The sequence below is a fragment of the Copadichromis virginalis genome, linkage group LG4, assembly GCF_057382275.1.
Source record: "Copadichromis virginalis isolate Kocher_CV1m ecotype Utaka linkage group LG4, C_Virginalis_male_GT1.1, whole genome shotgun sequence".
NCBI classification, from domain to species: Eukaryota; Metazoa; Chordata; class Actinopteri; order Cichliformes; family Cichlidae; genus Copadichromis; species Copadichromis virginalis.
Window position 1 is genome coordinate 398116 of NC_140621.1, and position 144179 is coordinate 542294.

The window sequence follows — 144179 nt, forward strand, 5'->3', positions numbered from 1 at the left end:
ATGGGGATGCTGGAGGAGTGGAACGTCAGGAAGGGGAGCCTCTCCCTATGGTTTCCTGAGGCGACAATAGTAACGGGAGCAGTGCGGTGAGTGATGTGAGAGAAAACTTGGTCATCCAGCGCTTTAACTGGGAGGCTAGACTCCAACTCGAACAGGGGAATATTCAGCTGCTTGGCTAATTTCATATCAATGAGGCTCTGCTCAGCGCCTGAATCGATTAACGCCCGGGACGTGTGGGTCGCAGAACCGAGCAAGAGCGTAACCGGCAACAAAAAACGGGGCTTAGAATCACTATAGGTACCGCCCACCCGTATCCCCGGACCTACCGGCGGGCGTCCCCTTTTCCCTTCTCTGGACAGGTGGAAATGAAATGCTCCGCGGAACCAGAATAAAAACACGAGCGAGCGCGACGACGCCTCTCCCTCTCTTGCGGAGACAACCGGGATCGCCCGAGCTGCATGGGTTCGAGTTCCGGGTCAGTCCTCTCCCCAGCGACTGGGGCCGACGGCAGAACTAGAAGCGGTGACGGGGGAATGTAAACCGGTGACGCACGCCGCACTGGCCGACAGGTACTGGAGTTCCTCTCCCGCTCTCGCTCCCGCAGTCTGTTGTCGAGGCGAAGCGTGAGCGTGGCTAACTCCTCGAAGGTAACCGGTTCGTCTCGGGACGCTAGCTGGTCCTTCATGTCCTCGTTTAGCAACTGCGAGTAGACTCCCTGAAGGGCCTTATCGGGCCAGCCGACTGCCGCTGCGGCGGTGCGGAAGTTGATCAAGTAATCCGCGATGCTACGGCGGCCCTGACGGAGATTTAACAGCCGGCGAACCGCACTGCCCACCGAGATGGGGTGGGCAAAAGTCCTTTTGAACTCGCCGAGAAAAGCATCATAGCTACAGGACGGCAACGGGTGTACGCTCAGGTATGCCTCGGCCCAATTCAGGGCTCGGTCGCGCAGTTTCCCTATTATATAGGAAACTTGAACTGTGTCTGAAATGAAAGAGCGGGGCGAACGCCCGAACGCCAGCTCGCACTGTAAGAGAAAACCGCTACAGGCCCCCGGGTCACCCGCATACGGCTCCGGCTCCGGGGAAGCCGCGTCGCGAAACAGGTGACCCCGCTGGGGCTCGGGATCCGCCACGGGCTGTGGTAAAGGCGCCGTCGGGGCGGGCTGAGCTGAGCTACCGGCGGCGGGTTCTAACTCCGCTGAGGGTTGAAGGGACTGAATGTCAGATTGCATCTTAGCCTGCTCGTCTGTGAGCGTGTGTACTTGGGCTAGTAGGTACAGCGTCTGTTCGTGACTACCGATGATAGCCCCCTGCTTACTTATCGCTACACGGGCTGGGTCTGCTGTGTCCATAAAACTGGCCTGAGTATACTGTCACGGCCCAGCGGCACGAGGGAACAGAGATGGACACAGGTGCAGAAACCAACCCGGAAGCGAGACGATAAGGGAACAAAGGATTTATTTCCGCCCACAGGCAAACACAAGCAAAAAAACAAAACGACGCCACCGCACTAGTGGCGCGTAGGATAATCTAAGATAACGGAGGGTGACCTAGACACCTCTAGGAGACGGCTGAACAGCAGAGGCAGCGGGGAGGTGGAAACAGGACTAGGTAGGGGCCGGGGCACTGGCATAAGAGGAGATCACGGTCAGTGGGATCCAGCAGACAATCAACGATCCTCCACAGTTGAATTGAGTTGCCTTACTTGGTTTCAGGTGGAGGGGACAGGTGGGGCGGAAGGCCCGGAAGCGGTCGAGACGTGGGGAGGCAGGCAAGTGAGTGGTGGGCCGGCAGGCCACGTCGTATCAGCAGCAAGCGGCCCAGGTCCAGGAAGGCGGGAGTGAGGGAGACAAGACCTCCACTCCAGGTGCTACCTCTGAGGACAAGAAGAACAAGTAAGTCATCACACGGATTCTGGACAGAGTTATGATGCTCCACTTGACTAACATGGGGATAGCAGATACTCAGGCGATGAATGGTTGAGAGCGCAGGTCTGATATACTGCCGGAATAATTGCTCACAGGTGGTCAGCCAGGGAGGAGCAACCGAACTCCGCCTAAAGGAGGAGGAGCCGCTGTTGGAGACCTGCAGGGAACCCACCCAGACCATGACAGTTTTTTGTTTTTGGTCGGTTTTGGTTTTCCTGTGTTGGGCTGTCTGGGGCCAGCCCTTGACTGGGGGGGGGGGGGGGGGGGGGGGGGTACTGTCATGATCCTGGGTCCTTTTGACCCAGCGTTTTGTGTTTTCTGTTCTTCCTCTGTTTAGTGTTTACTCTGTTCTGCCCGTGTGTTCCTGTATCTAGTCCGCGTTTCTTAGTTTGTGTCCTTTCATGCGTAGTTCCTGTTTTATTGTGAAGGTCTGCGTCTTATGTGAGTGTTTTCAGTTTGCCTCCCTAGTCTCGTCACGTTAATCACTCCCAGCCGTGTTCCCCACGGCTGTAATCTCCCTGTGTTCTCTGAGTGTATTTAAGTTGTGTCTTCTGTCATAGTAGTTGCTGGTTCGTCTGTGTTGTTTCCCCTCGGTCTCCCTGCATCTCTCCATGTGTATTTCCCCGGACCTCCCTGCATCTTCGTTTCTGGTTTGTTTTGTTAGTTTTACCCAGTTTAGGTTCCAGTTTCATGTTCCCAGTGCCTTTGTTGTTTGTTTTTCCCTTCGTTAATAAATACTCACCTGCACCAGAACTGCCGCGTCCTGGTCCTAAATATTCCACACGGCTTGCCCCGGCAAACCGTGACAGGCTGGACTTCCAAGGCTTTGATTATGTCACCCTTCACTTTAGTGACAAGGTGAGGTATCAGCTTCTCTGTCAAGGTGGTCCTAGACACAGGAGTGTATTTGCTATCCAAGACATTCAGGAAGTGTCTAAAATGTGGATTCTCAACGATAGACAGGGGGAGAGAGCATCCAACTATAAGGTCCTGGAGGATGGACTGGGTGATGGCCTGTTGCCTGGGTGAATTTGGGGAAAATAAGTGGATGCTTGGAGCAAACAATGATAATTGAGGCTGTGTAGGATTGACCGCTATCACTGATGTTGCAGATCCTGCTTTGTACTCCAAGTACCTACAAAACAGGGAAATAGGAACCTGTAAAACATCTGTTTCTATTCAACCACAAAAACTACTGTATCTTACAAGCACAGTAATTTTAAACCTATCAATGAGGGCTGTTAGCCGAGCAGTGTTATAGGGACACTCTTGAAACGCCTGTCTTACGCCTGTCTTACTCTTGAAACGCTTACTTACGAGTCAGCAACCACATAAATATGCCCATTAAAGTCGACAACAAACCACACCATACCAGCCCTTAAAGTGCTCACTGAAATGGTTTCGATATATTTCTGCTCAATGAATTCACCAAAATACCTAAAGTTAGTGAAAACTGTTTAAGTAGCTGATAGCCTCTGCTAGCGCTAGCTACCTGTACATAGCATGTAACGTAACGTTAGTTACAATCTTCACAAGTTAAGTCTGCAGGGACGGTTGCTAAAAAACTGTCCCTACATAATTTATAACGCTTGAAGAACACATTATAAATAACAATATTACATAAACATGACCTGGTCATGTGAGGTTGGAAAGGTAGTTAGAAGAGTTTGAAGATGGCTAGATGGCTGCTGGCTAGCTTACCTTTGAGGGTGTTTGCGCTCCAGGTGCCTGGTGAAGGTTGAGGTAGTCCCGGCTGTCTCGGTCAAGGGGACTTTGCAAAACCTGCACTTTGCCGAATGCTTCTTTTTTGCATTTACCGAAAACTCTTTGTGTTCTATGAACGCAAACTTTATGACAGACGAAGTCGCTGACATTTCTGTAACTTACTGACCGGGCATACTGCTCAATCTAATGGGTTGCATTTAGTTGTGTTTGAAGGGCGCGGAAGGCGAAATAATAAAATACCACAATGTGGAGGGATTTGAGCGTGGCTGAGCCACTGTGTGTCGCTGTGTGAGAGCTGAGCAGCGAAAGGAAATTAAGTGACTCAATGGGAGTCGACTATTCTGATTCACTACAAAGCGCTCTCTAAGCACGGCTCTTAGAGTGTAGAATAATAAAGGGGATGTTTTTCTTTTCTTGATTCATTATTTTAATATGACATTATTAGTTTATTAGAATCATATAATCAGCTTTGCATTAAACATTTATTGAAGTTTTTGACCTTACGTTACCCTTTGGATTACAGTGATTGTTATAACGTTAGATTAATCTTTTGCTTACAGGTACCAGAATAAAGTGATTTTTCATTGCAGGTGTAACCATGATCATCTCACACACATTGCAATTTGTTGCTCATTATAGAGTTGTGTTCAAAGCCGATAAAGGGTTAAGAGCTACAGTCAGCGTTATGTCTGAACTGATCTATGGCGGGGAAAGGTTTTGAGCATGGAAGGCCGCACACGCTTACATAACACTGATATGAGGTTATTTTTTGTGATCTTGTGTTCAGTTATATATTTCTTGTTTTGGTTTAAGTAGAGGTAGTTCACCTAAACAATAATCATTTAAGCAGTAGTCATTTAAACAATATTCATTTAATATTACACATTTGTGCCAGAGCAGCATATTGTGATCATTTTAATCAAACTGGAAATCCTTGTAGCTGCAATGTTGTGTCTCAGCGGGGTGGGAGGCTGTGCCTGGCCTCGGGAAGGAGACAATGTTATTTTTCTGTGTTAAACAAAATTGTCAACATTGATTGTATTCCACCTGTCATTACGCATGAAGGGGCGTTCTAATACCCTGATTTCATAAAACTATTGAGATGTGTTTTTTGAGGTGAGATCTGATGCTGTCTGCATACAGTGTCCATCTCCCACGCGTGTGATCATTAAAATCATTGTTTGACTGAACCCGACCGGACCAGTGTTGTTCTTTTGGTTTTTCATCTTGTCTCCATCCCCAATATTTTGAACTCGTAACAAGAGCTAAAGCTTTAGCGCATGATACATTATCGAACGTTACGTTGTGTGTCATGGATACTGTTGACTCCAAATCTCCCGACCACTATGTTGATCTGAGACAGCAAGACCGAGACAGCGAGACCAAGACAAGACCGAGACCAAAGTCCATCGAGACCAAGACAAGACCAAGACAAAAGTACGTCGAGACCAAGACAAGACCAAGACAAAAGTCCGTTGAGACTAAGACGAGACCAAGACCACGTAAAAGTGGTCTCGAGACCAAGACCGGTCTCGAGACATCCAACTCTAGTCCCAAGAGGGAGAAAGTACAAGGTCAGGGAGAACCAGATAAGGAAACAGATAGGGAACAGTGACAGGCAAAACAAACTGTTAACTTGCTTGAGAGAGTTGATCACCAAAAAGTGATAGACAGATTTGCGAACCTCAAGGTGAGGCGACGTAGGTTAAAATAAAATAAAAAATCTGCAGAGCCATAGTAGTATCTGCAGTAAAGATTTTTTCATACATTGTACCATAGGCAAAGTTGCCTCCAGTTTTTATAATTTTTCTCTCAATATTTTGTACATTTGTACATTTCAAGGACTCTGTTTTTGGAGTGTATTTTTATGTATCTGTATTGTATTATACATACATATTAAAAGTGAATCTCTGTCCAAAAAATGCACTCAGTTTACTTTTTACTCACTATGAGCATCATTCATTATTCTCCTGCAGTAATTAAGGTTAGGATATTTTTTTTATTCCAATCCATTCTTCTTTTGCAGCATTTAAATAACCTTTATTTGATTTGATGGTTTTGTTACAGACTGTTACAGTGTTTTTCTTTTCTTTCACAAATGTGGGATTAAATTGTGTTAAAATGTACAAAACAGTGATGTCATGTTTTGTGACGAGGACCCAGGCACAGAGAGACTTGATGATTTTAAGAATCTTATGATTTAATAAAGAAATTTGCAGACCTGCACAGAGATGCTAAAATTATGATGACTGATAATGGAGACGAGGACAACAGACGACGAGGACAGGGAGGAACAGGTTTAAATGCACCAAGGAGACAGTCAGAGGGAACTCGGGACAACTGGAGACATTTAAGGATGCAGGGACTGACAGAGACGGGGAAGAAGTCTCATCGTGACGAGTAAAGTTGATCTTGCCTGGCTGAGCAGCTCTCTGGGTGCTCAGCACCTCAAACCTCTGATTAGGGATGGGTACCGGTATCCGGTGCCATGATGGCACCGGTTCTGACATAAACGGTAGTAACCAGACCGAAAAGCAGCGCACATTTCGGTGCTTTATTTCGGTGCTTTTTTTTCCTGAGATGTGATACACTTTGAATTCTAGCCAATCATTTTACGTTTCTGAGGATAGTAGGCGGGTCCAGGTACGTACGTTCTTTTAGAGCAGAGCTACAGATTAAAAATGTCCAAGGCGAAGCGGTCAAAAGTCTGGCTGTACTTCACAGCAAAATATGCAGCAGCCTGCAACAAGTGCTTTAAGGTGATACTGTGCAAAGGAGGTAACACCTCAAATCCGATGAAACACCTGGCGACGCATAGCGCTTTTTTTTAAAAGCCGAAAAATGCGCCGTATTTGATAGCTTGCTGCGAGACCTCACACCGAGCACATCTACTGCGGGTGTGGTGCCTGTTATCGGACCCGGAGTTAGCAACATCCCCCAAAAACCTGAAGAGGAGAGTCCTGGTCCCTAGCCCTGCCAGTGTAGCAGAAAGGATGACGGATGATGATGGCAGCAGCAGCCGTTCTTCTCTGCGTGAGTAGCTTAATGTTGTTCGTGTATAATTTACGTTGAGTAGGCTAACCACGTTATTACATTAATGCATGTAAGGTGAACTAGCAAACACCTTCGTAGTTACATGCGGCTGTCTTCTTGTTTGATGGCAGATACTCCCGTCACCCTGGCCAAAAAGGCTAAAATGACCAAAGAAAAAGTGGAAAACAGCTAAACATGAGAGGTTCTTGGACAGAGTTTGTGTTTTTTCCATTGTTTAAGCACTGCTTCCAGCCAAGAGTGATACCATATATGCCCTATAGCTGCAGAAAAGGCTAACATTGTTATCTTTTTACAAAGAAAAACAGCTGAACATGAGAGGTTTTTGGACCAATTTTGTGTTCTCCATTCTTTAAGCACCGGTTTGAGCACCGTTTAAGCACCGGCACCGTCTCAAAAGTACCGGTTTGGCACCGGTATCGGATAAAACCTAAACGATACCCATCCCTACCTCTGATCCTTGAATCTCCCCTGGAACTTGATGTAAAAACAAGAAGCTGTATTTGCTTTGGAGTACAAAAAGTTGCTCCTTTTAATGAAATGCTAAGAAAAACATTAGAAATATGCTGTCTTTGAATTATCTTTAAGCTACGACTGAATTCTTCTGAAGACAAGTTAGACACAACATATAAAAGCCCTTAAACAGGAAAACTGCTAGAAGACAAATTACTTCATTCATGCAATCTAACATTCGATCATTTGGTAGTTAGTGCTGACCTATATGTGTAACCTTCCCGTCCATGTGTATGCTTCATTTTGTTTCCACTGGATTCCTGAACTTATTCCTCGGTGATGACATGAATTGAAACGGTGACGTCTGCAGTAAAGTGTGAGTCCAATTAAAGCTTAATAAATAATTTGGTCACATAGACACGCTTGCTCTGTCTCTGACACACTCACTGTAACAGGGCAGCCCTTAGCAGCTGGAAACACAGTGAGACAGACCAAGGCAAGTGTAGTGGAACAAAGTATTTATTTGCTATATGGCTCTCCTTAAAACAATTAACTTGTCGAGCTTCTTCACAGCACAAAAAATCCCCTAATGACAACTGGCAGCCTTAAATATGTTCAGCTGTCACAGACTTAACCATTATTCCACTCTCAGGTAAATTCTTAAATCCCAACCTTCCACCACAGTATACAATATATCAATAAGAATAAATAAATACATAAATACATCTTCACATTTACATATTAATAAATATTTCACACTTTAATGTTACACAAAACCCAATATTATAAAAACCCAGAAACCCAAGCACAAAAAGATTCACCACACTCTCTTTACCCATGGTCTCTCCTGGAACCTTTAAATGGTGTCTGGACCCCCGGGGAAACATTTGCCCAAACACCTTGAAGAGGACACAGGCAAGAAAGGTGAGTAATCATTAACTTACAAACACTTATTTGCACCACTTTTATCCCTAGATTTCACACACACATTTGCATTAGTTTTCCTTATTGGTAAACCTTAATCACAATCACCATTCTTCTCTCCTGACAGACAACCACCACATTCCTTGATGAGGAGCAGCTGTGCAGGATCTGAAACAAGGCCACCAACTGATTTTAAAATTCCCAATAAATAGTCAATAAATATTTAAACTTCTTGTGTGCAAATCCATGCTTAAAGTGCAATGCTCATAAAGTGCTTGATAAGGTGCTTTTAATAAAGTGAAAGGTGTGCTCTAAAGTGCTATACAGACAATACAATATAAATAAATGCAGTAAGGGAGTCCTCTTCCTTACACTCACACAAAAACACTTATAGCTACTGTGCCAGCTCTTCTACTGATTAAAGAGTCGCATTGCCTTTTAGATTTTTGTTTCTTTTTTGTTTTGTATATATCCCTTAGGTTGCTTCAGCAGTTGGTTCTAATAATTTAAAGCCAGCTTGTTATTATTGTGCCTTTGTTTAAAGAGAGGGAGCGACACACTGAGAGCAGGGGCCCGTTCTTCGTACCTCGCTAAGTAGGTTAGCCGGATTAGATTGTTGACGATTTCGCGTGATCCTGGATCAGTCGGTTCCCCGAAGCTCATCCGGGACTTGCTGTCATAGCAACAGAGCCGTAAGCGTAAACCTGCTCGGGAGCAGGTTTACTTTATGTAAACAGGATTAGATCGCGGCCACGCAGGTATGTCCGCTTCATTTATACGAAAGCAACAGCGATATTTTTCCACTGTTTCACCATAAATAAATATTATCAATGTAACTAAAGATAATGCAGCACTTGATCCTTTTATTGATGTCACACAGATACATACAGGTCATTTCCTAAAAAAGGGAAATGTACTATTAACATTCTACTACATGTATGTGATTATTACAGATGTAATTCATATTTCAGAGTAGTAATTGTAAATTACTTCGTGTAATCAAGATGAGAGACCACGGCTATAAAAGCGAAGGTGGATTTGGGAAGCCTGTCGCAGCCATGTCCTGTCCGTATACGCGACCAACCCATTGCGGAAGGTGCAAGATTGATAAGGAGAGTCCTCAGAATTCAGCGTATATTGCGGGACAGACAGGATCCTTTAGCTCAGCGCGACAGTGTGCTCATAGAGAGATATCGATATTCCCGTGAGGGTATTATTTACTTAACCAACTTGTTGACGAGGGGGTGCAGGACCACCACCTGTCTTTTTTTCCTCTGCCCTTTTCTTGGTTGCTGTTATGAACAAACTAACAGAGTATTACAGGCCAGTATTACCTTGCCAAGAGACGCAAAGCAATCTAAGAGATAAATATTACCATTCTGTAGAATATTCTTATATTTCACTTTTACTTGTTCCCATGTTCTAGTGGGTCCTGTTGTGGCTCTAATGTGAAAGGGGATATAATATAACATATTATAATATAATATAATGCCATATGATATTGGACAATATAGTGTCATATGATAGATCTACCCTACCGCCTACTGGTGTTGGCCAGAGGGGCCGATGGCGCGATATGGCAGCCTGGCTACAACCGTAGCTGCCTCCACCAGTGTGTGAATGTGGGAGTGAATGAATAGTGGTATCGTAAAGCGCTTTGGGTGCCTTGGAAAGTGCTATATAAACCCAATCCATTATCATTATTATTATTATTAAATTACCTACGAGTTTGATTTGTCAGCAACTTTCTGCCAGCCCTCTCTCCTTGCTTTTGCAGCCTTTGCAGTGTTCTCTTGCGTTTTAATTAAACTCTGAAACTCCTGAAATCCCTCACTCATGAGTTCTTGCTCTGCTGCCGGAAAATACCGAGCACGCCCCTTGGACATTTTCGCCGACCAATCAGCGGGTTGCCGATCAATGTTTCTACTATCGATGCGTAGCCCCTTTTACGACACCCAGTGATGTCACATTCCTGCGTCCAGCTGTAGTAATCGTCAACAACAGGTGTGTTCGGGGAACCGGATTAGCGAGCTCACGGTTAGCGCGATGATTTGATCTTGGATGTGTCATTTGATCTTGGATGTAGTAAGCGACGTACGAAGAACGGGCCCCAGGTCTGCAGTAGGGTTGCCAACTCCCTGAAAAATAAATAAGGGACACCTCGTGGCCAGGGCCGGGCGACCCAGTTGTCTTCACCCTTCCCAGTGTGGTGAATTTTCTAGCTCTTTTTTTGTGTGTGAAATTATTTTTTTAACCATTTGACTTGAAGTTGATTTAAGTAGATGCATATTCTTTGTGATATGAACACATGTGAAACAAATGATCATTTAGCCATTTATTTTTAGCTCAAAATGACAACATTAACACAGTAAAACAGGTCTCTTTCTTAAACAGAAGCCTGTCATGCTTAACTTTTGAGAATATAAGTAAATCTTTCTTTAAAAGAACTCTGTCCTGCTTAACTTAAAATAATAGAAAACAATAGAAAGAAGAATATTCTTGTAACAGTGCACATTTAGTGCATTTAGTACAATTGGCTTCAGTTGAGGTATTATTTCAGCTTTTCTAATGCTAATCAGCTGCTCCTGTTTGTAAACCCGCTTGTTCCCATGATTACGCATCATAACTCATCATCATTATTAGTGTGAATGCTTGAAAAGCATTCACAGTATTGTTCTTCAAATCTTTATTAGTGTGAATGCTTGAAAAGCATTCACAGTATTGTTCTTCAAATCTTTATTATTATATATTCCGTACGTTTTTTGGCATCTAACTCCTTCAAAACCGTTCAACTTAGAAAAACCATTCAAACACCGTTAGATTCCTCTTCTTTTGGACATGACTGCTTCTACTTTTCTCATTTTTAACATTTATATTTTTAATTTTATTCTACTTTATTCAACAAAAATTTCCCATGTATTTCAATGGGGAGACCCTTCAAATTCTCATTCAACTTACTCATTTTTAAACTCTTACTACTTCCACATACATTGACATAGAGCCACCATTCAAACTTTAAAACGAAGACAAGACATTCAACTATTCAACTTGTATTTATCTTTTCAATATCTATTATACTTTTTCTTCAGTTCCAGTTTAAGTTTCATGATGTTTTTTCACCCGTTTCAAAATTTATAATGGGTGTGTATGGGACGGAATGTTGGGGCTAGAGTGAGACAGCTCAACTGCTAGAGTGAGAGGAGCAAAAAAATTAATCTTAAAATCTTTTTTAAAACTGCTGCTGTGTCCGCAGCGTTTGCTCTACAGGTATGATTTTACCCTCAAAACGTAGCCATCGCTGTCCTCTTTCATCCAATGTGTTTACTATTGTACTAGGTGTTATGGTTCTTTCATAAATGTCACCAATGCACAGCCTCCTCCCTCCAACTCTTCCATAGACTCTAATGTTAAAATGGCTCAGAAGGTTCGTTTGACAAACAGAAGAGCATGGTGTCTTTCCACTGTCACCACGTCCATATAATAAACTCCACAGACATGAAAACTGAGAATTTGGTAGACTAGACATTGCTGCCGCTCACAGTGAAAGAATTTTGTCAATACGACTTTTACTTTTCATTTGGGAACGATTTGTTTCGGCCTGACTTTTCTGTTCATTTTAAGCAGCAAAAGTGAGGTGCATGTCTGTGTCCGTGTGTATGGAGCCATTGGGTGCGGTCACTATAGCAACCAGGCTCACACCTGCCTGCTTAACGAGCTCTCTCTGCCACTCTGCCAAAATTCATCTTAAACACTTCTCTTTCAACTGCTGCTGTGTCCACAGTGTTACAGCCATCATTTTACCATCAAAACGTCGCCATCGTTGTTCTTTTTCCAACATCTTGTCTTTCAAAGCTCAGAGATGTAAACTTTTTAAACTGTGTGGGTCCAAGTGGAGGGATCACATTTTAGTCATTCAGTGATTCAAAGAATATGAACTTTTAATATTCTTTCAGATGTTTTCTGACTCTAAATGTTCTTTTCTCATTTCTTAGGTTTTTCTAATTTACAATTAAAACATTTTCAGCTTTTTTCCAACTTCTTCTTCTGTGTAACCTTCAGCTTTTAGCAGTTCAGCACTTTTGTTTTCAGGTTAAATTCGGGTTGTTTTTTTTATCTCATTCAAGATTTTTAACTTAAATTCAGTAATTAATTCATTTCAGTGCATACATTCAGATTCAAGCATTCACACTGCAGTTTCTTCAGAAAATGCACTTTCTAGTTCATCTATGTATTACTTTTATGTATTAGTCATCAATTTGTTGTAATCATCTATCCTTGCAGTTGTTTATTACACAAAATAAATTATATTATCACACTTCTGGCCACATAGCGCTGATATTCACTGCACATGCCCATATTAACGTTTTCCAGCCAGGTGTTTTCCTTTTCCCATTCTTCCCTTTCTCTGAGGGGAACAAACATTGCTGCTCTAATGCTGGGCTTACACTGTGCAGTTTTAGGCCCATTTTGAGCCGATTTTTGAGTGATCGGACCGATTTTGGCCTGCATCGTGCGTCGTGTAGTATACGTGGGGTAACGAGAAGTGATTAACACCTCACGACCAGCTCCCGATCATCAATCGCTCGTGAGGGTGTCACCACAGGCGCTCACACTGCTCGCGCGCAAACACGTAAACGTCGGTGAAAAAGACGGAGCAGCACGGCTGTGCAGCGTGTGATCTGGACACAAGCGATGGAGGCACAACTTGTAGAACTTTGGAAAGCTCATCCGAGCCTTTTCGATGTGGCATCACAAAATTATCACGACCACAACAACCGTGAAAATAGTTGGATTTACACTGCTGCTCAATCACAGCTGCCTGATCATGTTTTTCATTAGCAATTTAGCAAAGTTGATGGTGGTGGTGTGTCTGTGTGAGTGAAAGACAGAGAGAGCGAGCGACAGATTTTCTGTTATAACCTTCATGTTATGGAGGCACAGTGTGAGCACTCAGGTCTCATCAGAGCATCGGGCGGTATAGTGTGAGACCTGCATCGTGACCTACGAACTTCTAACCCCTGCGAGTCAATCGTGCAGTTTGAGCAGGAGCTGAATAACGTGACTGAAAAAATCGCACAGTGTTTGCCCAGCTTTAGGTGTACTGTCGTCCGAGACTTGCACCGCAGTGTCGGCGTTTGTTTCCCTGTTGGCCATGCTTCTTGTTGTGGTCATCTGTTGTCTTCCGGTATTTTCTCCGCAAGCGACCTTTCCTCGACCAATGAGATGAGCGGTAATCTGAATTGTCATACTCGAATTGTCATAAGTGTGCTGTCAGCTCATTGGTCACAAAGCAGGAGAGGGGCTGGGAATTATGTTTTCAAACAAAGCGTTAATTCCATTAACATTTATAGACTACTTTTGATTCTCACTGTATTACGGGACAAAGTGCGTCCCTTATTAGCTCAATACGGGACGTGTGCTTTTGTTTCGAAATACGGGACGATTCCGTATTTTAAGGGACGGTTGGCAACCCTAGTCTGCAGAGATCTGAGCAAGAACAAACGCCAACGACTGAGTGACAGGGACTCTGTGTGTGTGTGTGTGTGAATCATAGCAAACACTGAAAGGCATTTCTTGGACGCAGTAATGAGTTTTGTTTGCTCAAAATAATTTCCCCCTCAAAATGCAACATTTGTTCTTGCAACAATTATTTTACACGCACAAACAGAAACGACAGTATAGAAACAGCAGATGGCGCTGCAGGCGCGGGGGAGGGTTTCCATCCGGGTCAACTGTCGTGGCCGTTTAGCACAGCGTCGCTGCTGGTGAGTTAACGTCACCCCTCCCCATTTTTAAAAAAATAAATAAAGTAAATGTATTTTAGATGTGCCGTGTCCAGACAGCAGGGATCCAGTTCTCGGGTTGAGCTCGCCTCTCAACAGCTGCTGTACGTGACGTCCTAATGTTATGCCCGTTTGTAGTCATCGGCAGGCCTCTTCATCACGTTTCTTTACGTGATCTCCATCTTTCCCAGTGTGACCGTGGGCAGCGTGGCCTGGTCCCCTCCACCTCAGCAGTCATGTGCCGCTGCTGGATGACGTATAAGCGTTAATGCTGTCAATGCAAAGCATTAAGTTTGAACCTCAGTCTCTCTGGTTCTGTTCACTCTGTGAGAAAGCTGCCTGTCAGTAGTGTCCACCCTCGGCTGCCGTGAGCATGCCAGCTACATTTGATTAGGTTTGAACGGCTGCTGTGGGGCTCGGCTCAGTGTTGCCAACTCCTCCGTAAGGAAAATCGCTATTGGCTGTCCAAAAAGTCGCTACTAGTCGCTAAATGACGTCATCACCTAATTTGTATAATTGGTCATGCTAATGTATTTGTAACCTACGCTGTTGGAGAGAGAAATAACATCGTGGAAGAGACAAAGTGAGTAAAAAACGTCCTAAATGCAGTTAGAATTTATTTAGAACTACAAATTAAATTTCTTTTAGCAATTATTGTTTTTTAATGCCACAATTCCAACCCTGATCCTCTATCCGGGTTTGGACCGGCAAAAGTGACATCATTTGCAGTTCGGACTCACAGATGTGAACATCTCCTGCAGCGGGGGGAGGACTATCCTCCGCCCGTGAGCGCTTTAGCACGGGTGAGGTGCCCACGGCAGCACCCGCTGCTTGTTGAGAGTAAGAGCAACACGCCCTTTCACATCAAAAAGTCGTCATAAATAAGTCTCCAAGAACAACAGAAAAAGTCGCCAGATTTGTCGCTAGTCGCTTTTTGGAAAAAAAAGTCGCTAAGTTGGCAACACTGGCTCGGCTCAGTTTCCCAGCCCGAGTTAACCAGAGCCTGTTAACCCTGCTTTGTCTCTAAACTCGCGCTTCTTTCAGGTGAGCAGGTGACTGATCTTCAGTTCCAGCATTAGATTTGATCATCCATGCAGGAAATCAGTTTCCATCATGAGACTGTGCTGTCAGATGTTCACATGCTCCGTCCCGGTGGACGCCACCTTATGACACACCTCAACAACGTTGGTCAACCTGGTGTGTATAATGATGTCACTGTCACAGCGTCATAATACTGAAGCTGTAGGTTGTTGTGACTAAGAATACGTTTCCTGTTAAACTTTGTTTTTGTTCTCCCAGAAGTTTCAGCTCATTCTGATTTTTTATAATTAGTGAAAAACAATCACAAAAAGAAAACATGACAACTATTATGAAAGTGTTTGGAGTGATTTTAGTCAAACTGCCAGTCCTCAGTGGCAGTTCACTGTTCATTGTGCTTTATTTTTGCTGCTGTGTACAGAATCCGTTGTCCACAACGTGACAATGACCAAATCAGTGTTTTTAATATGATTATAGTATGTACATGTTTTAAATGACAAAAAGGTAAAGCATTACTCACTTGTTTGTGACATTTTTTACTTGGTAATTGATCGAAGCTGCTAAGATGAAGACCTGAGCGAAATAAAATGTCAAAATTGTCATTTGAAAATTCAAATTCAAAACATGTCAAAATGCAAATCATCTGATTGTTAAACTTGTACTGAATATGTGTTTTTTCAGTATGTATACTTGTGTACTTTTCAGTCTTCATGTCTAGGTTCGTGATCCTGGCAGAAAGATGTGACGAGCCAGGGAGTGACTTAAAACATGAAAGTGAAACCAGCCAAACAGTCAAACAAGCCACTGAAGAACCTGATGGAGAGGACAGAAAAGTAGAGTCGCTCTTGGATTTCGATGGAGATCTTGACATAATACATCGGTATGCAAAAACATTTTCTCAGTCAACTATTAAAAGCTGCTGGTTTGCTTGGGAAGGGTGTCATACAGGTTAAGACCATCCATATACTATTTCAACCTCTTCAGATCGTTTGTTTTATTAATGTGTTCATTATCATTGTGTAGAGTGCAGAAAATGTTACAAACCTAGTAGAGCAACTTCATCTTTACCTTAGAAATCGGTGTGCAGCGACAGATTCATAAGTTGTGTGGAAGAACACAAAACATTAAATTAATTAAATAAACATTAAATAATCAAACATTAAACTCAAACTCCGACCCATCTGCATATTACTGCTCAACTTGCTGCGTGGACTCGGTGGGCATTGTCACTGTGGGCCCTGAATTCACTTTGTTGGGTTATGTGGAATGGGGGTGACTGCTGAGCCGGTTGTTTGCTGGCTTTCTCCTTCCAGGGATAGTCTTCTACCTCCTGACCCTCCCTATCCCCACTGTCTCATACAACACATCACTCAACATGTAAAGTGTGAGTGAGGGGGGGTCGTGGGTTGCGTAGGTTGTAGCGTGTAGGGCCATTCACGTGGCTGTGCTGGCTGCACTGCGCACTAACCCGCCCCTCCTTTTTAATTGCTCCGTAGTCATTACAGTTCAGCACACAGACTGAACGAGTCACCTGGATAAGTGAGGAAACTTTTCTCCCACTGAAAACTTTGTCTGTCTTTTGTTTTAATCCATTCATCATCATCATCAAACCAGAATGTCTGTATTACATAACAAAGGGAGAGTATATGGTCTGCAGTTCCAACTGAAATGCACAGAATGAGCTGTGTTTTTCTTTTTTGCTTCAGAAGGGCTGTCCTGGTTGACACGCCTCTGCAATGTTGCGTGGAGATCAGGGGCAGTACCTGTGGACTGGCAGACCGGGGTGGTGGTCCCCATCTTTAAGAAGGGGGACCGGAGGGTGTGTTCCAACTACAGGGGGATCACACTCCTCAGCCTCCCTGGGAAAGTCTATGCCAGGGTGCTGGAAAGGAGAGTTCGTCCGCTAGTCGAACCTCGGATACAGGAGGAACAATGCGGTTTTCGCGGAACACTGGACCAGCTCTTTATCCTCTCCAGGATACTTGAGGGTGCATGGGAGTTTGCCCAACCAGTCTACATGTGTTTTGTGGACTTGGAGAAGGCATTCGACCGTGTCCCTCGGGGTGTCCTGTGGGAGGTGTTGCGGCAGTATGGGGTGTCTGGCCCATTGCTACGGGCCATTCGATCCCTATACAACCGTTGCAAGAGCTTGGTTCGCATTGCCGGCAATAAGTCGGACTCGTTCCCGGTGGGTGATGGGCTCCACCAGGGCTGCCCTTTGTCTCCGGTTCTGTTCATAATTTTTATGGACAGGATTTCTAGGCGCAGCCAAGTGGCGGAGGGCTTTCGCTTTGGTGGCCTCAGAATCTCATCTCTGATTTTTGCAGATGATGTGGTTCTGTTGGCTTCATCGGGTGAGGGCCTCCAGCTCGCACTGGAACGGTTCGCAGCCGAGTGTGAAGCAGCGGGAATGAGGATCAGCACCTCCAAATCTGAGGCCATGGTTCTCAGCCGGAAAAGGGTGGAGTGCCCACTCCGGGTCGGGGATGAGTTCCTGCCCCAAGTGGAGGAGTTCAAGTATCTCGGGGTCTTGTTCGCGAGTGATGGGAGAAGGGAGCCGGAGATCGACAGACGGATTGGGGCTGCAGCTGCAGTAATGCAGACGCTGCACCGGTCCGTCGTGGTGAAGAGGGAGCTGAGTGTAAAAGCGAAGCTCTCAATTTACCGGTCGATCTACGTCCCTACCCTCACCTATGGCCACGAGCTGTGGGTAGTGACCGAAAGAACGAGATCGCGGATACAAGCGGCAGAAATGAGCTTCCTCCGAAGGGTGGCTGGCCTCTCCCTTAGAGATAGGGTGAGAAGTTCGGCCATCCGGGAGGGGCTCAGAGTAGAGCCGCTACTGCTCCACATCGAAAGGAGCCAGCTGAGGTGGTTCGGGCATCTGACAAGGATGCCCCCTGGGCGCCTCCTGGGTGAGGTGTTCCAGGCATGTCCCACCGGGAGGAGGCCCCGGGGCAGACCCAGGACACGCTGGAGAGATTATATCTCTCGGCTGGCCTGGGAACGCCTTGGTGTTCCCCCGGATAAGCTGGAGGAGGTGGCTGGGGAGAGGGAGGTCTGGGCCTCTTTGCTTAGGCTGCTGCCCCCGCGACCCGGCCCCGGATAAAGCGGATGAAGATGGATGGATGGATGGCTTCAGAAGGACATTTTAGATATATTGTTCAAACCGTGTCAGCTCAATTTTTATAAATTTGGTGTAAGATGATATTCCTGTTTTGCCTTTCAGGAAATAGTTTGTTGGTGAAACAGTTTCTTTAAAAAAAATTATTCTTAGATTTCTTGACATCCTTTGGATTGACACTGTAGGCCTAGATGTTGATTTGCTGTTATATTTTTGTTAGAAATGCAAATTATTTGTGTAGTGCGTCAGTGAAATATGATTTTGAAGGATTAAAAGTGTGTTTAGGAGAGTTGTTCATAATCTAATAATCACTAGCAACTATTAAAGCAGACCATATATTCTCTCAAACCACACTTTGCAGAACAAGGACCGACTCTTGAACATGATGTCCTTATTATTCCAGTTTATCTTCTGTGTGATGACAACTTGGAACACACAGTGGATTCCATCATACCAGTGTTTGTTTGTGGAAGTCTGCTGTGTTTGGTAGAACTTGGTGTTTTTAATAAAGACATTTCTGGGATCTCATTTCCCCCCCCAGTCTATCAAAGTAGTAGGCTTTGTTAAGAAAGAAGGGTCCAATCACACCATGCACTTCTAATGGTGTAGATTTTTACATACAACACACAAAAGTACACCCTGAGAGGTGTAGTGAATCCAGGTGTTTCAGTTGCTTCCATGGTGACAGGTGTATTAAATCAAGCACCGGGGCACGCAGACTGCTTCTACAAACATTCGTGAAAGAATAGATCACTCACAGGAGCTCAGTGAATTCTAGTGTGCTACCATAATAGGACGCTACCTGTGCAACAAGTCCAGTCAGGAAATTTCCTTGCTACTAAATGTTCTACAGTTAGCTGTTAGTGGTATTACAACAAATTCTTCATAAATGTTGGCCCTGAACTAGCAGCGGACATCCCGTGTCATAAAAATGAAAATATCAGTAATATAAAATCAAATCCCTTTTCACTGTTCCTCTCAGCTACAAATGAGCAAGAAGTAATAAATATCACATTAAAATGTAAAAGTAAGTCTTCAATGGATTATCATGACATAAATATGTCTGTAGTTAAACAGGTTATTCTGAATATTGTTAGTCCCTTAACATATATCTGTAATTTATCATTTCAGTCCGGTTGTTTTCCAAAAAAAATGAAAATTGCAAAAGTAATACCACTATATAAAAGTAATGACAAACACAGTTTTACCAATTATAGGCCTATTTCTCTACTGCCTCAATTCTCAAAAATTCTAGAAAAACTTTTTAATTCAAGATTAGAAAAATTCCTTGAAAAACATCAAATAATTAATGTTGGTCAGTATGGTTTCAGAACGCAAAGAACCACTTCAATGGCGATAATTGAGGCAGTAGAAGAAATTACTGATACACTGGATAAAAATAAATATGCAGTTGGTATTTTTGTTGACCTCAAAAAGGCCTTCGACACAATCAATCACTCAATTTTACTGGATAAATTGGAAAGATATGGTATTCGAGGGAAAGCTGGTAACTGGTTAAAAAGTTACCTAACGGGTCGGGTACAATATGTTAGCATAGGGCATTACCACTCAGAGAAACTTGGTATTACATGTGGTGTTCCCCAAGGGTCAGTGTTGGGACCAAAACTTTTCAATGTATACATAAATGATATTTTTGATGTTTCTCAAGTACTTAAACTCATACTGTTCGCAGATGACACCAACATATTTTTCAGTAGCGATGATTATACTGATCTTGTAATGACTGTAAACAGGGAGCTAAAATTAATAAAAAAATGGATGGACATAAATAAATTATCATTAAATATAAATAAAACTAAAGCAATGTTTTTTGGTAATTTAAAATATAATATAGAATTACCAATTATCATTGAAGGTGTACCAATTGATAATGTGAGTGAAAACAAATTTTTGGGAGTCGTAATTGATAACAAAATTTCATGGAAACCCCACGTCAGACACATAAAAACCAAAATTTCTAGAAGCCTCGCAGTTTTGAACAAAGTGAAACAATTCCTTGATAAAGATGCACTTCGTACTCTGTACTGTACCCTGGTTCTTCCATATCTTACATATTGTGTGGAAGTGTGGGGAAACACATATAAAAATACAACTAATCCATTAGTCACAGTACAGAAACGAGCACTGCGTATTATTCACAAGGCTGGTTATCTAGATCATACTCACAAATTCTTTCTTCAGGCAAAGTTACTTAAATTCCAGGATCTGGTTAATTACAATACATCCATAATTTTGTATAAAGCTTTTACTAAACTTTTACCGGCAAATTTACAAACTAGATTTGAAATTCGAGAAAAGGTTTATAATGTGAGAGGCTTTGGAGAATTCAAATTACCCAGAACTCGAACAACCCGTAAAGGTTTTTGTGTGTCTGTATGTGGTGTGAAAATCTGGAACAGTCTGAGTTTACAATTGAAACAATGCAAAAATATTCATAGATTTAAATTTCTCTCCAAACAGTTGGTCTGGTCACAGTATACTCAATGATGCTTTTAGTGTGCTCTGTAATGTCTGTTCTCTTACCATTGCTGGTATGGATTCCAAAAAAAAAAAAAAAAAGTGTGCGTATGTATGTACATATATGTACATGTGTGTGTAGATATATATGTATGTATATGTATGTGTGTTTGTTACTTGTAGTTATTACTGCCTGTTACCTGTGGTAATGCAATTTATAATTCATATATTCTGTATTCAGTTATGAAGGCTCTAATTGTTGGTTGCGAGCTGCCGCTTAGATGCTTGTATGTGCCCGGGGCTGTTGATGGGTCTGTATGCAATGATGGGCGTAGCTGCGGGAAGTTTATTGTTTTTTTTGTTGATGAGTGAGTATAGGGGTGGGATTTAATAAGTTTTCTTCGTCCCACTCCTTTTTCAGGCAATTTTTGTTTTTTGTTTTGTGCATTTTATGTCCAATATAGGTATTTGTTGTGCCTGAAAATGAACAAATAAATGAAATGAATAAATGAAATGAAAGTGGAAGCGATCCGAAACAACTGCATCTCAACCACGAAGTGGTAGGCTTCGTAATCAGAGAGCAGGGCAGTGGGTGCTTGGCCATATTTTGCTCTTGGTTTGCCAACTTGCCAGAATTTACCGCTTCAGACATCCAAACTTCATGTGGCGTTTAGATTAGCTCGAGAAAAATGTGTGGAGTGGGTTTCCATGGCTGAGCAGCTGCATCTAAGCATTACATCATAAAGTCCATAAAGATATGGATGAGTGAGTTTGGTGTGGAAGAGCTTGACTGGTCTGCACTGACCTGACCTGAACCTGATACAACACCTTTGGGATGAATTAGAGTGGAGACTGTGAGGCTGGCCTGCTTACCCAACATCAGTGCTTTGTAAGGAAGCTTACCAGAATAAAACCTTACCAGAGGAGTCGAGGCTGTTAAAGCTGCAAAGGTTGGTTTGACAAAATATTAAACCCTGTGGATTAAGGATGGGATTGGGTTGTTTGTGAAGGATCAGTGACACAGAATGTGGCAGCCACAAGGTTAAGTCTGGATGGCCTACAAGCACATGTTAAGTGAGAATTTTTTCCCAGCTGCTGCTACTGTTTGCAGGAAGGCCTGTTGGCTCCTGTTGGCCCTTTTTGTCCACTGTTGTCTGTCATGTTCAGTCGGTTCCCTCCCACGTGTCACCGCTGACACTGGAGCCTCTCCCAGCATACTTGGGTATCTACTGGCAGCAATATGACGTCAAACGCAAAACATTTCTTTGTCACTTTGGAATGAATCGGATCGCTGCAATGGTTTTCAGAGTGAAGGACTTACATCTGATGCGATCTTGGAAAAACAAAGCAAACCAAAACTAAATTGCAGGATCCACTTTATCCTGAAAAATAAAAAAAATGTTGCTTTCTGGTGAAACTTGTGCCAATATGGTGTGGGGGCCACTTGGGAATTTCAGGTGGCATGCGTAGCTGCATTCACTGCTTCTTGCTTTAAAGGCTTACTGATGCTCACATGGTCTGAAATCAGACGTAGGAGTCACCTCGACCTTTCATTTCCCCCACATCAGATTTACTGGCTGCCCACAATTACTCCAGGATATCCCAGTTCTGGAGAGTCTGGTGTCAACTGGCAGTAATATTTTCTGTCAGACGGGTCCTAAACACCTCATTGCAATGTTTTACCCCTGGAATGTCAGTTTCTTCCCAGTGTCTGTATCGTTGCACTAATTTTAGCCATGGCCCCGATTGCTTTGTTCAGTTTTGGAAAGAGAAACATGTATTCTATGAAAACAGTTTTGTCCAGTCAGAATTAGGATGGATGGAAACTTGAGGCGACTGTTGTTGTGATTTGGTGCTATATAAACACAATGAGTTGAGTAGAATTACCCTGGCTGCACAGTTTCCTGCATCTCTGTACCATTTTTATCAAACCCCACTCATCAGCTCCCTCGGACCCTTGTGCTGTAAGATGTAGTGAGTTTGTTTCTATGTGATCAGATGTGTCTGTGTGTCGCTGTGCAAGCTTCACCAGTTCATCACAAACAGGAAACTCAGCAGTCTGTTGGAATCTCCACTCACACGCATACAGCACCGGATCATCTGCAACATTTCGTTCACTCGTGTTAAATCAAGCAATCTCTCCCTGACATGATGGCAGTCAACTAGGTTACATGTCTAATCTTAACCCAACAAGCTGAAAGGACAGATGACAACAGAATGTTTCAAAGATCCATATAAAAGATTTCATGTAGTATTGTTCAATCATTAGAAAGCAGCTTACAATTTTATTACCCACTAAGTGTATTGACGGTAGCACCAGAGGCTACTAAATAGTCAACCTATTGTCCTGCAACCTGGAGAGTTACCTCTCTGTCAGCAGTTGCTGAACTCAGCATTTAAGCTTTTCATTTTTAACAGTGATGAGAGACATGGCCATGTTCATGACCATAAGCTAGTCTTCACTGCATGTGTGTGTGTCTGTTAGTAGGCAGGTTAGTGCATTTTGTGTGTGTGTGTGTGTGTGTGTGTGTGTGTGTGTGTGTGTGTGTGTGTCATCATCTTCTTTTTGTTGCTATGCCGAGGACCATTCTCTCTCTCAGCCTCCAAGTCAGTTGGCCTCAGTCTCCTGCTTTTCAGGACAGTCCTGAGCCTTCATTGGTCCTCCAGGTTCTCTTCTGCTGCTGTCGCCACTCCCACATCCTGCATTGCTTCATGGTTGTGACATGTACATTGTCAGTTTTTCTTCAGCTTTCTCTTCCACAACCATTTTAACTCCACGTGTTGCACATCTCAAACTCAATCTTTTAAAGTCCATTCACACACAGTGATTTTGAAGCCTCTGATTTAGAGGACAGCTCTCTATCCATAGTAGAGTTTGTATATGCTGCTGCTCCTTTAAGGTCGAGGGCAATGCCGCTATCTGGCCACCTGCTGTTGACTCTTGATGTCAATGAAGTTGCTCTGGAAGTGTATTGTGCCGGCTGGGGGAGTGGTTGTTGCTGAAGCTTGTTTTCCTGGGTCATCTGGCATCGAAACCAAACCGACTGTCTGAGAAACATTGAAGGAAGGTTAAAACCTTTTCAATATCAAAGGTTGTGTGAGTACAGTCTTGTCTATGGGAGTGAAATGTGGTTGGGAGTGAGATTCCCACCATCATGTAGGCACCAGCTTGATAACAAAGCATGTTGTACCCTTGAGCAAAGCTTGCAGTCAGTTGTTTTCTCGTCTTCATACACTCTGTGTTTGTAGAAGAAAGTTACAAATACATATCAACACTACACAGGTTAGATGAGGTGAGAGACAAACACCACACATTAGAGCTGGGCGATAGAACGATAACGATATGTATCGCGATATAACTTTTACTCGATAGAGAAATTAAGCTATCGCGATAAACTTCGCCGCTCTTGTCCTCTTAAAAAAAAAAAAAAAAAAAAAAAAGGTCAGCCAATCCAAACTAAGTAGCGCAGAGCCGAACCAATCACAGCCGCAGCGTCACGTCACGTGACTTGTTACGTACAGCACAAGTGCCAAGCCGCACGTGTGTTTGTTTGGGAAGCAGCCAGCGGGTAATGGAGGAAATGAGTGTGCCGACTAGAAAAATCAACCGAGCGTGACCGAAGAGAAAACAGATGATGGTTCCAATGCCGGAGAGATTGTCGAACGGAAGAGCCATAGAAGCTCCGTAGTGTGAAGGTATTTCGGCTATTTCAAGTCTGACAAAAAACAGAGTAGCGTGCACTGTAAATTGTGCCGAAAGCAAGTCTGGAAATACAATAAACTGGTGCATGCGTCACACTGCGCGCCACGTTATTGTTTCGGTGAAATGAATTTCTACAATACTGTTAATTCTACTCTCTGCAGTGTTTAAATGCTTACATATACACACAGTTACTGTCCCTCCACACATACGACTCTGTTCTGCTTCTATGCCCCAGCTTTGTTTACTTTTTCCCACCGAGGCTTCTAGACTTCTGATTGGCCAACATTTCTGCACGGTTAGGAATCTAGCGCCACCTGCTGCTTTGGCATGTTCATAGCAGCGTTTTCCTTCATTTCTGCCTTTATGTGTGGACGGGATTATTTTTTAAAACGAAAACGGAAAATCTCCGTTTTCAAAAATACCCGTGTACGTGTGGACGTAGCCTCAGTCTCTGACTGGAAGCGCTAATTCGTCATTCGGCTTTTGTCAGACTAAAGTAACTGTTAAAACTGTTTGAAAAGCTCAGCTATACAACAAGGAGAGATTGAGAATTTCCTTTTAGTTCTCAGTTTATTTGATATTGACAAAAGTTAGTCAGTTTTGTCTGTTCTTCTGTAAAACAAACTAAGATTTATTTTTAGAATTAATATTTTGTTTCTAAGTGGAATTGACAATTTAGTCTGTTTCGTTTGTTCTATTTTGAAACTTAAACGCTTTAGCGGCTGCCTTTTGTGTAGTTTGCAATATTTGCCTTTATTTATCTGAAAAAGTCTCATGTTCCTTAAGTACATCTACCCTGTTGAACTTATTATGGGAAATAAATATTTAAATAAAAACAAGCTGCTGATTATTTCACATTTTACTTGTGAGCAACGGCACATTTAAATCTTACAAATATAGTTATTTGGCTTATATCGTGATAGATATCGTTATCGCCTGAAATGAAAAAAACATATCGTGATATGAAAAAATCTCATATCGCCCAGCTCTACCACACATCTTCAGCTCTGTCTTGTGTCAGTGATGTGTCGTCATCTGGTTTGTTGTAGTCAGTAGACTTACATTAGTTTATGTCAGCTCACTAGTAGAACCAATAACTCGGGAGCCTAAGGACACTCAAACTAATAATAAGTTTAATGAGTTTTATGTTAAGAAATCAAGGATATACTGTCTACTTTCACTGTTTGTGTCTTTAGCGGTCATTGGCTCAGTGTTGTTTGGCTAGCTGCACTGAAACTGGAAAATCCAGCTGTTACCTGCAATGTTTGGATCAGTGAGGCGTCGCCTTTCTCACCCGACGGCACGGACACGGTCGGGGCTGAAAGCCGACAGCTCGCTGATTCTGATGTGTCGGCGGGTCGAGCTTTGTGTTCACGCCCTTTTTGCGCTGATTCTAAAGCTGCAGGTTTGATCTCTCGCTCTCGCTCTCTCGCTCTCTGTCTCTCGCTCTCTCGCTCTCTGTCTCTCGCTCTCTCGCTCTCGCTCTCTCTCTCTCGCTCTCTCTCTCTCTCTCGCTCTCGCTCTCTCTCTCTCGCTCTCTCTCGCTCTCTCTCGCTCGCTCTCTCTCGCTCTCTCTCGCTCTCTCTCTCTCTCTTTCTCTCTCTCTCTCTCGCTCTCGCTCTCTCTCGCGCTCTCTCTCTCGCGCTCTCGCTCTCTTTCTCTCTCGCTCTCTCGCTCTCTCTCTCTCTCTCTCTCGCTCTCTCGCTCTCTCTCTCTCTCTCTCTCTCGCTCTACTTCAACAACAGTTTCCTGTCTCTCCCCGGCTGCTGAACAAATTTAAACTTTTTAAAATGATTCAAAATGCAAAACGCTGTGTCTCTAATAAAACCTCTGTAACTTCAGAGGTGATGTTCATATGTTGATTAATGGTTTTCTTTCGTTTTTGATGTACTGCAGAATATTTTTATAAAATCCAGGCCAGGAAAACCACCTACATGTTTTTCTGTGTTTTATCTTCAGCTGCTTTGACACAAAGGCCTCTGCTGTGATGCTCACACCTGTGATAAAGTCTTGCGAGTGTCAGCTTCCTTTTTATTGATACAAAAATATGTAAATGTACTGATCTGAATTATAATATTTCTGACTGTGTGAGGCAAAATTTCCCAGATTCAAATCGAATTGAATCGAATCGATTCTAGAAATCAGTGACGATACCCAGCCCTAGTTACTGGTTCTGTTCTGTGAGCTAACTTAAACTAATTTATGCCAGTTTTTGAGAGCAGAGCTCCATGGTGTAAAGTAGCCTTCATACATGTAATGTTTCTTTTCCACTTTAAGATGATTTAAGAATAAAGGGCTTTGTTTAAAAAAGAAGAGTATTCCTTCAGTAATTATTCAAATTCCAAAAATAGCAGACCTACACTAAGACAAAAGAAATGTGCAGCTGTTCACATATCTGTAAGTAAAATGCTGTAACTTTTCTGGAGAATTAGCAACATAAAAATGAAAAATGCAGCTTAGTTATTGTTTTTTTCTGTTGATGAATGTGATATTTTGTTATTTCTCAGACCTCGGCCAAACCTTACAGAGGGCAGCAGTCGGGACTGGACTCGCCCAGTAGTTCTCAAACAGTCTAATGATGCAATGGAACAAGAAGAAGAGGGTCACTGGTTAAAAGATGTCATAAGGATTGGTAAGAATCTTGATTTTATATTGTTTCTTTTAAAAAAAAAACCTCATAAATATTATTATTGTTATCATGAGTGCAGATAGTAGAAAAATTGTCTTTGTATGGTAATAGAATTTGTAATTTAAAGAAAAGAGCTGTCCACAAAAGAGGAGCATGACATGTACCCAAAGCTGCAAAATGGAAGTCAAGGGACAGTATTCAACCAGCAAATACTGCAAACAGAGAAAAAGTCTAAAGCTAGTTTAACAAAACTGCTCTGGTGCGTCACAGTGGGCTCGTCACAGCAACACAGGCAGAGTAGATGATAAATGCTCTGGGACTTCAGGCCTGCCTGGTGGAATACAGTCTGGCAGTGCAGCTGAAGGGAAGCCTGGCAGAGCAGGTGTAAAGGTGACTTCAGGTGTGACTGGCCAGACAGGATCAGAGAGGTGCAGCCTGCTGGAGGCAGTGAGCAGCTACACTGCTACATGCACAGAGGATGCCACTGTGAGACCATCACTGCATGTGTCGACGAGAAACCCTGGATTACCAGTGAGGTGCGCTCACTGCTGACAGCCCGAGATGCAGCTTTAAGTGCAGGGGATGAGACTGCGAAACGCACCTTTGCAGAGAGAGTCCAGGGACACCTCTGTGAGACAGGAAACATCAGCATAGTGCTGTGAGCAAAGAAACCAGTTGTATCCTGATACCATCCCGTCGCATTGACAACAATGCTGATAAAGTGTTTTGAATGGCTCGTGGTCACCTGTCTATGCATGTGCAAGAACGTGTGTGTGTGTGCATGCGTGCGTGCGTGCGTGCGTGTGTGTGTGATGGGGTGTGTTTGTGTGACCTCCTGCTCACCAAAAGGATCATAAAAGCAGGAAGCTTACCACGCAACAAACAGATCTTTCAGATAGCATGTATCTACAATAAAACCAGTGTCTGGAGAGGTGGTCAGAGACAAAGGAATGTCTTTGATCCTACAGTTTGAAACAATGTAGAGATGGTAAGCATAAAAACATTTAACAATTCGCTTTAACATACCTCCTTTTTTTATTTTATTCTTTTGTAATTTTATTTAAACTGCACTTAATTTTGTTGTACTTGTTACAAAGAAAATAAAGATATTCTGATTACTTTAAAGTTTTTACTTACTGATCATTCGCACACATTTATTTACTTATTTAACTGTAAACTTTAGGTGAGGATTTAATAGTGATACGTCTGGGATGGATGAGTGTAGGGAGGGTTTGCATATTGTCTGTGTGTGTGTTATCATATTTGTTGCGCCTGGAGAAACGTCTCTTCATTTTGCTTGCACTACAATTGTATGCACAACAAATTGACAAAAAAGCTCGATTTGATCTCTAAGGGAGAGCCCAGCTCTCACTTCACCACAACAATTCAGTACAGGATCCGCATCACTGCGGACACCACCCAAATTCATCTGCCAGCAATGTTCCCTCTAATGTTTCATGTGTATGAGCGAACACACAAACTCCCTGAGCGATCCCACTGTGAGCGACAGCAGACGTGTGCACTGTGATCACGCCAGCATCGAATCCATCCAAGTTACATGTTTATTAAAATAATCAAATTACAGCATTTACATTTATGTTGGACTACTTTTAATTAACTGCTTTATCCCACTTACAATGAAAATTTAAATAAATCTTGTTGATGACCTGTAGCATGTTAACACTATTGGAAGTAAAAATAACTTGAACTCCAATTTTGAAAACACGACTTTCTGTTTTTTTGCTCTGACTGTATTATGAGTCTGTAACTCTGTCTGCAAAATACAGTAAATAATGACCAATGTTGGGCAGTTAATGATATAGTTACTTCTTCAAAAAAGTTACTGAGTTATGCAAACAGAGTTTTTTGCAGCTGTTTACCTAAAAATGCAGCCAAGGCGTTTTTAAACAAACATTTCAAACTATTTACAGAACAATCAGCTGTTCTGCATCAAATCTGATGCCACACAAATTATTTGTGCCGCTCCAAAAAATAATTTGTGTCCACTATGAGATGAAGGAGAACAACAGCCTGATACCTGCAGGCCTGACAGCAGCAGATGTATCACTGCTGCAACACCTGTAACACTCAGCAGGCGCCTCATTGTTCTGACACACAACAAAACTATTGACTACACTACACACTAACTACACACTAACTACACACTAACTACACACTAACTACACAAGATTTGTGCTAAACGTCTCAAATCTCTCACATCTCAGGCTTTCGAGCGTTTTCCTTATAAAACGCCGTTTTTACCGTTTCTTCCCGCAGTAAATATAAACAACGACAGTATTCAGGAAGAAAAACAAACATTGCAGATATTTTTATCATAACTCTGGTTTTACGTGGCCGATCAACACAATTTAAAAACTGGTATAAAGTCCACACTTTTTCCGTCAGTTGTTCCGTCTGTCCTGCTCACATCTCCGATGGTTGTACACGTTGTCATTAACGTGGCTTCACTCCACATCAGCCGCTTTGCTAAAACACCGGTGTCGGCACATAAGGACGCTGTCATAGCCGGTCAACCACGTTGATCAGCTGCGTATATACGAATGTGAATCGCATCATTGGCTGGACTGTGGGATAAGGTGGCCTCGTTCTGATCCCATACGGGAGCAGCCAGTCACTGACTAACACTGCAAAACAGGATTGTTAAAGTATTCATTTTAATTTCAATTCAGGTAGATTTTTTTTTGTGCGCAACGCAGATTTTCTGTGCGCAGAGACGTGCCAGCAGTGCACACGTGCGCAGCCTAGAGGGAACAGCCAGTCTCCAGTTAATTAAAAGTCGTCTAACATAAATGTAAATGCTGCAATTTGATTATTTTAATAAACCGTAACTTGGATGGATTGGATGGTGGCGTGACCACAGTGCACACGTCTGCTGTCGCTCACAGTGGTCCAAGGGACGCTCAGGGAGTTTGTGTGTTCGCTCAGACACATGAAACATTAGAGGGAACATTGCCCCTGAGATATTTGTACTCCACTTGGGCAGTAACTTGTTCCTCACCCAGAGTGAGCACTCACCCTGTTACAGCTGAGAAACTATGGACTTGGAGGTACTAATTCCCATTCCTGCTGCCTCACACTCAGCCGGGCACTTCTCCAGTGCAGGGAGGAGGTCACCACCTGATGAAGCTAACGCAACCATATCATCTGCAAAAAAATGAAAGGGAAAAAACCAAAATGAAATCCTGAGTGGAGACCCTTCACCACTCGGCTACACCCAGATATTCTATCCATAAAAACTATGAACAGAACTGGTGACAAAGGGCAGGCTTGGAGGAGCCCAACACGTACCAGTAATGAGTTTGACTTACTGCTGGGGACACAAACCAAGTCTCGCTACAGTTGTGTAGGGACTAATGGCCTGTGTGTGGCCAGATACCCCATATACTGAAGCAACCCCCACAGTATACCCCAAGTCCACAAAACACATGTAGACTGGTTGGACAAACTCCCTCGCACCCTTCAATACCCTGGGAAGGATAAAGAGCTGGTCCAGAGTTCCAAGACCAGGACAAAAACCACGTTGTTCCTCCTGAATCTGAGATTCAGCTTTGAGCTCTCCTCTCCAAACTGAGAAGTTTGATCCCTCTTTAGATAGAGCACACCCTCCGGTCCCCCCTGCACCACCCCAGACCTCCTCGCGACGTTGCACAGACATGTCAGCCAGGGCAGCCCTACAACCTCCAGAGGCTTCAGGAACTCAGGGCGAATCTCATCCACCGCACAGGCCCTGCTACTATACAGTTGTTTAACCACATCAGTGACTTTAAGTTGTCCCTCTTCCCCAGACTCCACTTCCCTTTTTTGATTACCCACCAAACTCCTTCCACTCCCGGGTTTTGTTTCCTCTGGACTCCCACAGGCTAAAATTTGATCATCTTCCTCCTTCTTTTAATCACATTTTATACTTGATTTTATTCTTTAAAGGTAAACTACTTTTATTTCCAGTTTGGCATCAAACTTGTTCAATACTCATTGTACAAACTGGATAATGGAACAGGCTCATGCTCTGGGCCCCTCACGTGTAATGCACATCTTCATGTAAATGACAGTAAAATGTTTTCGCCTGGTTTAGACAGCATCAGCTGTTAGAGAGCAAACTCACACCTGTCAGCACACATTTGAATTCATTTGAGTAGGACAGTGAAAATCAGAAATACCATTAAAAGACATGTTTGTAACTCTAGAACTTCAGCAAATTGCAAATGAATTATACTTCATACACAGACCAGCACCTGCACATGTTTTCTTTAATTTAAGACTAAATTAATGAAAAACAATAAAAATGAATAGTCTGACATCCTAGGTGATAAATAGACTGGACAGGTCCTTATGTAGGACTTTCTACTCTGTTCAAACGCTTTCTACTACAAGCCTCCTTAAACTCATATTCACTGTTTGTTTTTCTGCTCCATCTCCTGAGCCCATGCTGTTCACTCATTGACAGAGCTGTTTATTAAAACAGCTGCTGGATACAAACACACAAACTTTATCAGTCAGTTGACAAAGGAAGATGACAGTAGTATCATAACAGGGTCATGTCCACAGACCTGGAGACACGAGGAGAGTTTTTGGATGTGTTTAATAAATGTGTCCAATCTATTCACAGAGCACACGATGGCCACACCCATGGAGGATGTTGGCAAACAGGTGAGTTTATTCTACCCGGCCTGGGTTTGAGTCTGACCCGCAGCCCTGTGCTGCATGTCTCCCCCTCTCTCTGTTTCCTGTCAGTCTCCACTGCATCTATCTGATAAAGCCAGAAAATAAATTGGATTAGACGGACTTTTTGAAAATTGTCTACATCCACTAGTATTTATCTTATATTAATGGAAGTGTACCATGAAATTCTTTGCATAATCAGTTGGAGTCAAATACAGCATCAGCTCATGTCTTCTTTGCTCACGTCAGGTGTGGCGTGGGGCATTATTCATGGTGGACTTCATCCTCTCAAACCCAGTCATGTTCAGAGGAGCTACAGTCCTAGAACTAGGAGCAGGGACAGGCTTAACCAGCATCATCACAGCAACCATAGCTAAAACAGTCTACTGCACAGGTACGATACCTTGAAGCACGTACTCTTCTGTTGTTAAACTTAAACACTGCAAACAACATTTACAAACTACCAGCAACATATATCGGATGCTGAGTGCTCGCACTGTGGGCTTTGTTTTGTTATCCAGTGAAAGGAAAATAAAGATTGCAAACAAGGAGATGGGGGTTAGTGAAAACCACTGTTAGCTGCTGTGGGCAGTGCAAACTTACCTAACAGTTCGTTCTTATTTCACACTCTGTCCAGGACTTAGATCGAATAACAAATATTTGACTGTTTGTTTAGGGCTTTTTTTTTTTTCATTTTTGTTTTACAGATGTGGGAGAAGACCTTCTACAGATGTGTAAAAGAAATGTAGCGTTAAATAAACACATGCTGAAGTCTGCAGGTGAGAAAGCTGTCAAATCAGCTACTCATGGGTTCCCTCGGTGTACAGACCACACACACTGCTGGAGACCATGCAGCCAGTTTGGGCTCAGTATCTGTCCCAAGGACACTTTGCTGTAGCTCCTGAGCCACAGCCATGCCTTTTGGCTTTGGAATATATTTACGTAGCTTAAAAAATAAATAAATATATATATATATATATATATATATATATATATATATATATATATATATGTATATATATGTATATATATGTGTGCGCGCGCGTGTGTGTGCGCGTGCGTGTGTGTGTGTGTGTGCGTGTGTGTGTGTATATATAGTTATTAAAATTTCCATCCTTTCACTCTCTAAATCACATGACAAACTGCAAAGATTCATCAAACTTAATGCAATCTTGTCTCTCCGTCAGATCACGAGGTGAAAGTAAGGCAGTTGGACTGGCTTCAGGATGACCTGTGCACAGGTAACACAGATATGTCATTTTATAAACCAACACGCTGTGCAAAGATAGGTGTGGACACATTTGGACAATAACAGCACTTCAGAAAATGTTGCTTGGATACGCAGAGATGGATTGAGGAAAAACGGTGATTGTCTTTAGGGCTGTCTCCTCCCTTTATTCCATCCTCTAAAGCAGAGTTTCAGGAGACACATTTATATTCAACGTTTTGTCACTGTTATTAAGACCTGCATCTGACCAACCAATGCCTGTGCAAGCTTACCTCAGGGCCACATCTCAGAGGTCAGAAACCTTTGCTACCTTTACTGTGAAACTTCTTTCTAAGAATGTTCTTTATTCTTTATTACAAGTTTACTGTGACTGTAAGATTAGATAATGAAAAAAGACCAATCACAGTTATGTTTTATGCTTTTTGAGTCCTACTTGCATTATACAAAAAAGTAGCAAGCATTAAATTAGTATAGAATGAATGTTATTGTCAGAGTAAAAGTATTTATCTGAAGGTCTCTTTGAGTAAAGAAGGGAAATATCTCGGGTGTTGGAGGACTGGCTGTCTGTGTTTCCTTACACCAGAGGAAGCAGAGAGTCTGTGGCTTGACTCTGTGTTTGTAATGACAGTCACTGGGTCTGCTTGTGTTGCCTTGGGCTGCAACATGCCCAGCTTATACTCAAAGCCACCAGCTTCTAGGATTTTGGCAGATTGCGGTGAGTTGTGGAAGCCGGATCACATGCTGGCACCAGCTGGAACAGGCTGTAGCAGCTCCACTGCCCCAAGCAGGCGATAAAGGAAAAGAGCAGCTGTGGCTTCACTGTGGTCAGGCTGCTGTGGATCTTCATGATCAAAGTGACATTCATGCACTTGGAGCAGACCAGATGGAAAGAGAACATCCTCGCACTGTGCAGAGAGAAGTTGTGTGAAATCAACCTGTTGGTGGTAGATACCACCATCACTGGGGGTGAAGCCACTGACTAGGTTAAACGGCTGTACAGTGGCAGGGCCCCGGGGACATACTGCCCCAAGTGCAGGAGTTCAAGTATCTCAGAGGTCTTTTTCACAAGTGAGGGGAGCAAGAGAATAACGAAGGAACTGAGGTGGCGTCTGCAGTGATGCGATGCTGTACTGATCTGCTGTGGCACAGACAGAGCTGAGCATAAAAGCGAAGCTGTCAGTTTATCAGTCAGTCTACATTTCTACCCTCACCTATGATCACAGATACAAGCGTCGGAAATGAGTTTCCTTCAAAGAGTGGCTGAGCTCTCCCTCAGAGATGGGATGAGGAGCTTGATTCTTTAAGAGGAACTCTGATTAGAGCCTCTGCTCGTCCACGTTGAAAGGAGCCGGTTGAGGTGGTTTGGGCATCTGACTAGGATGCCTCCTTGGTGAGGTAATCTTGGCGTGTCCTACTGGGAAGAGGCCCGGGACTCAGGAGTCTGGACTCGCTGGAGAGATTCATCTCGTGGCTGGCTGGGAAAAATCTTGATTCCCACCTCAATGAGCTGGAGGTGGTGGGTGGAGTGAGGGAACACTGGGCTTCTCTGCGCAGAATGCGGCCTGCTTGACCGCAAAATGGCTGGATGGATGTAACAGACTTTAGTCTCCAGTTTGGATGTATGAGTTGATTGGTTAACCACCAATACACCGAACTAGAAACCAGTACGATAACTACTTTCCTTTGTCTGATCTTTGCAGATGCTGCTGTGGAGTTTAGTTGGACAAAGGAGGAGGTAGCAGATCTGAATAACACTAGCATCATAATTGCTGCTGATGGTAAGTCTTAAGGATGACATCTCTAAAAGATCAGAGCTCTTTTTCACCATGTATGCTCTACTCTGAAAGAGTTACTGAAAAAGGTGGGAAGGTTCTAGACAAGACACTGTGGGCAAACCTTTAAAATTATGTGCCTCACAGCGAGGTTTAAGCACCAGTTCGTTGTCAGAAACGCTACCATGCAAAGCCCAGAGTAGCACACAGTGTGAACTACTGAGATGCTGTATGTGGCAAAGGAGGCTCCAGACTGCTGAGCAACTGAAGCAACTCGTGAAGCGATTTGTAAAAAGCAGTTATTTACTGAGACAGTTTTGAGTTCAGACTTTAGAGTCATTTATGGAACCGTCAAATGCAGAAGCTCAGCAATAATTAGATTTCTTAATGTGTCACCAGTTTGTTATGATGATGATCTGACGGATGGCCTATTCCGAACACTGCACCGACTCTGCAGCAACTTTCCACACACCTGCACTGTCTTCATCTCCATTGAGAAAAGGTATGGTGAAAACATATATAGTATACCTGAGCATATTTGGCCTTATACACAGTGGAATGATCATGTTTCTTAAGCTGATAAAAATAGTGGGTCAGCCAACTCACACGAGAATGAGAAAATGTACAGGATTAATATTTCTCCCAGAGGTTCTGCAAGCAAACAAACTTTAAACTTGACTCAGCATGAAACATACAGAGCATTAACTTCCACCCAACTACGACGATAAATTCAATTGATTTTCATTTATGTGGTGCTAGTTCACCACCGTAGTCACCTCAAGGTGTTTTATATTGTTAAGTCAAGACTCTGTAATAGAAATCGCACAACAGGTTGGGTGTGAGGGTAAAGAAAAGCAGAACAACTGAGACAAAACACAAACAATGTGAGAAGATACACGGTAATGATATGCAGTAGTGGGAAGTGAAAGGAGGAAAAAAAGCTTTTTGTGCATTATGGGAAACCCCGAGGAGCGAACCGTCACTAAAGGAGGGTTCAGGGTCACCTGATCCAGCCCTGACTAACCTCCTAAGACCCGAACTCTTCCTCTTTGCTATTTGGGCTGATTGGGACCTGATGAATGTAAAAACAAAGAATTACCAGATTTTTTTTTTTTTACCTGATTTTTGTTTCTGAGAAAAATTAGATCCACATATGAGGACGTTTGTTTTAAATTTTGATAGATCAGTGGCAGCATAATGTCCTCGTAAGTGGAACTCAGGCCCTTGTAGAGCAAAATTTTGTATTTTGGTCTAAATAACCCAAAATGTGATGTCCACATATGTGGACGCAGGTCCTAGGAGGTTAAAAGTAGAGATAGTGTCTGTCTCCTGAATCCAAGCTGGAAGCTGGTTCCACAGAAGAGGGGCCTGAAAACTGAAACTTTATGAGAGGCTAAGAAAGTGTAACAACCACAGTAAAGCTGCATCAACACATGAAGCAGTTCTCAGCGTCAATGACATTGAGGCAACTTTGAGGTAAGAAATTGAAACAGCATCAGTAAGCGTGCTCGATGCTGCTGGTTGAGCAAGGACAGAGTAGAAAATACATTATTGGATCACCTCGTTCACCGGAGCCTGGGACGTGTCTCAGCTCTAAACCGATGCCCGAGGAGCTCGACTGCTGTGTAAGGCTGCACTCTGACCGCCGTGTTGGCAAAACAAAGGTTTTAAAACTCTGCTTAAATGTTCAAATAATCTCACTACCTCTACCAAAAATGTTCTGTAATTAACTTGACAACTTATTTAGCCGCTTCATATCACATGATAGGACTCCACCTTTGGCTAGTACACTTGCATTACAAGAGAGGGAGGCCACAAGTTCTCAGCCTCAAAGGGTACTGTGTGGATCTGTCCGTGATCTACAATTATAGCTGTAGTGTTCAGATGTTAAGAAGAAGAAATATACAAGGAATAATTTTCTTAGAATTTAAAACTGTCTGCAATACTGAACTGTTTATACCAGGCAAAAATGTCGAGAAGTTAAGCTATGGGAAAACTGTGGGCTTTCAGGAAATCTAACTCTACTTGTAAGTGATTCAGAGAACGCTTGGGAGAAAGTGCTGCTGTCAGATGAGACCAAAGTCGAGTTTGGCAACAGCCTGACCTGCTGTGTTAGAGGAAGAGAAATGCTGAGCCAGAAAACACCATCCCTTCAGTCCAGCACGGAGGTGGAGACATTATGCTTTGAAGCTGGTTATCTGCTTGGTCAGGGGTGGGCAACTCCAGGCCTCGAGGGCCGGTGTCCCTGCAGGTTTTAGATGTGTCCTTGAACCAACACAGCTGATTTAAATGGCTAAATTAGCTCCTCAACATGTCCTGAAGTTCTCCAGAGGCCTGGTAATGAACTAATCATATGATTCAGGTGTGTTGACCCAAGGTGAGATCTAAAACCTGCAGGACACCGGCCCTCACAGCCTGGAATTGCCCACCCCTGTGCTAGGTACATTATTTCAGGACAAATTTTCTGCAAAAACACAATGTTTAGTCTGTATAGATGTTACATGACAAGTCTGGATCTGGAAAAGTTGGGATTTTTTAATTCAATTCAATTCAATTTTATTTATATATATATATGTTTTGTGTCGCTGGTTTTTGCCACACGCTCAGTGTGTAATGGCTTTAAGGGTTAGCCTAACCCTAAGCTCTACGTTCCAAGGTCCTTTTTACTGCAAGCCTCATTCCTCCATTCACACGAGTGCTTTTTTCTGTACCTAAGCTAGCCTTCACAATCTCACACTATCTTGAATGTTGGCAAGGATGCTTTGACACCCAGGTTGGAGGAGCAAGGCCTCAAACCACCAGAGTTTTTCATTAGTACATATGATCCACTCTGTCTCCTGAGCCATAGCCGCCCCTACTTCTACTTTTTAAGTGACTATGTTTCTATCTTCAAGGATGAACTTCACCTTGCAGCACATGGATGTTTCCTGTGAAGCCTATGATCATTTCATCCACTGTATGAACCAACTTCAGGACCTGGAGAACGGACGATGTAGTTTCAGAGTCGATCAGCTCCCTTCTAACTTTGATCAGTTTATTTTATATGAACGTGTAGAACAACTGGTGAGTAAAACATTAGCCAACATAATTTGACCATAACTACAGTTTTATACACTAGACTGCCAGAAGTATTACCCATCCAAGTCATTGAATCCAGGTGTTCCAATCACTTCCATGGCCACAGGTGTCCTAGACATGCAGACTGCTTCTACAAGCATTTATGAAAGAATAGATCACTCTCAGGAGCTCGGTGAACTCCAGTGTGGTAGGATGTGCAACAAGTCCAGTCAAGAAATTTCCGCACTAGCAACTATTAATCAGTCAACTGTCAATGGTGGCATGTTCTCTGAAAGGGCAAATCATGCTTCTCCCTCTGGCAATCCGATGGATGAGTCTAGGTTTGATGGTTTCCAGGACAAGACGTTTGGTGAAGGGGGATTTATGGTGTGGGGTTGTTTTTCAGGAGTTAAATGAACTCGTTTTGGACAATTTAATTCTCCCAGCTTTGTGGGAATAGTTTGGGGATGGCCCTTCCTGTTTGAACATGACTGCACATGAGTGGATAGAGCAAGATCCATAAAGACATTAATGAGTGAGTTTGGTGTGGAAGAACTGACCTCAATCCAATAGATCACCTTTGGGGTGAATTAGAGCGAAGACTGCAAGCCAGGCCTCCTCAACCAAATTCAGTGTCTGACCTCAGAAATGTGGTTCTGGAAGGATTTAAACTAATTAGGAACTCAAGTTCATATGTGTGTGAATTCAGAGAAGCAAATACTTTTGGCAGTATAGTCTATATTAGCTATTTTTTAACCTTATGACACTGTTTGCAGTAACTTACTGTAAATGCATTTAAATGCACGTCAGAGTTGCTTTTGTTATTGTAGTACAAAGTGCTACTCCAGTGTTAATCTTTTGGAGACACTGTTGCGAGTGTCATATTGATTGATTGATACCACTGTTTGCAGTATGATATGCTAACATGCCGCTTACAGCAAGACAGTGTTTGTATTTAAACTGCTTGATAAAAGACAATTTTCCTCTTATGTTCGATTTATGGTACCAAAAGTATTTTTCATCATTTGGAATTCTCAAAAAGCAATTTTTTAACCATTTAAAAATAAATATACAATAACTTTTTTTTTTTGAAAATATAACATGCAAACAGTGAAAAGGTTTCATTTTTATCCAATACGGTTAAGTGGGTTTGTGATAAAGGATGACTTTCATCAAGTGGAATAAGTTGTTTATTTGTATGTTATATATATTTTTGCAGGAGCTGTGGAAGGTGACTGCGACTCCTCTTCCTTTTATGCCAGCCAGATCTGATCCGGAAGCATTTTAATGTTGATCTTGTACCAGCACCAAACCAAAGTGAAGAGAAACTTTCACCCAAAATTTGACCTAAAATATGTTTCAAGTTTACAGTTGATGTTTTAATTACATATATTTATAAAAAAAATATATGTATAAAATTAAATGTAGTAATCAAGATAAATATTGAAAATTAAAAAAAAACAAAACAATAAAAGTAAAAAATATTATTTTGTTTAAATTTTGCATTCCCTTGTGCAACTTTTTATCCTTTTCATCCTCATGTCAGTGGTTGTCAGTGTCTGGTTGGAGGAGCTTGGGAAGTGGAAGGAAGTGCTAACTGAGAAGTGGTGGGTCAGTTTTAGAGCCGATTAGATAGTCTTTGACCAAGAGACCAAACAGCAACGCTCAGTCATAGATCTTTAAAAGTCACCTTGAAAATGCTGCTTTTGGTCTCTGGTTAGGGTTAGCTTATGGATATTGTATATGGGGTTTTTTTGTGTTGATTAGCAAAAGCTGGCAATCTTTTCTAGTAGGATTCATAAGTTTACGGATGCAACAGGCACAGATAAGTGCTATTTAGTCCAAGGTGAAACACTAGAATTTCGCTCACGAAAACTGAAGCACAAATGTCTTAAATGAGTCGTAACACTCTGCACGCATTGGTGTCTGTTTGAGAATGCCTTTAAAAATTCTCTAAGAAGCACCATCAGCACAAACATAGTGGAGTTGTTGACATTGTGAGTTCTGGTAGACAGCAGTCTGCTACAGCGATGGTGGCATACCTATCAGTCAAACCAGCAAACTGTAATACTTATTTGTGAATGACTTCAGAGTATGAAAGGGAAATTATCTACAAGTTATTGTTGCACCAGACTGTAAACATACTTTCTAATTCTGTAAATATGGAAATTCAAATATGGGAATTTATAACTATGAATTATAATCGTTTTTTGTCAGTTTATTGGAGGTTTTTGTCTAACCTGCAGCTGTTTTTGTGAAATGTTTTGAAGCAGTTAATTGAAGCATACCAATTTTGTTTTAACTTACTTCTGTTGAGATACATTATATATACATTATACATTATATTATACTATATATAGTATAATATACATTATATTATACTATATATTATACTAATTATATGAGATACATTATATTATACATTATATTATACTATATATAGTATAATATACATTATATTATACTATATATAGTATAATATACATTATATTATACTATATATTATACTAATTATATGAGATACATTATATTATACATTATATTATACTATATATAGTATAATATACATTATATTATACTATATATAGTATAATATACATTATATTATACTATATATTATACTAATTATATGAGATACATTATATTATACATTTCACTAGTGGCTTTGTTTTAGAATATAGCGGTGTGTGTGTGCGTGCGTGCGCGTGCGTGCGTGTGTGCGTGCGTGCGGTGGGGGTGCATTAGCGTGTTTTTGTACTCGAGTATAATGTCTTCTTCAAGCAAACAAGAAATATAACTCATATTAAAGAGTTAATCAAGTTGAAAGAATAAGCCTTCGAAAGTCATACTCCAAGAAAATCAAACAAAATCTGACTCGAATCTGCGGTTTCTACAAAGCTGAGAAATTTTTTGACGTAAACCGTGTGTCCGTAGTCTTTCGGGGAATGTAGTTCTCTTAGTGTGAAAATTCTTTCGAAGCAGACGCGCTCTCGTTTTTTAATAAGACTTCATATCCCAGGGGTCACTGCGGGTAGCCGGCGGTTGTGGGGACGCATTAGCTCACGCGGACAGTCTCTGGGAGTGCTGAGTCGAACATCCTCTGTGGCGTCTGGTCAGACAGAAACCGGCTGCTGGGTTTTACTTGAGTCGGAGATTAAACGGCACACTTGGAGTTGGGACGCTCTCCAGCATTGCCAGGGCTGACGGCGTCGTCGGGTTTCGGGAGGACGCTCGTGTGGCTCAACAACTGCGCAGCTCAAATCTCACGGCGGTGAAAATCCAACAACCACGATGGACCCGAGAGACACTGCCCCTGATTCCTGGGAACAAGAAGATGATGTGGAGGCCACGATCGACGGACAACTTGAATCAGCATTCACAACGCTAAATGTGAACGCTAAGCCATTTGTGCCCAATGTAAACGCCGCCGAGTTTGTTCCGGCTTTTGGCCTGAAAGCACACCCGGCAAACGTCGACTCTGCCGGTGAGTACAGGGGCACCACGGGGTTGCGTTAGCTAAGAGCTAGCAGTGGCTGGGCTGCTAGCTCATTAGCCGCTTTGCAGACACGCGTTCCGTGAAACGCGATAAACTAGCTGCTTTCCACGTTGTTCGGGTTATTAATCCTTCTCGTGGTAAGCTTTGCGCTTTGTAAGTTTTTCAACTTGTCACATCTAGCCGCCTCTTGTTCTGCAGCTTGTTAAATACTGTCATAACTGATTAAATAGTAACCACCCCAACCGGCGTTAGCTTGTTTCAGCCACCCGGCGGTAGCCAACTAGCATGGTCGTTAGCCGGCGTGCTTTTCACGTTTGAGTTTTGGGAACCTCGGTGTTTAGCGTCAGCGACGCCGTACAACCAAGAGATCAGTCATTCTGAGCAGTAACTGGAGCCGTACTGGCACTTTTCCCGGGAGTGTTTGCGGAAAGCTTAAACTCGTCACTGCGAACAAATTAGTAAGAGCGTGAGTATGAGTATGTGGCGTGACGTGGATGATCTGACGCACTCTGGAGACGATCACAGGAAAGCGTACATACACCACCTGCATCCATCCGCGGTGTGCCGCCCATATTGAGCCCCACACACGGGAGCTAAAACAGTAAAACTGTTACAGGTTCTGTCGTCAGATGGCCTCTGAAGATACAATGAGAGCTACTTGTGGGGCACAAAGACGGTTCTGTTTTCTAATTAAGCCAGTTGCAGCTTTAAAACTCACATGCTCTTCTTTTAAGATTGTGGAACAAGCTCCATTAAGATTACATTCAACTTAAATGTAACCATTGTTTCTCTTTTAGTTGCTGTTGAAAAGATGTCCACCATGGAGATGTCAGAAAGTGCTGGTATGTATGAAGTAGGGCTGAACGATTATGGAAAATAATCTAATTGCGATTTTTTTGCCCCAATATTGCGATTGCGATGCGATATGCGATTATTTTTTAAGGTCTTTGTCTTCTGTATTATTAAACAAAGACAAGCAATACATCATATAGTATGGCCAATACTATATTACATTAATTTTAAACTGTTCTTTCCTGGAAGACAGACCTCTGTTATGATGACATGAGGTGATGCATGAATTGATGACTGACATATTTAACTTCTTCAATCACAACAGTATATTTGAACATACACAATAGTTTATTTTTAGCTTACAAACATCTGAGCATAAAGTGCTGACAAGGAACCCTGGTGTAAACATTAAAATGAAAGTCAGTACAATGTGCAGATTGCAGAAATATACATAAACAAAATCAGTGGCTTTACCACACTCAGTTTTTCCACATCTGTGAACTACTAGACAGTCATTCAATTAAAAAATAATATTAAATAAATAAAACTAATAAATAAAAAATACACACATCTTACTGATCTCTGCAGTCAGTAACATTACACATAAAGTGCAAACATAATAGCAATTGTATAAACACACACACAAACACGCCTTTAAAATTTAAAGGCGTGAAATTGGACGGTCTAGTTCTGATTAGCGTCACCGCTGTCTCGGTGGAGTTTAATAAACTCGGCCGTCTGCTTCTTGCTATCTAAAATATAACCAGACACTGGCGTAAATTCTCGACTGTCTCATACTTCTGTTTAATAAGTTTTCTGTTTGACGTTTAGTCAGCTGTGTGAAAACCAAGGAGGAACCCACCTGGGGGATTAATAAAGTTTTATTTTATCTAATCTAATAACTTTAATCTCAGCCAAACCGATTTACTCACGAACAAACAAAACACTGAAAAAAGCCCAACAATAACATTTTTAGGTTGTCTAAGTGACTTATATATTACGTTTAACCCGAGCAGCGAAACTCCGCGGTGATCTGAAAATGATGTGCCGGGAGTTGTGCCGTTCTCGGCCGCATCAGTAACCCTCGAGCTCCCGGCTAACTGTCGAGCTGGTGGGTAGCAGACGCCTCTGAAAACGTCGAAGCACTTTTGCAAATATGGGATATCTTGATAAACCGAGCAGATATTTGATGTTTACACAACTACTTTCTCGCCTGAAAATATGTTAAAAGTTTATTTTGTGACCCAGAAAGATTAGTATGAGTAATTTTAAAACTTAGTAGCGGCCGCCATTGTTGGAAACTGGAGTTTGGCTGGGCCGCGCTATGAATTCTGGGATATGGTAGTAATTTGGACAGCCTTCGGCGCGTCGCTGTGACGTAATCGGTCTACAAATGCGGCCTCAGGAGGATGCAGCCCATGAATTTGGACATGTCCAGAGTATAATCGCAGCCTTTGCGGTTAGAAAATTGCACTTGATCATGTCGCGATATTATCGCAAATGCGATATATCGTTCAGCCCTAGTATGAAGCGTGTTTGTGTGGGTCACTGGCTTCCCACTGTGGCACACAAATTGCGCACACACACTGCTACAGTGTTACATACAAGCGCTTACTGCCCGTGTTATTGTCCTGATATGTGCAGACTCTGGGTATGAAACCTTTGAGGATGCGCCAGTAGTCTTGGGGATGACTGTCTGTAGGCTGATTGGTTGAAAAGTGGGCCTGAACAGGAAAGGAAGTGTCAGCAGACTCAACCACAGAGAGAATTTGAAGAGAGAAAAAAAAAACCCCTAAAAGATGAAAAATACAGTCAGTTGCCAGAGAAGAAACATGTGGTTTTTGTTTTTTACTCAGTGTCATTTCAACTCTTTGTATGTTGTAACTCTGCTGCTCTCCACTGATGGCAGAAGCAACAACAAGAGACTGCTTATTGCATGTGTTTCTGACACTGTCCCCTGGTTCTTGTGCATATAAGAGTAGCCCTTGTTTTTCACAAAATTGTGTGGGTGTAGGTTTTTGTACATGAAGTAGGTGATGGATACGGTTATTTTGTTACCTTGCTCTGAACTGAAAAGTAGCTTTGTCAAGCTAAGTGTGCCCAGTTGTGGTTTTTCAGGTAAGTTAATTTAATGTTAGATTTGTTGCCGAGATTAATCTTCATGTTTGTAGTGCTCCCAGTGTGCCTCACTCACTCTCACTCACACACACACACACACACACACACACACCTCTATATGTGTGTGTGTGTATATATCTATCTATATATCAGGGGTGCAACAATACTCGTATCGATATTGAACCGTTCGATACAGTGCTTTCGGTTCGGTACGCATATGTATCGAACAATACAAAATTTTTAATTTATTTTATCAACTTTCCTTCTGACGATGCTGTCTGTGTTGAGCGCTGAGTGAATCTGCGCTCGACAGTGCAGCCTAGGCGGAGTAGTCGAACGCAGATTCACTGAGCGCAGCGCAAGCTAGCGAGACAGAAGTTAAGCTCTCCTTGCAACATGGCAAATTGAACCTCCCCCACCCTCATTCAGATCTGGCGTTTGGAACTATTTTGGTTTTCATGTGAAGCATGACCCTGAAGGTAAGCGTGGACAAGGTACATGGACAAAAGTAAAGTAAAACAGTATGTTGGATGTGCCACGCAATGCTCAATTACATTGGTGTGAACTAGTGTGTTAGCGCAGTTAGCTCGTTAACGTGTTGGCCGTCTAGCCCCACGCACGGGGCGATCCGCGGTAGCTCGTTAACGGAGATTTGCCGTGTTGTGGCGTTAAGGTCATTTCAACGAGATTAACGCTGACAGCACTAGTGGGAACACAACGAGTATGACTGCACATTTACGCCGACAAACAACAAGCACGCATGCTACAAACTTTACCCGAGTCATTTAGACAGCCGTTAGCACCTGATTCTCCTTATGGGGACCTGATATGTTTAATATGCTGCTGAGAATATAGCCCAGAAGAAGCGTATAGCATAGCTTTTATTTTGGAAAGAGACATTTCTCTGTAACAAACTCTTTTCCAAAGATGAGTGATTCCTCAATCAGATAAATTTATTATTTTTTTATTACTTTGTTGTTTCAGCAACATTAAATTTAAAAACTGTACTTTTGAGTTAAAATATATATTTATAATTTTAATAAATGACAAGTTAAAAAGGCATGAACAGGTTTTTGTATCGAAAAAATATCGAACCGTGACACCAAAGTAATGAATCGAACTGTGAATATCTGAATATATATATACATACATACATACACATAATACTTGTGTATGAGTACAATATTGACAATGACATTTATGCTGAATCAATCTCACACAGATTGATTCACACAGTTAGAACAGTTGGTTTCCTCTCCTTCACCTCGCAGCAGTGTTTGCTTCATGCATCTGCTACAGTGTGTTTCTTCCCGAGTACAGTGTTTGAGCAAACAGCAACTGACGTCTGTATTCAGTTGTAGATTAGCATCAGCTTGTCTTGTTTTTCATTGCTCTGTCATGTTCACTGGGAGTGTATTTCATTATCACTTTAGACACGCATGCAGAGATGTACTCTACATGAACATGTTTGATAGGCTCACATTGAATCCTCCAGTAACATCATTTGGCTTGTAGACTGACAAAGTATGTTTTTGATAAACCATATATAGATGAGGTGACCCTGAATGCTCCCTTAGTTGCACTGCAACAGGATTAGGCTGCTGGGGTTTCCCATGATGCACTTAGTGCATCTTCTTCAATCACCTTTTTTGCTCACTGTGTTTATATACCTATGCATTTAATCATTAATTCAAATTAATCTCAGACTCTTCCAGTGTCTTTTGTCTTGTCTCCCTCACCCCAACCAATCACAGCAGATGGCCCCGCCCCTCCCTGAGCCTGGTTCTGCTGGAGGTGTTTTCCTGTTAAAAGGGAGTTTTTCCTTCCCACTGTTGCCAAGTGCTTGCTAATAGGGGGTCACCGGAAATGTGTTTTTTTGTTTTTTTGTTTTGTTTTTTTTGGGGGGGGGGGGTTGTTTTGTATTTTATTTTATTTTTTTATTTATTTTTATCTGTAAGGGAACATCAACCCATTCTGAGTGGTCTTACATGTGAGCCTACACGTGGCTTTGCAGTCCATCTTTTATGTTGTAGGTGTTTTCTTCCACTCTGGAGCCCATTTAAGCACTTATGGTGCAAGACACGGGTACACCCTGGACAGGTCATTCATACTCGCATTCAGACTTGGGGCCAATTTAGAATCACCCGTTAACTTAACCCCACTAACTGCATGTCTTTGGACTAGAACAGGACGATGTGGCCAAAAATATTTGTCACAATATATTTCAAAATTTGTGATAACGATATAACTGACGATATAATTGATGCAAGACAAAATACAACTCCACATCTTTACTAGCACAAAGAAAACCCATCCATTTATTGTCACTTAAACAAGCAGCTGTTTTTATGTACATTAAAGCTTTATAAAAATGTAACAGTGCAAATGCAAATTCCTTGCTGAACGTTTAACCAAAAGGCATTTCCAGTGGAAATGGGCTGACATATCCTGAGCATAACCATGTATAATATCCACTGAAGTTAAAAAGAGGTGCTTTGCAACATTAAACTGCAGTGTGCCAAATAAAAAAGTCAAATATGTATTTCTCGGACCATAAGGTGCACGGGATTATAAGGCACATTAAGCGAAACAAAGCAGTCAGATAAATCAAACTTTATTCAACTCATTCTTCTTGCTTCCTCCACTTCTGTACCATCGAGTCATTAATGCTGTATTCTATCACAGCGGCTCTATTCCCATGTTGTTGCAGTATATTAATGACTAACCTTGTATGGTGGATGGATTATCTTAGTTGTTCTCCTGACTGAAGTTTGGTCCGTTTACAGCATCCTGCCATGCGATTGCATTTGTCTCTAACCATCAGGAACCTTCACGTTAACTTTTATCGAGTGGAAAAGTGTTAGCGTTCATCCTCCAGCTTCACTGTGTTTATGCTAACACAGCTGTGTCGCTAGCGATCACGTAGCACATCATTATATACCAGCTAGCCCAACTTCAGTAACCCTACAAACGTCACTGCTGTTTAGTTTCCTGTCTTCATTTATGTTGGAAGTGACAGCAGAGCTGTACGTTTGATTTTTTTTTCAGAAATCTCTCAGTCAGAACATGCAATATCATGTTTAGGTGGAAACCAGCGAGCTAACTTCTAACTCTGTTAAATGTAATAAATCCTGTTTTCATGGATGTCTGGATGTTAAACGTAATTGTTACACCTGGTAAAGCAGCAACGCTGATCATTCTGTTAAAGATGAAAGAATTTAGACAATTTTTAACTCTCAGTGAGAGGGCGGAGTTTAGGTCCCAGATTACTCTGATTTACGAGCACCTTAGTCAGACAAATACGGCAATAACGACTGCCACTTGTATGTTCTACAAAAAAAATGTGCTGTGTTGTGTATCTGACAGACAAACACCAAACCAGTTCCACACCACTGAAGTTGCAGCATTTTTACAAACAAGTTCTGGTTCATCCGTTTCACTCAATGATCCGCTTTCTCCCTTCTCATTCTCAGTCGCTGCCATGCTTTTTCGGCCATGTGCGTATGAAAACAGGCACTGCGCATGTGCGTTTTATCATTATATTTTATTTTCTTATTGTTGCCCAGCATTGTACCGGTGTTACCGTGAATGGTATAATATGGCCCAGCCCTACTTTGGACTATGGGAAGCAGCCGGAGAGGACCCACACATGCACAGGGAGAACATGCAAATTCCACAAAGAAAGGCCCTAACCAGGTGGTGGACTCAAACCCAGAACTTTCTTGCTGTGAGGCAGTGGTGCAAACCACTGTTCCACCTTGATTGGTTTTATTTTATTTCCCCGTCGTTTTTAATTATGTTTTTTATCGCTGCCTTGTTCAGGCCCACTTTCCAGCCTGTCAACAATTGACCTGGCCACATCATCCATGCCAAGTGATGCACCGTTGATTCTTTGGGGGACTGCACATAAATATGGTGGTTAGGACTCGCCTACACCGTACTGTCCACACACAGTACAGTGAATCTTGAAGTCGTGGTGCTTGTTGACTGTACACATGGGGCAGTGAGTGAGGGCATGCAGAAATCTGTAGTGTTTGGTGCAAAGATTTTTCTGTTTATTTAGATCCATTGGTTGTACTCAGCTGTTCTGGAAATGTGAACATCTCCCATTACACTGTATTTATTCACGGTGCTGACACCTGTGCTAAATTTTAGGGACGTTCCTTGTAACTAGTCGTTTAAATGGGCAGAGTTCAGAGATATAACAGGAATGAATACTTGCTGTTGGCTCACCTGGTGTCTGTAAAGGACTAAGTATTAGGCAGCCGTGCGGACACAGACCCTCACAGTTCTGAAATTTTGCATCACAAGACGTGGAAATTGTAACCGAGGCTTGTGGCTCGCCTTCATCTTGGTCAAACACAGCTTGTGTTTGTGTCTGCACACACCTGAAGGTCACTGAGAATAAAGGAAGGACACATGGTAGGCATGCTGGTGTTGTAAACAAGGTTTCTACAACTTCAGTTCCAAAAATCTTGGGATGGTGTGTGTGTGTGTGTGTGTGTGTGTGTGTGTGTGTGTGTGTGTGTGTGTGTGTGTGTGTGCAAGGAAAATAGTTGATCTGACAATCTCCTATTCAAATATCATTCACAGTAGAACATAGAAAACATGAAATATCTAAACTGAGGTATTTTATTTCATTAAAAAACAAATAAGCTCATGTTGAATTTGATGGCAGCAGCACGTTTCAAGAAGATGGGTCAGGGCAACAAGGAGCTGGAAAAGTGTTACTCATAAGAAACACTCGGAGGAACAAACTGTGGAGCAATTTCAAATTTTCCTCAGCATAAAATGTGAAACTTGAATCAACATCTATAGTCGATAAGATCATTAGAAGGTTCAATCTTTGTGTGCAGGGACGAAGCTTCGGGCAGCACTGCATTAAAAATGGGCACGGCTTCAGAAATCCCTGCCTGTGAACATGGCTCACCGTGCTGTCCACACATGTAGCTTAAAGCCAGACGTGAACATCACCCACAAACACTGCTGTCTGCAGGACGTTGGTCTGTGAAGCACTGCAGAGCCATCCTAGCTGCTTTATTGCAATAAAAAAGAACTGGGTCAGTTCTTGGTAGCTCTTGTGAGTTGATTAAAGTCGTCATTAAAATAGTGAGCGAACTATGAACCAGTCCTAGAAATGGTGATTGGCATGTTTGGGTCATAATGTATGACATTGCTTCAGGGACATGTTAATAGCAGGTCTCTATTTCTGTGAGGAACACGAATATGAACATAGATACTCCATTTTTCAATTTTATTTTATTCTTAGCTTTAAGAAGAATTTCCAACTGAGGTTGGCCAGGCAGGTTATTCAGCGTATGAGTACAAACGATTGTACATTGGACACCTTGTTAGCACTTCTGTCATACAGTACATGAGGAGATGACAAACTTGTACCTAACATCTCACAGTATGGCTTCTTCTCTTTTACTTTGGCAACAACACAGTGATGACTGCAGCTTACAGTAAACATGGTCTTTAAGCCGTTGCACAGGTTAGCACCCTCATACCTTTCTGATCTTTTAAATTAATACACTCCTGCAACATGACTGAGGTCTGCAGATCAAATGCTCCTGGCTGTCCCAAGGTCCAGGTTAAAGCACAGAGGAGATCAGGCCTTTGCTGTGACTGCTCCTTGTGGAACAAACTGTCACATCAGGTCCTCCCCAACATCAGACACTTTCAAAACCTGTCTGAAAACCCTCTTTTATTCCTTGGCTGTTAAGTGAATGAATGAGTTTGTACTTTTGTCTCATTTCTTACTCAAACCTTCTCATTTTATGCTTTTTGTTTTTATCTCTTTTGATTATCTTAAAAGTACAGCGTTGCCTTGGTCAACAGTTGCTGTTTAATTGCGCTATATACAGGGAGTGCAGAATTATTAGGCAAGTTGTATTTTTGAGGAATAAATTTATTATTGAACAACAACCATGTTCTCAATGAACCCAAAAAACTCATTAATATCAAAGCTGAATGTTTGTGGAAGTAGTTTTAGCTATTTTAGGGGGATATCTGTGTGTGCAGGTGACTATTACTGTGCATAATTATTAAGCAACCTAACAAAAAACAAATATATACCCATTTCAATTTATTTTTACCAGTGAAACCAATATAACATCTCCACATTCACAAATATACATTTCTGACATTCAAAAACAAAACAAAAACAAATCAGCGACCAATATAGCCACCTTTCTTTGCAAGGACACTCAAAAGCCTGCCATCCATGGATTCTGTCAGTGTTTTGATCTGTTCACCATCAACATTGCGTGCAGCAGCAACCACAGCCTCCCAGACACTGTTCAGAGAGGTGTACTGTTTTCCCTCCTTGTAAATCTCACATTTGATGATGGACCACAGGTTCTCAATGGGGTTCAGATCAGGTGAACAAGGAGGCCATGTCATTAGTTTTTCTTCTTTTATACCCTTTCTTGCCAGCCACGCTGTGGAGTACTTGGACGCGTGTGATGGAGCATTGTCCTGCATGAAAATCATGTTCTTCTTGAAGGATGCAGACTTCTTCCTGTACCACTGCTTGAAGAAGGTGTCTTCCAGAAACTGGCAGTAGGACTGGGAGTTGAGCTTGACTCCATCCTCAACCCGAAAAGGCCCACAAGCTCATCTTTGATGATACCAGCCCAAACCAGTACTCGACCTCCACCTTGCTGGCGTCTGAGTGGGACTGGAGCTCTCTGCCCTTTACCAATCCAGCCACGGGCCCATCCATCTGGCCCATCAAGACTCACTCTCATTTCATCAGTCCATAAAACCTTAGAAAAACCAGTCTTGAGATATTTCTTGGCCCAGTCTTGACGTTTCAGCTTGTGTGTCTTGTTCAGTGGTGGTCGTCTTTCAGCCTTTCTTACCTTGGCCATGTCTCTGAGTATTGCACACCTTGTGCTTTTGGGCACTCCAGTGATGTTGCAGCTCTGAAATATGGCCAAACTGGTGGCAAGTGGCATCTTGGCAGCTGCACGCTTGACTTTTCTCAGTTCATGGGCAGTTATTTTGCGCCTTGGTTTTTCCACACGCTTCTTGCGACCCTGTTGACTATTTTGAATGAAACGCTTGATTGTTTGATGATCACGCTTCAGAAGCTTTGCAATTTTGAGACTGCTGCATCCCTCTGCAAGATATCTCACTATTTTTGACTTTTCTGAGCCTGTCAAGTCCTTCTTTTGACCCATTTTGCCAAAGGAAAGGACGTTGCCTAATAATTATGCACACCTGATATAGGGTGTTGATGTCATTAGACCACACCCCTTCTCATTACAGAGATGCACATCACCTAATATGCTTAATTGGTAGTAGGCTTTCGAGCCTATACAGCTTGGAGTAAGACAACATGCATGAAGAGGATGATGTGGACAAAATACTCATTTGCCTAATAATTCTGCACTCCCTGTAAAGAACTTTGACTTCTTGTGCAAATGCCTTAAGAGAGCCTTTGAGTGGCACAAGGCAGAGAAAGTAATGGTGGTGGAAGTGAGAAATGCTCTTTATTTTCATTTTTAAAATGAGCATAAAAAAAAAAGATGTGCTTTGTTTGTCCGTGCAGCGCCCGTGGAAAATGGTGATGCAGAAATGACCGCAGAGGAGCCATGGGACCAGAAAGAAGTAGAACCCAGCGAGGAAGAGCCAGGAGGCGGCGTGTGCGTGGACCGGGGGCCAGAAGTGCCAGACGAGACCGCTCCAGAGATGATGGAGGAGGAAGAGGAGGTGCTCGTGCCCAAGGTTCCACCCACACAGCCGGATGCTCCCAAAAAGGAACACATCAATGTGGTGTTCATTGGACATGTAGGTTAGTGGAAAGTCTCGTTTGCTGTTTTGAGTTAGCATGTGTGAGTGTGACCGGCACGCATAACAACGACGGCTTTGAGATTTTTGTCCAAACATTTAGTTTGTTGGGGCTGTTTTCACTGGTGTATTAGGGCTCCGGTTGTACCCGCTCTGGTTGTTATTTACAAACTAAATCGCACACTTAGTTTCGTACGCACATCAGGTATGGTAAAAATGGGTTTATTACGTGGAAGGTGTAGGTTAGCTGATTAATATATGCTGCTTTTCCAGATGCTGGCAAGTCGACCATTGGAGGACAAATCATGTGAGTAGTAGTCTCCTTTTTTCTTTAGGTGAGTGAAGTTGCTTCCATCACATCGTGCCTTTGACATGTTCCTTTCATGTACCACAGGTATCTGACTGGCATGGTAGACAAGAGGACCTTAGAGAAATATGAAAGAGAAGCCAAGGAAAAGAACCGGGAAACCTGGTGAGTGGATGGTCTGCTGTGTCTGCATCAACATGGTGGTGTTGTGTGTCGAGCACATCGTAGAAACTGACTTGCTGAGAGTGACCACGAACACAGTAGCACTTTGTCTCAGGTTGTTTTTTTTATTTATTGAAACTATCTTCAGGTACCTGTCTTGGGCTTTGGACACCAACCAGGAGGAGAGGGACAAAGGCAAGACGGTGGAGGTTGGCCGAGCATACTTTGAGACAGAAAAGAAGCACTTTACCATCTTAGATGCTCCAGGTCACAAGAGCTTTGTGCCCAATATGATCGGAGGCGCATCACAAGCAGACCTGGCTGTGCTGGTGAGTCCAGGAAATGAGCAGTGTTACTGAACTTACCCCCGAGAAAAACACCAGAAAGTACAATTGTAATGAATTCCCTGTAGTTTACCTTTGAAATCAAATGCAGACGCTTGAGTGTATGTCAGTGCAGCTTAACGCTAAACTGGAAGTCGGCGTGTAAGTCTGCTACAGAGAGCTGTTGGTTTAGAGTGTGTGTGTGTGTGTGTGTGTGTGTGTTACAAGGACTAATAGTATAGCTGAGACCACTAACTGCGCTGATTGAGGGTCTTTACGTGTACCAAAGGGATGCAGCTGCTCCTAACAGGAGCATATCACTGTGCGCTTCATAGTGAGCAGGCTTACACGTATGAGACTTGCTGCGCTCACTCGTACTCAGCTGGTTTAAAGAACGCCCTGAAGAGCACTGTAGCTCTTGTACTGCTCTGAGTAAATGAGAGGAAGAAAATCATTGCTGTGTATGTAATAGGGGCAAATGATACCACAGTGATGACGACGTCAGTTTTATAAATGCTGCTGTTTGCAGGCAGTATTTATTAGTAAGTGAAGGGCTTTCTCCACCCTGCTGATGACGCACTACATTCAAAGTGTGAGTCAACTAAAACACAACATAGTTCAGCATAGGGCTGCTCAATTAATCGAATTTGAATCACGATTACGATCTGGGCTTTCAACGATCATTAAAAATGACTGAGCCGATTATTAGCCCCTCCCTCGTGCTTTACTCTCGTGCTGCTCCGTGTGGCAAATCGAGCGCACCTCTCTGCATTTCGAACACGTGTCACAACAATTAAGAGCAGCGGTCTCCAACCTTTTTTTGCACCACGGACCGGTTTATGCCCGACAATATTTTCATGGACCGGCCTTTAAGGTGTCGCGGATAAATACAACAAAATAAAACTAGTACCGGTACCGAAAAAAAGATTTATTCATAACACACGTGAAAAGACCCAGGAAAACCGAGTAAACGATAAAAGCGATAACAAAATAACGCTGAAAACCGATAAAAACCCTGAAAACCAGACATTTCACACCTGAGCCTCAACGCTCGCGGCCCGGTACCAAACGACTCATGGACCGGGACCGGTCCGAGGCCCGGGGGTTGGGGACCGCTGATTAAGAGGACCCGAGGGAAGCTCGGAAAGCTAAGCAGAAGTTATTTGGAGAGGAGAGTGACTGCTGTTGGTTGAAAAGAGGTAAAAAAAAAAAAAACTTCAGTGGTGTGGAAACATTATGGGTTCAGTCAGACGTGGATCAAGTAGACACAGTGTGTAAACTTTGCTACGGTGTAGCTGCACCACAGAGCAACACTGCAAAGCTCACTAAACATAGAAGTTTACATTTTTCATTGATTTTTATATTGTAAACATTTGCACTGTTATCAGTATTTGCACACTGTTCTATATTATTTTTTGACAATCTTTAAAGTCATTATTCAACACGTTGTTATTGTTAAATAAATATCGTCAAATAATCGAGATCTCAATGTCAGTGAAAATAATTGTGATCATCATTTTTGCCATAATCGAGCAGCAGATGTTTTCTGAGAATTTGGAGTAAAAGTATAACACAACTGCGTAACATGGCAGTTTAACAATAACTAAAGGAAGTTAACACTGTAACTCATTAGAAGTTGAGGTGTTATCACATACTAAAGCTGGAAACTTTTCTGCCTGAGTTTTTTAGCCAGCTGTCCTGTTTTCCCGTTCATCGTGGGCTCTTCCTGTCAGGCAGCAGCTGGTGATCCTTGCTTGAGTTATTTGTTTGCTCCTGGTTGCACATCATCAGCTAACTCTTCCTTGCAATGCCTTCACACCCTGCCTGTGTTTTTGCCTCAGGTGAAGAGTTTGGTTCCATCTTTATTCAGTATAACAAACCTCTCAAAAACATCTGTGTCCATAGTTGTTCGTACACACTCCCTCTATAGTGTTTATGAAGGAGTATCTGTGCTTAACATACTTTCCCTCCAAGTGCTCCAAAGTATGACAGGATTGAAAAAACGACACTACTAGTTACTGAACCCTTTAAACTTGGACAAAGTTAAAAGTATAAAAATGTCAGTGCTCAGAATTATTCATGTTCATAACCCTGTGGTGAGCTGCTCAGTGTGTGCTGTCCTTACCATGTGACAGCTGGGATAGGCTAAGCTCTAACGTCTTTATTGTTTTGTTGTTAATGCATTTGTGTTATCTGTTTCATGACGTTACACCAGGCTGTAGCACAAAGTGAGTGAGTGTTTTGTCCCACAGGTGATATCTGCCAGGAAAGGTGAATTTGAAACCGGCTTTGAGAAAGGTGGACAGACACGGGAGCATGCCATGTTGGCCAAAACAGCCGGAGTCAAGCACCTGATAGTTCTGGTGAATAAAATGGATGATCCTACAGTCAACTGGAGCCTGGAAAGGTTTGGACACTGAACAGCAGCTAAAGTCTGCATGTATACATATACACACATGTCTTTGACTGGCTTACACTGTAATCTGTAATTAGAGCATTAGTGGGTTTACTTTTATTAATAACAATAGTAATGTTTAACACTGTCCTGAGTCGTCTCATGCAGCGATTACTGGGAATCCAAATTCTCTGTTCTGCTGGCCTCTACATGCTGTTTCAGTTTTACTTCAATAGGAGTTTGAAATAAATGCTTGTTTATTGTGGGAGTCTGAATCAGAGGTTAATTCCACTCATCCTGTCAGCATTTGACCTCACTGGTGCTGCACATGCCACATTGTCCTCCACCCACTGCTGATACATGTGGTGGTCACTTTGTGTCATGCTGCTGTCCTTTGAAGAGGTTTACATCCACCCTGTCTGAACCCGCAGGTACGAAGAGTGTAAGGAGAAACTGGTGCCATTTTTAAAGAAAGTGGGCTTCAATCCAAAGAAAGATGTCCACTTCATGCCGTGCTCCGGGCTGACAGGAGCCAACCTGAAGGAGCCCGCCAACATGTGCTCGTGGTACACGTAAGTATTGCTGTGTTCCTTTTTGCACCTGTGGCGACTGAAGAGATCAGGCAAACGAGTTAAACACGAGGAATCGTTTTTGTTTTATATTGCAGAGGTCTACCTTTTATTCCACACTTGGACAGTTTGCCAAATTTTAACAGATCAAGTGACGGTCCTGTAAGATTGCCGATCGTAGACAAATACAAGGTAAGGGTCTTTCTCATTTGCACATCTAAAAGCTGCATTACAGTTTAGCATGATTAGATTTAACCAAGAAAATTGGTTAATTCTACGAAAGGGTGGAGCTTTTGACAAAGGTTAACAAACCAAACGGGGAAAGTTTTTATGTTTGTGCGTTGATACAAACTACATGTTCTACGTGACACAGACTGCGTGTAATCTTGACGGTGCGTTGTGAGCCCCTGCAGCATGATGTCATGCAGCGTATACAAACCAGAAACCTAAAATCTGAACAGTTACTGATTAGCTGGTTAAAGATTGACTCTGAATCGGAGCACTTCCTCTTAGCCGTCTCTGCTCTGCACAGAGTTGAAGGAGCGTGCCATCTCCCAGCATTGAAACATCATCTCAGCATGAAGTCTGACAGGCACATATGCGCTGCAACCCTGAGCTTTCCTAGACATTTGCTGACAGAAATATTAAAACATGAATGTCCGATGGAGTCCACACTGAGATTGATCGGCCTCCAGATCGTCCCAGTGTGTCTGGCATATGATAGTCTGATGCTCTCATGGCGAGTGAGTGGCCACCTCTCGTCACAGCCGCTCTTTCTAATCGTTTGCTGCCACATTGAACTTGGACATGATGTCCTGCTGCGGTGGAAGTGGAGACTTGGTCAGACTGATAGATGCACAGATTCTCTCTCAGCTGCTCTGTAACACTCTTTGTCTCCACCAGGACATGGGCACTGTGATTCTGGGCAAACTGGAGTCTGGCTCCATCAGTAAAGCACAGCAGCTGGTCATGATGCCAAACAGGGTAAGAGATCTTCTTCCATAAGCCGGAGCCAGGTGAGATTATTGCTGCTGCTCACTGGCTGTTTGCCTGTAGTTAAAATTAGAATTAGAAGCATGTATTCAGATGTAATAGGCTGCATGAAACTAACGGGTATAGAGTTCTTAAGGAAAACAAACTAGTGATATCCCATGTAGGTCCTTGCCAGTGTCACCTGTTTTGGTGTGGGGATGTGGATACACGTCTCTGTTCTGTCTCTTTATATGTGCAGCATGTGGTGGAAGTGTTGAGTCTGCTCTCTGATGACGTGGAGACGGACGACGCAGAGCCAGGTGAAAATCTCAAGCTGCGACTGAAAGGCATAGAGGAGGAGGAGATCCTCCCGGGCTTCATTCTGTGCAATGCAGAGAACCTGTGCCACTCAGGGCGCACGTTTGACGCGCAGGTTAGTGCACGTGGACGCTCTGCTGGTATTACAGGGCCCATCGACACAACATTCACAGCAAAACGCTACGTCCACGATGATTGAGCATGCATCGAGACAACGTGCACAGCAGCTGTTCACGTGGTCCGCAATGAATCTCAGGCTTGATGCCACAAGACAGTTGTTGATGTTAACAGTGAGAAAATGTTGTATGGGCAGCCTTATCCTGATCACCGGAACTCTTTCCTCTGCAGATTGTCATCATTGAACACAAATCCATCATCTGTCCAGGTTACAATGCAGTCCTCCACATTCACACCTGCATTGAAGAAGTGCAAATTACGGTAAAACCTGATGCCAGATTCACTTTCTCGATGGTCTTGAGCCCCGACTCATTTCTTTATATTTAAAATATGGTCTGGATCAGGAGCTCTCCAGGCTGATGGAACGTCTTTCAAAGTTGTGGACATTGGCTGCTTTTTCACTCAGTGTAAATACCTGACCGTTTTCACAGGATTTGTTTTTGCTTAAGCCGTTTAACACTGACCTATGAATCATTCAAGCATAACAAAGATTCTGTATCAACACAAACACCAGTGTAGTGGCCTCACAAAACGGGCAACTCACCAAGGAACCAATTTGGGCCTATTTAGCCTCCTTTTCATTAGTACCTACTCGGATCGATTTCAGGATTTTTCCAGTTGTACCTGTTTGGCCAGAGTTCCAATCGATCCAAAGAGGTACTAACATACGATGTCATCAGACTGCACGCCACCAATTGGCTGGTCAGTGGCGTCACTGACCGCTCACAAGCCATGAAAGCATCTCGTTCACGGAAATCCAAACCGCCATTTTTTTATTCTTTAAACCAGGCAACAAGAGAACTGGCTACAAAAAATAACACGAGGTCCTCAAGTGTGACAAAAAGCCACAGACCGGGATCACACCGGCCGTGTTGCTATAACGACAACTACGCACATTAGGTGGTACTCGATTGTAACAGGTAACTGTCAGTCTGAGTTGGGTAAAGGCGAGTGATCTGAGCAGGTACTAATGGAAAAGGGGCTTTTCTTACTAGCAGTCTTTAAAAAACCAAAACCCCACATAATCTGTTTCATTATGAAGAAGGCCAAAGACAGCACGGTTAGACAGGCTAACAAGGTGATCCCCAAACAGCTGTCAGCTGAGAGCTTGTTGTAAAAAAAAAACAAAACTGTTGTCAGAGTTCAGGAGGGAGGTACAGCAGTGATGTTGGTTCGGGCTGCACTGGAGATCTGATCAAAGTTATTGGAATTGAAAAAAGTACCTTCAGATTGGCAGCAGCAGTGATCCCAGACACACTGTCAGTGCAGCAAAAGCATAATTAAGCCAAAACACACAGTGGAAAACCATCGGTTATGGACTGGCCTTCCCAGAGCCCAGAATCCAACTTTATTGAGGAAGTGTGGGATCATCTTGACAGAGAACAGGGAAAAAGGCAGAAACGTCCAAAGAAGAGCTTTCAATGTCCTTCAAAAAGTCTGGGAAACTGTTCTTGAACATAAGAAATGACAGAGCTGCCTCAGAGTGCATGTGCTAAAGAGTAAAGGTGCTCACACCAAATATTCACTTACATTCACTGAAATTCTGCAGTGTGTTTGCAAGCGTTTGTCTTTATCCTAGCAAAATCTAAATGAGTGGTGGCTCAAGACTTTTGGACCATATATCTTAATCTGTCCAAATGTTATACATTTGGTTTAAGATTGCTACAAATCCACATATGCTGCTTGGGTGCAGGCCTTAATCTGTCTGGTAGACAAGAAGACAGGAGAGAAGAGCAAGACACGACCACGGTTTGTGAAACAGGACCAGGTGTGCATCGCCCGTCTGCGCACAGCAGGGACCATCTGCCTCGAGACATTTAAAGACTTCCCTCAGATGGGACGGTTCACCTTACGGGATGAAGGTGTGTGTGCATATATATCTATCGTTCTATCTGTCTGATAATGTAGACGGTAACGAGAAAATCACTGCAGCTTGTGACCAGATCGAAGTCATTTTAATGATTGAACGGTCTACAGTTGTAACTGAACACAGTCCCAGTAGATGCAGTTCAACAGTGTTGAACAGCAGATTAGGTTCCAGCTGATACAAACACATTGCAATTGGAAAATCAAAGACACAAACTGTGCTGCTGTTACTGCACAGCTGGCCTTCATTCAGATACAACTCAGTATATGATCTCAGTAGAACCATACCACACTACAGAACACTGTCATTTAAAACATTAAAGAAAGGAATCTCTTTTTTTAAGTCAGACTTTGAACACACATGGTGATCTGTGTCGGCAGAGAGAGAGCTTTGTTTGTTAATTGAAACCTTTGACTTTAGTCTCAGCTAACCTGGCTTTCTGGGCTGTAGAGTCTGTGGGATTAAGACAAAGAACTTTTAAACTAGGCCTTAAGCAGCCCTTCAGTTCAACCACTGTCTGAAAGACCTTTTATGGCGACGTCATCACCAAACAGATGGAGTCGGGCACGCTGGTTTGTCCTCATTGGGTTGGGCACACTGAGTGGCACAATCGGTTCATGTCTGCAACATGTAATCGGCACTACGTTATGCAATAAAACACTTTTCACCACATGCACCCCAACAGGTGCATCACAAACGTAAGTGATTGGGAGTCCTGGCATTCCCTGATACGTCTGCAGGAAAACTAAATTGATATGTGCAAAATAAGTTTCAGAGAGAGACGGTTTTTTTTTCTCCCCCCCTCACATCTATGAAGTGAAGCTCATTTGGGGGTGTGTGTCTCTCCCCTCCCCCTGCAGACAGGCTGGCGGATGTTCCTGCTCATGCTTCAGAGAGAAACTGTGGTGTGATGTGCTAGTGACAACCAGCTATGTGGTAAACTGGTTGGATGTGCACAGAAAACCGCTATTTTATTGCTGATTGCGTCGTGCAGACATCAGCTCTGCCATCTGATTTACTGCTCGGTCCAACGAGGATAAATCGGGTGTCCCACTTCAGGGTGTGGGTTCGGTGATGCAGCTCAATCTGCATCCATAAAAGGCTCTGTTGTAAGCAGCTGGTTTAAAGACTCATCAACAGTCATGCTCGTTTTTACTATTCGACTCGCAGCACAGTACACAGGTGTACAGATATACAGAGCATCTGTACTCGCAGTCAGCCCTGTGTGCATGAGGCAGCCACATTAGGATTTCTGCTTGCCTCAATGTCACTCACAGCAGGAATTACTTGCATGTATATGGAACTCATTTTTCCCGGTCTGAGCATCCTACATATAATGAAGCAGAACTCCAATAGCAGAGCCGTGTTAGGACTCACGCAATATTGAGGAGTGTTTTCTTTGTTGGTGTATGTTCCAGGGAAGACCATCGCGATCGGAAAAGTGCTGAAGCTGGTGGCTGAGCGGGACTGAAGATTGACGGCGAGTCTAAGAGTCTGAGTGAGGAGGAGCAGGCGGAGCTTGGTCTTAACCCGCCCACACTGTTATCAGTGGTGACAGCGCCTCCCTGCACGCCCCCTTTCTGCGTGCTGAAGATCAGCTTCAGAAAAAGAAACTCATGTGAAAAAGAAACATGTTTTTAAGCAAATGACAAACCAAGATGATGTCCACACGAGTCGGCTTTCTCATATTGAGAGCTCAGCTATGCCATTCTGGGTTAGCCCTCCCTCCACCTCCCCCACCTCCTTACTCTGGTCTGCTTATCATACATGATTTTTTTTTTTCCCCCTCCACTTTTTTTCTTTCCATAAATGACAAATGGCAGAATTTATATCTGAAAACAGATGTGGACCAGGATTCTGCTCGGAGTGTAAAATGATTTTCACAGTAACTTGCAAAGGAAATTGAAAGAACTAAACAGTTGAAACCAAATGTTGATCTTGGGTGTACATGTTTCCCTCTGCTTTTACCCAGTTTTTGGTTTCTCATGTGGCGTTCTGGCAGTGTGCTTGAGCGTGTTCAAATGTTATCAAAGCAAACAAGTATGACAATAAAACCATAAATTGGGGAAAACTAAGCTTGTTTGTCAGGTGTTCAGCATCTTTGCTATTGCTTGACTGAAACTGCTTTGAAAGTGTATATAGATAGAAAGATTTTATTTTCTTTAATTACTGCAACGTGCAACACAAATCGACTCCTGTGGACCGAAACGTAGTCAGTGCTTCCAGTATGTACACAATGTGAACACAAAGCTCTGGGAATGTCGATGTGAAGGCTTGTCTGTTAAATTTGAGTTCTTATCATGGATAACGGATGGATTTAAAAGCTGAACAGGCCTCTGCTGTTTGGCCTTAGCCATGGCTAAGTTTGTGTAGAAGAGTGAAATAACCTCCTCTTGTGAGTGTGCAGAATTCCTGGGTTAATATAGAAGCTTGTGATGGAACAGAATAGAATATGCCTTTACTGTCATTGTATGTGTACACCCAGATTGTCTGCTCCACCAACTGTGCAGGTATAAAATATAAAAAGTAAGACAAAGGAGCAAGAGACACAAGAACACGTTGGAAAGTAGAGTGGATCTGGGCTGGGGGGGCGGGGGTCTGGAGGTGTGGGACCTCAGTGAGCTGTGGTGGGTGAGTACATTTAGCATTTTTAACCAGTCGCAAATCAGTCTTTGATTTTGATGCTTGTTTTAAAATCAGAATTCCCAAGAAATGATTCATCTTTGGAGATCAGCTTCATAGTTCAGTCTTCAAAGTGTATTTTTAATCACGAGGTTTTAATCCAGCAACATGAATGTTGGTGCTGCCCTTATGAAGCACAGTGGTAATGACAGTAGGTCACAGGAGACTTTAAAGATTGCAAAATTAAGATTCAATGCAGCGACTGTGTTTACAGAGAGTGAAGAAGAAACGCTCAGTACATCATAGGAAGGCCCCAGCAGCCTATCGCAGCAGGGATGGTCGCCTGATCCAACCCTGACTATAGTCAGGAAAACGCCCCACAACATGACACACCATTAGCCTGACTGATATAAGGCAGGATGGATCCATCAGACCAGACTACAGTTTGCTTCTATCATCCAGTCTTGGTGAGACTGGATCTGACAGGAGTGCCGCCCAGTGTGTCTCCTACTGCATCAAGGTAACAAGTGATCCTGTCAGCTGAGCCGTGTCTAAATGCATTAGATTTCTGCCATATTATTATTTAGGGATTTGTGTTAGGTGTGACTAACAAAGTGCAGTTAGAGCATGTGTGTATTTACATAGCAATGAGTTATATATATATAAATATGTATCACAACATAAAAATTGCATGTTTTGAAGCATCAGCTTGGACTCTTCACTTCTTAAATAAATTTTTTTAAATGCTGGATGTTACACTTCTGGCTCTGTAGAGCTGCCCTGCCACCTATAATATCTCAGCTGCCAGTGACGCTAACCTGAGGCACCATCTGAAGGGCAGTGGGTCAAACAGGTGATGAGCGGGGTGCAGGGGTCACCTGTGACGCCCTGGTTTTCCTGAGGCAGGAGGAGCTGGCAATGGCCTCCAAGGGTGGCAGAAGGCAGCCAAGGATCTTTTAGGCAGACTTCTTGTTCTCAGTTGTGGCCCCTGTGTACCAGCACCCAGGCAAGGAGCGTCAGAAGGTCAGCAGCAGCTTCTGGTCCTCAGCACACGGAGGAAGTGCAGCTGCTGCCAGGCCGCCTTTACTGGGGTGATGGTGCTGTGGTGAGATTGGCAGAGATGTGGGTGCCCAGCAACCTGAAGATGGAGACAGATTCCACTCATTTTCTATTTACGATGTCAGGGGAATGACCGGTCTGTCTCCTGGAGTCCATTACGAGTTACATTCAGTTTCAGGTTGTTTTCTGCCCTGTGCACTGTCACAATTTTTAGGGGCGACCGTGGCTCAGGGGGTTGGGAAGCGCATCTGTAACTGGAAGGTCGCCAGTTCGATCCCCGTACTCTCTGTCCTTGTCGTTGTGTCCTTGGGCAAGACACTTCACCTACCGCCTACTGGTGTTGGCCAGAGGGGCCGATGGCGCAATATGGCAGCCTCGCTTCTGTCAGTCTGCCCCAGGGCAGCTGTGGCTACAACTGTAGCTGCCTCCACCAGTGTGTGAGAGTGAATGAATAGTGGCATTGTAAAGCGCTTTGGGTGCCTTGAAAAGCGCTATATAAATCCAATCCATTATTATTATTATCACAATTTTTAACCATATTTTTGTGATTAATATTTTTATGCTACTTTGTAGAGTTTTGGAACACAGTTTTTATTCTGTGAATGATGATCCTGTAAGAACCTTAAAAGACGATAAAACATGGTGTGATGTGATTTGATGGAGGCTTTACCTTGACCACCATGTGCTTACACGTACGTACGATACGTTTTTGGCCTGTCAAAGTTCAGGCGGATGGACGAGTGTCATCCTATCAACACCACTTATTTCTTGGCAGATGGCAGCCAAAGCAGTCTTGATGCTGAATCCCCGTTTGACACAATTTCAAACTGACTTGTATCATTCTTTTTTTATTATTATTTAATTGATTATATGCACTTGATTTTCTTCCTTTGAATAACAGAATAAGAGAAAACTGCACAGACTCTTTCCTGCTCCTGTCAAAGTCGCTGCCAGTCGGAGCTCTTTCCAAAAAGATCCACTCATATCAGTCACTTCAGGGTTCTTTGTTTTCTTCTTGCCCTTTTTTAGATGTAATGTGTTTATACTGTAGATAAAAGTGTCTGAAAAGTAAAGCACGAGAGCCTTAAACTTGCATTTTCTGCGATGGTCATCAAGGGACGACTCATCTATCGAAAAAGATGTCTGTTTGGATAGATCACTTCCTGTGACTCCAGTAATTTACCAGTAATTAAATTTTATGGACTTGAGCTTAAGTGGAGAAATTTTATGTAACATTTAAATAATATGAAGGTCATTTTGTCAATTGTGGTTTATTTTTCAAAACTCAAAGAATAAGCAAGACGGGCACCTACCCAGCACTCAGCAGCACTGTACATTAGCTTTGAGGTGAAAATAAGAAGGCACAACCTCAGTTAGATTTTATTTAATTTTAAGGATGCACAGCAAACATGATGGAGGTGTGGAATAATGGGTACAGGCTGTGGAGTGGATGTGGCTTAGATGGGAGCAGTGTGTGTCAAAGCATGGAACAAAGGTAAGATGGAAACTTTCTGTTTTCCCCCCACAGCTAATTTTGCGACTGGCAGATGAAAGAAATTCAAGAGCCAGCATTAAAAGTACTAGCATCCTAAAACTGATCCAGCTAAATGCAGCTTATTTTCAGTGAAAAATAAAAGTGATTTAAAATGATCCTCAGGCAGAACACTGAACAGCTGAGAACCCTGACAGCACTCAGTGACTTCAGTCTTTAAGCATCAAGTGTTCAGCAGGTCACCCTGAGCTCAGCATGATTATGAATATTGATGTTGAGGAAGTTTTGATGTAGTTTTGGTCATTTGGGGCCATCTAAGTTCTTTTAGTTTAGTTTCATTTGACTAAATATCTAAAGTTGGTTAGGTTGCCTAAAGTGTTTTTACCAGTGAGAGTTGCTCCAGTTCACAAAGCATCTTATTTTCCTATTTGTCAGTAGGAGATCAAATCTACACATCTAACCTTACTGCACAAGGTTGTTTCTTCTGATTGGATCACTTCCAAACAAGTCCCACCTTTCAGCACAACACAATTAATACCAAGGAGAAGTGAAGTTTTTAGAAGGCGTGTGGTGACTCAACACTTTTTAACAATATTATTTCTGGTGGCACCGGGGTTCATCTCTTCATACCTCATATCACCTTCTGAGTTGTTTCCTGTTTTTGATGGACAGATGGGGAGAAGCTGAATTTAGGCTCATCTTCCTGACGCCGGAGACACAACAGCACTGATTGGCAACATGTAACAGTGTGAGACTTCTGACTGTATTTGCAAGCAAAAAAGGGGATACAGGCTCGTGTCTTCTCAATTTTTATTAGGTAATCATGTCAAAATTTGTATTGACAGTCTGCTCATACATTCTTTTTAAACTGTGGTCCTATATGTTGCTATGAGCCACAGAACTTGCTGTATGTTCTTATTTTCCCTGTCGTTTCTCATTATATTTATTTGATTTCTTTGCAAATGTGGATTGGATGGGATATTACTGACAGCTGGTTTCATGTTGGTAGCGCCTTTTTGGTGACATGTTTAACATGTGCAAACAAGTGCAAAGACTAGGTGGGAGAAAACTTTTACCCATTGCACTGAAATCTCAAGTGGTGTGGTTAGTACATCTACTCAAGCAAAAGGTTGTTGGTTTAGTTCTAGACAGAGACACAAGTACCCTTTGGGGTTGTGTCAGGAAGGGTCTCTTGCATAAAACTCAAACATATGGAGCTAATTGCTGTGGCTACCCCTTTGTGGCAAGAGGGCAGCTAAAAGTAGCAGCACACTATGGTTAAGGGAGACAGAGGGATGATTCACCCATAAATATAAATTATCTTCTTAATCGATTTTGAAATATTGCAATTGTGCTTTTTTTCTGATGGCCAGTCCTAAAAACAAGATGGCGAAGGCGGCATTGGTCAGGTCATCTGTAGTTTTTTTTTTGTTTTTTTTTAGTTTATTAATGCTGGCCTCTCAGTTTATAAAGCCGCTCTCATATTCACGTTTAATGAGTCATACCTGCACTGTAACGTCCGAAGTCTGGGTCCAGTAAGCTACACCCTTATAAACGCTCATCATAAACGCACATGAGCGCAGCCGTCAGGTAGCGTCTACAGCCCCTCCTCTCAGGGGCAGCGCACCTGAGCGGACAGGACGCCACACCTGGCTCACATTGGAGCCGCGCTCAATGCCGCGGCACAGAGACGACGGGAAATAAACTGGCATCGTGGGGACCGACTTCTCTTTATGGGACATGGAGCCGGCCTATCGGGGTCTGGGTCGCTGTGTGTGCTGCTTCTGGCTCGCGGTGGTGTTTGACATTGTGGGACTGGCCGTGCTCCTCCTCGGCGTGTTTGTCGACGTGTTTTTCTACGACCTGCTCATCTACGCGGGCGCCATCGTCATCTTCCTCAGCCTCATCTGGTGGGTGTTCTGGTATTCTGGGAACATCGAAGTGCCCCCGTCAGAGCTGGAGGATGATGTGGGGTTACTGAAAAAGAACAAGGGCGGACTTGGGGGCATCAGCGGCGCCGTGAGGCGCCTCTCCAGCCGCGTGTCCACCGGCATCCGAAACTCGTTCCGCAGGAACGGAGAACCGTCCCATACGGCCCGCATGCCCAGGTCAGCCTCGGGGCCACCTGTGTCACCGCCGGAGCGGGTGACCGTAGCCATGGCAACGATGGGCAATACCACACAGACTGCTACCTCCTCAATAGCAGACTGTGGCGTAGAGATGCCCCACACCGCTACAGAGACATCACCTGCATAATGACGGGTACAGGTGAGGCCTGGCGTACAGGTGAGGCCTGGCTCACAGTGCAGCGCACACAGGCCCAGTTATTGTAGTCAGTAAAAAACAGTAAATTAGTCAAAGGAAATAAACGTAAAACCAAGACTTTGAATAGCGGAAACTAACTGAAACGATATTGAGCAACGACAAAGATGGCAAAAATTCAAATCGTATAAGAAACAACACACAGAAAATGGGTTTAATACCTTTAGCCCTTTGATCACGTTTTTCCAACAGATTAGCGACACTGGGCTACTCCTCACAGTGCGTGTGTGTTGGGGACAGGCAGGGATACATTTTTTGTTAGTTTCTCATTTACAAAAATGTGAGAAAATCAGCTTTTTTAAAGCACTAAGCTTGTCCCAAATCTTCTGTAGGTGTTCAGCTGACGTCATAGCATTCAATTTACATCTTCATCCCAATTTTTTTTTTTTAAAGATACCCAGTTAGTGCTATTTGATAAATACAAAACATATTACATTTTGGACTAGAAGTCCTTTTTTCAAATCTGTGCAATGATCCCTGGATTAGTCGCATAAATGACCTTCACAGATGCTTTACGTAAGGGTAATGGTACAACAAAAGACAGGTTTCTGTCTAGCCGGGTATAGCTTTTTTTTTTTTTGATGGACTTTAAAAGCAGAAGTAAAAAAAAAATGGCTGTAACTGTGGCAGTGAAACTCTTATCACTGCATAATCATTAACTACAGTTGACTGGTCACTGAAAGACAAGCCCTTAGTTTAAACAATAGCAGGCTTACCTGAAACTTCCCTGTAACCTCTCCCTCCACATAATAACTGCTGCAGCATAATAAAACACACTCTTTGTGTACTACTTGTCAACTCAAACTAATACTTTATTCATTTTCTTCCCAATAGAGACTACAGACATACAGAGCCCTAAGCCATCTTCAGTGACTCCAGCTACTGCAAAGCCTCTTTATTCTTTGTTTTGATGAGAAAGTATTCATAAAAATGTGATGTCTGCATAGTTTTTGAAATTTGAATGATGAAGTTTTTATTATAATTCACTCCCATTCATGGTGTGATGATGTCAGGTTTAGTACACAGAGGTAGAAAAATGTGTTTAAGTTTCCACGTCTCATCTTCAAAGTTGTTCATATAAAAAAAGATTTCTTTTTTTGTGTCCATGTTAATATATCTTCTGATCTGTGAATAATAATATGACATCCATCCATCCGCTTCCATTTATTAATTTAAGTATAACAGGAGCTCTCAGAGGCAGTGTACACCCTGGAGAGGTTGTCAGTGCGTCACAGGGCTAACACAAAGAGACACACAACCATTCAGTTTGACAGCCACAGTCAGTCTAGAGTCACAGTTAACCTAACCCATGCATGTGTTTGGACTGTGGGAGGAAGCTGTACAAGCACAGGAGAGAAAGGCCCCAGACTGCATTTGAACCCAGGACTTTCTTGTTGTGAGTCAGGATTTTAACTAGTGTTATGCCCTCTAATGTGACATATTAAATATAGATATATTTGAAAAAAGTGGTCAGGTTTAATTGCAGCAAACAAAAAAACCCACATGGTTGGACTTACAGGAAGATCATAGATTGGGATAATATAGATATTAATATGCAGAATGAATCACTGATGATCTGGAGGCTCTCACTCCTGAACATCTGAGTAGAAAATAAAGACTATGGATAGACCAGCCAATCAATATCAAGCAGAAGCAGCTCCTGCTGTAAATTTGTTTGAATCAGGCTCTTGGTTCAGGCCACTTATACGGTGACTCTGAATACAGACAGTGATCATGATTACTGTACATATTATGAGCTAGGATTTAGCAGTAGCCAGAATGTTACGCTAGTGGAGTGTTTTTCCTGAACAAAACAGGACTGTGGGGAAAAAAGGTGTAACTGGCAGCTGGTCTTCTTGTTTCCACGCATGCTGATAGCAAGCCTTAGTGACTAACCTTTGGAACCAGCCTAGCTGTGTTTATGACACTGCTGCTTCATCTAACATTAGCTCCACTGTTTCCCCGTACATTATAGGTTCTCTAACCAGTACAATACAAAGAAATTAAATTAACTGGTTACAGTGTGAATGAAGAAAAGTTACTCCAAATATTGTGTTAAACTAGTATGTGCTGTTATTATTTTTTATAACTAAATTTCAAACAGTATGTCCCATGTTTCTCTGAATCATTCGTTAGTGTCGTCTAACATTTTGAACATTGACAGTAATGTCTGTTTTCACAAAGTTGTTTCCATTCCCGTTTTGTACAAATGTTGTGCATTTCTATTTAACTGATATATGTTTTCTCCATTTTTCTCTCATTGCTGTACAATGGCTGACACACTCAAATTAGATAAAAGATTGTGGGTTTAATCAAATAAAAGATTATTTTTCTTTTTTAAAATTACCTTTACTTTCAGTGTACTTTTCTTTGTTCTCTGAAAAGCTCAATTTCTACATATTTGATCTTTTACTTTATTAGGTTTATTTAACTTTTTCGTGTATTGTGAGTATTTAATGTGACACATCATGGAAATATTACGTTTCCACAACTGTCAACATTCTTCATATTTCCAAGTACCACAGGTAGTTTAATCAGAGGTGTGGACTCGAGTCACATGACTTGGACTCGAGTCAGACTCGAGTCATTAATTTTATGACTTTAGACTTGACTTGAAAAAATGTTGTAAGACTTGTGACTTGACTTGGACTTTTACACCAATGACCTGGGACTTGAATTGGACTTGAACCGGTTTACTTGAAAAGACTTGATATTTCACCCCAAATATAAAATTTAACATGCATATTATATAGAGATTGAAAATGTGACGTCATTCACGGGTAGAACCGCAAAGGATTCTGGGAACTCGTGGCAAGAGGTACTAGCGTACGCAGGCTTTCAATTGAACTCAGTCACACAGCGATAAAAAGAAACAAAAAATGTCAAGAAGCTGTTGTATTATTAACTGCAATAGCCGGTCGCATGACAGCCACGGGAAGCCGACGGGTAAAGAGATCGGTTGTTATCGGATTACGTCGTTGAGGAGAAATTGTTCGAGCCATGTTTCCGAAGTAACAAAGAGGCGACGGATGGCCTGGATTGCAGCCATTCAAAGACCAAATATAACGTCCCAGAACACTCCAGCTCACAGGTTAGTCTGCTCCAAGCATTTCCACAAAGGTCAGTCTGCTGTTGTAGTTAATGCGTCATTTTCATAACATAATTGGTGATATAGGTTACAAGCAAGTCTGGCGCTGAACAGAAATTGTCCGCTATGCTCCTTTGTTTATTGTGCATAAATAGTGAATTGTCCTGACACAATATTGCGTTTCGCTTCTGTTATTATGGTACATTGACAAAAACATATACTTTTATTCACAGGATAAAACAGGTTTTTTGTATCACTAATTGTCCAGTACGATTACAGCATACAATATTATTGTCACTGCTACATTTCTGTAATGCTACCAGAAATTATTTCCACTACTAATTAATTACCGTTGAGCTCAAAGGTCCTATTAATAAACGGTTAACGAATGTGTATTTATGACGACGATTTGTGAGACTGGTAAACTTATGATACGTACGATGGTCTTTCGTTCTACACGGTGCATTTCAAGGTCCTGCACCCATCCGTCGGTAAACTGTACCTGGGCTTGTTGCAGTGACCTGAAGTTACTAAACTTCATGAGTGTATGCACTCACTCCAAGAACCGTATGATTATAAATATGCATATAAATATGCTAAGATGAGATAGCTGACTTCATCTAACTAGCAAATGTTATCCAGGCTACGTTGGTGATGCAGTTTTTTTTAATGTGTATGATATTTTTGTCATGCGATTTTAAAGCCGGTCCTACAACCGCATCCAAGAATAACATGCAGCGTATCTCAGAACTGTCGGTGAAAATTATTCTTGGAGCTAGGTTTAATTGAGCTGCATTTTAAAGAGGTGCAATTTCACAATTTGTGTATATTTTCTAAGTTCACTATTTTGTCATGTGTTGAGAAAAACACAGATTTTAAAATTACATGGTCTAATATTTACATTTAGCATAACTGCAACATGCTTTTTTCATTTTTTTTTTTTAAAGACTCGAAAGGACTTGAAATTCAAAGTTTCAGACTTGTGACTTGACTCGGACTTTTACACCAGTGACTTGAGACTCAACTCTGACTTGCCTGACATTACTTGAGACTTGACTTGAGACTTGAGGATAAAGACTTGAGACTTACTCGAGACTTGCAAAACAATGACTTGGTCCCACCTCTGGTAGTTATAGGCATAGAATAAGGTAAACTGTGGCCATGAAAGCATCCACGTGATCAGCAACAGTTCTCAGGTTGTGGCATTCAGATCAGGATTAAGTAGAATTAAAGACTACTGTGAGATTTGGTGGCACCTAGCAGTGAGGTTGTACAACCAACCAGATAGTCCAGTCACAAATCAGTCAGTTTCTTGACAATTAATAAGCAAATTGTCACGACCACTGATCAAAGCCCACTGATCAAAGCCCACTGATCAATAACCATGAGTGCCATTCACAGAGGTGGGGAATGGCTGCAATCACAGCATTGTAAGATGGTGACAGATGTACCCTTAGGCCCCCTCCTCCATTCAGAGATGGTCTTTCCCTTTTCACGTAAATGGCCTCCTTGACTCCGCCCTCAAACCAGCGTTCCTCCCTGTCCAGGATGTTACATCCTCATCATTGAAAGAGTGTCCACTGGCCTGTAGGTGTAAACAGACTGCAGAGTCCTGGCCTGACGAGGTGGCTCTTCTGTGTTGTAGCCAGAGGTTGTTTGGTTTCCCCAACGTATAAATCCTGCCAATCCTCCTGCACTTAACAGCGTACACTATGTTACTCTGTTTGTGTCGGGGGACCCGATCCTTGGGGTGGACCAAGTTTTGGCGTTTTGGGGTTTAAAAGCCACAGAGACCCGGTGTTTAGAAAAAATGTGTCGCTGCTCCGATACTCCTGACACGGGATCACTACAGGTTTTCGCTTGGGCAGCGGTTGTCCTTCCCTCCTGGATCGGCTGGAGCTTTCTTTAGGAGCCTTTCCTGCTTTGACAAAAGTCCAGCTGGGATAACCACATTTACTCAGGGCCTTCTTGATGTTTTTCTGCCTCCCTGGCTGCTGTGTCAGTAGGGATGGTGTTCGCTCTGTGTTGTAGCGTCCTGATGATGCCCAGTTTGTGCTCCAGTGGATGATGAGAGTCAAACCTTAGATACTGATCCGTATGTGTAGGTTTACGGTACATATGGTCAGGTTTTAGATGTCCCCCATTACTGATGGAAATCTCACTTTTCATATCCTCCCTGGTGAATTTGATGTGTCGGTCCACTGAGTTAATGTGATCAGTGAAATGTGAAACGTCCTGAGATTTGATTTTCACCCAGGTGTCATCCACATGTCTGAACCAATGGATTGGTGGTGTTCCAGGGTAGGATAGCAAAGCCCTCTTTTCCACTTCTTCCATGTACAAATTGGCCACAGTGGGTGAAACTGGGGAGCCCACGGCACACCCATGTTTCTGCCTGTAGAGCTGACCCTTGTATGTGAAGTAGGTGGAATGAAGTACAGAACAAAAGTGTTCTGGATGTGGTGTTTAGAGCTGACTATCATCGGTTTGAGGATCGAAGCCAGAAACTTGGTGATGTTATCGGTGACCATCCTGCATAAAGTGCTTTGAGAGCTCAGAGTAGAAAAGCGTTATATAAGAAACAGTCCATTTACCATTTACCAAGTTGTTCATATAGACAATTGGTATACCCTGTTTATGTGTCTTTGGTAAACCACACAGATGATGTAGATTCCCCTGTGTTATGAGGTGAAAGCATATGTGCTGAATGGCTTTCAGCTGCCCCACCAGTTTCCCTGGCACTGTCCCTCGAGCCCACTGCACCACCCCTCCTCAGACCACACCTCCAACACAATAGTCTTTCTTGTTTATCAAAGCTGTGCACCTACCCTTGTTTGGCAGAAAGATGATAGTGTTGTTGTCGTTACTAAGCGATGCGAATGCCTTCCTCTCCTCCATGCTTATTTTGGATGCACTGCTGAGACAAGCCGAAACTTTCATTTGCAGTTACTCCGCTTCATGTCTGCTGTTGTTTCAGTTGCTGTGATCAGTTCCACTAGTGGGATTTTTCTCGGCGTCACAACAAAGTTCAACCCTTTTGCAAGGATGTTTTTCTCTGCTTGGGTGAGCTGTCTGTCAGACAAAATGTTTAACCCACTTGTCCCCATCCTCAGTGTGGCATACTTTTCTCTTAGGACACTCTCCATATTTTGGTGATGTTTCTGACGCACAGATTTCCTGTTTCCTGGTCTTAGACTTCTCATGCTGTGCTGGGCTAAGTTTGTCTGTGAATTCAAACACCTTTAGGAGTGTATTCTCATTTAGAAGCATTGTAAATTAATGATGAAGAAATGAACCTCCCAGCCCATTGTTCATAAGTGGTGTTAGTTTCAGTCATTATGCAAATGTCCGTTTATAAGATTGGGGAGCCCTGCAGTCAGCTGAGTCTAAAGACGTCACTTGGATGAGTGACAAAACATTTCTCCCTCTGAAAACGTTACGTCCAGATGAACAGAATCAACTTTTTGGGACAATGCTTCATAGTTACAAATTATTCTTCACTAATAAAAGCATGCTTAAGTAGTGCCCAGAAAACATTTCCCACACCAGAAACAGCCGGGACTGTGCCTAGTGTTATATTGACCCCAGTATCATTTCAAAATTTGCTCTGCTTGTAATGTCCACTACCTCTATTGCTCACTGGGATGCAACATATCTGATATATTACTTTAGTAATTTTCTTAGTGTTACCCAGTAAAACATAACTAATGGGGATTGAACACTTTTACACTGTTGTTCTAGGAGCTGTTTTGATGATTTTATTGTCGCAGCAATTTCTCCAGATTTCTTTACTAAAGTTCTGTCCCTTTTTCTGTAGTTTCTTTTGTTACAACCCATCTAGGGGACAGGTCATAGCATGGATGAGGCACTTGCTGCCCCCAAGACCCAAGCAGCCACAGGAGACAATTGTCACACAGTGGAAATTTGTATTTATCTTGTATATTGGTTTTATTCTGAATTTTAGTGTTTATTTATGAGTGTAGTTTTTATTTGCATGATTTCATTCTGTTTGTATTGCATGTTTTTAGTGTGTTATTTGACAATGTTTTAATCCACTGTGGATTGGGTGCATGGGACAAATTAGCTGATAGAGATCACCTGCTGAGCTTTGGGTGTGTCCAGAGGTGGCCTATCAGCTGTTTAAAGACCTATTAAAAGGAAGCCAGCTGAGTACTGGAGAAGATAGGCCCCAGACATGAAGAGGAGTGCAGGAAGACCAGGTGGAAAAGAAGGACCCCGGCCAGCGTAACACGGCGACCCAGTTCCGACAGCTGATCTGTCAGGATTAGTTAACGGACTCAGGCGCAGACCAGGAATCCTTTTAGAGAAGACAGTTAATTTATTTATACAGACAACACCAGGTGATAATATATAAATGGTAAATGGCCTGTATTTATATAGCGCTTTACTAGTCCCTAAGGACCCCAAAGCGCTTTACACATCCAGTCATCCACACATTCACACACACAGTCACACACTGGTGATGGCAGCTACATTGTAGCCACAGCCACCCTGGGGCGCACTGACAGAGTATACAATGTGCTGAAGGGGGGTCCAGGGCTCCAGGATCCGTGAGGGGAGGGAAGGGGATCAAACGTGCTCCAAAAGGTCTCCAAATCACTCTCCTCACTCCTTAACTGGGTCACACTCATTCACAGGATTACAGGCAGGGAAAGGTCCGGGAAAGATCTGCGCACAAAAACTTCAATTAGAGGCAAACTGACGGAAAACGTCTCACAGATTCTCAAACTACTGAGTGACTGATGCTGATCGCTCAACAATCCAGCAAGGAGTAGCTCAGTGCTGCCATGTTAAGCAGGGCTCGGGATTATGAAGATAGGCAGCGGGTGTGGAGATGGCAGGTGGGTGGGTCAGGGGCGGGAGCCTGTAATGAGCACCGCCCCGGCAGGAGGGAGAGAAAGAGCAAAACAACAAAACCACATGTTGCCTAATATGGGTCAGCTGGTGAGGCACAGGCACCATGACATGATCAGACGTTAGGTGACGTCCCGCTGGAACTAGTCATTCGGGAGCTGTACATTTGCGCACCAGCAGAGGGCCCCTGCCCAGCTAAATAACCATAACAAAGTGCACTGTTCAGACAACACATACAAGTGGTCGTAACACTTTCTTCAAACACCTTGCTTTTGAGAATGGGATTCATCACATATTTGCCAAAGATAAACAATCTTTAAATACAAATTTATTCATGATGTCTTTTCTATCCTCCTCTTATGACCCCTTGTTGACCTCATGCCTTGTAGGGGAATTCAGTTCAAGTTGCAGTTGCTTAGCAGTTGTCTGTTGCCCAACAACAAGTAAGTGATGAAGTTTGGCTGCTAACATTATTCAAACACATATTATAAAAAGGATAATGGAGCCCCAGTTCCACCACTCCACGTGTTGAAGTGCACCTAGAGAAGATGCTGAAATCAAAGTCCCTGACCTGGAGCGGGCACTCCACCCTTTTCCGATTGAGGACCACGCTCAAATTTGGAGGTGCTGATCCCCATTCCTGCCACTTCACACTCAGCTGCAAACTGCTCCAGTGCGAGCTGGAGGCCATCACGTGATGAAGCCAACAGAACCACATCATCTGCAAAAACCAGAGATGAGATTCTGAGACCAACTAAGTGAAAGCCTTCTGCCACTTGGCTTGGCCTAGGAATTGTCCATAAAAATTATTAACAGAATCAGTGACAAAGGGCGGCCCTGGCGGATACTGATGTGTCGGTCGCGAACGAAACGGGTTAGAGCCGGATCTTTGAAGTGAATGACGCGAGTCGGCACCTTATTGGGAGCTGTGTTTCTTTTTTCTTTCTCTCACCCTCTCTGTGCTTTGCGCTGGGCAGAGGGGGGAGGGGCGGTAGTTACACTGGCAGTAGCACAGGAACAGAGCGGGAGGGAGAGAGAGAGAGAGCAGGGACAACAACGTCACATTAGAAAGGTATAGTAATCACCCACAACTATTTTCAGTTGCAGGTGATAAGGGATTCAGAAAGTTTATTCATGCAGGTCCATATGACAGAGAATGTGCATCTTCTTTTTGTTTTCATATTTTATATTTAATTGTGTTGTGGTTTGTAGTGTTTTGTGTTGTTTCACTTTAAATTTGTTTAAAAAGCTGAAAATTTAAATAGTTAAAAGTTGAAATGCGAATAGTTGTTTTTTGTATTACATGATTTATTTATTACATTTCATGTGGAGTGAATAAATAAAAGTAAATTTACGATGGCCCCTAGAGACAAAGCACATACAAACTTCAAAGCACGTACAACAGAAGTGCTCCAGGATGCTAGGGGGCGGTGTTGAGCTTTTGTTACCTCGTGGCTACACAAGCCAGGAAGTACCAACGACCGGATTTGTTTTTTGTTTTTTTTTTTTCCCCATACTTTAATTAAATTTATGCACATATTACAATCTCTCGTTGGGAGACAACATTAGTGCAACAACATCTTGAAAAGGTTGAATAAGAAACCAAACGAAAAAAAACCCAAAAAACCCCCCAAAAAAACAAAAAAACAAAAACACATATATACATATACATAAATATATGAAGGCCATTTTTATGACATATAACAGTTTCCTTTCTGCGAACACTTTAACATACATGTGGCTTACTTAGTACACCAAAAACACAATCATTAAAAGGATAGAGATTGAGTCCCATTGTCGCATATCAAAGCAGCCTCTTTACATGAATCCCTCAATAATTCTAAAGATGACAAAAAGGATTTTAATTCAATTTTCAATGCAGTTAGGGAAGGTCTTTTACTTTGCCATTTGCATTTGTGTATGTGGTATTTGCCCATAATTATCACCACCTTGTGTAGCATGGACAGTTCCTTAGATGGATCACCATTATTATATAAAACTTGTGTTAGAGTCAGTGGGGTCATCCCATCTATTCTTATACTCAACCAGTCTACTAAATCTTGCCAGAAGTCAGTTGTTACTGAGCAGGAAAAAAACAAATGATCAATACTTTCCACCTTTTGTGAACAAAATCCACATGGCTCTACCTCAAACCCAAACCTTTTTTTAAGCATTTCAGCTGCTGGGTAATATCCATTAATTATTTTAAATTGCATTTCTTTGACTTTGGGGGGGATAGGCCATTTTAAAAAGTGCGTATATTTGTTCGTTATTTTAATATTACTCCCTTTTAGTTTTGTGTTACTGTTAAAGTCGTGAAATAATTTGTTTTTAAATATCTTGTTCATGGTTTTATTATTACAGTCTTTATCCGTCAAAGGAATCTGGTTTAGATGTAAAGAAGGTAGACTAATTTGTGCCTTAGAGTAATACAAATAACCTTGAATCAAACTCAACAGAGGTAAGGGGATTGCCTTACAAACCTTGTCATATTCTCTAAGGCAGGGGTGTCAAACTCAAACACACAGTGGGCCAAAATTCAAAACTAGAACAAAGTCGCGGGCTAACGTTAATATTTATTGAAATATATTTATTCCTCCAGATATAAGAATGAATCTTTTCTTATGGACTCAAACATGTTTTGCTGAAAAACTGAATATGGAACAAGCAAAGCTTAATACTAAACAATATATATATTAGCTGTATAATACCAGTAGGCCAGCTCTAATAGTAATTTGGTATGGCTTCGCGGGCCAAATGTAATTAGGCTGCGGGCCAAATTTGGCCCGCGGGCCAGAGTTTGACACCTATGCTCTAAGGGAACACTGAATGTTAAACTTGGCATTAAAAACACCCACTGAGAGAAACTGACCCCTTTCATCAAGTAAGTCTGTTATAAAGATTATGTTTTTTTCAAACCACTCTTTAATAAACAATGACTTCTTATTAATTGTAATTGTTCTGTTATTCCACAAGGTGGAGCAATGTGGTGAAAAGTTATGGGCAAACACCATCTTCCAATAAGACAAGACCTGCTTATGATATTCTGACAGTTTCACAGGCAACTTCAATATATCAAAACCACATTTCAGGAGAAAATCCAACCCTCCCACCTTTTTGAAAATATTTTTTGGGATATGGAACCATATGGAGTCAGGTTTCAAGAGGAAGGCTTTTATCCAGTTTATTTTAAAAACTCCAACCATTGATTGAAAATCAATTGACTTTATACCACCTTTAGCGTAATCTTTGACAAGTTGTGATTTTTTAATGTAATGTGTTTTATTGCGCCAAATGAATTGATAGATTATAGAGTTAATCTTTTAAATACTTTTCGGGGTAATGTATAGTGAGTATGCTGGATAAACCATCTTTGAGACGCCCTCTGATTTGGATAATAGATTGCATCCAAAAATTGTAATATCTCTCGTCAACCAATGATTTAGTGTTTTGGACATGCCATCAATTTTGTCTTTTAGGTTTTTTGATTCTCTAGTGTTGATGTCTTTGTCTAAATAGATGCCTAGATACTTAACTTCATTTTTCACTGGAATCGTCCTCATGCTATTTTCCAAGCAATCATAAAGTGGCAAAAGTTCACACTTCTTCAGGTTCAGACACAAGCCTGAAGCTTTAGAAAAAATAGAAATGTCATTCAATGCTTTCTCGAGTATTGATTTATCCTTTAAAAATATTACTGTGTCATCTGCAAACTGACTTATTTTCAGTTCAATATCAAAAATGTTTATTCCTTCGATGTCTGAATGGTTCACAATGAGGTAAGCCATTAATTGAGTGCAAAGAATAAATAATTTTGGAGAAATTGGGCAACCCTGTCGAATTCCACAGAATATGTCTATCCTAGATGTTATGCCTGGATTGAGCGAAACATAACTATAAATTTGCTTGTAGAACAGTTTGATCACTTTGCAAAATTTGTTTCCAAATCCAAAAAGTTCTAAAGATCTAAATAAAAAATTATGGTCTATTGAATCAAATGCTTTAAAAAAGTCAATAAATAGTATTAAACTTTCTGAATTAATAAAGGATCGATAGTCAATCATATCTAATATTAATCTTATGTTATTATGAATCTGCCTTCCTTTAATAAACGCTGATTGGCACTCATCAATCAATTTGGTTAAGACGCTTTTAAGCCTATTTGCATATACTAAGGCTAATAATTTGTAGTCGTTACATAAAAGTGTTATGGGTCTCCAATTGTCTAGCATTTGTAAATCTTTGTTTGGTTTGGGTAATAAGGTTATTAATCCTGTTTTCATTGTTGGGGATAGTTCTTCATTTTTTAAACAATCCAAAAAGCCATTAAATAACAAATCTTTAATGTCTTGCCAAAAGGTTTTATAAAATTCAATCGTTAAACCATCAATTCCAGGCGATTTTCCATTTTTCATTTGTTTTAGAGCTGTATCTAATTCGGATATTTTCAAATCTTCTTCTAACCATGTTTTATCATCCTCTTCCAATTTTTTAACCTGATCTTTAATCATATCAAAAAAGATATCTGCATTTTCTTTTTCAGTTCTTGATTTATACAGATTACTATAGAACATGTTAATTTCCTCACTTATTTTATTTGGTTCCTCAATTATAGTACCATCCTTACTCAATTTAGTTATTTTTTTCTTTGTTTGTCTACGCTTCTCTAGACTATAGAAATAAGATGAATTTTTTTCTCCATGTTCAATCCACTTGGCTCTAGACCTTACATATGCTCCTTTAGCTTTAATCAAGTACACCTCATCTAGCTTATTTTGTAAAGTTTGTAAGCGTTCTGACTCTTCCGCAGTCATACAGGGTTTACCACATAATAAATGAATTTGTTCAATTAGATTTTTCTGTTCACATACGCGTAGGGCAGACACTTTCTTTCCCGTTTCTATAGCTAATTGTTTCACATTATATTTAAACCATTCCCATTTACTGACATTAGTCATGCTCATATTGTTAATTTCTGATTTAAGTTCTTTAACTTGTTTACAGAAGTCTTCGTTTTGTAATAAACTATTGTTAAATTTCCATATGTTGTCAGATCTTTGTTGTTTACGTAGAGATAATAAGAGACTTATCAGACAATGATCAGTAAGTGGGGTTGACTGGGTCTCACATTTCGTAACATATGATGATACTGTTTGGGAGACAAGCCAATAATCTAATCTTGAACATACGTTTTTATTTGATGGACTAAACCAAGTATATTTCTTCGTATTTGGGTTTGTCATCCTCCAATAATCGATCATATTGGTTGTCGTACAAAAGTCACAAATAATGCTATCGTGTTCTGGTTGATTTCCTCTTTGTGGTTGTCTGTCAAGCCATGAGTTAGGAGCCAGGTTAAAATCGCCTCCAGTTATCACCTGGGTAGAACCATATGTAGTACTCCACTTTGCAATTAATTTACTTAAGTTAGACATCATATTTCTATTTAGCGACCTGTTATTGTATCCATACACGTTAATAAGAATAATTTTCTGTTCACAGACTTCTACCAACACCATGATCCAATGCCCCATTCCGTCGCTTTTATGATCAATAACTCTCCCTGCAAATTTGTTGAATAAGATCATAACTCCTGCTGAGTGAGTAGTACCATGTGAATAAAGAATACTATCTCCCCATTGATGTTTCCAAAATGTTTCCTCTTCCTTACCAGAATGTGTTTCTTGTAAAAACAAAATGTTTGCCTTAATTTCCTTGCAGAATAAAAACATGGCCTTACGTTTGACATTGTTTTTTAAGCCTCGAACATTTAAGGAACTTAATAGAACAGCCATCTATAAGATAAAGAAAAAACAAAAACAAAAACGCAAGAACAAAATACAAAACAAGAACAGTAACGGCTTCCTTGGCACTTACTAGAAGAAAAAAAAAGTGCTTGAAGCAGGAATAAGCCTAGTGTCCTACCCATGTAATCATAACAGTACTCCGACCCTATCACAGTACTACCCCTTTATATATGCGGCAATTTTAGCTCTGGATAGCCCACGTTTAACTACGGCTTTGCTTTTTGACCCTCTCCTATTTTTTATTTGTGTATTTTTAACAGATATGTATATATAAACATATATATACACACAAACATACCCACATTTTATGGTTAACTTGTAGTGACTTCTTCAAGTGCATCTCACAGATCGATCCTTTTACCGTCTATTATTGCATAACCCTCCTTTAGGAATGCTCTTTTGCCGTTGTTTCGAGCTTCCTGCACCTTGGGCCACAGCTTGATCCGAGCTTCACGGTCTTCTTTGGAGAAGTCTTCTTTAAATTTTATGTTCAGTTCTTTGCAGACCCTGGCCTCTTTGGATTTCCTCCATACTTCATCCCTTGCCGTCCTCATGCTGAACTGTATGATGATTGGTCTTGGCACCTTGTTGCTCACTGCATTGTCTTTCTTCCCCAGTCGGTGTACTGTATCAACCATGAGCTGCAGTTTTTCCACTGATACAGGAACCACTCTTGTTAGAATGCCGATCACTGTTTCACGTGTATTCTCGTTGTCCTTCTCTGTCAGACCCAAAATTCTGAGGTCCCATCTTCTGCGGTAACGTGCACTCTCCCGACAGCTCTCCTTTAATTCTTTGTTTTCCTTCATCAGCGACTCCACCTTCGTCTTCAGCTTGTCAATTTCCTCTCTGTTTTTTTGGGTCGCCTGTGTATTTACTTCAATGCGTTGTTCGAAGGCTTCCAACTTCTTTTCAAGCGAATCAAACCTTTCCTCGCATCTCTTTGTGAAGCCAAGTAAAACTTCATATACATTCTCGATGCTCACCTGCTTCTCAGTTATTTTGCTTTTCATTTTTTTGGGATTGGGACTTGGTAACGGAGTGTGGTCACCTATGGGTCTTCCGATCTCTTTCTGAAGTTCCATCTCTTCTATATCTTCATCCTCACATGCTTCCCGCATAGCAGCAAGGTTGTAATCATGGTCGGAGAGGCTACCTGTTAGCTTGGGGTTAGCCATTTTTATCGCTCTAAGTTTATCTTTGTGTCTGCCTGAAGGTCTGTCAAAGTAACTTCCAGGGGGTTTCGCTTGCGTTCTACTTCCTTTGGAGTAACAGTTTGTCAGTAAAGTATTTTACAGGACATCAAAATCACGTTTCTTAATCAGACCCGCAAATTGTACAACCGCTTATTCCGCCATCTTTCTCTCCACTCACGACCGGATTTGGTGTGTGACAGTAGTAACAGGTGTCACTACCCGATCCGTACCGGAAACCCGATCGGTACCCCGCATGCGCAAATCTTACGTCACTTCCTCTCTTTGCCAACATTGCGACATTCAATATATTTGAATGGTACGGTTAGCGCCCAGTTAGCTCCTAGCATTTCTCAACAGCTCTGCCTCCTTTTCGACTGCCCGGGACATTTAAACAATGGATAATCCGTATACAAAGAAATTCATGCTTTTCTCCTCAACAGAGAGCGTCCCCCGATTGAGCAGCAGCGCCGTAAAATAAGAAGAATGGCGCCTAATTACAGAGTTAATAATGCAGACTTTGTAATATCTCACGTGTAGATTCATCAGCCAGATAAGATAAGATAAGATAACCTTTATTAGTCCCACACGTGGGAAATTTGTTTTGTCACAGCAGGAAGTGGACAGTGCAAAAGTTATGAGGCAAAAATTAGAATACAATAAGAATAAATACAGTACACAGCTGTACAGAATAGAATAAAATAATATACTATATACAGTAGAATAAAATAGAATAAAAATATACAATAAAATAAAAATAGAATACGAATGCTATATACAACTGAGTAAAAATACAACGATGCCAGAAAGGATTATTGCACTTAGTGTTATTGCACATGTGTGGATGTGTGTGTTTGTTCAGTTAAAGTCTTTGTTGTGGAGTCTGACAGCAGTGGGGAGGAAAGACCTGCGAAATCTCTCCGTTCCACACCGTGGGTGCCGCAGTCTCCCACTGAAGGAGCTGCTCAGTGCTGTCACAGTCTGCTGCATGGGGTGGGAGACGTTGTCCAACAGGGATGACAGCTTAGCCGCCATTCTCCTGTCACTCACCACCTCCACTGGGTCCAGAGGGCATCCTAGAACAGAGCTGGCCCTTCGGATCACCCTGTTCAGTCTCTTCCTGTCCCCAGCAGAGATGCTGCCACCCCAGCAGACCACACCATAAAAGATAGCAGAAGCCACCACAGAGTCATAGAAGGTCTTCAGGAGTGGGCCCTCCACCCCAAACGACCTGAGTCTCCGCAGCAGGTACAGCCTGCTCTGCCCTTTCCTGTAGAGGGCGTCTGAGTTATGAGTCCAGTCCAGTCTATTGTTCAGATGAACACCAAGGTATCTGTAGCTGTCCACAGCCTCAATGTCCATACCCTGGATGTTCAGTGGTTGCAGTGGAGAATGTTTGTGCCTGCGGAGATTAAGTGTTTACTGACAATTGACAGTGATAGCGCACATCATCATCACTATTCCAACAATCCTCTCCTCACAGACAAGCATAAACACACTCGACTTTCACTAAATCAGATTTAACACACGTTTGTAATGACGATAATTCAGTTTATAATAGGGTTTATTCGCTCGGTCAGCAGGTGGCGGTATCCTCGTACACTGGGGAGTAAACTGCCATTAAAAGAACAGAAGAAGAAGAAAACATCTGCACATGCGCGGTACGGATCGGGTAGACCCGATTTGTACGGTCAGACTTTACACATGCGCAGTAAGGATCGGAGAGTCCTGATCCGTAACTTTCTTTTTATTTTTCGTTTTTGTCTACATTGTACTGAAATGCTTCATTATTGCAAACATTTTAAGATATACTTGTTATTCTTAACATTTTAACAGATACTCTGACCCATAACTATCGTAAAACGCTACGACCGGAAGTAGAAACCTTTCGCGCATGCGGGGTACCGATCGGGTTTCCGGTACGGATCGGGTAGTGACAACAGGTAAATGAACTTTTTTTTTTTTAAATTATTTGAATATATGTAATGGGAAGGCTTTAGGACCCAGAGGCTCCAAGGGAGGGTATAAAAGAGGAAGTAGCAGCAGGTGCTCTTCTTCTCTCATTTGTACTGACGAGCGGCTGTGAACAATGGTTGTGTGAGTAGGTGAAGAGCCTGAGAAGTTTTGTCTTCTACACAAACGGTTGTTTTAAACCTCCACAGCAGAGGTTCGAGGTACAGGCTGTTTTTCTTTTAGTGCTTTTTTAAATTCGTTGAAATGTATTTGATGTTTATTGTATTTTATGTTTCTAGTAGTGATTTTAGAAGACAAGCCAGGTGTGCAGCAAACACAGTTGTCTGCTGGAGGTATGTTAACTTAATATATTTGACATAAAAAAAGTATATTTATGCGCTACAATCTAATTTATATTGTATTGCCCCCTGCAGGACAGGCTGCACATGTGAATTTCAGTTTTTTCCTCCTTCTCTTTTTCGTTGCATTTTTCTCCCAGGTTGGTTTTAGAGTAGGGTCACCTTTTAAAACTGTTTGTTTTTTATGCTGGGTTTGTTTTTATTTTCAGTGGGCTGGTGCAATATTAGTCGGGCAGTGTGCAATCCCTGAGCTGGGCTCTTACTTTAGGGGAATTAGGTCTTTTAGAGGTGCTCTGTGTGGATTTGCGAGTGCATGCAATAAGTGTTCTGTTGGGCTCTGTGATGGCTGCACTTACAGCCACACAGTGGTAATACCCACCATGTTAGTGTAGAGACTTATAAGTAACATTGCATTCACATTTGTCTTTCTTTAAATATAGGAATTAATTTACAGGACAAATAACTGGTTTTGGTTTAGAATTCATTCACATATCCACATAACACTGCATTCTAAAATAAGTGCGCACATTTTAGTTTACACTGTTATGTATGATTAATCTTTTGTTTTCTGAGTTACCTTAGTTGCAGCTAGTGATGGCCCGCTTGAAGCTGACGCTCCGGAGCGTGTGTCGAAAAAAACAACACACTGGTTCAGAAGCACTGTGTCGAGGCTTGCTTCGTTTGGCAAAAGTCACGTGACCAGTGACGTCCGAAGCTTCATTACGCACGTAACTGCTTCGGTACCTGATTCAAACAGATATAAGGAAGTGAATCATCCACGGGATTCGTGGAGTGTGTTGATGGTGACAGAGCGAAGAGGTGATCATTCCACTGACAGATATGGAGCCAGCGAGGAAGAGAGGACGTTCTGGCGTGTGGGAATATTTTGAGTTGATTTTGCTCAATTCATTTTATCTGCCAAAGTGAAAAACTTGAAATGTCCAAAATCATGTTTTCATAATGTAAATATCATTACAGCATATGACTTTAGGAACACTTCCATGTGAATTAAAGCTGATGAAGACTACAACAATGTATTTGACACTATACGTACATTACATTGCTACAGTTTAGAAAATCATTTTGTTTATTGTTTTTAGGTGATAGTCTGCAGGACCCAGGAATACCTGCATATCTACCAGCTTGCAGTGTAGTTCCTGCACTCCACAGCCTCTTCTGTTCCATGCAAGTGGATTTTCTCCAGGGCAGGAGAAACTATTTCTAAGAAAAGAAACAGACTCAGCGAGCGCACAGTAACACTAATCCTCTTTTTAAATGTAAATAACAAAAGGGCTACCTTACATTGATCATGTTTTTACTTTGCAAGTTCTTGATTAGGGGTGGGTTTTGATTATCGCTTTTCTGATTACAATCCATGCTAAATTGAATAAAGTGATATTGATTCATTAAAATCCCGTGTCGATTTGTAAATTAACGTTATTATGCCTGAAACGCCAGCATCTCAGGTTAAACCTCACAACATGTCGTCAAACACCATGCAGCTAAAACAGTAACTGGGAGCAGGTTTACGGATTCTGCATACAAACGTGAACACAGAGCGCGGACCCGACGCGTCAGAGTCAGATTTTGGTGCGTCGTCGGGTCCGCGCTGTGTTTGCCTCTTTTTTCTTCGCTGGCTTCTGCAGCTGCAGGTTTCATAACTCTCTGTTTACATCTCTAATTAAGTCTCACATGTGTTAGCTTTCTTTTAATAGATACGAAATTATGGATATATACTGTTAAATGATCAGAATTGTAATATTTCTGACTGAGGCAAAACTTTCCAGATTCCAATCAAATTGAATCGGATCCTGTATCGAATCAAAATGATTCTACAAATCAGTGACGATGCAGCCGTACTCAGCTTCCTAAGCATTTTCCCTTTCCAGTTCACAATCAATCCCACCCCTAGGTCAAAAATATGTATAGGACAATTGGCCTCATCTAATATTTTGTATGAACCTGTCCAGCTGTGATTAAACGAAAAGTAGATGGAGGCAGGACTTCACAGCAGGGGCATACTCCATAATGTGCTGTGCATTCTCATATGTATATTATATATATTGCTCACTTATTGTATTTACCAACATCAAGGAGTTATGAGCAAAGAAAGGCCACCATAGTGCATGTTTAAATAGGGAAAGTTTATTGATCAAAATGTATTACGCAAATACGCATTACATTTTTTTCAGCCCCCCAATCGAGAAAACAAAACCAATTACATGTTCAAAGCAACGGAACGGTGGCCCAATATCAGAGAGAACTCCACTCTTGAGTGAGCAGTGATAATTGAGCAGTCCGTTTTATTTTGCAGATTCAAGCTGCTCTTCAAAATTTTCACCACCAGATGTCACCGGAGAGGACTGTGTTGAAAAGCTTCGAGTAATGAACCGTTTTTCAATACAAGCTTCAGTGCTTCGGAAAGCTTCATTTGGCCATCACTAGTTGCAGCTGTTCCAGTCCCTTGATTAAGGAGCCAAGAGGTGGAAAAGGGGCGGAGCGAGCTTTAAAGGAAGACTGCAAATTGGTTCATGCCATAACTCGGGACCATGGGGGGGAATTGGAGTTCATTATGTTAGGTTTAGTTAGGTTTTGTGTGTTTTACCCCTTCTCCTGTTTTTGTGGGCTGATCAGCCACTATTTAAGTTTCCCCTTTGTCTCCTTAAGTTAGGTCAGTTTGTTTGAGTTATCAGTTGTGTTGTCAACTTTGAGTAGAGTTTTGTTATTTTGACCTCTTTTATGAGCCCAAGATTTTGATTCTTTTTGCATGAGTTAACCAATTATGTTTTTTGGGTTAAATTAAAAAAATCATTTTTTTGGACTTTAAGTTTCTTTCACTGCTTGGTCCATCACAGGCTTGTATTTATTTGGGGTGGATTTGTTTCTTTTAAAGCAACGAGCATCTGGGACCGCCAAGGGAGAGCAAGCCCACAGGTGAAAGTTGCATTGCTGGCAGGTTGCACCAATAAGACTATATTGTGGTCGTTAGTGACCTTTTCCATTTTGATGTTTTAGGCCTTTTGCAAACCCTTTGTTTTCTTTTAAAATAATAAATTTTAACGTATCTGACTGATATTTGACCCTCTTGTCCCGTTTATTCTGGGCTCGTTCCTGTAAGAGCTTTGGGCCTGAAAGTTTGCACGAGTAGTATAGAGGCCCTTAGCGGTTACTCGGTGGCTTTTACTCGCTACATATGAGTGCTTGTGTATAAATACACAAACCATACACATATGCTTTCAATTGTGTAATTTAAGTGATCTAGGTAGTTCTGTTTTGGAAGTTCAGTTAACGCTAGAAATGTGCTTTGGAGTTTGTACGTGCTTTCTCTAGGAGCCACCGCATATATTTATAAACATATATAATTAAAACCACTTTTTTTTTTTTATATCAGTAATTCCTTTTGTGCATAATTTTATATTATTGTTGACAATAAATCAATTAAAGCAACAAAACACCCTCAAGAGCTGGTTGGGAGCTGAAAGAGCCGGCTCTTTTTAGTGAGCTGAGCCGGTTTTCCAAAAAGAGACGGAAATCCCATTACTACTGGCAGAGTCCAGCACCCACCAGAAAGGAGTCCAACATTGCCAGTTATTTGAACCAAGCTCTTGTAATGGATGTACATGATCGAATGGCCTGTAGCAATGGGCCAGACACCCCATACTGTTGAAGCACCTCCCACAGGACACACTGAGGGACAAGGTCGAATGGCTTCTCAAAGTTCACAAAACACAGCCAGACTGGTTGGACAAACTCCTATGCACCTTCAAGTACTACTACTGCACATAATACTTACTGCATAAAATGCTACTTACTTACTGTACAGAATTCACCTACTTGCTGCACACAATGTCCCCCATGTATATATTCACCTAATGTATAATGTTCTTCTCTCCCCTTTTGCACAGTCGAGGAGTGTCAGGATACATTTCACTGTGTGTTGTACTTGTATAACTATGCATGTGACAAATAATGAATCTTGAATCTGAATCTTGAAGTATCATGGGGAGGATAAACAGCTGGTCCAGTGTTCTACGACCAGGACATGCATTGTTCCTCCTCTATCAGAGATTCGACTCTCCTTTCCAGCACCGTGGCATTTTCCCAGGGAAGCTGAAGAGTGCGATCCCTCTTTAGTTTTAGCATACCCAGCAGTCCTATTTCTTGAAGATGGGAATCACCACCCCGGTCTGCCAATCCAGAGCTACTGCCCCTGATCTCCATTAAACATTGGCATGTGAGCTAAGACAGATCTTCAATATCCAGAGCCTTCAGGAACTCGGGGCAAAACTCTTCCACCTGTTACGGCCCTTGCAGGGCCTCCTCCTGAAGGTGCCTGTGTGGGCGTGTCCTTCAATCTCTTCTGCTTGAGGTGCCACCCCCCCTGTTACGTTCCCCTAAAAGGGGTCTAGGCGATGAGGGGGGGAGGGAATAACAAAATGTGTCCTGGTCAGAAAAAGGAGAAAGAGGTAAAATGGTTAAATTAAAGAGTTTTATTAAAGTTCCTATTAATATTCAACTAAAAGAGACGGACAAGCCGCTATCACCATTTAAGGAAACCAACAAAACTCAAGCGTTGGTTTATAAAGTAAAACGTAAGTCAAAAAGAGAGAGCAGCTCACTAACTGCAAATACACCAAACACACCTAATAGTTGTTTAACTGCATCAGTGACCTCACCCCGGTGATAGAAGAGTCGTCCCCCTCATCCTCTTTCCTTTACAGAAGATGTGCCGGTGAGATTAGGGAGGTGTATCAAGTATCCCTTCCACCGCCCAACAATACCCTTAGTCAGCAGTGCTCCGCTGGCACTACGCACGGTGCAGGTAGAAGACCGCTTTCCTCTCCTGAGTCAACTGACGGTTTACACGAATCTCTTTGAGGCAGTCTGAAAGTCTTTTTTCATGGCATCGCCAAACTCCTCCCACACCCAGGTTTTTGCTTCAGCCACTGCCTGAGCCGCCTTCCGCTTGCCCTGTCGGTACCTATCAGCTGCCTCAGAAGTCCCACAGGCTAACCAAGCCCGATAAGAATCCTTCTTCAGTCTGACGTTTCCCTTCACCTCTGGTGTCCACCATCTTGTTTCGGGGTTACCACCACAACATGCACCAACAACCTTGTGGGCATAGCTTCAGGAATGGAGGTTCTGAACATGGTCCATTTGGACTCATTGTTCCCCAGTCTCTCTCGGAATGCTGTCAAAGCTCAGCCGGAGGTGGGAGTTGAAGATCTCTCAGACCGGGACCTCTGCCCGGTCTTCCCAGCACACTCTCACTAGATGTTTACCTGATCCAACTCACCACCAGGTCAGTTGACAGCTCAGCACCTCTCTTCGACCGAATGTCCAGAGCATACTGCCGCAGATCCAATGATATGATTACAAAATGTATCACTGACCTGCGGCCTACAATGTCCTAGTGCCACGTGCACTTATGGGCTCTCTTATGTTCAAACACAGTGTTTATTATAGACAAACTGTGGTTTGCAGTGAAGCCTCTTAACAAAAAAAACCACACTCAGGTTCCGATCCAGCAGGCCATTCCAACCAATCGCACCTGTGCAGGTCTCACTTTCATTGCTCATCAGCATTGACTTCTTCCAGTAGGATGACAGAGTCCAGAGGCGGAGCATTCGATATTGTTGACTATAATGTTTTATTAAAGAGATAAGAGTATGCTGTAGGTATTAAACCACTACAGCACAGTACCTGTAAGTCCTGTCATATCTAACAGATTCCAATTTGTGTATGTAAATGGACACACCTCTCCACACACTAAGATTAATCTAGTTCCTAGGCTGTTTTATAAAAAAAATGGGAAGAAGTAGTTTTCAGTTTTATAGACTATCATCAGTGATGCCCTTTGAAGCAAACTGCAGGCATTTATGGTCACAAGCCATTAAGTGGACTGACTGGACAGAAAAAATCATTAAAGCTTTAAGAATTCTCATCTTTGCAGTGCCCAATTATTAACAAGCAAGGACATACTTGAGCAGTTAATCAGCAGATATCTTACCACACAGCAAAACTAAATACTCTCAATTTGGAAATTCTTAAAAAAAACCCTGTAATGACATGTATGATTCTACATGACAATCACAAGCTCCTGCACTGAAGACACAAATGTAACATGTAAATAGCACTAAGTTGACCACAACAGCCAAAAACCAAAAGGATTACCCAAACACAGATACTATGACGCAAAAATTACCAACCAGTAATCCAACCAAGTGATCTGTTATCTCCACCACACAAGTCAATTCAATTTTATTTATATAGCGCCTAATCACAACAAAAGTCGCCTCAAGGAGAAAAACTCAACAATCATATGACCCCCTATGAGCAAGCACTTTGGCGACAGTGGGAAGGAAAAACTCCCTTTTAACAGGAAGAAACCTCCGGCAGAACCAGGCTCAGGGAGGGGCGGGGCCATCTGCTGCGACCGGTTGGGGTGAGAGAAGGAAGACAGGATAAAGACATGCTGTGGAAGAGAGACAGAGATTAATAACAGATATGATTCAATGCAGAGAGGTCTGTTAACACATAGTGAGTGAGAAAGGTGACTGGAAAGGAAAAACTCAATGCATCATGGGAATCCCCCGGCAGCCTACGTCTATTGCAGCATAACTAAGGGAGGATTCAGGGTCACCTGGTCCAGCCCTAACTATATGCTTTAGCAAAAAGGAAAGTTTGAAGCCTAATCTTGAAAGTAGAGATAGTGTCTGTCTCCTGAATCCAAACTGAAGCTGGTTCCACAGAAGAGGGGCCTGAAAACTGAAGGCTCTGCCTCCCATTCTACTTTTAAATACTCTAGGAACAACAAGTAGGCCTGCAGAGCGAGAGCGAAGTGCTCTAATAGGGTGATATGGTACTACAAGGTCATTAAGATAAGATGGGGCCTGATTATTTAAGACCTTGTATGTGAGGAGCAGGATTTTGAATTCTGGATTTAACAGGAAGCCAAAACAGGAGAAATCTGCTCTCTCTTTCTAGTCCCTGTCAGGACTCTTGCTGCAGCATTTTGGATCAGCTGAAGGCTTTTCAGGGAGTTTTTAGGACTTCCTGATAATAATGAATTACAGTCGTCCAGCCTGGAAGTAATAAATGCATGAACTAGTTTTTCAGCGTCACTCTGAGACAGGATATTTCTAACTTTAGAGATGTTGCACAAATGGAAGAACGCAGTCTTACATATTTGTTTAATATGTGCATTGAAGGACATGTCCTGGTCAAAAATGACTCCAAGGTTCCTCACAGTGTTACTGGAGGCCAAGGTAATGCCATCCAGAGTAAGAATCTGGTTAGATACCATATTTCTAAGATTTTCAGGGCCGAGTACAAAAACCTCAGTTTGATCTGAATTAAGAAGCAGAAAGTTAGTGGCCATCCAGGTCTTTATGTCTTTAAGACATTCCTGCAGTTTAACTCATTGGTGTGTGTTATCTGGCTTCATGGACAGATAGAGCTGGGTGTCATCTGCATAGAAGTGTAAATGTATGCTATGTCTTCTAATGATGCTGCCTAAGGGAAGCATGTATAATGTAAACAGAATTGGTCCTAGCACTGAACCCTGTGGAACTCCATAATTAACCTCAGTGTGTGAAGAGGACTCTCCATTTACATGCACAAACTGGAGTCTATTAGATAGATATGATACAAACCACTGCAGCACAGTACCTGTAATACCTACAGCATGTTCTAATCGCTCTAATAGGATATTATGGTCGACAGTATCGAACGCTGCACTGAGGTCTAGCAGGACAAGCACAGAGATGAGTCCACTGTCAGAGGCCATAAGAAGATCATTTGTAACCTTCACTAAAGCTGTTTCTGTGCTGTGATGAGCTCTGAAACCTGACTGAAACTCTTCAAATAAACCTCTGCAGATGATCTGTTAGCTGTTTGACAACTACTCTTTCAAGGATGTTTGATATAAAGGAAGGTTGGAGATTGGCCTATAATTAGCTAAGACTGCTGGGTCTAGAGATGGCTTTTTGAGTAAAGGTTTAACTACAGCCAGCTTGAAGGCCTGTGGTACATAGCCGATCATTAGAGATAGGTTGATCATATTTAAGATCGAAGCATTAATTAATGGCAGGACTTCTTTGAGCAGTTTTGTAGGAATGGGGTCTAAAAGACACGTTGATGGCTTGGAGGAAGTAATTATTGAAGTTAACTCAGAAAGATCAATTGGAGAAAAAGAGTCTAACTTAACATCAATGGTACTAAGAGTAGCTGTAGATAATATCTGTGGGATGATTATTGGTAATTTTTTCTCTAATGAGTAAAATGTTATTTGTGAAGAAGTTCATGAAGTCATTACTAGTTAACGTTAAAGGGATGTTTGGCTCAACAGAGCTCTGACTGTTTGTCAGCCTGGCTACGCTGGTCTTTGCTTGCCCCCACCACAAAGGGTGGTCTTGCAGACGAGTCCCAAATGTGACAGCATCAGATGTCATTGGAGATAACACTGTGATGAGTGTGAAGCTATATAAAAGTCTCAAGATTTATTTATTTGTTGAGGATCATAAGTAAAGTTTCCAGTCAAATCCTTTATATAATTAATAGTTGTTTTTCTCTTTATTTAGTTTTAACCTAGCAAAGAATTTTCCAGATTTATTGCCTTGTTTAAAGCACTCCAAACACAGCCTTTGCATCAGAAATCACGTTTTCTTGTTAATTACTTTATTCTAGTTTTAGCTTTCTCGGGTTGTTAATAATGTGCTCTTGTGGCGAGGCAAGGCAATCATTAGGCAGCTTTTAATGATTTTATTTTTTGTTCTAGTTCTATTTTTCTTTTCTTATTTGAACAGTAAGATATTATTTAAAGTGTTAGAAAAAATACTGTTGTATCCCGAATTCAAACTGGGAGCTGTTTCTAAAAAGAGGGACCTGGAAGCTGAAGGCTCTGCCTCCCATTATATTTTTAAATATCCCAGGAATCACAAGTAAGCCTGCAGTGTGAGAGCGAGTGCTCCATTGGGGTGATATAGAGTAGTATGAGGTCTTTAATATTCATACTGATATGTGCTTCTTTGACAGTGGTGCATATAATTTGTTGGATACATGAATTTTATCCAATGATAATAATTTGGCTGACTTGATAGAAATGTATGTAAATGGCTGCATGCTCTGTGATAGTGAGTTAAAAATGTGTTATCTTAGCTCTAACCTTGATTTAATCTGTTTACTCTGCGTTTCTTTCCTTTTTTGTTGGTTTATACCAGCTACATTTATTCTCTTTATTTGTTCGTTCGTTGTATTTGTTCAACCTGTGTTATTGTTACGGTGTGAGCCTGGACTCACAGCCTTTGTTTGTTTGTACATAAGCTCAATAAAGTTACTTCACTCAGGTAGGAACCTTCCTGAGCGAAATGGATTCCTCGAACGTCCCCCTTTAATGTGACGCTGCTGCTCCGAACAATCACTTCCGTAAACACGCAGTTCTCTTCCTGTTACTTTCGCGTGGTTTTGTTTTCCGGAAGCGTGATTCCTTTGATCAAACTAGTTAACGCCACAGTATCGAGAGCTGTACGGTGCGAGAGATGTAACGAGCGAGTCTCCTTTCCAGCTCTGTCTTTCAGCTTAACAAGCAAAGACCAGCGTTAGCTCCCTGGTGGGTTATGGAAATAGACGGTCGAGACTTTCTGAAGACCCCTTCTGTGAAGACGGTCAGGTTTGGAGGTAGTGTTGCGGAGACGTTAGAGAAACACAAACACGTGAGTTGTATCTTAGGGTTGTCATTCTTGGAAAACGATAAAGAGAGATATTAGGGTTGTTGATTTTGGTGACACATCCACGAGATGGTCCACTAAGTTATTAAATGAATCTAGACCTTCCTGCTGGCTTGTCTGTGGATTCTGCTGACCTTCGTAAAGTTGTTTACAAACACCTCTACGTTTCTTACGGTTTTGGCGAACTGCTGTTTCTGCTTGTTTTTAAGGGAGACTCGAGTGATTATGAACTCCTGAAACATCAGCTGGTTGATCCTGAGATAAAGGTAAGCGTCAGTGTGAGGGCACCCTGTGGTGTGGTGGACTTTGCTTCTCAATGAACGCCCTCTCCTCCGACAGGATGCTCAGATCATCAACTGGCTGCAAGAATTTCGGTCTAGTGTGACCCACCTGACCAAGGATCATGAACAGCTCATTTATACTATACTGGTGAGTGTAAATATTAACATGATGCAAGGAGAAGAGTACTGTATTTACTCCACCGGGGGTCTGAGTTGATCTGAAACAAACATGACATCAACAAACTGTATGCTGCTGATTAGCCTGTCAGCATGGCAAGCAGACGGCTCAGCAGCAGGTGTACCGTTGCCTCAGTGTCCGCCATTGTTGTGTAGTGTTTAAATGAGCTCATTTTTGGGTGTCGCTGTAACGAACCCACGAACATTGAGGTGGTTCTCAGTTATATTGTAAAATGACCAAAACCGAGCAGAGTAGGTACGAGTGGAAAAGTGGCATAAGCTTTAATTTTTAAATGGATCAGAGCTTTAATATGCAGCTTTAGACCTAAACAGCAGCTCTGAGTGCAGGCAGTGCACTAAATGACCAGGTTAACCAGTTTCTGCAGCATTAATCACATGTTGCATTTTACCACTATATTTATATGTTCTGTCGATTTTTACATTTATTTGATAATGTTTCTGTTGGAGCTGTGATGAATTTTCTGTTTACTGTGGGATTTTCACATGACATGTGAAATGCCCATTATAGTTTAGTTAGATACTGCCAACACCACCCCTGTCATGTGAGTGCGCAGGGCAAACCCCAAGTTAACTTACTCACACCAATCACCACAGTTACAGAACAAATGTCACCTGACACAAAAACATAGAGTCAAACACAGGATGAACTGTAGTCCTCATGTGTGGGGCCCACCTGCACACTGAGCCGTAACACCAGCCGTCCACTCCGTCAGCAACAGGCAAAAAAAGCGAGTGCAAGACGAACTGGCCTGTGTAGGACCTGCTGCCTCGCAACCCACCCAAACTGCCCCACAACTGAGAGAAAAAATGAATTTGTTTGATCTTAAACATGTAAATGTTAAAAAATGTATCCAAACAAAGTCATCAGGAATTTGGCAAATACTTTTTCACAGCACTATTATAGCCTAAAAACAGGACCAATGCTGTTGCTGGCATCTTGTGGCAGTAAATTCAAACTTTGAATGAGGCAGTCTGTCATTATAGACTCATTCAAAAAGAGGCTGGAAATGCCTTTTATTTTGTTTTCTCTAATAAATAAATGCCTATTGCAAGCCACACTCATAATACCTTGATTAGTATATTTTTATTATATTGTCATGACTGTCATCACATATTTCTTTGAAATATAAAATTAATATAACTTATAACCCAGCCCTGCTCCTTAGTGTGGGTGAGAGATCATTTGCTTTTTAAAGCAACGTCTTAAACTAGTGTGTATTAATAAAACAAAGAAATTAAATTGAGCCAAGAAAAAAGAGGGTAGATATACAAGATATGGAACATGTATGCCTTCACCACCTCATTCCAATATGAAATTCAATTTTCTTTATATTGCATCAAATCACAACAGCAGTTGCCTCTACAGTCAACAGGGAAAGTATTATTGTGATCAGAGCTTAGAGAGAACAACACATCCAGAACGCTGACCCGTTGTTCTTAGTTGAATCCACACCCATTTAGCCTTCTGCTCCTGTAGTAGCCAGACAATAACCCTTGATCACTGGTTCCCCCACCAGCATTCAAGTTTGAGTCAGGACCAATATTAGAGTCAAATATAAAATGGAAAAAAAATTCCCAGGAAAAGCCGTGGTTGATTTAACATGGACAAACCTTTACAAGCCTTTTGTCAGTATGATATGCTGCTGGTAATGTGTCATCTATTCTGTCATTTTGGTGCACATTTTAAACCCTTCAGTCCACCCTTCATGTGGTGTGAATCAGCAGACGTCCAAAAAGCTGATTGTTTCAGCATATAAACACACTGTGTGTGTGTGTGTGTGTGTGTGTGTGTGTGTGTGTGTGTGTGTGTGTTTTATAGAGGCTTCCTTGGCTGGGCCGGAGCCAGGCTGTGGTGGACGAGTACCTGGCCTTTCTGGGTAACCTGGTGTCAGCACAGACTGTCTACTTGTGTGCCTGCCTTAACATGGTGGTCTCCCACTTCACCCCCAGTATGTTACTCTGATGGTATTGAATTAATCATGATTCATAAACGTGTTACAGTAGTAGGCTTGTGATGGTCGACAGGATGGAAAGGAAATACATGACTGTCAGATGTATATATGTGATAAATAGTCACAAATTCTGTTAGATGTGGAGAACAAACAAAAGTCAAGAATATTTTCAGGTAGTGCTGTGCTTCTGGTGACTCGGCTCCATGTTTGCACATTTCTGTGTAGTCGATGATAGACCTTTCCCAGCTTCAGTCTGAAAAAGAACACCGGTCACATATAATTGTGTTATCCTTTTAAATTAACACCAAACATTGCAAGTTTATGAGGAGCAGGACTGATAACTTTCACTGCTTAGCTCCTAAATTAATGTTAGTGTTATATTTTTAGCGATCGCCACTAACTTAATGGTAACTGAAGAGATGACTTAAAGGGTTAAATGATTAATGCTAATGTGTGTGCCGGCCAGGTTAACTTTTATGATAACTGTTTAATACTTCATCCATCCATCCATCTTCATCCGCTTTATCCGAGGCCGGGTCGCGGGGGCAGCAGCCTAAGCATGGCCCATGTACCTGAAACATAAGAACATATTTAATACTTCAGTGTTGTGGAAATGGGAACTTTACTAACCCTTGAAATTCTGCATGTCAACTCCTCCTCCGTGTTCAGGTGTAATGAGGGGAGGGGTTGTGTGCAGACGGGCAGCTGTGTGACAGCTGGATGAGGCAAAGGCAGTGTCTGTACTGTAACCAATGAGTATCTGATCTGATAGTCAGTTTTTGACAACCCTGTACAGTATTGTTGTCTTTCTTGTTGTCATCTCTGTTGCATGATGGAGAAACAACTTGTGTGTTTTTTCAGAGAGAGTGACCATCTGTGAAGGAGGAGTGGATATCTCCGATTCAGATGATGAAGATGAGAGTAAGTTTTTTCTCTTCTCCTATGAAGTGGTGGTTTCAGACATCTTAACCTTGCAGTGGTTCACAAAGAAGCGAGATGCAGGTGTGCTTTGTAAAGCATCGTTATGTTCACTAAGAGCTTGTATGGCTTTTTTTTTTTAAGATCTACCCAGAAACTTCGATCACTGTCACCAGGCGCTGCAGCTCATCATCAGATACGTGCCCTCGTAAGTCTGTGTCACCTGTTATTCTGCTGGCTGCTGTTTTTGGCCTTTAAACTCTGAATTTGTACACTTGAGCTTTGATTCATCACTGGACTTCTCTGTGGAGGACCCCGAGTGACAAAATAAATTATTTAAAGGCACCATTAAATAATTCATTAACATTGGAATTAATTAAATAAATATTTAATTACTTAATTAAATGCACATTGATTTCATTTAGAAGCATTTAATAAATTATTTATTTATTTCAAATTGTACTTAATTATTCCATCCATCCATCCATTCGCTTCCGCTTATCCTTTTCAGGGTCGCGGTGGGGCGCTGGAGCCTATCCCAGCCTATCCTATCAATAATTAAGCCTATCCCAGCTTAATTATTGACACATTTAATTAATTATTTAATAACATTAAGCATACTTGTTTCAGTCGCCCATTCTGAATCATAACTAACATTAAAAACATGTTTAAGGAGAAGAGAGCAAATAAATAATCAGTGATCAGTAATCTTTATAGAAAGAGACATCACTGGTTTCTGTCATGTAGTAACTGTTAGGTTTACGTGTACAAAGCTTGTGAGACACAGATTTCAAAATGTTTGACTAATATTTTAATTGTGAATATTAATCATGAGGCTAAACGGGCAGTCCAGCTGCCGCCATCACGGAGTGAGGTCAGCATATCCAGGATATCTTTCGGTTATCTGGAATCACTGACCCTAACACTGGGAGCAGGATAAACGGTCACATGAAGCTGGTTATCAGCTCTCTGAGTTAACTCAGCTTCACGGGCACATGAAAGTGTCGGCAGCATCAAACGAATCTAACGGTCATCTACGAATCGAATTCCATGGCAATCGACAATGCCACGCACTGTCTGCGCAGTGATTTTAGTACAGCATTTAAAACATGTTCCCCACATCATTCTTCAAACACTTCAAACATGCTGTAAATAAAAGACTGAGTGAAAACGTGGCGCTTCCAGCTGATTTATAATCGCAATGATCAAACCTGCTGTTTGAGTTTGTGTTGTCTCAGCTGCACACTCGCTGCTGTTTAAAGGTTAAGAGCAAAGATTTCATATAAAACACAGACTCGGTCTACGTACACATTTGACATGAGGTCAGTAATTAGAGTGTCTGTGTCCTGTTCTAAGATCATATATGTAAAATTGTTCTTGGCCAACATGAGACAGTTAAATATAGTTGTGTCTGTGACTTTATATTACTGATAGCCATCAGGGAAACACAAAGACTGGAGGCAGACGGGCTGTTTTCATCATCAACACATTTCCATGTGTTTCACAGTTTTACAGCAGGACCCTGCTGTACATTAAACAGCTGGCACTTTTGTAACTTACTGGCGATATGAGTGTTTACGTTTTTCATTACAAAAAAGTTGTCGGACTTTTTAACTAAAGTTAACTTGGAACACCGGGGCTGTGAGCTCGGTACACTCTGTTCACAGTACGCTCTGCTAACAGTCAGCTGGAACGTTGCCGGAAACATCATGTTCTATGTTGACAACCTGACCAGAGATGTGAAGATTACGCCACTACATTTTGAAATGCATTCTGGGATACCTGCTTCCCCACACTACCACCAGTTCATAGTGATTGATTATCTAGGCTCGACCTGTCTTGATTAACTTTGCACAGTAACCAATCAGATGTTAGACAAGCTGCAGCGGCAGCATTAACCCCGCCCCCGGGTTTGCTGGGTGAGGCTGACAGATAACATTGATTCAAGAACACAGCCGCAGGGCCAGGAGTGCCAAAAAAATCATTAAATAATTAATTACATTTGTCATTAATGAAATAATTAAATGTGTCATGAATTAAATACAATTTGGAATAAATAAACACATAATTTATTAAATGTTTTAAATGAAATGAATGGGCATTTATTGAATTATTTAAACATTTATTTAATTAATTCCAATTTTAATGAATTAATGAAAGATTTAATTAATTATTTAATGGTGTATTTAATCAATTCCTTTTGGCACTCCTGGTCCTCCATATTCTTTCAACCCCTTTGTGTGTAAAGGTTGTAATGTCTCTAGTGCTGTAACTTCACAAAACCTCACAAAACCACGGGGTTGGTGGTACTGACCTTTAATAAACTGCAGTATTGTCCACATGTTCACATGCTAGGTATGTTTTTGGTAGTCATAACATGAGCAAGTATGATATAGATATCCAGCTAGCTTTAAATCTGGCAAAATCCCATTTCCAAATCTGCCCACGGATTTGATTTAACTAGCTTATCTTTTCCCTTTAAGGTGGTATTCTTATCTTGTAATTGCTGCAAGTGTATTTCTTCCCTTTTGTCTCAGCAGGCTTTATTATAGTATAACTTGCTTTCTTCTTATTATTTGACATTAATTTACCTACTAATACAAACAAGTAGCCACTAGCTTGTTACTGTAAAAAAAGTTATCTTGTAACTAATGTTGTTGCATAAATGGATACTTTGTATACACTTTGTTTTATTTGATGTCAGTCAGCCTGCATTGTGGTTTCACTGTGATTTTCACCCCTCGTGTTACATTTTTTAAATGTTTTTGTAATGTAAAGATTTTTCCTCTTCTTTTAGCACAAGTCGCTTTCTGATGCCCATTTTGCAAGAAAACTTTCCCTTCATACAGAAATCCTCAAGAACACTGGTAAGATACAGGCAAGACCCTGACGTCCCCATACTATTAATAGGCTGTGGTCTATAATTTAAAGAGTCCACTCTGTCTTCTTTGTAGATCATTGTTAAAACTTCTTCCTTCCAGGAGGTGCTATTTCCCTTTTCATTTCACCTAATTAAATGTCCTTACATAATTTCATCTTTTTTGTTTCATTATTATTTTGTTTTAGAACTCTTGCTAATAACCTCTAAAGTTGTATTTATTGTAGTTCATAACAGACTGGGATCTCTAGTCTTAATAACAGCTCTTTCAGCTTAATGTGTTTTTATTGATCCTTTGAGACGTCTTTTTGTACCTCTGAATATTTTTGTGTGTGTTTGTTTGTTTAATTTGGGTCCTATCAAAGGCTTTTTAATGTAACTTTTTGTAGATTAGACATTGAGGAGATTAAAAAGACTGTACAAAATGGGACGTCATCAGTTTTATCAAAAAAGCTTTTGATTCTTTTTCAAAGTGTATGTCTCTGTTAACTGATGGATGCTTTACAGGAGTGTTACGTCCATAACCTCCTGAGGATAACAGTGTACGTCCCCTCCATTCGACGAGACCTACTTGAGCTGATCATTGGAAAACTGCTGAAGCTGGATGTGAGTGGTGCACCTCCAAATTCTGCTATTTGTAGTTTAATTTGAACGTAACAGTAGTAACTCAACATGAGTTGTGTGGTAGGTGCTCAGGTAGGTTTATTAAGTTTTGGATAGTGATACAGTTTGTCTGATTTTGTCTCTGGTTATCGCTGTAGTGCAGAGCTTTCATTCAAGAGGTTTAACAAAAGAAGCTGCATCCATACAGGGAGTGATTCAGTCATCACGCATCATTTTGAGGCTCCAGTTTCATAGATAATCCTTTAATGGCTGTATCTCACTCAGCACTGTCCTGCACTCTTATTGGTAGTTGCTTCAGCGCGTGGAAGTTCAGAGAAGTTTCTGGTCCTGCCCTCTTCACTTCTCCAGCTCAAAGATAAGAGACAGCGCTCATATCCCACTGATTTGGTGCCTGTCCATTGGGTTTCACCACAGTGGAGTCTGGACTGTTTTCTCTGCTTATGTGCCAAATAACCATTTCATGTCTTTTTCGAGTCTCGGGTGCTGTTTGGCAGTGTGACTGAGACCTGCAGTTTATGTCCATAGAAATCACCAGCATGAGCATGCACTTAGTAACAAGACAACCTAGGTCACAAGTCAATAATTGTGTTATTAACATCAGATCTACCGCCGAGTCCTGTTGAACTTGTTAGCCCGTGGAATGTGGAGGTAGCTGACAGGCCAAGTCTCTGGGAAAGGCTGAAGCAAAAATGTGGGTATGGGAGTAATTCACTGAGAGCCTGGAGCAATAATTTTGGTCTTCCTTGAGACGTTTCTGTCACATAACTTCCTGCTCACCGCATCACTGGTTACCTTTTGAATTCAGAGTCCATTTCAAGATTGTGGTTCTGACTTTTAGAGCTCTTCATGGAGAAGCATCAGCTTACATCAGTGAACTTTCATAGCTATGCATCTCCAGCAGGTTCTTGAGGCCTTGTGATCAGGGCCTACTTATTGTACCTAAACTAAAAGAGACAGAGCTTTTGCAACAGTAGCCCCCAGACTCTGAAACTCTCTCTCCCTGAATTTGATATATGTGTACTCTGTGATTCCACCGAGTCACAAGTGGACTTGATTAATGTGGAATCACCGACAGTACCTCCGGATCAACACTTGCCAGGATACTGGAGAGGAAAGTATCAGTTAGTCGAATCTTGGATCCAGGAGGAACAATGCGGTTATGGAACACATGGGACTTTAGAGAGACAAAATTACACAAAAGTATCATCTTTCAAAAACTTATGGACCTTGTTGTATAGTCTCTTAGAGGCCTGTCAATACCAAAATATGTAGAAACGTATGCATGCAAATAAATTAGTCATATCTGACTTATCTGTTGCAGAAGGACATGTTCAGACATAAAATTGATCAATTCATTTTTTTCTGAACAAGTAGCATCAGTTCACACATCACCTGCTGCTTTCTTCTGGAAACTGGTGAGATATGTCAAAGGTGCACATGTGTGCGGTACATTTTAGGTGAACGCATCCCGCACACATATTGAGGAGGCTGAAGAAAACCGAGTGCAGACCCAGAAAGCAGAGGAGCAGACTGAGGAGTGTCTTTTTGACATGGTAAGAGCCAGCAGGGTTTGATGATAGTAATGTTTTTCCACAGATAAAATAAAAATGACTTATTCCAAAGCATATGAATAATTGTCATGACAGTGAATAAATTAAATAACTTAAGAAGTCAACGTTTTCGGCCAGCATGTATGAGAGCTCAAATGAAACTGTAGTTGGGTTAGGTTATTGGACATTTTTGGCACATGTGAAATCTGATGTGCAGGAGGTGACATGTTGTTGATTGTTGTGCTGTTAAATCAGCGACAGTTTTTTAAAACCAAGTTTTCAGGCTTTAAGGGAAAAAACACCAATATAGAAAATGTCAATAAATGTACTTTCTGCGTAAAACATAACGACTCTGCACAAAAAGTCAGGCTGCTGTTCTTTTAAAAGGTTGAGTCTGGGTGTACTAGTGGTGCAAGTGTCAGGCTGTAGTGGGTGAGTGGGTGTAGGGTTAGGTCAGTGCAGTGGTTTAGTGTGCAGGTGATCTTGTTTAAAAAGTTCAGGGCAGTTGAGGAAAGATGACGAAGGGAAGATCTCTGTTCCTGTAGTAACTCATAAAGCCAAATATGCAGATGATGGAGATGGCTAAACTTCACTGCAGTGGACCGGAGATGATACGCTGCTTTCCAGTGGCCCATAGGTTGTCCACAAGGTGCACAAAGTCTCGTTTGAAGTTCACAGGAATGGACAACGATTGCAAAGGCCTTGTGGTTTTCAACAGCTGCAGATTAGTTGGAGCAATATCTGTCACACAGACACCAGCAGAGCACAAGGTACGGCCACACGTCAGACCATAGAAGTACCAATACCAACCACCATGACTTAATGCAGTCTTGGGAGCCGATGAGGTTCAGCCAGGTGGCAGCAGTAAGGCTGAGTCAGTGGTGTCTGTGAGGCAGAAACCAAGATGGTGTCAGAACCTTCATACTGCTCTGGAGCAGATGATTGTTCCACACCTTGGCTGGTCTTTCAGGTGACCCCGAACTGGAGAGCGTGGTATGATCTACATTTTCCATTTAATAACATTTCTTGAGCTAACATTCCTGGTGTTTCATGAGCACAGAGAGGTGTGTCACACTTCCTTTGCTCACATACTGTCCTCCTTTATACGTTAAAGACCCAGTAATTCATTCAGTCTTTAAGTCTGTGGTTGAACCCAACACCTCGCCACTGAAACTGCATGTGTAAGGCACCACATGAAGTCATCTGAACATGAGACCTGGGTGTGTTGGACTATAACTGAAACATCTAAGTGGACAGCCTGAATAAAACTATTCCTAGACATAAAATCTAAATAAGGAAACATGGGCAGCGTCCTGGACCCAAATTTGAATTTGTTCTCTTTATTCTTTCTTTTAATCCTGATAACCTCTGTGTGTATCCGGGTTTCTGTTAGGATGAAGACGTGTCAGCAGATGAGCCCACCAGGACGACTGTGATGGCCCATCCAGTGGCAGAAAGACTAGATACTCTCATGGCCGTGCTTATGGCTTACATCAAGGATGTCTGCTACGTTGATGGTAGATGCAGAAAAAAAGCTTTTTATACATGTAAATCCATAAATATTTGGACAGTGACTATATTTTTGTCGTTTTGTCTTTATATACTACTAAAGTGCATTTAAATCAAGCAACCTTTGAAAAGGGTTTTATTTTTTTAAATAAAAATGGCTCCTAATGCATTCATGCACTACTTTAAGTAATTGAATTGAAGCTCAAAGCCTGATTCAATCACATCTTTATTGATTGATTTTAGTCCAAATACTAACCATTGTTTAACCCTGACTTCTTAAGATTAGACCATCTTTTCCAGGCCCGACTGATACTGAATCCTTCAGTTTCTAAACTTTTGTAATGTAGGAAGATGGAGAATATTTATACTAAGCTGTACGTTAATATTTTTATGTATTGTATTGTCTCGTGTTTCAGGGTCTTTTCATGCGGAAAGGACAAAGGAGCTGTACAGAGATTTGTTGACTGTATTTGACAAGCTCATTCTGCCAACACATGCTTCTTGTCATGTGCAGTACACTCTCTTTTACCTCTGCAGCTTCAAACCGGTCAGTACTCCCCACATATACTGGGACCAGTTAACTTTGGTTTTTGCATTTTACTGGCAGTCTGGGTTTCAGCGACGAGATGTACAGGCACAGGAAAGTTTCCAAACTCTTACATCTTAGATAAAGATAAAATAGATAATTTGAGAATGATTTTAAATTCAATTCTGGAGAAGAGAAGCCATATATGAGAAAAATAATAATAATAATAATATTAATTGTGTCAGTCCTCTTACTGTAGCATTCTGGATCAACTCAAGGCTTTTAAAGGAGCATTTGGAGCAGCCTGGTAATTAGAAATTGTAATATTCCAGCCTAGAAGTATGATAGCTTTATCTGATGTAAACACCACTTTCTGCATCTGTAAGGGCTGCTTTACCTCACAAATGGCACAGTATGACAAAGTACAGCTGGTGTGGGTGCCTGTGGAATCAGGAGACAGACACTATCTCTACTTTCAAGATCAGGCTTCAAACTTTCCTTTTTGCTAAAGCATATAGTTAGGGCTGGACCAGGTGACCCTGGATCCTCCCTTAGTTATGCTGCAATAGACGTAGGCTGCCGGGGATTCCCATGATGCACTGGGTGTTTCTTTGTCACCTTTCTCACTGGGAGGTAGAGCTGGGCGATATAAGATTTTTTCATATCACGATATGTTTTTTTCATTTCAGGCGATAACGATATCTATCACGATATCAGCCAAATAACTATATTTGTAAGATTTAAATGTGCCGTTGCTCACAAGTAAAATGTGAAATAATCAGCAGCTTGTTTTTATTTAAATATTTATTTCCCATAATAAGTTCAACAGGGTAGATGTACTTAAGGAACATGAGACTTTTTCAGATAAATAAAGGCAAATATTGCAAACTACACAAAAGGCAGCCGCTAAAGCGTTTAAGTTTCAAAATAGAACAAACGAAACAGACTAAACTGTCAATTCCACTTAGAAACAAAATATTAATTCTAAAAATAAATCTTAGTTTGTTTTACAGAAGAACAGACAAAACTGACTAACTTTTGTCAATATCAAATAAACTGAGAACTAAAAGGAAATTCTCAATCTCTCCTTGTTGTATAGCTGAGCTTTTCAAACAGTTTTAACAGTTACTTTAGTCTGACAAAAGCCGAATGACGAATTAGCGCTTCCAGTCAGAGACTGAGCTGCACCGCTTTATTGTATTTCCAGACTTGCTTTCGGCACAGTTTACAGTGCACGCTACTCTGTTTTTGTCAGACTTGAAATAGCCGAAATACCTTCACACTACGGAGCTTCTATGGCTCTTCCGTTCGACAATCTCTCCGGCGTTGGAACCATCATCTGTTTTCTCTTCGGTCACGCTCTCGTTGATTTTTCTCTAGTCAGCGCACTCACTTCCTCCATTACCGCTGGCTGCTTCCCAAACAAATACACATGTGCGGCTTGGCACTTGCGCTGTACGTAACAAGTCACGTGACGTGACGCTGTGGCTGTGATTGGTTCGGCTCTGCACTACTTAATTTGGATTGGCTGTTCTTTTTTTTTTTTTCTTTTTTTTTAAGAGGACAAGAGCGGTGAGGCCTATCGCGATAGTTTAATTTTTCTATCGAGAAAAAGTTATTTCGCGATACATATCGTTATCGTTCTATCGCCCAGCTCTACTGGGAGGGTTTAAAAAAATAGATTTTCCGTTTCAAATCGAGTTTAGCTTGAATAAAGCCACATCGATTCATTCAATCCTAAATCCATTTTTAAATATAAATGTATTTTGCCAGAAACTTGGATTAAAGCTCACGAAACTATTTCACCGCCACCAAACAGCTAAAGCAGTAAATGAGAGCAGGAAGACGGATTGTGCACAAAGATGTAAACACGGAGCGTGGATGGAGCCCCGACAGCACGTGTGCAGACACGTCGCTGCTGAACGCCGACACCTCACAGACTCTGATGCTGCAGGTTTCATCACTCGGACCAAAATTCACTGAACCAGCAGCAAAAGAAGATCAAACTACATGTTTGATCAACATCGTCATTAATTCACTCGGACTTTGGCTGTTTAGCTTCCACCACAATAAGATCTCACTTCCTGCGCAGCTCTGTCTCTCTGTGTACTTCAGGAACAGCTTCCAGTCTCAGATCTCTGTTTTCTGCATTATTTGTACTAGAGATGGCACGATACCACTTTTTTATGTCCGATACCGATATCATAAATTTGGATATCTGCCGATACCGATATGAATCCGATATAGTGTTTTTTAATCAACAAAACTGTTTTTTAAATATCTTGCTGCATTTTGTATAAGTTCATACTCAAGTTTAAAACAACAACTACACTAAAGCTATTCTGTTATACCTGTATGCAAAAAAAAATATTTCATAGTTCAGCAATACTGATCAATCTAATAAACTTAGACCTACACCATCCTCCCTATTCTGGTATTTTAAAGAGTACTTAGCGTAAATATTAAGCAACCTAACTAATAGGGTTCCAAGTCCCAGCAACAACAAAAATAAATAAATAAAAAATAGGGAACCACCCCTCACGCTCCACCTCATGATGCTTAATCGACGTAATCAACCTTAATTTGATGCAGTGTGAAAAAAAATGCACAGAAATCAATTATTTTTCAAGAAATATTAAATAGATTCAACATCTTTCTTCAACAAAATTGCAGACTGCACAGATGGTACCTTCCCAAAGGGAAAAAGTACTATAGCTTACTAGGGTATATTAGACTTAACAGTTACTATATACAGGAATTGACTTCTATTCATTTTACATCAGATTAAAACTTTGGGTGTAAGATTCAGATAATTATTTATTAAAAGCTAGACATTTTAAATGAGAATAAGAAAGAAAAGTATGTCTTTGTGCCCCCTTTTCCCTGTTCATGCCCTATCGGCCCCCCTGGCTAAACTTTGCTAGATCCGCCCCTGCACAGTTACCAGCGTCAGCTACGTAGAAAAAGATCCTGGTGTAGAAAGTAATATTAAATACATTCTAACAACAGCTTATCAAGCTTAAACGTGCTGCTGTTGTTTATCCGCTGGTTTCCTCTTTCTGGTGCAAAGTGGGCCAAAAACAAACCAGAGAGACGGACTCGCGACAGAAAAGCCGATCAGCTGATCGTTAAGCAGTTTCATGATTGAAGTAGCAGCAAGAAGAGGCAGTCGCTCCATATATCGCTTGTTAAGCTTAACGCAGGAATGCTTTACAAACATTCAGAGATGGACTTACACACTTGCTTTACTTCCCTCGGGGATAACTTTGTCGGAGATGAAATGCTGGGTTGCTAGCGAAGCTCCACATGCTATCCAGACCACCGACAGGTCCCGCATGCCACAGCCGCTCTATCACGTGATGCATACTGCTCCGACTGCTAACGTTCTGAGGTGAGTTACGGCGTGTTGCAAGTTTTGTGAGGTGCTTTCGTGATATTTAATGGATCGGATTACATTTTTTATTTTTCTCCGATATCCGATCCAGTAATTTAGGTCAGTATCGGACCGATACGTAATATCGGATCGGTCCATCTCTAATTTGTACAGCAAAACTTCAAAAACGACTCTGGACGAGAAAGCCTCATTTCTGCTGTCAATACTGAAGAAATGTCAACTTTTACAAAACTCTCAGCTGTGTCTCTAATCAAACCTCTGTGACTTCAGCAGCATCAGGTCATGTTCAGATGCTGATTCGTGGTTTTCTTCAGTTTTTGTTCTACTGCAGAATATTTTTAAGGCTGCTGTAAAAAGTCGGGCCAGGAAAATCTGCTTCATGTTTTTCTGTTTTATGCTCACTTACTTTGACACAAAGGCCTCTGCTGTGATGAGGTCTCACAAGTGCCAACTTTGTTTTTATACATAGATATAAAAATATGTATCTGATATGGATAATGATCAGAATTATAATATTTCTCTCTGAGTCCAAATGGAATCGAATTGAATCAATTATAGAAATGAGTGATGATACGCAGCCCTAATAGAGAGTGAAGAAGAAACGCTCAGTACATCATAGGAAGGCCCCAGCAGCCTATCGCAGCAGGGATGGTCACCTGATCCAACCCTGACTATAGTCAGGAAAACGCCCCACAACATGACACACCATTAGCCTGACTGATACAGGATGGATCCATCAGACCAGACTACAGTTTGCTTCTATCGTCCAGTCTTGGTGAGACTGGATCTGACAGGAGTGCCGCCCAGTGTGTCTCCTACTGCTGTTGTAGAGCTCTTCCATAGATTCAGGCTTTCAGAGTGCCCTGTCTCTTATATCTCAGCTGCCACTGACATTGCTACGCATATTATATTTACTCATGTTCATGGGTAGACTGGCTTTTTCTAAATCATCCTTGTCCTCAACATTCAGAATATATGATTTATAATGCATGTATTTATTTAGCTGGTTTATTCGTACTGACGTTTATCATTCATTACTTTGAGACTAAGAGCTTCTGGAGTTGTGTATATTATGTGTTTCCTGTGATATATGTCACAGGCCCTGGCAGAGGCCTTCTTGGATCACCTGTGGAAGATCCTGCAGAACCCGTCTCTGCCTGCTGTCCTTCGCCAGGCTGCTGCTGGATACCTGGGAAGTTTCCTGGCCCGAGCCAAGTTCATCCCATTGAGGTGAGTTTATGCGACACCTGCTTAAGACAGCACAAATGCAGCAGGTGCAGGTTTTTAACGGGTTCTTCTCTCATTCTGTGTCAATGATGATTCCTATAGCACTGTGCGGGCCTGTCTTGATTTACTGAGCTCCTGGATCCATCAGTACATCTACAGCCAGGACAGCTGTGGGAAACAAGTCTGCTGTGACGTCAGCTTGCACGGGCCCTTCTACACTTCCTGCCAGGCTGTCTTCTACACGATCATCTTCAGACACAGAGCATTGCTAGAGGCCAACATGAAGAAAGGTAGAATAGAAAACTTTGAGCTAATATCAGTTTATTTGTTTTAATTACAGGTAAAAAAACAACAACAATAAAATAGCATGGGAGCAAAAATTACCTCAGGCTGCTTGGTTTAATTTACTAAAATCAGTTAGATGTAAGCACAGGTTTCAGCAATGGGTCTGAATCATTACCTGATTTAACTGTCTCTAGTGTCACATTAAAGATGTCTCATTATGTATTTTAATGGCTTTCAGCAAGGCAATTATTTGAGTTCACTCTGTAGAAATCCCTTCATTTCTGGGATGGGTGCTTTCTCTCTTCCTGCGTGCCACAACAGTGATCCTTTTTAATTTTCATGAAGTAGATGGCTGTCAGATCTGTTGAGGCCACCAGATGGGGAACAAAGATTGTTTTCAAAGCACTGTGCTGACGCACCATGACACAATGGCACACAGCATGGTTTAATAATAATAATAATAATAATAATAATGGATTGGATTTATATAGCGCTTTTCGGGGCCCTCAAAGCGCTTTACAATACCACTATTCATTCACACACTGGTGGAGGCAAGCTACAGTTGTAGCCACAGCTGCCCTGGGGCAGACTGACAGAAGCGAGGCTGCCATATCGCGCCATCGGCCCCTCTGGCCAACACCAGTAGGCGGCAGGTGAAGTGTCTTGCCCAAGGACACAACGACCGAAACTGTCCGAGCCGGGGCTCGAACCGGCAACCTTCCGGTTACAATACGAACTGCCAACTCTTTGAGCCACGATCGCCCGTTAGGACATTTCCTGTGACTCTTCTCCCTCAGATGCCTCAGGATGTTTCTTAGAACTTGGCGTTGACTAACTTTAAGCCTCTTAACTTGAAAACTGCTTGGTCATCACCAGAAACGATACTTTATGCAAAATTCCAGTCAGTTTGAGATATCCATGATAAAGAATAGCGCACAGTGTAAGCTGTCAGAATGAGGATTTTAGGGAAAATGGCAGACATGCTGGAATTCATTTAGACTGACTAGAACACATGAGCTTGATCAACTGTTTTTAAATCAGGTATGGTTTTTGTTTTTGATGCTCTCCGGACCTTTTGGTCACACCTTGTCGAATATGTTCTGACTCCTCCTCACTGGGTGTGTGTACGTCAGGTCTGGAATACCTGCAGAGTCTGAACCTGGAGCAGGTGGTGATGTGTCAGCTGAATCCTCTCAGAGTCTGCCTACCTTCAATCACCAACATGTTTGCTGCCATCACAAGGTGCACATGCCCCCAAATACCATTGACCTTCCTGTAATCCTGAACCCTCTAGATTATTTTCCAGGAACTTTTCAAGAACTAAATGATTATTAGACATGCTAATATTGAGGGGGCCTCTGGTCGACTTCAAGTAAAAGCTCTACATTTGTTTTCTAACTGATGTAAAAAGGCTAAAGTGTACAGCATTGTCAGTAGATCACAGTGCACGCACTAGTGTGTAGACTAGAAGAAAGTCTTTGCATCAGTTATAAAATGCTGGTATTTTTCCTCCTCGTCATTCCTACCAGCAGTTGTTTTTGTTGCAGGAAGTACCAAGTGGTGTTCTGCTACACCATCATAGAGAGGAACAACCGGTGTGTGCTGCCAGTGGTCCGCAGCTCTGCAGGAGGAGACTGTGTGACCACCAACACCAACCCACTCGACAGTTTTTTCCCCTTCGACCCCTACCTGCTCAAGAGGTACACTCATTGTTTGATTTATTTCCATTTATTTTGGTTTACGCACTCAGCAGCTAGGCTTAAGCGACATTCTTCATACTCCGATTGCTCCCTTTGTTCCCCATCATCAATACTGATACCAAAGTCTCTGGAGTGGAGGGGTCGAGTTAATGTGCACCCATGAAGATGGTGCTATCCATCCTTCACTATGACACTGGTGCTGGGGAACACCCATGGGGGAGTTTATCTCCCACTTCCACCATGATGAGAAAAGAAAATTAGTACGAGAGTAAACAAACAGCTAAAATCATATTTGCTTGAAAGTACAAAACGTACACTTTTTGTACGTTTTGTACTAAATCAGCCACTTGAAGCATGTGACTTCAGCTCCAGCAGAAGCTGGAGACATGGGGAAAATGTAACTTTTCTCACATTAAAAGAAACGAACGGGAAGCTCTGCTACGTTTCCATTATTTTCCATACGTCTGTGAAGGTTCTCAGTCATCCAGGTCATCGTGGCTGGGTACTCTTCCTTTGAAAGAGCCAAGAGCCTCTTCAAAGGAAGAGTACCCAGCCACTGGTACAGATATGTGGACGACACCTGGGTCAAAATCAAGACACAAGAAGTGGAATCCTTCACTGCGCACATTAATGCTGTGGATAAAAACAGAAAGTTCATCAGGGAAGACACAAAGGACGACTGTTTGCCTTTCCTGGACTGCGCTGTGCACATTGAAGAGAACGGCAAACTCAACATCGAAGTTTACCGGAAGCCCACACACACAGACCAGTACCTCCTCTTTGACTCCCATCACCCTCTGGAACACAAACTTGGAGTAATCAGGACCCTACACCACCGGGCAGAACATGTTCCCTCTAAGCCTGAAGGGAAAAAGAAGGAACACACACATGTAAAGGAAGCACTCAAAACGTGCGGCTATCCTAAATGGGCGTTCTTAAAGTCAGCAAAGAGGCACAGAAAAGAAGACCAGACACCAGCGAGGGAGGATAAGAAGGACAGATGCAACAACATTGTCATCCCCTATGTAGCCGGTGTATCAGAGAAACTCAGGAGAGTTTTCTCCAAGCATGACATCCCGGTGCATTTCAGACCCAGCAACACACTCAGACACAAACTGGTTCATCCGAAAGATAAAACGCCAAAACACAGACTTAACAATGTGGTGTATGCTGTACAGTGCAGCGAGGAATGCTCAGACCTCTACATTGGAGAGACCAAACAGCCACTTCACAAGCGCATGGCACAACACAGAAGAGCCACCTCCACAGGACAAGACTCAGCATCCATCTGCATCTTAAGGTCAAAGGTCACTCTTTCGAGGATGCCAATGTTCACATTTTGGACAGAGAGGACAGATGGTTTGAAAGAGGAGTGAAAGAAGCATCTATGTCCACTGTGAGCGACCATCTTTGAACAGAGGCGGGGTTTACGACACCAACTCTCTGCCATCTATAATCCAGTTTTGAGATCCTTCCCAGACGCCTTAACGCCCACTCACATCCTGGGCCATCTGACCTCAGGAATTCGCATGATAAGGTGGGGCCAGGTTTCACAATGAACACACCCGAAACTCTGGCTGATTGGGACCCACACCCAGTTTCACACTTTGGCTCAGGCGATTAGAGGATCATCAGGGGTCCTTTTGTCCCTCTGTGGGGGGATACTCCCACTAGGTTTATATCTGGGACTCTCCACCATTTGACCTTAGAACTGAAGAAGCTTCTCGGATGAGAGGTGAATCGTCTTCAAGCAACTTACAGAAGTCCAGACGCTTTTCTTTGCAAGCTCCTTTGATTATTTTCCATACATTCATTGTTTAAGTGCATCTCGCACTTCTATTATTCTGTTTAGTCCTCTTTCTACTATTTCCACGATTTAGCAGTTAAACCATTTTACTTAGATTATTTTACTCTTTCCAATATGTTTATTGGAAATTTGATTCCTGATTATATGGAAAAAACTGAAGCATGATAGTTTTCCCAGCACTTATGTCTGCACAAACAGGATTGTAAATATAAACTGTATATTTACAGGTCTGGTCAGCTCATTGAACCGTTGTACCAGGTTTGGGATGATCTATCAGACACAGAGCCATTTCCCACCAAAAGAGGGCAACAGGTAAGATGATGATTGTAACAGATTTATGAGGGGTTTTTTAAAAGTAGGGGATTTGGACAGGACAAAAAAAATAAGCAGGCCTATAACTTCTTTTTTTTTTTTTTGTTGCCTGTCCCGTTTGGCTCTTCTGCATCAGAATTGTTGTCTAAAGGTGAAGAAAGATGCCCAACGGATTTACTTTACCAAATTGACCATACCAGCCGTGCCGTAATGGTCTATTTGATTCACCTTTTATTGTTTATTTTATTTTCACTTGCTAAACATGGGACAGATTTGACTGGGGGAAAGAAAAGGGAGAAAGAAAGAGGGAAAGAAAAACAGCAGGGAAGAGGGACGGGGATAAAGGGCAAAAAACAAAAACCAACAAAACTAACAGACAAAAAATACAAATATCGATCACCTGGATCAGCTGCTGAGAAAGAAAAAAGAGAAAACAAGCAGAAGAAAAAAAAAGAGCAACATAATAAACAACATCACGATGATATGATAATAAGTTTTCTTCGTCCCACTCCTTTTTCAGGCAAGTTTTGTTTTTTGTTTTGTGTATTTTATGTTCAATATAGGTATTTGTTGTGCCTGAAAATGAATAAATAAATGAAATGAAATGAAATATATGGGAATATAACAGTAAATACTAAATATTAAACATTATTGTGCAGCACGTAAGTTTGACAGCGCACAGTGTGCTTTGAATTTATTTATTTAAAAGGTTCCTTCATGTAATGATCTGCTAGAGCAGTGGTTCCCAAACTTTTTTTGCTGGGCCCACCTTTGTTTTACAAGAAAAATGTTCGTGCACATGCACACATCCTCCAACCACACACGCCCATATTTTGCTCCATTGTGGTTTATTTCACACCTCAAACATTTAGTAAACAATTAAGCAAATACAATAATCTGCAATAAATTACAGGTAGTAAGAAAATGAACTACTAACTCTTTTACGCTACGTCCGCACCTACACGGGTGTTTTTGAACACGCAGCTGTAAACGGCGTTTCGAATCACCGAAAACTGAGATTTTTAAAAACTCATTTTTTTACGTTTCCGTGTGGACGAGGAATACAGAGTTGGTCACACAACGTCAAAGGTATGTGCCTTTTTCACGTCACGCTGTGGCCACGTTATTGTTTACATGGGATGAATTGCAGAATGACAGAGACAAAATACTGTTAATCTGACTGTCTGCAGGTTTTACGCGCAGGTACTGTCCCTCCATTTACAAAGGCAGAGGCGTCACAGTGTCATTATTTTACTGTAGTTGTTTTTTTCCTGAGTAATAATGTTCAACATTGCATCAATACATTTTTCAAAAAAATGCTTCTCTGTGCAAAATAGGTTTAAAAACATAAACAGCTGTGGGATCCTGTTTGTCCGTGATTTGAACCGAGGGAACAAATCGTGTCAGGATCAGCCTGATGTTATTTGTATCCTGCTGTAACTTTTACTGTAGAAAGAGCAAACACCTCCAACATGTCAGGAGCAGTTAGTCATTACAACAAGTGTTTGTGAACTAAAAGTCAAGAATGTGGGATCCTGTTTATCTGTGATTTGAACAGCCCAGCGCTGCTCCCGACACAGGAAAAACTAATCCTGCAGGGAGACCTACCTCGGCACTTGTGCAGGTGAAGCCAAAGGGAAGATTTGCTTCACCATGTTTTCTAGTCTTTGGCTTAGAATGAAGTTGCTCTGGAAACATTTTCAGCGATGCTTCATCTCCTGCTTTGCGTTGTCCCAGAGAGGTGGCGTCTGATACTCGACCTGAGAATCCAAAAGAAAATCCAAGCATCTTACCAGTCTTCCTAACCTAAACAAGAGAAAAGGTTTTAAACAATGGTGGTGCCACAAAAGCAGAAATTTCTGATGCACGATGGAAAAGCGTCACCTGCCAGTCTGGACAGGTCCCAAATTATACTCAGCCCTATTCAGTCTCCAAGCACTGATCAGCTGCCACCTGAAACAACAGACAAAATGAACAGTTACACACCCAGGTGTGGAGGCACACATACCATGCATAAAATTATAACCTGGTTCATAAACTTTTAAAGCACCAATGAACCTAACCCCACTAACAGTGCTAATCATCACACCACTGCGCTTCCCACTGCCTAACATGTAAAAGCAAAATAACGAATAGTTAACTTTTCTCTCTTTTATAGTTTAGAGATTATCAAGTTACATTTATGCTAGTATGATAAATGGACTTATGGTTCTTATATAGCGCTTTTCTTTTGTCTACTCTGCTTGAGCACTTATAGCACTTTTTACAATTTTTTCACACACATTTCACACACAAGCACTTTTTTTTCAACATCTAAGGGCTTTTTATCTAACATTCACTCTGAGTTGAACCTATCTAGAGCAACGTGGGTTTAGTATATTGCCCAAGGATACTCGGGCATACAGACTGGAGCAACCTGCGATGGACCACCAAATCTACCACCTCAGCCACACTATATATGTCAGATCCACAAACATAAACCCACACCATCATCTTTTCTTTTGTACCATTCTCTGGTGGAACTTTTGTTCACTTGCAGGTGCAGTGAAAGTGCATGCCTCTGACTAGAGAGCACTATCTGCTTCGATCATAACACAAACTGAGATTATATCTCTATAGCCAGCAAGGTGTATTTGCACTGGCACAAGCATAAATTCTTAACAGCATAGAAAATGTAGACATGACAAATACAGGCTTTTAATATTTGTGTGGAAAAGACCTAAAAGCTGAGAGAAGACAATAAAAAGAAACTAATAATAAATGCAGCTAAATTTGTCAAATAGCCAACATGTTAGCTGTTGGGCCTGCTGCACTGTGAAGAGTAGTACCAAAGACTACTAGAAACCTGGCTGCACAGTTACAGGAGGCTGCTGTTGCTAGCAGTTGGAGGACCTGCTCAGGAGGTAGAGCAGGTCATCTACTGATCAGATGGTTGGTGGTTCGATCCCTGGCTCCCCCCAATCTGCATGCCAAATATCTTTCATATTAACCCATTGCAGTAAGAATCTGTGTGAATGGTAGTTAGGGAGCACTTAAAAGCATAGAAGAAAGTCCTTGTGTGAATGGGTGAATGTGACATGTTGTATAGAGCGCTTTGAGTACTCCAGGAGAGTAGAAAAGCACTATATAAGAACTCAATACTGTTCCCCCTCAGACTGCAACCAACTGCAAGGGGAAATATTAAAACTCATGAGAACATTAAAATGTAAATACCTGACTGTGATTGTTCATTCTGTGTGTTTCAGGGCTCGAAGGAGGATGAGGATGACTTCCTATGTGGAGAGACGCCTCAAGCCGAGGGCATTGTGGGACTGACGCCCAACTCCTATGATTCAAATTTCCACAGTCCAAGCAGCTTAGGCTCACCACCCAACACCCTCCAGAGGCCATTTTAGTTTCATTTGTATGGCATGTACTAGTAAGGGCTGTTGACTTCTTCAAGTTGTGAAGAAAGACAGCAGATCCTGTACCATATGATGCTTTTATAAGCTCCAACCACAGTCTGAAGAACACCAGCCCAGGACAACATGGTTGTGACTGAAGCACTTTTTAGATCTGGGATAACATTATTTTATTAAAGTGACAGAATTCAGACATTGATCAGTTTTATGTTAATGTTCTTCACCACCCACAAATACTTATGGTAGTGACAGAGAGTGTGCACTAGTACTAAAATGTTCTCTCCAACCTTGTTAGTTTGTTTAGGTGTGTGTGTCTGTGTCTCCGTGCGTGCGTGCATGAGTGAGTGAATCTTTTCAATTGGGAAAATGCATGACGCTGCAAGTTAAAGCAGACTTAGTAAGAAACCATTGTGTACAGGTTATTTATGTTTAGTCATTTTCAAGTAACCAATAAATGAACTGCGACTTATGCAGCACTTTTCTACTCTATTTGAGCACTCAAAGCACTTTTGTTACTACAAGCCTTATTCACACAAACACTTTGTTATATTCCTGATCTCTTTTAACCTAAAATTCTCATACTGACAGTCCAATGCATGGATCGGGGAAATTCAGGACTCAGTATCTTGCCCAGTGAGAGTGAAGGTGGCCCCCCCACCTTCTTCAAATCCAACAAAAGTGGTATCAAAAGTTTGTGGTGGTTTGTGCCACTTTCATTTTAAAGATATTAAAGAAAATTTACAGAGGTCATCTGAGGTCAAGCAGCCCCCCCATTACCCAAATCAAACAAAATTGATGTCAAACATTTGTGCTGGTTTGTGCTGCTATCATTAGGTCTGTAATTTTTTATTATTTTTTTTATGTTTTTTGCCATTTTTTTCTGCATAAAGCTTTTAAGTAACTTTAGTTCTTTTCATAAATATAAAATAGTTATTACTTTTTAAATTTTTAACCCTTTAAACACCAGTTTGTTTGTCCGCTGCACTAGCTGGAAGACAACCTCAAATCTCGCAATTTCATATAATTGCATTGCTACTGAAATTTCTTGTATTATTAATAGTAGAGTCTGGGGCATGTAATTGATTCACATCAACATTGTTTATAATGCATTGTTATTTTTGTGCAGTGACAGAAAAACATAAAAACTCCCTCGCAGCTTGTTCGTGGCCAAAAGTGGCCACCCCTTGTTTACGTTTATAAAATGCTATAAAATTCATATGTATTAAGAAAAAGTTCCACTTTTTTTGACTTGTTTTTTTTAGATTAGCATCAGTGCTGTTCATCAAGACCAAAATTTCAATCAAAACCATAATTTTAACCCTTTAAATACCAGTTAAATCACATAATTTTAATGATTTACATAGGGATAAAAGTAGGGGTGGGTTTTTATAATCGATTTATCGATTAAAATCGATTCTGGCTTGGATAACGTAAAATCGATTCATTAAAATCCTGAATCGATTTTTTAATATTAATTTATTTTGCCCGAAATGCCAGAATCTCAGGTGAAAGATCACAAAAGTTCAACAACCACCAAACAGCTAAGACAGTAAATGAGAGCAGGTACACGGCTTCTGCACAAAGACGTAAACACACAGCGCCGACGGATCAGAATCAGTGAGATGTCGCCTTTCTCAGCTGACAGTCGGGGCTGAAAGCCGACAGCTCGCTGATTCTGATCCGCGGGTCCGCGCTGTGTGTTTACGCCCTTTTTTTTAGCTCCCCAACTGGGTCTAGAGAGTATTTTAAATTCAGGGAATTTAAAATAGAAAGTAGCTCGTCCACAGAAGGGACTGGTAGCTCCCCTTTCGATAAGGGTTCAGATCGCGCGAACAGGTGTGGGATTAGAGCTCTGGGTAGCTCCCCAACTGGGTCTAGAGAGTATTTTAAATTCAGGGAATTTAAAATAGAAAGTAGCTCGTCCACAGAAGGACTGGTAGCTCCCCTTACGATAAGGGTTCAGATCGCGCGAACAGGTGTGAAATGTGTGTGTTTAGTTAGTTTGTTTTAATCAATTTTAAATCATGCTTTTTATTTGTTTTTGTTTCTAATGTCTCTGTAAAGCACTTTGAATCACCTTGTTGTTGAATTGTGCTATACAAATAAATTTGCCTTGCCTTGCCTTTTTGCGCTGATCATATGGCTGTTAGTTTTATCTCTCTCCAAACAATATTGACCGAACCAGCAACAAAAGAAGATCCAAACCACGCTTCACATAAACATCGTCATGAATTCCCTCTGACTTTTGCTGACTTTTCAGGATAAAAATCACACTTCATGCACAGCTCTCTCTCTCTCTCTCTCTCTCTTTTCTGTATTATTCGCTTGCTTGTTATGCACAAGTCTACTGTTGTTTACAGGCTGTCGGCCGACGTTTTTTTTTCCCTTTTACTTACTTCCGAAAAGTAAACCTAATTTCTGCCGTTCAATATTGAACAAATTTAAACTTTTTAAAATTATTCAAAATGCAAAACGCCGTGTCTCTAATAAAACCGCTGTAACTTCAGAGGTAATGTTCATATGTTGATTAATGGTTTTCTTTCGTTTTTGATGTACTGCAGAATATTTTTATAAAATCCCAGAACAGGAAAATCACCTTCATGTTTTTCTGTGTTTTATCTTCAGCTACTTTGACACAAAGGCCTCTGCTGTGACGCTCACACCTTTGATAAAGTCTTGCGTGTGTCAGCTTCCTTTTAATAGATACAAAAATATGTAAATGTACTGATCTGAATTATAATATTTCTGACTGTCAAAATTTCCCAGAATCGAATCAAATCGAATTAAATTGAATTAAATCGAATCGTGGATCGAATCGATTCGGGACCTTGTGAATCGGAATTGAATCGATTCTAGAAATCAGTGACGATACCCAGCCCTAGATAAAAGCATAAAATCCCAAATGCAAACTGATTTATTTTCTAACCATGACGGAGGTTAGATGTGTAGCAATAATTAAAAGTATCAATGAGTTTTATGCATCTTTGTTTTGTTTTTTTTGCAGTGACAGAAAAACAAAAACACTCCCTCTCAGCTTGTTCGTGGCCAAAAATGGCCACCCCCTGTTTGCGTTTACAAAATACTATAAAATTAATATATATTAAAACATTTTTCTACTTTCATTGACTTGATTTTTTAAATTGGCACCAGTCCTAGTCATGAAAGCCAAAATATAATTCAAATTCAGATATTATACCCTTTGAATATCAGTCAGATTATTACTACGCTCACTGCTCGTCTGTGGGCTTTATTAAATGGAAAACTTCCACAACACTACAACTTTCATGTGTTGAGTTTAGAATGAAAGCAATTTTATCTAAATCGCATGATATAGTACTGCCAATAACAAGGGATCAAAAAAGGTGGTTATAATGGGTTTCAATTGGCCAAAATGGTCACGATAGAGTCAAGAGGAACAATTTGGTGTATAGTGAATATTATTGACATTATTAAGGAGCTGATGTTGAAAATTAAAAAATCTGAAAAAAATACACACCTTTGGGAAGTTTCATTCCATTAACAGAACAAAAATGGTTGAAAAAAGAAAAGTGAACTGGCCACAAATGGCCAGGATAGAGCCCAGAGGGTTAATCATCCAGGTAAGTAAATCCCAAAAGGTTGATTCTGTTCATCTGGACGTAGCGTTTTCAGTGGGAGAAACCTTTCTTCAGTCTCAGCTGACTGCAGGTTTCCCCAATCTTATAAACAGGACCTGTACAGTGAAGAGAGACGTTATATCTCTCTTCACTTACATCCCAGTCACGGAAGCGTTGGAGGTAGTCCTATTCCTCTGCGGGGCAACCTGCATATGGCCAATAAAGCATTCATTCTATTCAATGAACGCTGAGGTAAAAACAGTAACTACTAAACTGAGGACAGGCTATGAAATGGTGACCAAATTATAAAAGCTATGATGAGACTATGGTGTAGGAAAACGGACGACCTGACAATGAAGCACAGAAAACAGAGGACTTAAATACACAGGAGGTAATCAGGGGAAGTGAGAACACATGGGGAAACAACTGACTGAAATTAAACATAATGATGTCACAGGGAAGTGAAGCTAAACACAATGACAAAAACACACCATACCCTTTCAGAATAAAACAGGAAACAGAGTTAAATACAATAATCAACAAAATAAAACAAAAATGCACAAAACACTGGGTCTCAGACCCAGTACCGTGACAGTTATCCTACCCAGGAACACCACCAAGTCATTGGTTCAGGTATGCGGATGACACCAGGGTGAAAATCAAATCTCAGGACATACCAAAATTTACGGATCACATTTGGTGGACCAACACATCAAATTCAGTAGGGAGGATATGAAAGTGGCAGGTTAGCCTTCTTAGACTGTGAGATTTCCATCATTAATAGGGGACATCTAAAAGCTGACGTGTACCGTAAACCTACGCATACGGATCAGTATCTCATCATCCACTGGAGCATAAACTGGGTGTCATCAGGACGCTACAACATAGAGCGAACACCATCCCCACTGACACAGCAGCCAGGGAGGCAACCCAGTACCATGGGTCTACGACACAGTGTTTTGTGTGTTCTAGTTTTATTCTTTGATTATTGTTATTTTCTCAGTTTTTCTTGGTTTATTTTGAAAGAGTCTTGAGTAGGGATGGGTACCGGTATCCAGTGCCTTGATGGCACCGGTTCTGACATAAACGGTAGTAACCAGACGGAAAAGCAGCGCACATTTCGGTGCTTTATTTCGGTGCTTTTTTTTCCTGAGCTGTGATACACTTTAGATTCTAGCCAATCATTTTACGTTTCCGAGGATAGTAGGCGGGTCCAGGTACGTACGTTCTTTTAGAGCAGAGCTACAGATTAAAAATGCCCAAGGCGAAGCGGTCAAAAGTCTGGCTGTACTTCACAGCAAAAGATGCAAACTCAGCAGCAACAAGTGCTTTAAGCTGATACTGTGATACTGTCAAAGGAGGTAACACCAAGAATCTGATGAAACACCTGGCAACGCATAGTGTTTTTTTTAAAAGCCGAAAAATGCGCCGTATTTGATAGCTTGCTGCGAGACCTCACACCGAGCGCATCTACTGCGGGTGGGTTGCAACATCCCCCAAAAACCTGAAGAATAGAGTCCTGGCCCCTAGCCCTGCCAGTGTAGCAGAAATGATGAGGATGATGATGCAGCAGCAGCCGTTCTTCTCTGCGTGAGTAGCTTAATGTTGTTCGTGTGTAATTTACGTTGAGTAGGCTAACCACGTTATCACATTAATGCATGTAAGGTGAACTAGCAAACACCATCATAGCTACATGCGGCTGTCTTCTTGTTTGATGGCAGATACTCCCTTCACCCTGGCCAAAAAAGCTAAAATGACCAAAGAAAAAGCGGAAAACAGTTAAACATGAGAGGTTTTTGGACAAAGTTTGTGTTTTTTCCATTGTTTAAGCACTGCTTCCAGCCAAGAGTGATACCATATATGCCCCATAGCTGCAGAAAAGGCTAACATTGTTACCTTTTTACAAAAAAACAGCTGAACATGAGAGGTTTTGGACCAATTTTGTGTTCTCCATTCTTTAAGCACCGGTTTGAGCACCGTTTAAGCACCGGCACCGTTTCAAAAGTACCGGTTTGGCACCGGTATCGGATAAAACCTAAACGATACCCATCCCTAGTCTTGAGTGTCTTTTTCAATGTGTTTAGTTTCTCTTTCCCTGTGGTGTCATTATGTTCATTTGTGTCATTGTTTTGTGGACAATGTTTTCACCACCCAGAGAGGAGATTACAAAGGCCTCTCCCTCCCCCACCTTGGTGCCTCTGATCACATCACTGTTGTGCTAATGCCAGCATACAGGCCCCTGGTCAAAGTCACCAAACCAGTTCGTAAGCAGGTACGTGTGTGGCCAGAAGGGTCCTCAGAGGCACTGCAAGACTGCTTTTCCACTACAGACTGGGAGATCTTTAAACAGTCTGCGACACACAACAACACCACAGACTTTCAGGAATATACAGAAACTGTCACTGCCTACATCCCAAAATGCATCGATGATGTCACCTAGACCAGGACTATTACCAATCAGAAACCATGGCTCACAGGTGAGTTCTAAAGGCTCCTAAAGTTGAGAAATGCAGCCTTCAGAGCCGGGGATTAGGTGAGCCTAAGAACAGCAAGGACAAACCTGTCACGTGCCATCAGAGGCAATACAAACAATCACAGACTACAAGCCCACTCTGCAAACCGTGGCGACATAATCCCCAGACAGTGTGTGGAGATCCCTTGCCAAAATCAATACATGCAAAGCTCCAGGTCCTGATAATATCCTTGGACGAGCTATGCTGTGGAACTCACAAATGCCTTCACAGACATCTTTGACACATCATTAGGGTCAGGCTGTCGTTCCCACATGCACTGAAGCCTCCACCATCATTAGTGTACCAAAGAAGTCATCTATCTCCTGCTTTAAGGACTACCGTCCGGTTGCACTCACCTCCATCATTATGAATTGCTTTGAACAGTTAGTCATGCATCAAATCAAATTATCTCTTTCCCCCAACCTGGATACCAGTCAAAACGCTCAACCGATGATACAATTTCAACTGCCCTTCACTCAGCCCTCACACATCTGGACACTAGAGACTCATATGTTAGAATGCTGTTCATAGACTTCAGTTCAGCATTCAACACCATCATTACCTAGTAACTCATTCACAAACTGGATCTGCTGGGGATCAGCACCCCACTGTGTAACTGGATGCTGGATTTCCTGACAGGAAGACAGCAGACAGTACGGGTCGGCAGCAACACCTCCAGCCCAAGAACACTGAATACGGGGACTCCCCAAGGATGTGTGTTGAGCCCCCTTCTCTTTACTCTGCTTACCCACGACTGCACACCATCACACAGCTCCAACCTTTTCATCAAGTTTGCAGACGAAACAACTGTGGTAGGTCACGTCAGCAACAATGATGAGGCCTACTACAGGAATGAAGCTAAACATCTGGCCAAGTGGTGCAGCAACAACAACCTGCTGGTTGACTTCTGATGACCTCTAGAAATTTTTATTATTATCTTTAAAATGATATCAGCACAAACGAAAATTTTTGCAACACCAACCAGCACAAATGTTTGACATCAATTTTGTTGGATTTAATTAATGTGGGGGGGGGGGGGGGGCTGCTTGACCTCCGATGACCTCTAGAAATTTTCTTTAATATCTTTAAAATGATAGTGGCACAAACAAAATGTTTTGCAGCACAAACCAGCACAAATGTAGCACAAACGTTTGATACCACTTTTGTTGGATTTGGAAAAAAAGCGGCCTCATACGGCGTGCGGCGCGCGGTGAGAGATGCCAAACGCCGGTACCGGGAACGTGTGGAGTCCCGCTTCCACCAGGGCGACACACGGAGTATGTGGCACGGACTACGCACCATTACGGACTACAAAGCCAGGGACACTGCGCCGATCAACGCCGACTCTGCATTCACCAACGAGCTGAATCGGTTCTACGCCCGTTTCAAGGTTAGCCAGGCGGCTAATGCTATCTACCGCCTGACTACCGAGGACAGTGACGTCATCAGCGAGAGACCGGTGACCAGCATCGCGGAGCATGACGTCCGAGCGGCACTGAGGAGAGTGAACACAAGGAAAGCGGCAGGTGTGTTCACTTACATCTTCAACGAGTCCCTGGCGAAGTCTGTGGTCCCCACATGCTTCAAAAGATCCACCATCATCCCTGTGCCCAAGAACAGCAAACCCTCATCCCTGAACGATTACCGGCCAGTTGCACTGACCTCGGTAGTAATGAAGGTGTTTAAGATAAGATAGAACTTTATTAATCCCTCGGGTGGGTTCCTCTGGGAAATTCGACTTCCAAAAAGCACAGCAACGACCAAAGAATTGTTATATATATATATACACACACACACACACACACACACACACACACACATATATAAATACAGAGACAAATATAAATAAAATATACAAAGGGGATAAATAGAATAAATAGGAATAAAAAATAAAAATACAAGTGAATTGCACATTTCAAGTATTGAGTCTATTGGACTGTTGACTATTTACAAAAAGTATTGCACAAGGTATTGCACAGTGAGGTGAAGAGGCACTACAGCTTAGTTGTTCCCTCCTTTGTCCTCCTGTTTCCCCTCCCTCTCCCCTCCAGAGAGGAGTTAAACAGTCTGATGGCGTGTGGGACAAAGGAGTTTTTAAGTCTGTTAGTTCTTGTCTTGGGGAGAAGCAACCTGTCACTGAACAGACTCTTCTGATTGTTTATGGCCGTGTGCAGAGGATGCCCAGCATTGTCCATAATGTCCATCAGTTTCTTTAATGTCCTTTTCTCTGCCACTGTCACCAGAGTGTCCAGCTTCATGCCGACCACAGAGCTAGCCCTCCTGATCAGTTTCTCCAGCCTGGATGAGTCCCTCTTTGCTGTGCTGCTCCCCCAGCACACCACAGCATAGAAAAGTACTCCAGCAACCACCGACTGGTAAAACATCCTCAGGAGCTTCCTGCAGATGTTAAAAGACCTCAGCCTCCTGAGGAAGTACAGTCGGCTTTGGGCTTTTTTTATACAGGTGCTCTGTGTTGCATGACCAGTCCAGTTTATTGTCCACCCACAGCCCGAGGTACTTGTACTTGTTGACCACCTCCACCTCCTCCCCCTCTATCTGAACCGGCAGTGGACCTTCTCTGGACCTCCCGAAGTCCACAACCAGTTCCTTAGTCTTTGAGGTGTTGAGTTGCAGGTGGTTTGTGTGACTCCATGCGACAAAGTTCCTCACCAGACTTCTGTACTCCTCTTCCTGATCATCCCAGATACACCCCATGATGGCCGTGTCATCTGCAAACTTCTGAATATGGCATAATTCAGAGTTGTAGCAGAAGTCACAGGTGTACAGGGTGAAGAGAAGGGGGGACAGCACAGTTCCCTGTGGTGCTCCTGTGCTGCTGACCACTGTGTCAGACGTGATGTCCTTCAGCCTGACGTACTGTGGTCTGTCGGTGAGGTAGTCGGAGATCCAAGCGACCAGGCAGGGGTCCACCTCCATCCTGTTCAGTTTTTCCTGAAGCATACAGGGCCGGATGGTATTAAAGGCACTGGAAAAGTCAAGAAACAGTATCCTGACCGTGCCTTTTCCCTCATCCAGGTGTGAGTGGGCTCTGTGTAGGAGGTACAGGATGGCATCCTCCACTCCGACACCCGCCTTGTATGCAAACTGTAGTGGGTCCTGGGCATGTTGTACCTGTGGTCGGAGGAAGTTGAGGAAGAGCCGCTCTAGAGTCTTCATAAGATGTGACGTCAGTGCCACCGGTCGGAAGTCATTCAGCTCATTGGGCCGGTTCCTTTTAGGGACCGGGACGATGCAGGATGTCTTCCATAGGGCGGGCACTCTCCCCAGTCGCAGACTGAGGTTGAAGACTCGTTGTAGCGGCTCCCCAAGTTCAGCAGCACATGCCTTTAGCATCCTAGGACACACCTTGTCTGGGCCTGCTGCCTTTCTGGGGCGAAGCTTCCTCAGTTGCCTCCTGACCTGATCCACTGTGACACTGGGAGATGTTTGGGAGGAGGGGAGGGGGGGAGATGTCTTGCTGCTGATTGGAGGAGGGGGGTGTCATGGTGTCAGGAAGGGGGGGAAGCGAGGGAGGCAGGAGAGTGGGGAGAGGACTCTGTAGTGAGGGTGAGGGTGGGGGGGTTGTGGGCTGGTCAAACCTGTTGAAGAAGTTGTTGAGTTCGTTTGCCTTCTCCACAGTCCCCCCCACTGTGCTTTTCTTGGTGTTGTGGCCTGTGATGGTTTTCACACCATTCCAGACCTCCCTCATATTGTTCCTCTCCAACTTCTGCTCCACCTTCCTCCTGTAGGTGTCCTTTGCTTCCCTCAGGCAGCGTTTCACCTCCCGCTGTGCTGCTTTCATCTCCTCCTTCACTTTGCTCCTGAAAGCCTTCTTCTTCATGTTGAGGACAGCTTTGACTTCCTGTGTTACCCACGGTTTGTTATTAGGATAACACCGTACCGTCTTAGCAGGGGCGACTGTGTCCACACAAAAGTTGAGGTAGTCTGTAAGACAGTGTGTCACCCCCTCTATGTCCTCACCATGTGGGCTCAGGAGCACATCCCAGTCTGTGGTGTCATAGCAGTCTCTCAGAGCATCCTCCTTTTCTGGGGTCCATCTCCAGATGGAGCGCGTTGTGACAGGCTGCCTTTGGACGAGGGGTGTGTATTGTGGCTGTAGGTAAACCAGGTTGTGGTCTGACTTCCCTAGTGGGGGGAGGGGGGTGGCTCTGTATGCATCTCTCACATTAGCATACAGTAGGTCAATTGTCCTGTTGCTCCTTGTGGGACAATTCACAAACTGGTGAAAAGCAGCCAGAGTAGAGTCCAGTGTGGCATGGTTAAAGTCTCCAGATATAATAATGAAAGCCTCGGGGTTTTGTGTCTGAAGTCTTGCTGTGACTGTGTGTATTTTCTCACAGGCAGCTGTTGCGTCGGCCCTCGGAGGGATGTAAACACACACACAGATCACATGACTGAACTCCCGAGGTAGATAATATGGCCGCAAGCTAACAGCTAGCAGCTCCAGGTCCGGACGGCATACCGAAACTTTAACGGAGACGTGTCCAGGGTTACAGTATCTGTTGTTAACGTAGACAATGAGTCCCCCACCTCTGCTTTTCCCGCTGGCCTGCGTGTCCCTATCGGCTCTCACGGATGTGAAACCGCATAGGTCTACGTTAGCCTGCGGCGTTAGCTCGGTTAGCCACGTCTCCGTGAAGATAAACAAGCTGCACTCACGGTATAGTCTGTGGTTGTTCAGAGCACACAGTTCGTCAATCTTATTCTGTAACGAGTTCACGTTGCCCATGATCACTGTCGGGATTGATGGTTTGAATCGCCTCCGGTGATCCGCTCTCCTCGCTCCAGCTTTGCAGCCTCTGTAGCTCCTCTTTAGTTCGGTCGGGATGTTGTGTCGCATGCCGGTCTGTCCCTTTGTTCTTAGTGCCAGCAGCTCCGCTCTCGAATAGATGAAGGAGCTGGTTCCAGAAGTTTTGAAAGTGCATTATCCATCTTGTATCGCTATATCTAAGAGGTATAAGTAGAGGAAGGTGAAAAAAAGTTTGAAAAGCCTAGTCTAAAAAAGTTAAAGTTAACAAAAAAGGTGCGGTGTTGCAGAGCTACTTGGAAAGGCTGCCGTCACTCCAGCGCCATCTTGGACCAAGATTTGAGAGGCTGCTGAAGAACATCATCTCCTCCTCCATCCCAGACACCACAGATCCGCTGCAGTTCGCCTACAGATCCAACAGATCCACAGAGGATGCCATCGCCCACGTCCTACACACCACTCTCAGCCACGTTCACAAGAAACAGGGTAACTATGTGCGAATGCTGTTTGTTGATTACAGCTCAGCGTTTAACACAATAGTGCCCTGCAGACTGTTCACAAAGCTGAGGGATCTGGGACTTAACAGCCGTCTGTGTGCATGGGTGTTGGACTTCCTCACTGGCAGAACTCAGGTGGTGAGGGTGGGCAGGTGCTTCTCCAACAGCATCACCATCAACACAGGAGCACCTCAGGGATGTGTCCTCTCGCCACTGCTCTACTCCCTCTACACTTCAGACTGTGTGGCCACCCATGGCTCCAACACCATTGTGAAGTTTGCTGACGACACAGTGGTGTTGGGTGCCATCTCCAACAACGATGAGGTGGCCTACATGGATGAAGTGAAGAATCTGGCATCGTGGTGCCAGGACAACCACCTCCAGCTGAACGTCAGCAAGACCAAGGAGCTGGTGGTGGACTTCAGAAGGGGTCAGCACAGAGACTACAAGCCCATTATCATCAATGGAGCTCCAGTGGAGAGGGTGCAGTCCTTCAAGTATCTTGGTGTCCACATCTCCTCAGACCTGACATGGGCTGCCCACATTCAGGTCCAGACCAAAAAGGCTAGGCAGCGCCTGTATCACCTACGACAACTGAGGAAGTTCAGGGTTTCTCCAAAGATCCTCAGGATTTTCTATACAGGCGCTGTGGAGAGCATCCTCACACAGAACATGACATCGTGGTTTGGGAACAGCTGTGTGAAGGACCAAAAAGCTCTCCAGAGAGTGATCCGTACAGCAGAACGCTGCTGCAGGATTGCTCTCCCCCCGCTTCAGGACACCTACACCAGGAGATGCCGGACTAGAGCAGCGCAGATACTGAAGGACCCGTCCCATCCAGGCAACAAACTGTTCCAACTTCTGCAATCTGGTAGAAGGTTCCGCATCTTCCGGGCAAGGACAGAGAGACTCAAGAGGAGCTTCTATCCCCAAGCCATCCATGCCCTAAACACACACACCCGCCCTCTCACATCATCTATAACTGACTGAGACAGGACTCTTCCAGACACTAAACCAAGGCACAATGTACATTTCAATTCCTTTAATTTTAAATATGTTTATATTGTCTATCCTGTAAAACAGTCAGATTGTCTATTCATATTAATGTACAGAATTCACCTGCTTGCTGCTACTACTGCACATTCACCCAGTGTATATACTATATATATATATATATATATATATATATATATATATATATATATATATAATGCTGTACGTTTTACGTCCAATGGATGATGATCTGATTAGTCGACCAATCGCAAAAATAATCGGTGACTAGTCGACTATCAAAATAATCGTTTGTGGCAGCCCTACTGAATAGTCTATGTTGATGGCAGGAAGTCACAGGGCAGTAGGAGATTTCTGTGCACCACTTTATCTCTGCCTTGGCCATTTTCAGGGCTGATCAGATACACTGGACTGTCATCTACTTTCCTCTCCTTCACTTGGTTCTCCCAAAAGGACTGGATCTTTGCGGGTCCACCTCTAGGAGTGAGATTTCAGAGGAGCACTCCATCCCCAGGCTGAAGATCCTTCCCTTTAACTTTCTTGTCATAGTATGCTTTGCCTCGAGCAGCTTCCTTGGTCACAGTTTGAGAAGCCACTGTGTACGCCTCCTGCATTCTCTTTTTCCAGCAGCTAACATTGTCATCATAGTCCACATGAGCTTCATCACTTTTCAGGTCGAAGAGCAAGTCGATGGGCAGGTGTAGGGAATGTCCGAAGATGAGGTAATATGGAGCGTAGCCTGTTGCGTCATTCTTCGTACAGTTGTACGCGTGGACGACTTTAGCTAGCGACTCTTCCCAATCATTCTTCTCCTTGTCCTCCAGGGTCCGCAACATGGACAGCAGGGTGTGGTTGAATCTCTCCACCTGTCCATTACCCTGCGGGTGGTAGGGTGTTGTGTGGGAGCCCTGGATACCTGAGAGTTCTTTCAATCTTGCCATGAGTTTGTTTTCAAACTCCTTGCCCATGTCGTGGTGTAGTCTGGTCAGGAAGCCAAACTTGAGTGCAAAGTCATTGAAGAGCTTGTCAGCGACTGTTTTAGCTGCTTTGTTCTTCGTTGCATAGGCTTGGGCAAACCTCGTGAAGTGATCCATGACAACAAGTATATACTCGTAGCCCTGCTTACACTTTTCCAGGTGAAGAAAGTCTATGGACACCAGCTGGAATGGGTAAGTGGACTGGATCGGGGACAGAGGTGCACGGGTCTGCTTACTCGGTTTCTTCTTCTTAAAACACTCACATTCTTCTGTAACAAAGTGTTCAACCTCTTTCGCCATCTGCGGCCAGTAGAACCTGTCTCGAATCAGGTCGAGCGTCCTTTCCACCCCTAAGTGGCCCATGTCTTGGTGGAGTTCTTTAAAAACCAGGGGACGATAGGCTTTAGGGACCAGTAGCTGCTCTCGGCGTGATGTTTGGCAACGCAAGACACCATTTTGGTCGACGTGAAGCTTCAACCACTGCTTGAGTAGTCCAGCTACTGCAGGATGCTCTGACTTCACCTCAGTTCTACTCGGTCTTCTACCCAGCGACTTATACCAGAGCACCCTTACCAGAACTTCAGCTGCTTCCTGGGCTCTGTAAATCTGGTCTGGTGTAAAAGACTGAGTAGTGTCAGAATCTTTGATTAACTTCAGAGCACTCACCTGGATAACTCCAACGCCTTGGCAAGGGTCTCTCTCCTCGACCGTTACAGATCCAAGATGGCGGCGCGTGAACAACGCGAGGCTCAGTGTCTCTCCAGAATCTGCTATTTAGCGGTTTTTTATCTACTTTTAACCGGATTATTCGTCCAGAATTGCTGTGCGTTGCTGACCTACAGCAGACAAGAGCTTCTGGACATCTGGACTCACAACTCCAACAGTTTTATCGCCGATCTCCGACTCATCCCAGAGATCTCCAGAATACTGGAGGCTGCCCACTCTCCCCGGCTGGGCGGAAGTGCACGCAGACGGCGCCGAGATCGTAAACAAAGGCGAGGTAGGCGCGGAGGGCTACGGGCTAAGCTAAAGCTAACACCACACCGGCTGCCTTTACCCAGTATTTTTCTCGCCAATGTCCGTTCTCTGGCAAACAAAATGGATGAGATACGGCTCTCCATCACTAACAACAGACGGATTATGGACTCAAATGTCATGTTTTTCACCGAAACATGGCTGAACAACAGCTGCCCGGACAATGCTATCGAGTTAGCAGGACGCCACACACACCGAGCCGACAGGCTAGCAGATGACTCCGGCAAGACCAGAGGTGGAGGTTTGTGCATTTATATTAACAATGCTTGGTGCATGAACTCCACTACTACTGAGAGTCACTGCTTACCTAATGCGGAGTTTTTAATGGTCAAATGCAGACCTTATTATCTCCCCAGAGAATTCACTTCGATCATACTCACTGCCGTGTATATACCCCCCGACGCTAATGCTAGGTTGGCCATGAAAGAACTTTCTGCAGCCATTAACAAACACCAGAATAAACACCCCGAGGCTGCTTTTATTGTTGCTGGCGACTTCAACCACACCAACTTAAAGACAGTCCTCCCCAGATTCCACCAACATGTCTCCTGCCACACCAGAGGAGACAAGACTTTAGACCATGTGTATTCCAACCTGGCTGGAGCCTACAAAGCCACACCCCTCCCCCACATTGGACAATCGGACCATCTCTCCCTGTTCCTCACACCTCGGTATTCACCACTCATCCAACGTGTGAAACCTGCTGTGAGGACAATTAAAGTGTGGCCAGAGGGGACAGACGCAGTGCTCCAGGACAGATTTAAAAACACAGACTGGAATATGTTCACCCACACAGACCTGGACCAGTACGCCTCATCTGTACTGGATCACATCTCCAAAACCACAGACAGTGTCACCACCCAGAAACGGATCACCATGTACCCCAACCAGAAGCCTTGGATGAACCGGGATGTTCGTCTCCTCCTGAAGGCCCGCAACACTGCCTTTAGGTCAGGAGATGCACACGCCTACAGTACAACCAGGGCTAATCTAAAGAAGGGCATCAAAAAAGCCAAACACCATTACAAAAAGAAGGTAGAAGAACACTTCTCCAACTCCAACCCCCGACGCATGTGGCAAGGACTCCAGACCATCACAGACTACAGGACCACCAAACCCTCCCCCGCATCCTCTGATGTCTCCTTCCTCAACGAGCTCAACAACTTTTATGCTCGTTTTGAGCGAGGGAACCCCACAACCACAACCAAAGCAGACATGACGCCAGACCACCAACCTATGACTCTCTCCCCCACCGATGTAGGAGCGGTGCTGAGCAGGATCAATGTCCACAAGGCTGCAGGCCCTGATGGCATCCCCGGGCGTGTTCTCAGAGCGTGTTCTGGGGAGCTTGCAGGAGTGCTCACAGACATATTCAATCTGTCCTTGGCCCATGCTGTGGTACCGGCCTGCTTCAAATCCACCTCCATCGTCCCGATACCCAAAAACTCCAACCCATCTTGCCTCAATGATTACCGCCCAGTAGCACTCACCCCCATCATCACTAAGTGCTTAGAGCGACTGGTCCTAGCACACTTCAAATCCTGTCTCCCCCCCACCCTGGACCCCCACCAATTCGCATACCGCCGGAACAGGAGCACAGAGGATGCAGTCTCCATCGCAATGCACTCTGTCCTCTCACACCTGGACAACAACAACACCTACGCCAGAATGCTGTTTATAGACTTCAGTTCAGCATTCAATACAATCCACCCCTCACAACTCATCAGGAAACTGACAGACCTGGGCATCAGTTCCCTCATCTGCAAATGGTTACTGGACTTCCTGACCAACCGCCCCCAACATGTCCGGCTGGATAACCGCTGCTCATCTACCATCACAATGAACACCGGTGTACCACAAGGCTGTGTGATGAGCCCTTTCCTCTACTCCCTCTTCACCCACGACTGCAGACCTGCTGATGGTTCCAACACCATCATTAAGTTTGCAGATGACACCACGGTGATTGGCCTCATCAGTGACAACGATGAGGCCGCGTACAGGGAGGAGGTGGATCGTCTGGCTGAGTGGTGCGACAGAAACAACCTGCTGCTTAACACCGAGAAGACCAAGGAGCTCATCGTGGACTACAGGAGGAATGCTGACCCACATCCACCCATCCACATTAAGGGGACGGCTGTGGAGCGTGTGAGCAGCTTCAAGTTCCTGGGAGTCCACATCTCCGAGGATCTCACCTGGACGACCAACTGCTCCAAGCTGGTCAAGAAGGCTCACCAGCGCCTCTTCTTCTTGAGGACTCTGAGGAAGAACCACCTGTCCTCAGACATCCTGGTGAACTTCTATCGCTGCACCATCGAGAGCATCCTGACCAACTGTATAACAGTCTGGTACGGGAACTGCTCTGCCTCGGACCGGAAGGCGTTGCAGAGGGTCGTGAAAACTGCCCAGCGCATCGCCGGAGCACCACTTCCTGCCATAAAAGATATCTACAGGAAGCGGTGTCTGAAAAGGGCTGGGAAAATCATCAAAGACCCCAGTCACCCATCACATGGACTCTTCACCCTCCTGCCCTCTGGGAGGCGCCACAGGAGCCTCCGGACTAAGACCACCAGGTACCGGAACAGCTTCTTCCCCACAGCTGTCAGACTCCTGAACTCTGCCTCCTGACATCTGACCCACGTTAAACTCATGGACTGAACATACACACACCCACAATGGACAACTGTACCCTCAAACACAATAATAACATGGACTGAACCACCACTCACAACCACTAGCACTTTATATAGCCTCTGTAGAAACTATCTACACCCTCACTTATCTTAACTGCACTACTGTATAGCTCTGTGTAAATAATCATCCTGTACATTCGATAATCTTTAATCCTACAACTGTTTACAACTTGCATAGTTCCCATTTCTGTATAGCTGTATATCCCAGATTCTGTAAAGTTATTTATTTCATATTCTGTATAGTTTTTCATATTTATATCCTGTTCATATCCTGTACATAGCTTGTACTCACTACAGCCTGTACATACTTATAGTTATAGAATATTCACAACATACTTCATACCGTGTACATTATAACATACCATAATAGACCCATTTCTGTAATATACTCACATATCTATATTATTGCTAATATATATTGTAATATATCTATATCACTAAAGCACTTCTGGATGGATGCAAACTGCATTTCGTTGCCCTGTACCTGTGCATGTGCAATGACAATAAAGTTGAATTCTATTCTATTCTATTCTACAGACTCCATTGATGCGCTTATGGCTTCCTGTCCAACTTCAGCTGTACAGCTCTTCATGTAGCTGTCAAAGTCCAGCGGCATTCGCGACAGCCCATCAGCATCTGCGTTGGTCTTGCCTGGACGGTAGCGGATGGTGAAGTTGTAGCTGGCCAGCTCCGCGACCCATCTGTGACCTGTGGGTTAAGCTTTGCAGTAGTAGGCACATATGTTAGTGGGTTATTATCAGTGTACACCACAAACGATGGGGCATGGCACAGATAATCCTGGAAACGTTCACAAATCGCCCACTTCATAGCCAAAAACTCTAATTTGCCAGAGTGCAGGTGGTACTTTTTCTCTGCTGGACTCAGGGTGCGTGAGCCATATGCTATGACTCTCATCTTGCCTTGCTGCCGCTGATACAAAACAGCACCTAGCCCAACCTGTGATGCAACACAATGTAGCACAAAAGGCTCTGTGAAGTCGGAGCACCTGAGAATGGGGGGTCTTGTAAGTGCATCTACAAGCTGGTTCAATGTCTCTTGGTGGGAGGTCGTCCACTGAATGGGCGCCCGTGATGGTAAGTGCCCTTTACTTTTCTTCACCTCCTTTTTGGACTTGTCGGCTGAGACTGGAGCAGAGTTCTCAGAAGATGGAGGGCTGAGCAGGCTGTAGAGTGGATGGGCTACACGGGAGAAGTTGGGGATGAACCGCCTGTAATAAGAGAGGAAACCAAGAATTTGACGTACCTCTCCGACGGTTGCAGGTGTCTTTTCCTTTAAAGCCATCACCGGGGCCAACTCTCCCGGGTCTATTGTGTAGCCTTCACCTGTTACCAGCTTTCCCAGAAACTTGACACTTCGCCTGAACTGTATTCATATGCACCACATCTATAAACTGCTTAAATCACAAAAATACATTTTACTATACACATGAATAACATAGTGAACTCTGATTATTGTTTTATATTGTTTTTACTACTGTTTTAATCTATTTATGAACCTGTCTTCTTAACTGTATTTTTCAAACTAGATCTCTTTCAAATAAATGTTTTTTTTTAACACATTTCTATAGCATTCACTCTTCATGAACTAAACATAAAGCAGTTCACATTTTCTCTTATTGTGCAAAATATATATCTTGTGGCTTTAACCCCAAAATACCTGCACCGGGTTCACAGAGTTTCTGTACTGTCTAACACTTGGATAGGCACAGGCTAACAACGGGATCGACTTGGAAATTAGCTCTCTAGCTTAACATTCGGCACAAAGAAGACATTTATCATTAATCGCCATTGCTGTCTGTCACATTTAGAACCTCTGTTTTATATTATCAACCACCCAGCTTACCTGTAAAAACAGAAAAATATGACAATCAGTTCTCTTTGGCGCGCGGGCCGCATGCTGCCTCTTCTTCTTCTTCTTCTTCTTCAGACAAGTTTAACGGCAGCTTGCATCCAAAACTGTTTCATTACTGCCATCTCCTGGCTGTTAACCGTCTGTCACTCCTGAACCCTCAGATCCTCTTGATGAGACCAGTACTTCTCAAAAAACGAAAAACCACCACTTTCCCTTCGCCATGACTTAACTTTTTAACCACTTGTTCAAACGTAAGTTCCCTTCCACCACTCAGTTCACCCCACATCACCCTCCTGTGACTTACATACTTCCTACAACTAAGGAGTACATGCTCAACCGTCTCCATATCAGTGCACCCATCACACAACCCAGTCGAATGTTTCCCTATCCAAAAAAGAGTACCATTTAAAAAGCAGTGGCCCGTTCATATTCGACTGATAACAACCTCCTCGCGTCTCTGCAATCCGCTACTCCTCTTAGCTTCTATTGTGTTTTGCACCCTATATAAATGTCTCCCTTTTGTTTCATTATCCCATGCCATTTGCCACAAGTTCCGACTTTCTGCCCAAACTACACTTTTCCCTTCAGATCTTGACAATGGTAACTGTACATCTATGTCGACTCTTTTAACAGCCGCTTTGGCCAACCTATCCGCTCTTTCATTACCCAAGATACCCACATGAGCCGGAGTCCGCATCATTACCACATGTTTATTTTGGTCAGACAGTCTATGATGAGCAAAAAGAATGTCATACAGAATTTGCTGATGGGTAGTTGTGTAACCCTGTTCAATACTTAATAATGCGGACAATGAATCACTGCATATCAGTACTTTTGAGACCCTGCTGTCCTCCACCCATTCTAGAGCCAGCAGTATGGCAAACAATTCAACTGCATATACACCCAGACGGGTTGATGTCCTTTTCGCAATCTTGATATGCAACACCGGAATTACCACTGCTACACCAGTTGCTTCTGTCTTAGGATCTTTTGACCCATCTGTATACACCTGTAAAAAGTCACAGTATTTGCTGTCCAATCTGTCATAGAATTTTTGACAAATATCTGTGGTCACTTTCCTCTTTTCAGTGTCCGTTAATGAGCTGTCCACGACAAGACACTTCAATGTCCATATGGGACGCAAAGGTCACAACACTGTCTGAGTAAAGACTATGTCAGACACTTGAAAAGTTCTGGCACTATCATCTCCAACCCACCCAAAACTATTTTTAAAAACCTTCCCTCTTTCCCAACAAGCCCCTAACACTTTCTTAACAGGATGGGTGTCGGCATGACCTTTCAAATTTATCCAATAATTAATCAACAGCTGTTGCCTTCTAATACACAGCGGCATTTCTCCCGATTCCACTTGTAGAGCACATATTAGCGTTGTTTTAACTGCCCCCAAGCAGAGTCTCAGTGCTTGTGCTTCAAGGAAGTCTTAGCCGCTGATCCATATACCACACACCCATAATCCAATCGTGATCGAATCAACGCGACATAAATACTCTTAAGTGCAGCAAAATTAGCACCCCATGACAGTCCCGCTAAACACCTCAAAATATTAAGAACCTTTTACTATTCCCCACAACGTGCTCTACGTGACGTTTCCAAGTCAATCTCCTGTCAAAAACCACACCCCAAAAACGAAAACAATCCACCCTTTCTAACTCTTTCCCATACAAGTACAACAGGTCATTACCCCCAATTTTCTTATTTGTGAAAAACATTACTTTAGTTTTCTCAACAGAAAATTTAAAACCCCAGTCTACACCCCACTTTACCAATCCCCTCTTGAAGTTTCCGGACGAGATGGTCAACATTCCTCCCCCTCACCCATAATGCTCCATCGTCAGCAAGACGTGATTTACCATAACTACCAGACACATCTTTAAAAATATCATTGATCATAAGTGAGAAAACTGTTGGACTAACTACACTTCCCTGAGGAGTTCCATTTTCTATCACACACGGCTCAGAAACATGCGACCCTATTTTAACTTGAATTGTCCTGTCACATAAAAAGTCCAACACCCAATTAAACATACATCCCCCTATCCCAGCTGCATGCAGCTTAATCAGTCGCATGCTGCCTCTTCACCGCTGACACTACTTCTTCTAGTGTAGTCCGCTACCGATGAGTACGAGACTGAGCGCCCTCTGCTGGTGGAACTTATACAACAGTAAAGCTGACATTGCAGTGGCCTTACTAAAAGAAAGTGTCTCTGAGCATAAAATTAAATGGGGGGGGATAATATTTTCATGTCTCTGTCGTTAACATAGTGCCACAACTGGAATTTAATTCTGTGGCTGACGCCACCGCACTTTTAATGTTTATGTTTTATTAATGAAGTGAAGAAAGTAATAAGGAAGCATACATGACTGTTAACCATGTAGCATGCATTAATATAGTGTTGAAATCCACGCTGCGAGCAGCTTTTGACAAACTGTAGAAGAGAAGCTGGTGTCCGCCAGTTCTGTATTTCAGGTTTCCTGTTGTTTCATGTTTTACCGCCATCATAAGCTGTTTGCCGGTGGAGCAAATACACGACCGGCACAGATCGGTGTGAGACACGGTCTGCATCTATAGAGTGTAGTGTCTGGAGCGCAAACAGGAGTGCCATGTTTTACTCTGAGTCAGTTTGGTCAAGGAAAAGTCAACACATCACAAATCATGTTCAGTAAATCTTTGACTCGACGTTCATCGGTGTGGACTCTGACACGATCCTTCCGCAAAAAGCAACGTTGCCAAACACGGTTGGTACGCCCGCTGAGCATTATAGCGCAGGCGGCGCATTGTGTACAACACCATACCTGGCAGAAAGTTTCATGTATGTTCCATTTGAATTCAAGTAGTTCATAAAACAATAGCGGCACCCAAAGTCTGTGCGTAAAAACACCAGGAGCACCGCTGCGCACGGTGTGCTGGAGTGGTGTACGTGTAAAGGGGGAGAGTGACACCGGTGGCGCGAGTTTCCTCGATGCACATTTTGTTCTTTACTGCCTGCGCTCTGAACCACGTCAGGAGAGGAAGAGCAGAGACTCCAGCGAATTCATGCACACTGAAAGATGTGCTTCAATTACGATAAAAGACACCGTACAGTAGAAATCTTTGAAATTCGTGTCAGTGAAGGGAAGACAGTAGTCGTGTATGCTTTCACTGATGAAAATCCACGCTGTGAGCACAGCAGGGGAGCGACGAAATGACTCTGGCAGTTGCGGGGAAATGCAGGCACACACTGACTCGCGGAGAGCCGGTCGCTGTGCACTCAGCTTCATCAACCAGCACCTGCGCGCACGGCCTCGTCCACGCTGCGAGCAGCTTTTGACAAACTGTAGAAGAGAAGCTGGTGTCCGCCAGTTCTGAATTTCAGGTTTCATGTTGTTTTATCCCCATCATAACCTATTTGTCGGTCGGGGACAGAGATCATCCAGTGGGGATGTCGGTGGAGGGGGAAAATCCACGACCGACAGAGAGCGGTCTAAGCCACCATCTCGAGGATCTTAACGACACCCTGAGATTCAGTGTTTGCAGCTCATACGCGGTTCCCATTACGACCTCTTTAGACAGACATCATTACGCGGGGATTTCCATCGAGGACGGCACGAGATCGGTGAAAGACACGATCCCGAGGACCTAGACTGACATCCACAGTACAGTATGTGGAGCGCAAACAGGTGTCCGTTAGTGGCGGAGGTGTGGTTCCTGGCTCAGCTTCAGGGGAGGGGCGGTACAGTGAGCTCAAGTGCCGGGCAGGTGAGTGGACAGGTGGTGGTGATGGCACTGACGAGCTCTCTACTGCTTTTAGTGACGCTGGAGTGGAGAAGAGGAGGCATCGAAAGAAGCTGTGCGCGCCACACCGGGAGAGCTGCAGTGCAATTATGTGTGTGCCAACCCAGAAAGTACATGGCTGTGGGTCGTCAATTAAAAGAGAAACCGTGCACGCTGTGTGTCTGTGGGTCCTTCTACAGCGGTGTTTTACTCTGAGGCAGTTTGCTGAATCAAAAGTCAACACATCTACTCCGTTCACGAAGAACGCCACAGATATTCTCGTGATGTGATTTGTGATGACATGATGGAAAGCATACACGATTACAGTCTTCTCTTTGCGGACACACAACTGAGGGAACGGTGCTCCTGGTGTTTTTACGCACAGACTGTGGGTGCTTTTCCCTTTTATGAACTGCTTGAATTCAAACCGAGCATTCATGGAGCCTTTTGCCCGACATCGTGTGTTACACCACTCTATAATCAGACTATTAAATCTTATAATGCTGGATTCAACATCATCCTGTTGACGGGAGGGACGCATTTTAAAGACGAAATGCGTACAGCTGTCCAAATGTGTAATAGAAGGATCATTCTTGGTGACAAATAATTTAAAAAAGAATAAAAATAAAAATGTTAACTACAATAAAATCCTGTCCGTGTGTTAATGTGGATTCTTCTCTGGAGGCTTCAGCATATCAAATCAGAGCCCCGCTGTGCATCGACGCACTTTCCCCGCTGTCTACCTCCGAGCAATAGCCCGACTCCTTCCGCCTGCATCTCTCCAGTGCTGTGCTCACAGCGCGGATTGTAACACGGACAACAAACAAAGTAACATCTTTTCTGTGCGCGCGGCCACAGCTTTCTTTCGTTAAAAGCTGTTTGAATTTGAGGCTTTAAAATCTTTCCATTTGCACTCATTACTGTTAAACAGCAGAGCATATCAAAGGTTGTAACTACACAAGTCGTGTATAAAATCAGCGACACACCACGGGGTTGTTAGATCATTTTAATTGTCATCTTTTCAATATGTACATATATATGTTTAATATTTATCAGTTTCCATGTGTCTCATTGACATAGCAGCTCTCGGCTCCAGCGTCATCAGAAGCTGGCCGTGAACAGGGCGCCATGGCTCCGTGCACAGCCCCACACGTTCTAGATCGTTCTTCTGTGGTTTTGCTTTCCTCTGAAATGGTCTCAGGAAGCGGAACTGTCAGCGCGCACAGAGCAGCTGAGCCAATCCTGACGCTGGTGACGCCGCGATCACACCCTGCTACTCTGCTCCGTTCACGAAGAACACCACAAATATTCTAGTCAGGTAGATCTCAGCAAGCCTTTCGTTGGACACGTGAAGTGTTGCCACCAGCCCGTGAGTGTCGTTATAATTTAGCTGGATCCGAAACCGAGAGAACAAACACAAGACCCAAAGCGGCGTCTGCTGCTGTGCGGCACTCACACGTCCAGCGCCTCCATCCATAGTTTGTTTTAGTTCGAGTGCAACAAATGCTTTGGTGAATCTCTGCGGGGGCTCGAAGAGTGCGTGACAGTGAGGAAAGCAGTATCTTTAATATTTCAAAGTGCACTTATTCAGCCGAGAGTTTTCTGGTCAGTCAGCCTTTCAAATAAACGATCACTCCAATCCCTGCACTTCTATTTAAAATGCGATGACATTTATCGACTTTGACACCGACACCACCGGCCTGTCTCCTTTCTTTGAACGTTGTACTCTTGACTATTGTTTCCTCCCAAGCAATATTTTATTCTGGAGCAGATCAACGAAGTGGGAATCTTAAAGTAGGTTCATTAAGAACACGAGTTGAAGTTGGTCTGTGTGGATCTTGTCGAGTGTGTTCATCAAATTTTCGTTCATGTGTCAACAGCTCTTGTTCCAGTCTGCTATTGAAATAATGAATGGATCTGTCTGCTCCGGGTTTTTATCATCTAACCCACAGCTGATCCCGCCCACTTGAATGCACTCGCTTGGCACTCCTACTGTACTTGCAAACGGCCAGAGCGAGACCGGTGGCGCGAGCTTCCTCGATTCACACTTTCTTCTTTACTATCGCCTGCGCTCCGAACCACGCCAGGACAGGGAGAGCAGAAACTCCCGCGGATTCATACACACTGAAAGGTGTGCTTCAACAACCACAAAAGCGACGGCAGAGTATAGAGGTGTTTTAAATGTATGTCAACGAATTGAAGACAGTAGTCGTGTATGCTTTCACTGTTGAAATCCACGCTGCGAGCACAGCACGGGAGCGGCAAAATGACTCTGGCAGTTGCGGGGAAATGCAGGCACACACTGACTCGCGGAGAGCCGGTCGCTGTGCACTCAGCTTCATCAACCAGCACCTGCGCGCACGGCCTGGTCCACGCTGCGAGCAGCTTTTGACAAACTGTAGAAGAGAAGCTGGTGTCCGCCAGTTCTGTATTTCAGGTTTCCTGTTGTTTCATGTTTTACCGCCATCATAAGCTGTTTGCCGGTGGAGCAAATACACGACCGGCACAGATCGGTGTGAGACACGGTCTGCATCTATAGAGTGTAGTGTCTGGAGCGCAAACAGGAGTGCCGTGTTTTACTCTGAGGCAGAGAGGAAGAGCAGAGACTCCAGCGAATTCATGCACACTGAAAGATGTGCTTCAATTACGATAAAAGACACCGTACAGTAGAAATCTTTGAAATTCGTGTCAGTGAAGGGAAGACAGTAGTCGTGTATGCTTTCACTGATGAAAATCCACGCTGTGAGCACAGCAGGGGAGCGACGAAATGACTCTGGCAGTTGCGGGGAAATGCAGGCACACACTGACTCGCGGAGAGCCGGTCGCTGTGCACTCAGCTTCATCAACCAGCACCTGCGCGCACGGCCTCGTCCACGCTGCGAGCAGCTTTTGACAAACTGTAGAAGAGAAGCTGGTGTCCGCCAGTTCTGAATTTCAGGTTTCATGTTGTTTTATCCCCATCATAACCTATTTGTCGGTCGGGGACAGAGATCATCCAGTGGGGATGTCGGTGGAGGGGGAAAATCCACGACCGACAGAGAGCGGTCTAAGCCACCATCTCGAGGATCTTAACGACACCCTGAGATTCAGTGTTTGCAGCTCATACGCGGTTCCCATTACGACCTCTTTAGACAGACATCATTACGCGGGGATTTCCATCGAGGACGGCACGAGATCGGTGAAAGACACGATCCCGAGGACCTAGACTGACATCCACAGTACAGTATGTGGAGCGCAAACAGGTGTCCGTTAGTGGCGGAGGTGTGGTTCCTGGCTCAGCTTCAGGGGAGGGGCGGTACAGTGAGCTCAAGTGCCGGGCAGGTGAGTGGACAGGTGGTGGTGATGGCACTGACGAGCTCTCTACTGCTTTTAGTGACGCTGGAGTGGAGAAGAGGAGGCATCGAAAGAAGCTGTGCGCGCCACACCGGGAGAGCTGCAGTGCAATTATGTGTGTGCCAACCCAGAAAGTACATGGCTGTGGGTCGTCAATTAAAAGAGAAACCGTGCACGCTGTGTGTCTGTGGGTCCTTCTACAGCGGTGTTTTACTCTGAGGCAGTTTGCTGAATCAAAAGTCAACACATCTACTCCGTTCACGAAGAACGCCACAGATATTCTCGTGATGTGATTTGTGATGACATGATGGAAAGCATACACGATTACAGTCTTCTCTTTGCGGACACACAACTGAGGGAACGGTGCTCCTGGTGTTTTTACGCACAGACTGTGGGTGCTTTTCCCTTTTATGAACTGCTTGAATTCAAACCGAGCATTCATGGAGCCTTTTGCCCGACATCGTGTGTTACACCACTCTATAATCAGACTATTAAATCTTATAATGCTGGATTCAACATCATCCTGTTGACGGGAGGGACGCATTTTAAAGACGAAATGCGTACAGCTGTCCAAATGTGTAATAGAAGGATCATTCTTGGTGACAAATAATTTAAAAAAGAATAAAAATTAAAATGTTAACTACAATAAAATCCTGTCCGTGTGTTAATGTGGATTCTTCTCTGGAGGCTTCAGCATATCAAATCAGAGCCCCGCTGTGCATCGACGCACTTTCCCCGCTGTCTACCTCCGAGCAATAGCCCGACTCCTTCCGCCTGCATCTCTCCAGTGCTGTGCTCACAGCGCGGATTGTAACACGGACAACAAACAAAGTAACATCTTTTCTGTGCGCGCGGCCACAGCTTTCTTTCGTTAAAAGCTGTTTGAATTTGAGGCTTTAAAATCTTTCCATTTGCACTCATTACTGTTAAACAGCAGAGCATATCAAAGGTTGTAACTACACAAGTCGTGTATAAAATCAGCGACACACCACGGGGTTGTTAGATCATTTTAATTGTCATCTTTTCAATATGTACATATATATGTTTAATATTTATCAGTTTCCATGTGTCTCATTGACATAGCAGCTCTCGGCTCCAGCGTCATCAGAAGCTGGCCGTGAACAGGGCGCCATGGCTCCGTGCACAGCCCCACACGTTCTAGATCGTTCTTCTGTGGTTTTGCTTTCCTCTGAAATGGTCTCAGGAAGCGGAACTGTCAGCGCGCACAGAGCAGCTGAGCCAATCCTGACGCTGGTGACGCCGCGATCACACCCTGCTACTCTGCTCCGTTCACGAAGAACACCACAAATATTCTAGTCAGGTAGATCTCAGCAAGCCTTTCGTTGGACACGTGAAGTGTTGCCACCAGCCCGTGAGTGTCGTTATAATTTAGCTGGATCCGAAACCGAGAGAACAAACACAAGACCCAAAGCGGCGTCTGCTGCTGTGCGGCACTCACACGTCCAGCGCCTCCATCCATAGTTTGTTTTAGTTCGAGTGCAACAAATGCTTTGGTGAATCTCTGCGGGGGCTCGAAGAGTGCGTGACAGTGAGGAAAGCAGTATCTTTAATATTTCAAAGTGCACTTATTCAGCCGAGAGTTTTCTGGTCAGTCAGCCTTTCAAATAAACGATCACTCCAATCCCTGCACTTCTATTTAAAATGCGATGACATTTATCGACTTTGACACCGACACCACCGGCCTGTCTCCTTTCTTTGAACGTTGTACTCTTGACTATTGTTTCCTCCCAAGCAATATTTTATTCTGGAGCAGATCAACGAAGTGGGAATCTTAAAGTAGGTTCATTAAGAACACGAGTTGAAGTTGGTCTGTGTGGATCTTGTCGAGTGTGTTCATCAAATTTTCGTTCATGTGTCAACAGCTCTTGTTCCAGTCTGCTATTGAAATAATGAATGGATCTGTCTGCTCCCGGTTTTTATCATCTAACCCACAGCTGATCCCGCCCACTTGAATGCACTCGCTTGGCACTCCTACTGTACTTGCAAACGGCCAGAGCGAGACCGGTGGCGCGAGCTTCCTCGATTCACACTTTCTTCTTTACTATCGCCTGCGCTCCGAACCACGCCAGGACAGGGAGAGCAGAAACTCCCGCGGATTCATACACACTGAAAGGTGTGCTTCAACAACCACAAAAGCGACGGCAGAGTATAGAGGTGTTTTAAATG

The 144179-nt window shown here is 42.7% G+C and overlaps 4 protein-coding genes and 1 long non-coding RNA gene across 9 annotated transcripts; 4 read left to right on the top strand and 1 right to left on the bottom strand.

Moving 5' to 3' along the window:
* Nucleotides 1-1370: 1370 nt before the first annotated feature.
* On the bottom strand, nucleotides 1371-2047 carry LOC146710464 (uncharacterized). Its single transcript, XR_014920253.1, has 3 exons — nucleotides 1950-2047; nucleotides 1708-1878; nucleotides 1371-1628 (listed from the first exon to the last, which is right to left on the bottom strand). It is a non-coding gene; the product is annotated as an uncharacterized LOC146710464 (long non-coding RNA).
* Nucleotides 2048-13770: 11723 nt separating this feature from the next.
* Nucleotides 13771-39073, top strand: LOC146710465 (methyltransferase-like protein 22). 3 transcript variants are annotated; one of them, XM_085453004.1, is made up of 12 exons: nucleotides 13771-13848; nucleotides 14911-15063; nucleotides 15610-15784; nucleotides 26717-26841; nucleotides 31466-31506; nucleotides 31768-31912; nucleotides 32226-32297; nucleotides 32706-32759; nucleotides 34447-34524; nucleotides 34918-35020; nucleotides 37413-37581; nucleotides 38795-39073. In XM_085453004.1, exons 2-12 carry the CDS (start codon nucleotides 14958-14960, stop codon nucleotides 38861-38863), a joined length of 1137 nt encoding a protein of 378 aa, XP_085309130.1. In that variant the 5' UTR covers nucleotides 13771-13848; nucleotides 14911-14957; the 3' UTR covers nucleotides 38864-39073. The 3 variants fall into 3 exon arrangements, with proteins under 3 accessions (XP_085309130.1, XP_085309132.1, XP_085309131.1); XM_085453006.1 differs by lacking the exon at nucleotides 13771-13848 and adding an exon at nucleotides 13890-13970; XM_085453005.1 differs by lacking the exon at nucleotides 13771-13848 and adding an exon at nucleotides 14274-14449.
* Nucleotides 39074-40586: 1513 nt separating this feature from the next.
* On the top strand, nucleotides 40587-60943 carry LOC146710466 (eukaryotic peptide chain release factor GTP-binding subunit ERF3A). Of its 2 annotated transcripts, XM_085453007.1 has the most exons (14): nucleotides 40587-41059; nucleotides 41869-41913; nucleotides 51540-51782; nucleotides 52052-52085; nucleotides 52173-52250; nucleotides 52396-52576; nucleotides 54823-54977; nucleotides 55397-55537; nucleotides 55633-55726; nucleotides 56438-56518; nucleotides 56766-56939; nucleotides 57173-57262; nucleotides 58695-58863; nucleotides 60287-60943. In XM_085453007.1, exons 1-14 carry the CDS (start codon nucleotides 40867-40869, stop codon nucleotides 60337-60339), a joined length of 1731 nt encoding a protein of 576 aa, XP_085309133.1. In that variant the 5' UTR covers nucleotides 40587-40866; the 3' UTR covers nucleotides 60340-60943. The 2 variants fall into 2 exon arrangements, with proteins under 2 accessions (XP_085309133.1, XP_085309134.1); XM_085453008.1 differs by lacking the exon at nucleotides 41869-41913.
* A 4664-nt stretch (nucleotides 60944-65607) lies between these two features.
* LOC146710467 (transmembrane protein 238-like) lies at nucleotides 65608-68709 on the top strand. 2 transcript variants are annotated; one of them, XM_085453009.1, is made up of 2 exons: nucleotides 65608-66327; nucleotides 67198-68709. In XM_085453009.1, the coding sequence occupies exon 1, from the start codon at nucleotides 65782-65784 to the stop codon at nucleotides 66295-66297; it is 516 nt and encodes a 171-aa protein (XP_085309135.1). In that variant the 5' UTR covers nucleotides 65608-65781; the 3' UTR covers nucleotides 66298-66327; nucleotides 67198-68709. The 2 variants fall into 2 exon arrangements, with proteins under 2 accessions (XP_085309135.1, XP_085309136.1); XM_085453010.1 differs by having other exon boundaries at nucleotides 65609-66309.
* Nucleotides 68710-93040: 24331 nt separating this feature from the next.
* Nucleotides 93041-116417, top strand: LOC146710468 (RNA polymerase I-specific transcription initiation factor RRN3-like). The gene is made up of 17 exons (XM_085453012.1): nucleotides 93041-93351; nucleotides 93576-93632; nucleotides 93706-93795; nucleotides 95665-95794; nucleotides 96659-96718; nucleotides 96860-96923; nucleotides 99513-99582; nucleotides 100101-100199; nucleotides 101675-101770; nucleotides 103161-103284; nucleotides 103693-103823; nucleotides 108296-108426; nucleotides 108526-108713; nucleotides 109842-109950; nucleotides 110256-110408; nucleotides 112443-112527; nucleotides 115773-116417. Exons 1-17 carry the CDS (start codon nucleotides 93256-93258, stop codon nucleotides 115920-115922), a joined length of 1833 nt encoding a protein of 610 aa, XP_085309138.1. The 5' UTR covers nucleotides 93041-93255; the 3' UTR covers nucleotides 115923-116417.
* The last annotated feature ends 27762 nt before the right edge of the window (nucleotides 116418-144179 follow it).

Bases quoted from the DNA above. Each gene is read 5' to 3' on its own strand.
- LOC146710465 (XM_085453004.1), top strand. From the start codon at position 14,958: ATGCAGGAAATCAGTTTCCATCATGAGACTGTGCTGTCAGATGTTCAC. The intron at 26,842-31,465 runs GTAAGAATCTTG...ATCTATTCACAG, and splicing joins AAAAGATGTCATAAGGATTG to AGCACACGATGGCCACACCC. The intron at 32,760-34,446 runs GTAACACAGATA...TGATCTTTGCAG, and splicing joins TCAGGATGACCTGTGCACAG to ATGCTGCTGTGGAGTTTAGT.
- LOC146710466 (XM_085453007.1), top strand. From the start codon at position 40,867: ATGGACCCGAGAGACACTGCCCCTGATTCCTGGGAACAAGAAGATGAT. The intron at 41,060-41,868 runs GTGAGTACAGGG...TTTCTCTTTTAG, and splicing joins GGCAAACGTCGACTCTGCCG to TTGCTGTTGAAAAGATGTCC. The intron at 55,538-55,632 runs GTAAGTATTGCT...TTTATATTGCAG, and splicing joins AACATGTGCTCGTGGTACAC to AGGTCTACCTTTTATTCCAC.
- LOC146710468 (XM_085453012.1), top strand. From the start codon at position 93,256: ATGGAAATAGACGGTCGAGACTTTCTGAAGACCCCTTCTGTGAAGACG. The intron at 93,352-93,575 runs GTGAGTTGTATC...CTTGTTTTTAAG, and splicing joins CGTTAGAGAAACACAAACAC to GGAGACTCGAGTGATTATGA. The intron at 103,824-108,295 runs GTCAGTACTCCC...TATATGTCACAG, and splicing joins ACCTCTGCAGCTTCAAACCG to GCCCTGGCAGAGGCCTTCTT.
- LOC146710467 (XM_085453009.1), top strand. From the start codon at position 65,782: ATGGAGCCGGCCTATCGGGGTCTGGGTCGCTGTGTGTGCTGCTTCTGG.